At 38.8% G+C, this 144,179-nt stretch overlaps 1 pseudogene; it reads left to right on the plus strand.

The window, feature by feature from the left end:
* The first annotated feature begins 30,974 nt into the window (after nucleotides 1-30,974).
* LOC101614819 lies at nucleotides 30,975-77,875 on the plus strand (annotated as a pseudogene).
* The last annotated feature ends 66,304 nt before the right edge of the window (nucleotides 77,876-144,179 follow it).

The raw sequence follows: 144,179 nt of genomic DNA on the forward strand, positions 1-144,179 counted from the left end.
GTTTCTATTGAAGTCAGACAACTTTTATATTTCACCTGTTATATATAATCTCAGACTTCTGATCTGTCACTGTGGACAAGATATGGAATTATTAAAGAAGATGTAATATTTACAACAGAGAAATGTGTTATCAAGGTACTTTTATCACAGTTAATTACCAAAACTCAGCACTGTATTTTTCCAAAGCTTGGTTTTCATTTTTTTTTTTTTTTTTGAAATGCTCACTTCATCAATATTTCTGTGGCATACTATTTAGTCTGTTTTCCAGTGCAACCATGTTGGTTAGCAGTAACATACTTTGAAGTATCATATGATAGATTTAAGAAAAAATAAATAAAAAAGCTTAATTTGCCCTGTGATTATTGGCAACTCTTATTAAGAGTCTTGGGATTGTTTCTAGTAAGCCTGGTTCTTACACTCATGCTCCTTTTTGGAGGACACAGAAGCTCAGCACGGCACTGTGACAGAATACTTAGCATGTGTCTGAGAAAGGGTCTGAGTCACTATTCTTGTTTGTTCTGCTCTCTGTGGTGAGCTGATGAAGTCAGTGGGCTAAAAAGATGCTTAGAATGACCAAGAAGGGTTATGTAGGAGGAGATGTGGCTGCAAGGCAATGCTGAAGGGACTTTTGTGTCACACTTAGCTGATGAGGTTCTGTGCTATTCACACTGGCAGACATCCCACCCAGTCTTTATTAACAGCCTCATGCTTTACCTTCCCTATGAATGTGGCAACATGAGCATCAATTTAACTTCCTGAACATCCTAACCCTTATTTTTAAAAATGTAAAATGGGCTGCAGGGATGGCTTAGTGGCCTGCAAAGCCAAAGGATCTAGGTTCGATTCCCCAGGTCCCATGTTAGCCATATGCACAAGGAGGTAAACACGTTTGGAGTTCATTTGCAGTGGTGGGAGGCCCTGTCAACGTCCATTTTCTCTCTCTCTCTCTCACTTTCTCTGTCAGATAAATAAATAAATAAAAATAAAAATAAAAAAATGCAAAATGCATTTTTCTGAACCCTGAAGTCTATGAGATAAGAGAAATAGAGATATTTAAATTCATTTAGAAGGAAGACTAGAGAAAATGGGGCAAGCTCATTTTCTTTATACCAGATCATTATACCAAGAATTACTCCTGTTATTGCCACCCTGTTAGTGAGGTTAAGGGAATATCATTAAACCTACACTCTGTGTAAACCTTATATGTCAAATCACATTTCATTCTACCTTCAAGAACAGTGAAAATATGTGGAACTGTAAGGTGAGGAAACCAAGCCTTAGCAAAGACAAGGGGACATGTCCTAAGTCCTCCAATTTATAAAGGATATTCTGTGGCTTTGAATTCCATTGCTGGATACACTCACTGTGAGTTAGGAATTGTTCAGTTGTGTTAAGTGTGTATCTTCCCCCACTGAAAACTACAAGTTAAAGTGAAGAGGGTTTCACATTAAAAATCAGATCTGGGGCTGGAGAGATGGCTTAGTGGTTAAGCACTTGTCTGTGAAGCCTAAGGACCTTGGTTCGAGCTTGATTCCTCAGGACCCACGTTAGCCAGATGCACAAGGGGGAGCACGTGTCTGGAGTTCATTTGCAGTGGCTGGAAGCCCTGGTGTGCCCATTCTCTCTCTCTATCTGCCTCTTTCTCTCTCTGTCACTCTCAAATAAATAAATAAAAAATAAAAATATTTTAAAAAATCAGATCTGAGGGCTGGGAAGATGGTTTAATAGTTAGAACTGTTTGCGTGCAAAGCCTGCTACCTAGCCCAGGTTCAATTCCCAAGCCATCCGTGTTAGCCAGACACAAAATGTGGTGGAAGGTTCTGATGTTTGTTTGCAGTGCCAAGAGGCATTGGCATGCCCTCAAGTACATACACACATGAAAATAAACAATTAATATATGAAAATTTTCAAAAGAATCATATCTGTGCTCTAATTCCTTCTTTTTACTTTTGGGTTTTCAAGGTAGCGTCTTGCTCTAGCCAAGGCTGACCTGGAATTCACTATGTATTCTCATGGTGGCCTCAAACTCATGGCAATCTTGCTACTTCAGCCTTCCAAGTGTGAATGCTGGGATTAAAGGCATATGCCACCACACCCAGCGTCTGTGTTCTAATTCTTACACCAATATAACTGTGCCCATAAACCACCTTCAAAAAATGAAATTTACAACCTGAAGGAAGTTAAGCATTTAGGATGGAGATTATGTGTGTCTCCATGTGTAAGTTCCTTCTCTCCTCATTATGCTGGTATAAAACTTGCAATTTTTCAATAAATTAACATGAACAGATGTGCTTAAAAAGTCAACAATTCATATGAAAAGGCATGTTTTACAACAATACGGGCTAAGGTCAGCATAAAGTAATATTTAATTTTCATCAGTTGGATAGTACCAAAAATAACTAAGATTAAGAACTCATCTGGCTCTTTGAAATGAGTTCTGCGTACTGAATTTTTTATGATTATAATTATTGTTATTTTTGAGGCCTGGTGGCACTCTGTGGATCAGGCTGATCTAAAACTCATGACGTAGCACATTCTGGCTCCAAAGTGGCAGCCTCTTGCCTCCTAAGTGCTGGGATTCCAGCATGAGCTCTGACAGCTGGCTCTACATACTGGACTTAGACATACTACTGCCTGGGATACACAAGTCACTTGCAAAATTACTGCTGGAAATACATTGAGAATTTAGGGAGTGAGGCAACAGTGTTGAATGGAAAATATTATTGCAATCATGATAATAGAGACAAAAATAGGTTTTCACACTGCAATGTCATAAACCTTCAGTAGAAGTTTTGGAAAGGATACATATACTATGAGGAAGATGAGCATTGGAGCTTAGAAGAACACACAAGTCTAACACCATTTTGTAAACACTTCTTGTAGATTGTGCCCCATCATTCCTTCCCATGATTTTCCCTTGAATGTTTCTTTCTTGGTTCTCTTCAAGCTCTTACTGGTACTCTTCTCAATGTTTGGTTTCTGGACCCAAAATATATCTATATACTATCAAGGCATGACAAAAGTATAAAAAAAAAGTTAATTGAAACATCTAGACTTTTTTAAGGTTAACACTCTAAGTTTCTATCTTTGAATGTAATATAAGTTGGTCACAACCTTTGAAGGTGCTCTGTTAAGATTTCTGTAAATGACAATTGGCCATGTTGATGACCGTTGTCCATGTGGATGGATCTTGTTGGGTTGCTAATGCAAAATCATCAGCAGTGAAAAAAAAAAAAACAAGATCCAGCTTGCTTTTCTAAATTAAATTGGCATCCCCTCACTTGTCAAAAGTCAAATGCCTTCTCATGTATGGCATAATTATCAAATTACTTTCACATAAAAATTGATTGTTGTTTGTTTTCTATTATGGGTGGTTCACTTTTCTTTATGGCCAGTAATTTTTCTGTAGTGTGTGTGTGTGTGTGTGTGTGTGTGTGTGTGTGTACATGTGCCATGTGGAGGTCAGAAGACAACCTTGAGGTGCTGATCTTCTCCTCCCACATTGTTTGAGACAGGGTCCCTTGTTTGCCACTGGGAAGGTCCACTGGCTTAGAGATTCTTCTCACCCAACCTCACATTTCTGTAGGCCCACTGGGATTATAGATGTGTGGACCACTTTGCTTTCTGCTTTATGTAGGTGCTAGGGAATCTGAACTTCAGTCAGTAGGCTTGTGTAAGTAAGTACCTCTAACCTCTGAGCCTTTTCCCCGGCCATCATTTTTCAATATCTTATATGGAGTTACTAATTCAAAAAAAAATACCATGGAAAAGCTAATATGTTGACATTTTTTATTTGTCTCAAATGAAATTTTATGTTCACCACATCTGTTACAAATTGAGCATTGATAGGAACAGAGGTCTTTGTTATGTCCCTATTCCACTGATCATGTGCACTGGGTTTGGAAAAGACTTGTTATAATATATTTCATATGTTCAGTACACTCATATCACAGATCACCATCAGGAATTTCAAAATAAGCTGACTACAAGGCAATCAGTTAATATCCTTTAAACAGTGTTTACAGAATTCCCAGTAACCTGATTTATTACAGCATATGCATTACAATGGAATCTCATAGATAACTGTCAATTATGTGTTCCTTCATTTCATTAGCAAAGAGGCCAGATATTTTTTTGTACAGCTAACTGAGAATTCACGGCATAAATATACAATTATGCTGTAAATTTCTTTGTTTGAAAATGTGACTGTGTCAGAACAGGATTGGAATTTACTAGAACTATGCAGAACTCTGGGAATACTGTTGACCACTTAACCAATGCATCCACAGAAAAAGTTAAAAAACGGATCAATATTTTCTGTACAGAAAATGGTTCACTGTTTCTTGGAACCGTCTAGCTTCGTTGTGGGAGTGGGTGTCTCTGGATACAGCTGCACTACCTTAGTCTATTTTCATGACTAAGTAAAAACCATATGTGTTCATGCATTTATTCATTACACAGGCACTGTTGTTTACTGGAACAAATATGCATATTCTGTATTAGAAACATGATACCCAGTGTGGTAGCTTAAATGAAACATGTCCTCTATAGCCTCATGTGTCTGTGATTAAGTCTCATACTTAATTCTCAGCAGGTGGAACCTTTGGGATATGAATCCTGGCTGGAAGAAGTATGTCTTGGAGGTGGGCCTTAATGTTTATTAAATTCAGCCCCCTTGTGTATTCATGTCTCACTCTCCCTCTTTCTTGCTGCTGTAGAGATGTAATGTCTAGCTATCTGTTCCTGCCATGCTTTTCCTTCCATGATGAAATCCCCCTTCAAACCTGTAAGCTGGAGATAAGTCCTTTCTTTTCATAAGCTTCTTGTGGTCAGGCATTTGTTCTCAGCAAGGAGAAGGGAACTGCTATACCCAGTGTTCCAGAAACTTTTTGTTTGTTTATTAGTAAAGGTTTACTATGTGTTTGGCATGACACAAAACACATATTGCCAATTTTATCTGATGATTCCATCTGATTAAAACATTCCTCTATTTTTTAAAATAAGAATTCGCATATGTGACATGAATTTAAGTATTGTTAAAGAGAGAAGTTGCAGTTATTCTTGTACTCATGGTAACATCTGGCTGTCGCTAAATAAACTGGTAATGTTGACTGGACAATTGTTTACTGTTGTTAGTGCCTGTCAATACCATCACTTAGGGCAATATTTTCAGGTCCCCTCTGCTGTCCTGCCTATCTAAACCATCTGACTAGTGTAGTGGCTCTGGCCACAAGAATAAGAACTGATATCTACCACTTTGTGGGGAAATGGAGCCTTTACAAATCACAAAGTGATTCTGGGTCACCTCTCTTTTGGCCTTGTTCCACACCAACATCCAACCCTCTCTCCATATTCACCTTAACCATAGTGATTTTCCATGGTGATAGAACTAATTCATGTGGCCTTTAATATTATGAGAAATGAATTGGCAGGGTGGGCAAGGGAATTGGTGGTATAGCACTTGCCTATCACACACAAGGTCCTATGTTCTATCAGCACTGAACTGTGGGGAGGGGAGAGAGGAAAAGACAGTGAAGAGGAAAAGGAGGAGGAGAAGGAGGAAAAGAGGAGGAGGACTATACAAATTATTTTCAACTTTATTAATATATAATTTATGCATGATAAAATTTGCTCCATTTAAATTAAGCAATTCAATGATTTGAGTAAAGATCTGTGCAAAAATCCAGAGTCAGTTCTGGAACCTTCTCATCATCATGAAGAGAAAGGATACATATAACTCCTTGTCTCCTCTCCTCCAGGCCAACTTTACACCTTTAAACATCTTTAAACATCTATTCTATTTTTGTATATAGATTCATCTACTTTAGACATTTCACATAAATAGCATCATCACATGTGGATTTCTTCACTTAGTATGATGTTTTCATGTTTCATCTGTGAGAGAGCATGTGGAAGTAGCTTTTTTTCCTTGTACTGATGAAAACATTCCTTTGAATGGACCCACATTTATCTTTTCATTTGTTGATAGGCATCTGGGTTGAATCTTCAATACACCTTTATCTGTCATGGCCTCTTGATTCTGCAGTGTGTCAAATCATATGATTAATTTTATTTTGAATGAGATCACTTTATGCACATACCAACTATCCCAAGAGAGTGGTATCACTTAGTAAATAACGGCTGCAATGCAGATGTCACCACAGCTAAAGAAATGTAGGGCTCATCACTTTCAAAAACTACCAAATCATCATGGAGCAGACAAACCCAGAAGGGATTCCCAGTGCTGAGGATCTGGTCCTGGCTTCTTGGAATACTAGAGCCAGCTTGGCTCCTTTTGTTCTACTGATAATGAACAATGGCATGTCACTACCTATCCATCAAAGAACAAGGCAGGAGTAGATCATCAATGTCATGAAATGGATTCTTTACAACAGACTTCTTCAACTTGAGCAAACACCCCCTTAAAGAACACAGCACTATTAAATCACTGCCAAAAGCTTAGGGAGTGCAGGCTTCTTTTCTTTTTTTGTGTTGGCACAGTATATATAAACATGCAATGCCTCACTTAAATATTCATAGACTCCCAGCCTGCAGTACAGTAACTCAATAATAAAAGTGTTGAAGAGGAACTGATGCTGGGGCACTGTGATCCCGCTAATGGATGTGAAGAGGGTGCCAATGTTCTTGTGTGTATGGGAGGATTATAAAATGTAATTATGGAAAAGCAATAGTGGCAGGTTTGAGGAGGTTCTGTTGATGTGTGGGCGCTACAAAAGGCATGCTTTGTGCATGAGAAAGAAGGCTTAGATGGATATTGACTATACTAACAATCTTCTCTACCCAGAAACATGGAATGCATTATAGAAATGGCCATTTTGTGAACTCCAGAGTGAACATTAAGTAGTGTAAAATGGAGGTTGACAAGATGCCTGCAGCATTTCATTGCAGATAAGACAGTTGACTTGGGGAGCTAAGCTATCATATCAAGAGTTTCATGAAGACATAAGAAATAAAAGTGATATAACTGCTAAAGCGCAGGAAAGCCTCCTTTTACTCACAGTTCCAGCGGGGGTGGAGGAAACACAGGGTCGTCGTCAGTACCATTTCTTGGGTGCAGCTTTGACAATCTGTATAATTTGTGGACTTTGGCTGGAACAACAGGGCAGAGGCACATGACTAAAAGCTCTCATTTGGGGCTGGGAAGATGGCTAAATGGTTTAAGTTACTTTTCCTGGCTAGGCATGGTGGTGGTACCTGCCATTAATCCCAGCTTTCAAGAGGTAGTGGTTAGAAGGATCACTATCAGTTCTAGGCTACCCTGAGACTACATAGTGAATTTCAGGTCAGCCTGGGATAGAGTGAAACCCTAAGGGAAGATACTTTCTCTGTATAACTGCTGACTGGACTTTGGATCAAGGTGCCTACATAAGCCTGATGCAAAGTGGTTTATGTGTCTGTAACTTTAATGAGTCTACAGCAAAGGGAAGTAGAATCAGGAAAATCTAAAAACTTGTTGGCCAGCTAAGCTGGGGAGCCAAGTGGAAAAATAGAGAGAATTTGTCTCAAACAAGATGGAAGTAAAGCACCAACACCTAGACATTGTCCTCTGACCTCCACACTCACACTGTGGAACACATGTGCCCCCCAAAGACCACATACACACGCACATACACACGCACACACACAAACAGACACTTTTTTAAAAAAAGTTCTTATTCTGATTTTATTATTGACCTAAGGTTTGTGTACTCTTGTAGAAAGAAGAGATTATCTTAGAATAATAACCCAATATTTTCTTTTTTCTAAAGTATGGTCTTTGATATAAGAACATTGAAGAATGGGTATGGGGAGTGGGAGTAGTGGTTTGAATCAGGTGTCTCCCATAAATCCTGTGCTCTGAATGCTAGCTCCCCAGCCAGCAACTTGGGAATTGTTGGTATAGGTTTTTGGCTGGGGATGGGCTTATGGACGCTATGACCAGCTTCCATCATTGCATGTTTGGCTTACTCATCCACTAGTGTTGTTTACCTGATTTTTGTCGGGAGGTGATGGACAGCCTCTGCTCATGTCACATTTTGCCCTTACAGAGCTTCTGCCTTCTCGTTGCCTGGTTGCCCGTCCTAGTTGCTGGTGCCTTCCTGTGCATGTGCATCTATCCAGATTGACCATCCTTCATCAGCATTGAAAACAAGTTTCCTCAGCCTTCGAATGTGGACTGAAGACCAGCAGATCTCCAGGAAGCCCTCAGACTTTCAGTGCTGGATTGGGAATGCTGAGGTCTCCAGGCCTCCAGCCATGTGGACTGAGCAGCTACTGGGTTCCTAGACTCTCAAGTCTGCAGACAGCTTTTGTTGGACTTGGACTGCCATGAGTTAATCCAATAAATTACCTTTTCAATGCAATTCATTCTACCAGTTTTGTTCCTCTAGAGAAATCTAATTAATATAGAGGGAAAGTAAATATATCATATATGTATGTGCATGTGTGTGTGTGTATGTGAAAAGCCATAATACAACTTATTGTTTTGTCTAGTAATTAACTGAAAATTGAAAAGATCTATCCTAATTTACATGATTATGGTCTTAACCCATAACTACTACCCTCCTTTCCAGAGAAATTCTTATTGGTAAGCTTAAATCTCCGTGCTTTACTATGATAAGCATCAAGAGGTATATGGTGGTTTGATTCATTTGTCATCCATAACGTATGTGTTCTGAATGCTAGGTTCCAGCTGATGGAGATTTGGGAATTAACACCTCTTGGAAGCAGTGTATTATTGGGGGAAGGCTTATTGTTCCCCATTTTAAACCTTTTTCCCTTTGCCAGTGTTTGGCACACTCTCCTGTTGCTATTGTCCACCTTATGTTGGCCAGTGGGTGATGTCTGCCCTATGCTTATGCCATTGTTTCCCCCTGTCATTATGGAACTTCCCCTTGAGTCCATAAGCCAAAATAAACCTTTTTTTCCCCCACAAGCTTCTCTTGGTCAGGTGGTTTTTACCAGCAATGTGAACCTGACTACAGCAGTAAAGTTAGTATTGAGGAGTGGTGTCATTTGCTACTGGACACCTTAATGTGTGGCTTTGGCCTTTTGGAGCTGATTTTCAAGAGGAATGAGGGAGGATTTGAAACCTTGGTCTAAGAAAAGCCTTACAATGCTGTAAGTACAGCTTGATGGACTATTATAGTCAGAGTTAAAAGACCTGAATGCAGTAAGGACTAAGGACTGTGAGGTTTGGCTTATGAAGGTGAGAAAGAGCATTGCCTGGACTGGGTTGGAAGCAGTCTGTATGAGAGGCTTGCCATTATGCCCATGTCCTGAGAATTTGTGCAGGGTTGCTTTGCATAGAAATGGATTACTGAGCCATGCGTGGTGACTCACACCTTTAATCCCAGCACTCAGGAGGCAAAGGTAGAAGGATCACTGTGAGTTTGAGGCCACCCTGAGACTACATAGAGAATTCCAGGTCAGCCTGAGCTAAAGTGAGACCCTACCTCATAACCCCCCTTCCCCCGCAAAAAAAGAAAAAAGAAAAAGAAATAGAAGCAAATGTCACAGAGAAAATGAAATCCTTAAACCAAAATTTCTGCCTGTTCAGCTATAATTGTGAGAGATTACAACTGAGATTAGGCCAGCTGACCTGCATTGGGACAACAGAAATAATATAGACTCTTTGAAAGGGGTCTGAATGCTGAAGGAGTATCCTGTTCTTCAAAGTCTACCTTATTCCTTATTAACAAACTGGCAGCCCACATGGTATTATGAAGTATAAGAAACACAGGAAGGAGAGGGTCATTGAATTTGCAACATGGTCTCGTGTTTTGGAAATGGCCATGGGCAGTGTGAAGAAGGTTTTCTGGATGCCTGCATGGAGATCCAATGGAGCCATGAGGATGGACTGTGGGTTGCAGTGGAGACATGTGGAGATGCTGGGACCACAAGATAGCTGGTAAGGAGAGCTGTTGACCCAGGATGAAGTTTCCTAGGACTGTGACTAGCCTAGCTAGGGGGCAGAGTTGGAACTCCAGAGACTTGTTGCTGGTTCGAATTATCAAACTTGGAGATTTGTCACTGAAAAATCTGGAGTTGTTGGACTTGGAACTGCAGAGTGTAATGTGTTCCCTGGTTGTTTTAAAATTTGTATTGGTTGAATATTTCTTTGCTATGCCCAATGTTATCTTTATAAGTGTGAATGTTTATTCTGTGCCATTATGAGTTTGGGGGGGATTTTTTGGTATCATGACTCAGTTCAAAGATCTTGGACTGTGGGAATGTTTGAACATCATTAGGAATAATAATAATTATAGGGACATTTAAAATCAGACTGAATGCATTTCATTTCATGTCATGGCTGATTATTAGTTGATGGGGACCAGGGGAAGAATGTGGCATTTGATTCAGTTATACCTCATAAATTTAGGTGTTTTGAATGCTAGGTTCCCAGCTGATGGAGATTTGGGAATCAATGCCTCTTGGAGGCAGTGCATTACTGGGGGTGGGCTTATGGGTTTTATAGCCATTTTCTACCTTCTTAGTGTTTGCCACACTCTCCTGTTGGTATTCTATACCTTATGTTAGCCAGGGGGTGATGGCCACCTTCAGTCTATACCATCATTTCCCCCTGCCATCATGGAGCTTCCCCTTGAGTCAGTAAGGCCAAAATACACTTTTTTTTTTTTTTTTCTCATAAGCTGCTCTTGGGTCAGGTGATTTCTGCCAGCAATTAAAACCTGATTGCAATAAGGTATGTATAAGATAGCAATAAATCTTATTTTTAGAAGCATGTAACTAAACAAGTGATGCCTTTTAATGGACCTACTTGAGAGGATAAATGAGTGTTTTAATAATTTTGACATTGTTTAAAACATTTACTAAATGCTATATTTCTGTAAAGAACTTGTTATAGGAATTCTAAAAAATTCAAACACACAGAAAATATGTGCAACACCAAGTTTAAATGGTTGTCAACAATTTCCATATTTGGTCCAGCTCTTCTCTTTCTTAAATGAGATAACACTCTACTGATGTCTCCATATTCTCAACCTCATTTACTTTCTCCGTCCTTGAAACAGGGCCTTTTGTGAGAACTGTTGTGAAGTTCTTCATCCATATTGAGACTACTGATACTCATGAATGTGTGCTTTCATGCTACCTGTAATGTGATGTCAGATAATGCAGATACATGCTGTGGTAGTTGGATGTCCCCAGTATATTCAGGATTTTATTAAAGCTTGTAAGCCACCTGGCCAGTGAATCTGTTGAAAGATGGATGTTTAGATCTACCAGGTCTGCACAAAAGCTACCATGGAACAGTGTTGACTCAGGATGGAAGTTTTCTCTTGCTACATAGCTCAGCTGGAGAGGCAGAATTTGAAAATCCAGTGACTCTCAGTCACTGATTATGATATCAGACTTGAACTGCAGATGTTTGATGCTTACTGATAGTTATTAAGTTTGCATTTGTCTAGTCTCTTTATTATGCCTTGTAGAAGTTGGAAATGTTTACCCTGTGTCTTTATATGTTGAAAGTATATATCTTCTTTTGATTTTACAGGACTTATAGCTAAGAGACAATAATAAATCACATAAGAGACGTGGACTTTGGAACTATCTTAAATTGGTAAAGGCTATAGGGACCTTTGAATTTGGACTGAACATTAATATATAATGTGAGATTGCTATGAATCTATTGAGGGCCAGGGGCAGAATGTGGTGGTTTGAATGGATGCCCCTCAATAGATTCAGGAGTTTATTAAAGCTTGTAAGCCACCTAGCTGGAGGAGATATCACTGTGGCAGATTCCAGGGTCCAGCCCTCAGGTGTTACTGGGGGCAGACTGAACTCCAGCCTGAGGGATGCAGAACACTAGAGCTCTGCTAGAGTTCCTCACTGTCCTTGCTTGTGGTGCTGCCGGTGGTCCTTCTCTACGTGAACTCAGTAAGGGGGCAGCTTCTTTCCACATTATGGAACATCTGGATCTGTAAGCTTCAAAGAAATCCTGTTCCTCCCATAAGCTGTGTCTGGCTTGGAGGTTCATCCCAGCAATGTGAAGTTAACTACAAATCATGATCATTTATTGGAATTCCTATATAGTATTCCACTATATTTGCAGACCTAAGTTTTGCCCATCAATTTGGTTTCTGAATACACATAAATGTCTAATAAATTGATATTTATTAGTATTTTTAAAAATTACTTATATCTCCTATATGAATTTATGTGTGTTTTGTACATATATAAATTTGTTTGTTTGTTTATTTTCCAGGGAGGGTCTCATTCTAGCCCAGGCTGGAATGCTCTATGTAGTCCCAGGCTGGTCTTGAACCTCCTACCATCTTGAACCTCCTCCTATCCCTGTCGTCTAAGTGCTGGGATTAAAGGTGTGCACCAAAATTTCCAGTTTGTATCTTCATGCTTATGCAATGAAAGACAGAGCTCTAATTTAATCTTACTTAATTTTCATTTTATTATTATTATTATTCTTAAAAACATGGTTCACTTTGAAGCCCAAGCTAGCCTAGAATTTCTTTGTCTTCCAACTTCATTCTAATTCTTTATTTTCATTCTTTATTCTAATTTTTAGGTTATTTTGAGTTTTGAGAATTCTGTGTGTATTCTAGATATGTCTTTTTTGTCAGATATATGATTGGCAAATATTTTTAAAATATTTTTATTTATTTGCAAGGAGAGAGAGAGAGAGAGAGAGACAGAGCGAGAGGATGAGAGTGCCAGGTCCTCTTGTTACAAACTAACCCCAGACATATGTACTGCTTTGCTTTGTGTATCTGGATTTACATGGATACTAGGAAATCAAATCCAGGCTGTCAGGCTTTGCAAGCAAGTACCTTTATCCTCTGAACCATCTCTCTAGCCCAACTAGTTTTCCTTAGTTGTTAGTTTGCATTTTAATCTCCTGATCATATGTTTCACAGAGCAAAATTTTTAATTATAATAAAGTGTGGTTGGTGATGCATGCCTTGGGAGGTAGAGACAGAAAGATCACTATAAGTTCAAGGCCAGTCAGGTCTATATAGTGAGGTCACTATGTACTGAAACCCTGTTACACAAAATTTAATTATGAAAAGCTCAACTTATCTTTGTTTCTATTATACTTATAGTATTGTATCTAAGCATTCCTTATGTAAGCCAAGGTCTTACATCATATACTTAAGATTAGAATTTATTCTGACTTAATTACTGTAGGAGATATGGGGGACAAACTATTGGTCAGCTTTGTAAATTTAGATGTTATGTTATACCAGTCAAATTGGTTGAATGTCGATTCTTTCCAGTAATTGTTTATGTATTTTTTGTCAAAATTAGTTGGCCAGATGCCCATCAACTAGTGAATGTATAGTGAAGATGTTGTACATATATGCAATGGAATTCTATTCAGCCCCCATACCTCATTTTTAATTGCCCCCCCCCCTCCGCCCCAGTGTCAATTTTGTGATTTTGTTGTATATTCTAGATATTAATCCTATGATAGATGGATAACAAAGATTTTTTTTTCCATTCTGTAGGCTGCCTCTTTATTCAGTTGATCATTTTGTGTGGGTGTGTTATACAAAACCTTTTAAATTTTGTGTAGTCCCATTGACCTTATTACTTGAGTGTCTGGAATCCCATTAAAAAATCCTTAACTATGATTTTACCCCATAGTGTATTTCCTACTTTTTCTGTTGTCAGTTTCCTACCTTTGGGTCCTACATTAAGATTATTGACATATTTGGAGTTGATTTTTGTTCAGGGTGAGAGGCAGAGGTCCAGATTTATTCTTCTTCATGTGGACATCCAGTTTTCCCAGCACCATTTATTGAAAATACTCTCTTCTGTAGTGTTTACTTTTATAGACTTTTGTTAAAAACCAGCTGACTGTAGTTCTGCACACTGATGGTAGCTGAGTCCTCTATTCTACTCCTCTTGTCTGTATGCCTGCTTTTGTATCACTACCATGCTGTTTTTATTGCTATGGCTCTGTAGCGTAACTTGAAATCAGGTATTGTGATACTTCCAATAGTATTCTTTTTATTCAAGATTGATTTGACTATTTGGGCCTTTTGTATTTCCATGTGATGGTTAAGAATTTCTTTTTCTATTTCTGTTAATAATGATGCTAGAATTTTTATCGGGATTGCATTGAATTTATATGAATTTATTTTGTAAGATGGTCATTTGCACAATATTAACTCTTCTTACCAATGTATGCTAATTTTGTATCATGCCACTTTGCTAAAAGTGTTTCTCAGTTAGGAGTTTTCTGGTGTGGTCTTTAGGGTTCCTTTTCAATAGAATCTTATTACCTGTAAACATAATACTTTAACTACATCTTTGATATTTGTATAGCTTTATTTTCCCCTTCTTGTCTTATTTCTATAGCTATGACTTCAAATACTATGTTGAATATGAATGGAGAGCTTGGCCTTGTCTTGTTCCTGATCTTAATGGAAATGCTTTGAGCCTTTCTCCATGTATCATGATTTTGGCTATAGGTCTGACATATATAGCCTTTATTAAGTTGAGATATGTTTCTCCCATCCAAGCTTCTCTAGAAGTTTTATCAAGAAGGAATGTTGGGTTATGTAAAGGTCATTTCTACATAAGTTGAAATGATCATATGATTTCTGTCCTGTTCTCTATGTAACGTATTCCATTTATTGATTTGCATGTTGAACTAAACCTGCATCTAGGGAATGTAGCCCACTTGACCAAGTCATATGACTTTCTATACATGTTCTTGAATTTGGCTTGCAAGTGTTTTATTCAGATTTATTTTTTATCTATGTTCAGTAGGGAGATTGATTAAAAATTAACATTTTTGGTTGTATCTTTATATTAGTTTTGGAAGCAGGATAAAACTGGCTCCATAGACAGAGTTTGGTGGTATTCCTTCCCTTGCTATTTTATGGAACACTTGGAGAAGTATTGGTTTTAATTACTCTTTTAAGATATGACAGCATTCTACTATAAAACTATAGGGACCTGGGTTTCCTTTGGTTGGGAGACTTTTTTAAATTACTTCTTCAATCTCATTGCTTACTATATATTTGTCAAAAATACTGTTCTCATCTTGGTTTTATTTATTTTTTTTAATTTTTTTGGTTTATTTTATTTATTTATTTGAGAGTGACAGAGAGAGAAAGAGGCAGATAGAGATAGAGAGAGAATGGGCATGCCAGTGCTTCCAGCCACTGCTAATGAACTCCAGACACGTGCGCCCCCTTGTGCATCTGGCTAACGTGGGTCCTGGGGAATTGAGCCTTGAACCGGGGTCCTTAGGCTTCACAGGCAAGCACTTAACTGCTAAGCCATCTCTCCAGGCCTTGGTTTTATTTTTGTAGATCTTGTGCCTCTAGAAAGTCATCCATTGTTTTAGGTTGTCCAGTTGACGGACTATAGATTTTTTAAGGATAGTCTTATAATATTTTAAATGTTGGTATCTATTGTAGTGTTTCCCATTTTCTCTTTAATTTTACTACTTCGTTTTTTATTTTATTTTTATTTATCTGAGAGAGAAAGAGACAGACTGAGAGAGTGACAGAGAGAATGGGCATGTCAGGGCCTCCAGCTGCTGCAAACAAACTCCAGATGCATGTGCCATCTTGTGCCTCTGGCTTACGTGGGTCCTAGTGAATTAAACCTGGGTCCTGTGGCTTTGCAGGCAAGTGTCTTAACCACTAAGCCATCCATCCAGCCCTAATTTTATTACTTCAGATTTTCTTGGTTAGTTTGTCTAACAGCTTGTCATCTTGTTTATTGGTTGAGAGAATAAACTCCTCATTTCATTGATTCTTAGTGTTGTTATCATTTATGTTTCATTAACTTGTGCCCCAGTCTTAATTATATCATTTGTTTGTTCTTATTTTTCCAAAGCTGTCAGGTACATCATTAAGTTATTTATTTGAGATATTTCTAATTTTTAAAAAATAATTTTTATTTTATTTGCAAGGAGAGAGAGAGAATGGATGCACCAGAACTCCAGCAGCTGCAAACAAACTCCAGATACATGAGCCACTTTGTGTTTCTGGTACATGTATACTGGGGATAAAACCTTGGTTGTTGGGCTATATAGGCAAGCATCTTAACCACCCAGCCATGTCTCAAGTTCCATATCTTTTATTTCTTTTTAATGTAAGCACTTAGAGATACAAGTTTCCCTCTTAGGACTATCTTCATTGTATCATATCACATAGGTTTTGGTATGGTTGTTTTCATTTTCATTCCATTCTACAAAATCTTTAATTTCCTTCTTTGTTTTGTTTCAGTGATGCATTATGAAGATACTAAAAGCCTGTCCTTATGTGGTCAAGATAGAATGCTTCTCAAGAACCAAGACAGCCACTTTTCTGATCCTCCTTTGCGTTTTTTATCTTTCAGCTTTAAAGATTACCTTATAATTCCTGAAAGCTCAGCTAGGCATCCAAAAGACGTCTGCCTATGTTGCATTCACTATTTTTAGAAATCTTTAGAGGTCTGTAGTGAGAGAATCTTCACACTTACCTGACATATTGCTGGAACCAGATATACTGCAGTAATTTTTTGGAAATAGATTTCAGAACACACCTACAACCTGTAAACCAAATAATCTCATTATTAAATAAACATATATTTCATACCCCAGGTCACAGAGATTCAAATAATGGCTCAATGGCACAATGATGTTAAATTTGTTTCCACTGTAAGATTTGGAGGACGTAGTAAACAGAACATGTATGTTTTGAACGTTCACTAAACAGTGCTGCTGCAGTATACAGAAGCTGTGCAATTAATCAGACCAAACATATAAATTTGATATTTGTACATTTTCTTATGTGTTCAAGCATGCTGCTGAGTCATATGAAAAGATAACAAGCAAACAAGTTCATCACATTTGTTATCATACTTTCATCTCACCTAGGGTTTGAGGCAATCTTGTCTTCATTTTGTCTTCTTTATGAGCTAATATGATATGTGGCTGACAATGATTTAAATGAGACTTAATGTGGTCAGAAGTCAAAATATAGAAATTCATCTTTAAATCCTGTATTTGCTCTTCATGATGGTAACCCACTATTGTGAAATGAGTGGAATCTTGGGTATGCATTTAGTTGTTAGAAATTGCAAAGGAAGGGCTAGAGGGATGGCTTAGTGGTTAAAGCACTTACCTTCAAAGACAAAGAACCTAGGTTCAATTCCACAGGACCCACCTAAGCCAGATACACAAGGTGGTACATGCATGTGGAGATTGCAGTGGCTGAAGGCCCTGGTGCACCCATTCTCTATCTGCCTCTTTCTCTCTCTCTCTCTCTCAAATAAATAAAATAAAATGAATACTTAAAAATAAATTGCATGGCTGCAGAGATTACTTAGTGGTTAAGGCCTTTTCATGCAAAGCCAAAGGAACTAGGTTTGATAACCTAGGACCCACGTAAGCCAGATGGACAAGGTAACCCATGCATCTGGAATTTGTTTGCAGTGGCTGGATGCCTTGGCATGTCCATTCTCTCCCTCTTTCCCTCTCTCACTCTCTCTCTCTCTCTCTCTTCCTGCTTCTTCCCCCTCTAATAAACAAATAACAATAAAATATTAAAAAGTAAATTGCAACAGAAGTCAAAAGTTGTTCATTGTACTATGCAAAATGATCAGTGTGCTATTTACTTTTCTTGTTGCACTAAGCAAATATGTGACAGCAGCATCTCACAGTTTCAGTGAGCATCTGTCCATTATGATCTGGAAGGTATAGCATGAAAAGTGGCTCTGAATGTGGGGCAGGAATTAATGACATGGCCTTTCATACCCTGGTGGACCAGCCCACTCCTGGTAATCCTCTTCTGTAGTATAGCTGCAGTCCTCAACTCCCACACCCTCTCCACATGTGGGGACTAAGTGTGTAAACATTTAAGCCTACAGAGGGGCATTTCAGATCTCGAGATCAATCATATGATTATTTTCAAAACAGCTTTTGATATTAATTTGACAAATTATCTTTTGATGTGCCAGAAGCAATTCAATTACTAGTACATTAACTAAGAGAGTCATGTTCAGCGCAATGTGATGTTACTGACCTGTAAAGAGCATCCTCCCATGAATCTGAAGACACTCTATCTGTCTGTGAAAATACAGTCTATGGGAAGAAATGTTTCCCTGTGGCTCTTTTCCTCTAAGATGTGAAGATAAAAGGTAGACAGAAACACAAAGCCACTGATGTTAAACACGAATCAAAACCTGAAACCCTTAGCTACAAAAGTACAGAATAGATGGTTAGGTGGATAAGGTATACTAACCATGTAAGCATGAATACCTGGATTTGGATCCCCAAATCCCTCATAAAACTGACTGAGGTAGTGCAAGCATCTGTAGTCACAGCAAGCATATGGCAAGAAGGGAAGTGGAGCATAGGAATCACCTGGAAGCTCACATACCAGCCAGCCTAGCAAATGCAACAGTGAACAAGACAACCTGCTTCCAAAAAGGTGGAATGGGATTGTCTTCTGATCTCCACACCTGTACCATGGCATGCATGTGTCTGCACTGACACAAATAAGCATGTGCATGCACACACACATTTTTTTTTAGTGTTAAAACTGGATTTTGGGGGTTGGAGAGATGGCTTAGTGGTTAAGTGATTGCCTGTGAAGCATAAGGACCGAGGTGCAATTCCCCAGGACCCATGTTAGCCAGGTGTACAAGGGGCTGCACATGTCCGGAGTTCATTTGCAGTGGCTGGAGGCCCTGCTGTACTCATTCTGTGTATGCCTCTTTTTCTCTCTGTCTGTTGCTCACAAACAAATACATAAAAATTAAAATTTTTTTTAAAAAACTGGAATTGTAGAGCTTTTCATCACAATCCTTTTCTAATCAGTATATGTACTAATTTCATTTTTTTAAACTTTTTATTCTTTTAATTATTAGTTATGGAAACATGCAGTATGTAGACAGCCCACATTGGACCCATCCTTTCCTTCATCTCTGCCCCGCCTCCAAAGGGTCCCTTCTGTTGGGGATGCAAGTCATCCCCATGGGGATTGAGGGTCATGCATTATGAAGACAGTCATCAGTTATGGGGGAGAGACAATATCTCTGTGTATAATGTCCCAACTTGTGGCTGTAACAATCTGTCTACTCTTCCATGAAATTTCCTGAGCCATGTTGGGTGCATGTTAAGTCTACTTCAGTGATGGGCTTTTAGGAGCCTCTGGATCTCTGGCGTGGTAGGTGTTGAGTGTCCTCAGTGTCTATCTCCTTCACCCTTGTGCTGATATCAGGTTCACCAAGAAAGCAGCACTCTTGTTCATTTCTATAATTCCTCTATTGTTTCAGCTAGGGCCGTGGTGAAGTATGACGGGTCCTTTCTCTCCTCATGTGCCGCTTCCATCTAAAAAAGAGAAGTGGATTCTCCAATAGAGTGAAGTCATCATAGGGTAAATGGGATAACCATTATTAGTTTAGAGAGAATTTAATGGGTGTAGACCCTCTTGTAGCCCAAGATTAGTGGGAGCTTGATATTGGAAAGCAAATTCGTTATCTGGATATAATTCTGACTTGTTTCCCAGTTCCAGATATGGGTTCCTTTCATTGAACAGATCTGTTAGCCAATCAAAGAGAAATTGGTTACCCATCATGGCTGTGTGCCACTATTGCACTTGTGCTGCTCAGACAGATGTTGGCCACTTTCGCCCAGTAGTTCATGTGGCACTTTCTAGCATTAGATGGGCAAACTGTTTGGGGACTGAATCTCTTTAAGATGCCAGCCATGTCTCTCCATATTCTGTACCAATAGCATATTGTGTCTTCAGCTGTAGGGTCTTTTCTATACCAACAGCATATTGTGTCTTCAGCTGTCGGGTCTTACTTTTAACCTCTTGTGGGTAAACAAGTGCTCTGATAGACGTTTATCTTGTTCTGGGAAACCTTGCAGGTGGTATCTCTGATCAACAGCTCATTGTGATTGTTAACCACATCCTGATACTGTGAGTTACAGGCCAGTACCAAGGGAAAAGAAAGAAGAAAGAAAAAGATTTAAAAAAAAAATAAAGAAAGAGAAAAAGAAAAGAAAAAAGAAACAGGAAAAATTTAAGGTTAGGTTTCATCTCACCCTCTCCAAGGGCCTTCAATTTAGGTGCTCCCTCTAAGGCTCTGTTGAGGGTACATTCTTTTAGTCTGTCTCCCAGGAGATAGTATTCTATGGTAGAAGTTCCATTTGAGTTCCACTTTTTGTCCCCCTGCCCTTACCTGCCCCTCAAACCCTACCCTCCCTGTTGTCTGGGCCTCAAGATGACTATTAGGCATGTCAGCATGTCAGGCTAATCCAGGTTAGGAGCTGCAAATGAGTGAGACTATAGAATGATTGTGTTTCTGTGATTGTGTGAGTTCACTGATTAAATCTTTTCCAAGTGTGACCATTTTTCTACAAATTTCATTGTGTCATTTTTTTCTAACTGCTCAGTAGAATTTCATAGTGTAGATATACCACATCTTGGTTATCCATTCATCCAGTTATGGGCACCTGGGTTGATTCCAGTTCTTAGCTATTATGAATTGAGCAAATATCTCTGAACTGAGGTGTGGAGCTTTTAGGATAAATGCCCAGTAAGGGAAAACTGGGTCAATTGGTAACTCTCTAGTCACCCTTTCTAGGAGTCTCCATATGGCTTTCCATAGCGGTTGTACCAGCTTACATTCCCACCAACAGAGGATGAGGGTTCCTATTTCTCCACATCCTCACCAACATTTGTTTTCATTTAATTTTTTAATGTTAGCTATCCTTACTGGGGAAAGGTGGAAACTTATATAGTTGTTTCTATTTGCATTTCCCTGTTGTTTATGCCTGTTGAACATTTTCTTAAGTGTATAGTTGCCATTTGTTTTTCTTCCTCTGAGAATTCCCTATTCAGTTCTCTGCCCCACTTTGTGAGTGGGTTATTTGATTTTTTATTATTTAGAGTTTTGGTTTTTCAATAAATTGATGTATTGGATAAAATGATCTCAGCAATTTTGTGTTGCTTGGGGCAAATGGCTGGGCAATGTTTAAGTAACAAGCAGATAACATTGAACTAGATGTAATTTTCCCATAAAGTCCATTGCTTTCTAATGAACAAACTCCTCATCTTTGACCTCATTTTCACTGTCTCACCCATGATTGTGTATATTCATGTGAGTATGTTATATAAATGTTACAGTTCTCCATTCATCTTCCTAGTTATATACTGATCTTTTTTATGTACTATAAGCAATGATATACAAAGTCAAAATATAAGTACAATTTGACAATAAAGACAAATATTAAAAAAGAAAGTAGATGTATTAAAGTTGATATAGAGAATTTGAACAGGAATTTATGAAGATTTGTTGTAGCTGAGACTAAATGTGGCTCCATGTTTCCCAAAGGAGAATGCCCAATAGCGTCTTGGCATAAAAACAAGATAGGAAACCCAGTGGGCTAGATGGTATTTATTGAACGGTAATTAGGGAGACTACAAGTTATTTTGGAAAGACACAATTAATTCTGGAAGGAATCTATCATTTGGAACTCTGTGTAAGAGAACTGGGCAACATGATAAGCAACATGTTCAGGTATTTTCTAAAAGATACATTGTATACTTTCTATGAAAGCTAAGGTTAAAACATGGAATTGTAGCAGAGGCAAAGCATTTTTATACGATCTGCTTATGAGAGTCCAAAATGCTGTTTTTAACAACCAAACTTATTCAGAGAACATTTTCCTTATAACTTTTGTTCAACAGAGTTATAATAAATTTTGGTATGAAAGTTAATTTGTGATTATATTATGTGACTACTAATGAGTAAAGAAAGCATTTGCAGTGTTTATTGAAGTCCACATGCTTAATGCCAAATATATCAATGTGTTAGAATTTGGACATGAGTTTTTTCCTTACATGTGTGTAGGTAGCTTATGAGAATGGTTATTTTTTTTTGTTCATTTTTATTTATTTATTTAAGAGTGACAGACAGAGAGAGAAAGAGGCAGATAGACAGAGCAATAGACAGAGAAAGAGGCAGATACATAGAAAGAGAATGGTCATGCCAGGGCCTCCAGCCACTGTAAACGAACTCCAGATGCATGCGCCCCCTTGTGCATCTGGCTAACATGGGTCCTGGGGAGTTGAGCTTTGAACCAGGGCCCTTAGGCTTCACAGGCAAGTGCTTAATCACTAAGCCTTCTCTCCAGCCCAAGAGTGGTTATTTTTTAATTGTTATTTTTAAGAATTAATTATTTTCTGTGCTTGAATAAGTAATCAGAGAAACTGTTTACATTATGGACTCATTAGAAAAGAAAGTTTTTATTTGAAAAGAAAAAAATGCAAGCACTGGTGTTAGCAGTGGATCATTTAGACTATCAAGGAGTTCAAGACAGCACATGACTTCAAGGAAAACTGTCTTGAGCAGGAATTGGCTTACTAGAAATTGTTTATCCTTTAGCTTCATTGATTGTTTTGTGAGACACATATTATGCAAGTTCCAGCTCTACCACCTTCCAGATGTGGCATCTTGGGCAAGTGAATATTTTAATCCTAAATGTCCTTATTTATAGAGTAAAACCAATAGTGCTGTCTAGTTCAAGATGCTGCTGGAAGAGTGACATAGGCAAGGCACTCAGCTAAATGCCAAATATGTATCATGAGCTCAATACTGATAATATAATTATTAAGTAAAACAGTCTTCCAGATAGCTGAATAAATCAACTTAAAAAAATTACCCAATTGGAAATGTCTGTGAAATGTACCAGTTCTATTTTAACAGATGTTTCCAAACTGTTATTTCTGATAACATTTAACCAGTAGGTTGAGCTGCTTCTTAGCATCATTTTTCTCTGCTTCTCATAAACTCACTGTATTAGCATTAGAATTGATATTCTCGCTTGACTCTCAGTCAATCAATAATGCACTTTTAAATCAAGTTACCTAAAATACAAGGGAACAGGAATAAGGCTGCAGCCCTAGCTTAGGAGACTTTGGATGCTAACTGAGGTTTCAAGAGCATGGATATTGGGCAAGATGCCCTCACCGTGGGTAGGTTTTATATATGATGTATGAAGTGAAACTATAAGTTCAGGAAGTTTGCTCTTATGGCTGAATTTACTGTTTGGTTGGAGGCTATTATGTGTGTGTGTGTGTGTAAACACATGAAGGGTACAGGGAAACAGGAATTGGTTGAATTCAAACAAAATTCAGAGACTTCTTTGAAATAGTCACCATTTGAAAAGGCAGTTCTTAGGAACAAGATATTATGCCAAACCAGAACATGAGATATCTTTGGGGAAGGTGACCTTAAAAGGATGGAAAGAAGACTCCTTGCATAAATTAGCCTCCTTTCAAGGTTTTCTTGGCTTTATTCAAAGTATCACTAAAAAGGAAGCAAGAGTGTATTGTAAAGACCAAATTATAGTAGAGTAGTAAAACTGAAGCAAACAATGAAATTATAGTAAAATTTTAACTTTAAAGTATTGACCAACTAGTTTAAACCAATCAACCTCCAAACTCCAATAATGACACATAATGCCTTTATGAATATTAAACTGGTAGAACAATCTTTTAAATATTCTGCATTTTCTGAACAGCTTGTATTTACAGTCATATCTCTCTGTGGTGAATTCTATAGCTGCCAACATGCTATATATTTCATAAGCATTATTTGTGATCATCACAAACCTCAGTAGAGAACAAGAGAAACAAGTGTTAGCCTCATATTATAGATAAAACACAATGGGAAAAAGGTAGGAGAAGCAATCGAACCTATGGCCTGCCTTGTACCAGTGAGCTTGGTGATTGCCTTGCTGCCAGGGGCTTGTTTTCTTTTCATCAGCCCCCATGGAGAATGAAGGATGCAAAAGTCACCTAGTGACTTATGGATCTGTCTAATGGGAGCAGGAATTGATAAACTAGAGTTCCTGGCCCACAACTTGGCTGACTTCTGTTTCTGTGTGGCCTGTCAACCAAGAATGTTCTCACAGATTGAAAAGTTGCATAAAAGAACAGTAAGTATATTGTGTGATATGTAGCAACTGTGCAAAACTGGAATTCTAGTGTTCATGAAATTTTATCTGTGAGCAGGCTGCTCACTCATTTACATATTGCATACATATCAGAATTTAGTCTGCTCACTCATTTGCATATTATCCATGGCTGCCTTGATGCTTCCATGGAGATGGATTAGTTGCAGCAGAAGCCAGGAAGCTAAAATCTTACTATCTGGACTTTTACAGTGAAAATGTAGACAGCACAGTTACTGAGGACAGACATTAAATCCCTGGAATCTACTTTACCTACTAAGTAAACTCCAAAAAGGAAAAAAAAAATATCATGGCACCAAGTGGATAGCAAATGATATAAAAGGTCTTCAAGATGATTTTTTTTTATTGATTTCTTATGTAATTTTTTGTTGTTCTCTGAGAAGTCTCCCCAGAAGCATACTGGAGTTTGCAGTCTTTGGTTCTTGGGGTGAATGGTATATTACCTAGAGCAGGCCTGTATCTTCCCTTATACATAAATCAATCTTCCACTCTTCAATTCCTTTCCAACCATGGTCACAGCATTTCCCGTGTTTCATCTGAGGGTGCTTTGGCATGCATGTGTGTGCTGTGTGTGGTGTGGTGTATGCACATGTGTGTGCCCATGTGGAACCTGTGGGGAGAGGGCACCTGCAGTGGCTGGAGAGGAACAATGTGCTCCATCACTCTTCCATTTATTCTTACTTGAGCCAGAGTCTCTTACTGATCCCAGAACTTGTTGGTTTTTCACAAGCCTCAACAATTCTCCATCTCTGCTACCCACAGGATTGGTATTACTGATGTGCATGGCTACACTCACTGTATATGTAGGTCCTAGCATCAACCTTCAGAGATCTCTGAGGCCTCCTCAGGCCCTCATGCTTGCACAGGAAGTGCTCTTCACTGCTGATCCATCTCTTCAGTCCCTGCAGTTTTTTTTTTTTTCCCCCCACAGATGGTGGGACTATAGTGAGTTATCTTCTCAGCGATGCTGGTAGATTTTATTTATTTGTTTTTGTCTTCTTTTATAAAATAACATTAGTATGGCTCTGAGGAAGGGTGAGATAGACCAAGAGAAAGGATGTTCAAGGTTAGATCAGTCCTAAATCAAGAATTGTAGATATGCGACTTCCAGTTAAGATGGTGGCGTAGGTACCACGCCAAAGCAGCCGGGGGGGGGGGGGGAGACCAAAACACCTCAGCAAAATACACACTTTTACTAAAAAAGTGAGGTGTATAGGAAACTGAAGTGGCAGCAGAGACGTAGGAGAGATCCAGAGCATCCAGAGCCTGCACATACTTGGGGCTGTTTTTGACTGAATGGGTACAGTGTTTAGTTAACTTTTAGAATCTACCGGTATTTTATTCCACTCAGCCTACTTGAATACTGCCATAGCAGGGAAACTCAACCCCTGGGAGCACCTTTGTAGATACTCTCAGAGTATTAAGAGCCACATCTAACAACTTAAGCTCCTACCCTGAAAATATATAACATCAAATCAATTGATACAGCTAAGAATACCCAGCTAGCTAGAAAATCCAAGCATTAACTTAATCCAAGCTGCAAAAATATATACATATAACAAAAGAAACACTAAAAAGCAAGACGATATAAATCCACCTAAAAATATTAATGCATCAGAAATGACCTCCCGTGAGAACGAGTTAGAGGAAATGCCTGAAAAAGATTTCAAAAGAATGATTGTAAATATGTTCAAAGAAGTCAGAGAACAAATCAAAGGAGTCAAAGAGGAACTTAAAGGGGAAATCAAAGGAATCAAAGAAGATGCAGGACACCAATTTCATGAAATAAAGAAGGCAATACAAGACATAAATAACGAAATAGAAATAATAAAGAAAAACCAGTCAGAATTACTAGCAATGAAGAACACAGTTAAAGAAATAAAAAACTCTGTAGAAAATCTCACCAGTAGAATGGATGGAGGAGAGGACAGAATATCTAAGCTAGAAGACCAGGTGGCAGATCTAATACAGGCCAACAAAGAGAAAGACAAACTTATAGAAAAGTATGAGAGGGAATTTCAAGATATTTGGGAAACTATGAAAAGATCAAATATTAGAATTCAGGGCATAGTAGAAGGAGAAGAATTCCAATCCAAAGGCATAGTAGGTGTCTTCAACAAAATCATAGAAGAAAATTTCCCCCAAATTGGGAAAGAGGTGCCAATACAGATACAGGAAGCCTTTAGAACCCCAGCCAGACAAAACCTGGAAAGAACCTCTCCTCGCCATATTATAATCAAACTTCCAAACACACAAACCAAAGAAAAAATATTGAAAGCAGTTAGAGAGAAAAATCAAGTTACCTACAAAAGTAAGCCCATCAGGATTACAGCAGATTATTCAACACAAACTTTTAAAGCCAGAAGGGCTTGGGGTGATATATTTCAAGTTCTGAAAGATAACAGTCAACCAAGGTTACTTTATCCTGCAAAGTTATCCATTCAAATAGACGGAGAAATAAGGATATTCCATGACAAAAGCAGGTTAAATGAGTATTTGAAGACAAAACCAGCTCTACAGAAAATACTTGAAAGAATCCTCCATGCTGAAGAAAAGGAAAAGTACTCATATAAGGAACCTAGAAAAAACAAGCAATACTCAAAAACTAGTTAACAGAAGAGAGCACAGGTAGAACCAGAACCACAAAAAAAAAAAAAAAATGGCAAACATAAATACACACCTTTCAATAATATCTCTTAATATCAACGGCCTCAATGCTGCAACAAAAAGACATAGATTCACAGACTGAATTAAAAAGCAGGATCCTACAATTTGTTGTCTCCATGAAACTCACCTTTCTACAAAGGATAGACATTACCTTAGGGTGAAAGGTTGGAAGATGGTGTTTCAAGCAAATGGGCCTAGAAAACAAGCAGGGGTTGCTATCCTAACATCAGACAAGGTAGACTTTAGTCCAACATTAGTCAAGAAAGATAAGGAAGTTCACTTTATATTGATTAAGGGCACACTCCAACAGGAGGGCATTACAATCCTAAACATATATGCACCTAACATAGGGGCTCCCAAAATCGTCAAATACTATTAGAACTAAGGTCACAGATAACACCAAAATCAGTGGTGGTGGGTGACTTTAACACCCCACTCTCATCAATTGACAGGTCATCCCAGGAAAAAATAAACAGAGAGGCATCTGGACTAAATGAGGTCATAGAAGGAATGGACTTAACAGATATATACAGGACATTTCATCCAAAGGCTGCAGAATATACATTCTTTTCAGCAGCACATGGAACATTCTCTAAAATAGACCATATATTAGGACACAAAGCAAATCTTAACAAATTCAGGAAAATTGAAATAATTCCTTGCATTCTATCTTACCACAATGGAATTAAACTACAAATCAGTAGCAAGAAAGGCTATAGAGCATAAACAAAATCATGGGAACTAAACAATACACTACTAAATGATGACTGGGTCAATTAAGAAATCAAAAAGGAAATCAAAAACTTTATAGAGTCAAACGATAATGAGAACACAACATACTAAAATCTCTGGGACACAATGAAGGCAGTTCTAAGAGGTAAATTTATAGCCTTAAGTGCCTATATTAAGAAATTAGAAAGGTCGCAAGTAAACGACCTAATGCTTCGCCTTAAAGCCTTGGAAAAAGAAGAACAAGGCAAACCAAAAATCAGTAGATGGGAAGAAATAATAAAGATTAGGGCAGAAATTAATGAAATAGAAACAAAAAGACCAATCCAAAGAATTAATGAAACAAAGAGTTTGTTCTTTGAAAGGATAAACAAGATTGATAAACCCTTAGCAAATCTGACCAAAAGAAAGAGAGAAGAGACACATATTAATAAAATCAGGGATGAACAAGGTAACATCACAACAGATTCCGGAGAAATTCAAAAAATCATAGGGACATACTATAAAAGCATATACTCCACAAAGTATGAAAATCTGAAAGAAATAGATGATTTCCTTGATCTATATGACCTACCTAAATTAAATCAAAATGAAATTAATCACTTAAATAGACCTATAACAAACATGGAGATCCGAACAGTTATCAATAATCTCCCAACTAAAAAAAGCCCAGGCCCAGATGGATTCACTGCTAAATTTTACCAGACTTTTAAGGAAGAGCTAACACCATTGCTTCTTAAGCTTTTCCAGGAAATAGAAAAAGAAGGAATTCTACAAAACTCCTTCTATGAGGCCAGCATCACCCTGATACCAAAACCAGGCAACGATAGAACAAAAAAAGAAAATTACAGACCAATCTCCCTCATGAACATAGATGCAAAAATTCTCAACAAATTATTGGCAAACAGAATAAAAGAATATATCAAAAAGATCATTCACCCTGACCAAGTAGGCTTTATCCCAGAGATGCAGGGATGGTTCAACATAAGCAAATCTATAAATGTAATACATTACATAAACGGGTTGAAGGACAAAAATCACATGATCATCTCATTAGATGCAGAGAAAGCATTTGACAAAATCCAACATCCCTTCATGATAAAAGTCCTACAGAGACTGGGAATAGAAGGAACATATCTCAATATAATAAAAGCTATTTATGACAAGCCTACAGCCAACATATTAGTAAATGGGGAAAAACTGGAAGCTTTTCCACTAAAATCAGGAACAAGACAAGGGTGTCCACTGTCCCCAATTTTATTTAATATAGTTTTGGAAGTCTTAGCCATAGCAATAAGGCAAGAGACACACATAAAAGGGATACAAATTGGAAAGGAAGAGATCAAGTTATCATTATTTGCAGATGACATGATTCTATACATAAAGGACCCTAAAGACTCTACTAGCAAACTGTTAGAGCTGATCAAAACCTACAGCAATGTAGCAGGATACACAGATATCAGTAGCCATCATATATGCTAACAACAAAAACACAGAGGATGAAATCAGAGAATCACTCCCGTTCACAATTGCATCAAAAAAATAAAGTACCTTGGAATAAACCTAACCAAGAAAGTAAAGAATCTCTACAATGAGAACTTTAAAACATTCAAGCGAGAAATTGCAGAAGACACTAGAAAGTGGAGAAACATCCCTTGTTCCTGGATTGGAAGAATCAAAATTGTGAAAATGGCAATCTTACCTAAAGCAATCTACACATTTTATGCAATCCCTATCAAAATTCCAAAGGCTTTCTTCATGGAAATAGAAAAAACAATCCAAAAATTCATTTGGAATCACAAAAAAACCTCGAATATCTAAAATAATACTGAGCAACAAAAATGAGGCTGGTGATATCACCATACCTGACTTTAACCTATACTACAGAGCCATAGTAACAAAAACAGCATGGTACTGGCACAAAAACAGACATGTAGATCAGTGGAACAGAATAGAGGACCCAGATGTAAGCCCAAGTAGCTATAGCCACCTGATATTCGATAAAAATGCCAAAAATACTCAGCGGGGAAGAGACAGTCTCTTCAGCAAATGGTGTTTTGAAAACTGGATATATATCTGCAGAAGGATGAAAATAGATTCTTCTCTCTCGCAATGCACAAGAATTAAGTCCAAATGGATTAAAGACCTTAACATCAGACCTGAAACTCTGAAACTGCTAGAGGAAAAAGCAGGGGAAACCCTTCAACATATTGGTCTTGGCAAAGACTTTCTGAATACAACCCCAATTGCTCAGGCAATAAAACCACAGATTAATCACTGGGACCTCATGAAATTACAAAGATTTTGCACTGCAAAGGACACAGTGAAAAAATCAAAGAGGCAACCTACAGAATGGGAAAAAATCTTCGCCAGCTATATATCTGATAGAGGATTAATATCTAGGATATATAAAGAACTCAAAAAGTTAAATAATAAGGAATCAAACAAGCCAATCAAAAATGGGCTATGGAGCTAAATAGAGAGTTCTCAAAGGAAGAAATACGAATGGCATATAAGCATCTAAAAAAATGTTCTACATCACTAGTCATCAGGGAAATGCAGATTAAAACTACATTGAGATTCCATCTCACTCCTGTCAGATTGGCCACCATCATGAAAACAAATGATCATAAATGTTGGCGGGGATGTGGAAAAAAAAGGAACCCTTCTACACTGCTGGTGGGGATGCAATCTAGTCCAGCCATTGTGGAAAACAGTGTGGAGGTTCCTAAAACAGCTAAAGATTGATCTACTGTATGACCCAGCTATAGCACTCCTAGGCATATATCCAAAGGACTCATCTCATTTCCTTAGAAGTACATGCTCAACCATGTTTATTGCTGCTCAATTAATTAATAGCTGGGAAATGGAACCAGCCTAGATGTCCCTCAACAGAGGAGTTGATAATGAAGATGTGGCACATTTATATAATGGAGTTCTACTCAGCAGTAAAGAAAAATGAAGTTATGAAATTTGCAGAAAAATGGATGGACTTGGAAAGTATTATACTAAGTGAGGTAACCCAGGCCCAGAAAGCCAAGCGCCACATGTTCTCTCTCATATGTGGATCCTAGCTACAGATGATTGGGCTTCTGCGTGAGAATGAAAATACTTAGTAGCAGAGGCCGGTAAGGTAAAAAGGAGACATAAAGGGTAGAGAAAGGAAGGGAGGAGGATACTTAATAGGTTGATATTGTATATATGTAATTACAATGATTGTAATGGAGAGGTAATATGATGGGGAATGGAATTTCAAATGGGAAAGTGTGGGGGTGGGGAGGGAGGGAATTACCATGGGATATATTTTATAATCATGGAAAATGTTAATAAAAATTAAAAAAAAAAAACGAATTGTAGATAGACTTTTGAGTAAGGTGGTGGCATGGGAGTCATGCCAAGCTAGCCAAGGGAGGAGTTCAAACAAAACCAAAGCAAAATACACTATTCTTCTAAAAAGTAATGGTGTATAGGTTATTATCTGCCACAGTGGAGAAGTAGGAGAGACCAAAATCTACCAGGAGGAAACCTGCCAGAATCCTGCCCAGGCACTTGCGGCCCAGACCACATACCGCTGGGTCCAGCACCATATTGCAGGAGCAGAGACGAAATGAGGGGATTTTCCAGTTGCATCAGCCTCCTCACAAAATTAAGAAACCAGAAGTGGAGCCAACTAAGACCAGCTGAGGAGCTGCTGAAAGGAATACAGGCAGGGCCAGGTGAGCAATTCCAGTTTAGCTTCAGGCTTCCTGTAGTCTCCCATCCCCCAGGCTTCAGAACCATGAACCTTGGGAGAACTTGTTCAGTCCTTGACAGCAGAGCATCCAGTGCAGCTGATCAGAGCACCAGATCCAAAGCACAACACAGAGGAATTGAGGTGGGCACTCAGCATCAGTGAGATTGGAAGTCACCCCAAAAGGTAACGAGGCTGACTGACTAAAAAGCAGGTACATAGGCCTACACTGGAAGTGCTAATCTCTGTTTCCATGTCAGTGCAAGTTACAGGTTATATATTCTTGGTTGGTTTTACCATTCTCAAGTAAGCTGTATTTTGAGGATGACTATTGTTGCTGTGGATGCTTTCAGATTTACAGGGACTTTGTCTTTCTTCTGACATTGTTGCAAGCAGAGTCTGAATCAGACCCAGGCTGACCTGGACCCCATTTTAGAATAGAAATCTCAACCTCCCAGCTGACTGGATTAAGGGTGGAAAGCAACACACACCCTTAGGACTTTTGGCTTTATAAGGTTATAAGGTTATCTGTTTGTTTTAATCCCCACACTTTTATTCACTGTGTTTTTTAAAAAACATTTTATTTTAACTTTAATAGATTTATTTTTATTGACAACTTCTATACTTAACAGAAAACAAACCATGGTATTTCTCTCCCCCACTTTCCCATTTATAATTCTGCTCTCTGTCATATCTCCTCCTTCTCTTCATTAGTCTCTCTTTTAGTTTGATGTTGTCATCTTCTCCTATTATGAGGTCTTGTGTAGGTATTGCTAGGTACTGAGAGGTCTTGGCTATAGAGGCTAGTTTCTGTCTGGATGGTTGTATATAAGGAGTGGTACCCTTCCTTTGGCTCTTACATTCTTTCTGCCACCATTTCGGCAATGAACCCTGAGCTTGAAGGGTGTGAGTTGTTTGAGCACCAGACACTCCTCCATCTCTTCTTTGCAGTACTACGTTGCCTGTTGGGTCATTCCAGTGGTCATCGCCATCTGAAAAGAGAAGCTTCTCTAACCAGAAGTGAGATTAGCATTAATATATGAATAGGAACATTAAGTGTAGTGCTTTCAGGGAAATTTGGTGAGAGTAATATATGCATTTATTCAGACAAGAGCAGGTTTTATACTTCTAAGGCTCATGACCTCCCCTGACATAGGCTTTGATTAGGCTTTCAGTACCAAGTATGTTTCCCTCCCATAGAGTGGGCCTTTGGTCCAGTTAGAGAGCAGCTTGTTTTCCCCAGAGCAGACATGCCACTATTGCACCCGTTCAGTCATTTGGCCTGTCTGGCTAAACTTGAGGCTTCCAGTGTCCATTGTTTTCACCACTGATGACTTCTGTCTCCCATAAGGCTGCAGGCAGTGTAGCTTTTTTGAGCTTTCAGTTGGCTGAGATATGGGAGAAGGTTTTCTGCTTAGCACCAGCTTGATTTCTCAATGAGTTTGCCACACAGGCATGTGAAGTCTTCAGCAATAGGGTCCTACCATCTCTTCCTCACATGACCCCAAAAACATTGGCAATAGGCTATAATGTGTTGGAGGCAACAGGGACCTCCCTGGCCAACAACACACTGGAAAGTATCCCATCCCTGGCAATGAAAAATTTTTAATAACAATCTATGGCATCTGGATGTGCTATTATTTAAGAAATTAGATTTTCAGATGGCTTATTCAGAATATCTTGAATTTTGATTGACCCTACCCCACCCTTCTTTTATACAATCTCTTCCCCTGAACTTGCTTAGGCCTTTCCCCTCCCTGTAACTGTTCTAGTTAAATATATACAGCACCATCTCCTAAAATCCTTCCCTCTCCTCCTTCCCTCATAGCCCTTTTCTAGCTTATAGGCCTCTGCTACTGATTTTTTGTTCCAGCTCACATGCAAGTCTATACATTTGTAGCTAGGATCTACATATGAGAGAGAACATGTGACATTTTGCTTTCTGGGCCTGGGTTACCTCACTTAGTAAAATCCTTTCCAGATCCATCCATTTCCTTGAGAATTCCATAATTTCATTTTTCTTTATTGTTGAATAGAACTCCATTATGTAAATGTACCATATCTTTATTATCCATTCATCTGTGGATGGACATCTAGGTTGGTTCCATTTCCTAGTTATTGTGAATAAAGCAGCAATAAACATGGTTGTGCAAGTATCACTAAGTTAGTGAGAAGAGTCATTAGGGTATATGCCTAGGGGTGCTATAGCTGGATCATATGGTAAATCTATTTTTAGCTTTCTCAAGAAGATTCACACTGATTTCCACAATGGCTGTTCTAGATTACATTCCCAGCAACAGTGTAGAAGGGTTCCACTTTTACTGTATCCTTGCCAACTTTTATGGTCATTTGTTTTCTTGATGGTAGCCATTCTAACAGGAGAGAGATGGAATCTCAATGTAGTTTTTTTTTTTTTTTTTTTTTTTTTTTTTTTTTTTTTTTGAGGTAGCGTCTCACTCTAGCCCTGACATGGAATTCACTATGTAGCCTCAGGGTGGCCTTGAACTCACAGCAATCCTCCTACCTTTGCCTCCAGAGTGCTGATATTAAAGGCGTGCACCACCATGCCAGCTCAAGGTAGTTTTAATTTGCATTTCCCTAATGGCCTAGGATGTAGAACACTTTTTGGGATGTCTATATACCATCTGTATTTCTTCTGATGAGAACTCTCTATTTAATTCCATAACCATTTATTTATTTATTTATTTATTTATTTATTTATTTATTTATTTATTTATTTATTTATTTTGTTTTTCGAGGTAGGGTTGCTCTCTGGTCCAGACTGACCTGGAATTAACTATGTAGTCTCAGGGTGGCCTCAAACTCATGGAGACCTACCTACCTCTGCCTCCTGAGTGTGGGGATCAAAGGTGCCACAATGCCTGGCCCATAGCCCATAGACCATTTTTTTAATTGGATTGTTTCATTTCTTTTTTTTTCTCTGTGTTGAGTTCTTTGTATATTCTGGATTTTAATCCCCTGTCAGATGTGTGGCTGGCAAAGATTTTCTCCCATTCTATAGGTTGTCTCTTTGCTCTATTCATAGTATCCTTTGCTGTACAAAAGCTTTTTAATTTCATGAGATCCCAGTAGTGGTTTTATTTTCTGAGCAATTGGGGTTATACTCAGAAAGTCATTACCTATACCAATATGTTGAAGGGTTTCCCCTACCTTTTCCTCTAGCAATTTCAGAGTTTCAGGTCTGATATTAAGGTCACTGATTCACTTGGATTTGATTCTTGTGCATGGATAAAGACAAGGATCTATTTTCATCTTTCTACATATAGATACCCAGTTTCCCTAGCACCACTTGTTGAAGAGGCTGTCTTTTCTCCAATGGATATTCTTTGCATTTCTGTCAAAAATCAAATGGCTGTAGCTGTCTGTATTAACATTTGGGTCCTCTATTCTGTTCCATTGACCTACATGTCTATCTTTGTGCCAATACCATGCTTTTTTTGTTATTATGACTTTGTAGTATAGCTTAAAATTGGCTCAAAATTGTTTTGGGTATTTGGGGTTTTGTGTATTTCCAAATGAATTTTAAGATTTTTTTTTTCCTATTTCTGTGAAGAATGCCATTGGAATTTTAATAGGTATTCCCATAAATGTGTAGATTATTTTTGGTAAGATTGACATTTTCATAAGATTGATTCTTCCAATCCAACAGTGGGATATCTTTCTATTTCCTTGTATCTTCTGTAATTTCTCCCTTGAGTGTTTTAAAGTTCTCAATACAGAGATCCTTCACTTCTTTGGTTAAGTTTATTCCAAGGTACTTTATTTAGTTATTTATTTTGAAGCAGTTGAGAATAGGAATCATTTCCTGATATCATCCTCTGCATGCTTGTTGCTAGTATATAGGAAAGCTATTGATTTATGTGCATTTATTTTGCATCCTGCTATGTTGCTAAAAGTGTGTGTCAGTTCTAACAGTTTGATGGTAGGGTTTTTAGGGTCTTTTATGTAAACAATCATATTATCTGCAAATAGGGATAAGTTGATATCTTCCTTTCCAATTTGTATCCATTTTATGAGTGTCTCTTCCATTATTGCTATACCTAAGACATCCAGTACTATATTAAATAAAAGTTGAGACAGTGGACATCTTGTTTTGTTCCTGAATTCAGTGGAAAAGCTTCAAGATTTTCTCCACTTAGTATTTGATGGATGTAGGTTTATCGTGAATAGCTCTTTCTGCCTCTATTGAGGTGATCATGTGATTTTTGTTCTTCATATCACTTATATGGTGTATTACATTTATTGATTTGTGTATATTGAACCATCCCTGCATCCCTGGGATAAAGACAGGTTGTGGTGAATAATCTTTTTGATATATTCTTGTATTCTTTTTTCAAATATTTTGTTCAGGAATTTTGCATCTATGTTCATGAGGGAGATGGGTCTATAATATTCTTTCCTGTTCTGTCTTTGTCTGGTTTTGTTATGAGGGTGATACTGGCTTCATAGAAGAAGTTGGGTAGAATTCCTTCCTTTTCTATGTTATGGAAAATTTTGAGAAGCAGTAGTGTTAGTTCTTCCAGAAGATCTGGTAAAATTCACCAGTGAATCCATCTGGGCCTGGACTTTTTCTTGTTGGAAAACTTTTTATAACTGCTTGGATCTCTGTACTTGTTATAGGACTATTTAAATGGTTTCTCTCATCTTGACTTAGTTTTGGTAGGTCATGTGAATAAAGGAAATCATCCATTTTTTTTCAGATTTTCAAATTTAGAAGCATATGTATTCCTAAAGTATGTCTTTATAATTGTCTGATTTTTTTGGTATGTGTTCTAATGGTGTCTTTTTCATCTCTAATTTTATTGATTATTTTCTTCTTTCTTGCTTCTGGTCAAATTTGCTAAGGGATTATCAACTTTGTTTATCCTTTCAAAGAACCAACTTTTTGTTTCATTGCTTCTTTGGATTGCCTTTTGGCTTCTATTCCATTAATTTCTGCTCTGATCTTTATGATGTCTTCTCATCTACTGATTTTTGGTTTGCTTTATTCTTCTTTTTCTAAGGACTTAAAGTGAAGCATTACATTGTTTATTTGAGAAGCCTCTAGTTTCTTATTATAGGTACTTGGAGCTATAAACTTCCCTCTTACAACTGCCTTCATTGTGTTCCAAAAGTTTTAGTAGGTTGTATTATCATCATCATTTGATTCTATGAATTTATTGATTTCCTCAATGACCCATTGATAATTCAATAGTGTACTGTTTAGTCTCCATAAGTTTCTGTATGCTTTGTAACTTTTCTTGTTGCTTATTTGCAGTTTAGTCCCACTGTGGTCAGATAGGGTACAGGGGATTATTTAAATTTTCCTGTATTTGTTGAGATTTGCTTTTTGTCCTTATATATGGTCTATTTTAGAGAATGATCCATGTGCTATTGAGAAGAATGTATATTGTGCAGCATTAAAATGGGATGTTCTGTAGGTATCTGTTAGGTCCATTTGTTCCATGACATCATTTAATTCAGGTGTCTCTCTGTTTAATTTTTGCCAGGATAACCTGTCAATTGATGAGAGTGGGGTATTGAAGTCACCCACTAGATTGTGTTTGATGTTATCTGTGACCTTAAGTCTAATAATGTTTCCTGTTTTCCCTTTACTCATTTGTTTTAACTGTTATTTGAGCGTTTTTTTTCCCTACTTCTTCCTGTGTGTGTTTTGCTTTCTCTTCAGCAGTAAGAATTCCTTCAAGTGATTTTTTGTACATCTGGTTTATGTTTCATAAATTCATTTAGTTTCTTTTTGTTGTGGAATGTCCTTATTTCTCCATCAATTTGGATAGATAGCTTTGCAAGATAAAGTAATCTTGGTTGGTAGTTGTTATCTTTCAGAACTTGGAATACATCATTCCAAGTCCTTCTGGCTTTTAACATTTGCATTGAGTAATCTGCAGCTATTTTTATGGACTTGCCTTTGTAGGTGATTTGCTTTTCCTCTCTAAATGCTTTCAATATATTTTATTTGGTTTTTGTGTTTATTAGTTTAAATATAACATGGCAAGAAGAGTTTCTTTCCATATTTTCTCTGTTTGTTGTTCTAAAAGCTTCTTGTATTTGCATTGGCATTTCTTTTCCAATTTTGGGAAATTTTTCTTCTATGATTTTGTTGAAAATACCTACTAAGCCTCTGGGTTTAAATTCTTTTCCTATTATGCCCTGTCTTCTTGTGTTTGATCTTTTCATAGTGTCCTGGATATCTTGAAATACCCTTATATATCTTACTATTTACTGGCTTGTCTTTCTTTTGTTGGACTCTATTAGGTCTGCCACCTGATCTTCTAGTTTAGATATTCTGTTCTCTGCTTCATCCATTCTACTGGTAAGACCTTCCATGGAGTTTTTTTTGTTTTTTTTTTTTTATTTATTTTTTTTTTTATTTCACTGGCTGTATTCTTCAGAGCTAGAATTTCAGCCTGGTTTTTCTTCAGTATTTCTATTTCCTAACTCATGTCTTGTAATGACTTCCTAATTTCATTAAACTGGTTTCCTGTGTTCTCTTTCTAAAGTTTGTTTTCTTCTTTAATTCCTTTGTTTTCTTTTTTGATTACCTTCATATCTTCTCTAATTTCTTTGAGTATAGATACTATCATTTTCTTGAAATCTTTGTCAGGCATTTCATCTAAAACAGTCTCATTGGTGATCATTTCTGATGGATTTATAATTTTTGATGGGACTGAATTGATTTAATGCTTAAGTTTTCTATTTATCTGCAGTGTTCCCTGACATGGAAATCCACATTTATATACCCTCAGCATATGAATTCAAGCTGCCAGGTGTACTTCTTGTACCCCAATTCAGCCACAGAAGTAATCCTATATGTTGAGTTTGCTTGCTAAGCAAGTATTCTAGCAGACTGGGTAGAACAATTTACTGGCAAATTCTAAACTTCAATTGAGCAACATATACAATCAATAAAAATTAGCACAAAGTATGCAATTGTAGGGATTAAAACAAACAGATAAAGCCAAAATTCCTAAAGATGTGTGTTGTTCTACACCCTTAATCTTGTCAGCTTGGAAGTAAAGATTTCTGTTCTGAATTGGGTTCCAGGTCAACCTGGATCTACATCAGACACTGCCCCTAATGATGACAGAAACAAAACACAAAGGCCCTATAATTATGAGAACATCAAACAAAACAATATTCAACCCACAAATACAGGTTATTTGAAAATGATAAAGCCAACCAATAATATACAACCCATAACATGCCCTATCAAGGGAAGAGAGACTAGCTCTTCCAATGCATGCCTATGAACCTGCTTTTTTTTTTTTTTTTTCTTTTTTTTGTCTCTGGACCTCATTACCTTTTGGGGTGGCTTCCAATCTCACCAATGCCAAGATCCCTCTGTGTATTGGAACTGGAGCTCTAATTAGCTGTGCTGGCTGTGCTTCCACTGTGGGCTGAATGCTGGACATTCAGGGCTCTGATGGTGGGGGATGGTGGGGTTCAGACTTCTGCAGTTGCTCATGCAGTTCTACCTGTATCCTTTTCAGTAGCTCTTTGGTTGATCTCAGCTGTCTTTACTTCTGTTTTCTTAACTTTGCAAGGAGTCGATAGAATTGAAAAAGTACCTTGTTTCCTGTGCTGCTGCTGCTGCTTGGCATGCCTGATGGGGCATTGCCAGGCAGGTGCACGGATTGGGCCATTTTCTTCCTTTCTGGTGGTTCTTGGTCTCTCTGGCTTCTCTGCTGTGTGAAAAAATAATGTGTACTCCTTCACTTTTCAGAAGAAGAGTGTAGTTTGCTGGGGCTTTGCTTAAATCCTTCCCTAGGCTTGATTGGCATGGCTCCTAAGTTGCCGTCTTACCTGGAAGTCCCTCTGTGCTGGTTTTTAATGAATATGTATATTGCTCAGTTTAACTTTAGAATTTGCCAGTAAATTTTTCCAGCCAGCTCACTAGAATACTTGACTAGCAGGCAAACTCAATACTTAGGATTATTTCTGCTATTGAACTGGAGTACAAGTGCTACACTTAGAACCTTAAACTCCTAGATATATATAGTTGGATTTCCACATCTAAGAATACTGCAGATAATTAGAAAACCTAAGCATCAAATCAACTCAGGATGCAAAAATCACTACATTATCATACAAGAGACACAAAGAATAAAGATAATATAACCCCACCAAAAATTATAGATCTATCAGAAATGACCCCCAAAGGGACTGTTTTAGATGAAATGCCTGACAAAGATTTTTAAAAAATGATTTTATTTGTAATCAAAGAAATCAAAGAAGAAATAAAAGGAATCAAAGAAGAAAACAAAGGAATTAAAGAATAAACAAAGTCCTGAAGGAATTCCAAGAGAAAACAGGAAACCAGCTTAATGAAATAAAGAGGTCATTACAAGACATGAGTAATGAAATAGAAATACTGAAGAAAAGCTATGCAGAAATACTAGCCTTTAAAAACACAGTAAGTCAAATAAAATACAGTGTGGAAAGTCTCACCAATAGAATGTATGAAGAAAATAGAATATCTAAACTAGAAGGCCAGGTGGCAGATCTAATAAAGTCCAACAAAGAGAAAGACAAGCTAATAGGAAGGTATGAATGAGAATTGCAAGATATTTGGGACACTATGAAAAGATCAAACTTAAGAATTTGGGTATAGTGTAAGGAGAAAAATTTCACTTCAAAGACATAGTAGGTGTTTTCAACAAAATCATAGAAGAAAAATTTCCCCAATTGGGAAAGAAATGCAAATATAGGAAGCTTTTAGAACACCAAACAAGACAAAACCTGGAAAGAACCTCTCCTTGCCATGTTATCATTAAACTGCTAAACACACAATCCAAAGAAAATATATTGAAAGCAGTTAGAGAGAAAAAGCAAGTCACATATAAAGGCAAGCCCATCAGGATTACAAGTGGATTACTCAACACAAGCTTTAAAAGCCAGAGGGCTTGCAAGATGTATTCCAAGTTCTGAAAGATGAAAACTGTCAACCAAGATTACTTTATCCTTCAAAGCTATCTATCCAAATTGATGGAGAAATAAGGACATTCCACAACAAAAAGAGCTTAAAGAATTTATGAAAATTCAGCCATCTCTACAGAAAATAATTGAAGGAATCCTTAATGGTGAATTGAAAACAAATCACACACATGTGGAAACAGGAAAAAAATAGTTAAAAGAGTAAAGGGAAGACAGGAAGTTCTACAAAAGAAGAATAGCAAGAATAAATACATACCTGTCAAAAATGAGTCTTTTTATGTTATTTTATTTTTTTTGAGGTGGGGTCTCACTCTACCTTAGGCTGACCTGGAATTCACTATGTAATCTCAGGGTGGCCTCAAGCTCATAGTGATCCTCCTCCCTCTGCCTCCTGAGTGTTGGGATTAAAGGCATGCACCACCCTGTATGGCTGGCCAATGTAACTCTTAATGTCAGTGACCTTAATGCCACAACCAAAATGCACAAGCTTGCAGACTGGATTAAAAGGCAGGATCATGCTATTTATTGCCTCCAGACAACTCAGCTCTCAATAAAAGATAGACACTGTCAGGGTGGAGAGATGGCTTAGTGGTTATGGCCTTGTCTGTGAAGTCTAAGGATCCCGGTTCAAGGCTCGATTCCCCAGGACCCATGTTAACCAGATGCACAAAGGGGCACACATGACTGGTGTTCGTTTGCAGTGGCTGGAGGCCCAGGCATGAGCATTCTCTTTTTCTTTCTCTCTCACTCTGTCTCTACCTGCCCCTTTCTTTCTGTGTGTATCATTCTCAAATAAATAAATAAATAAAAATACAAAAAAAAAAGTTAGCTTCTTTAAAACAAAAAAAGATAGACACTGCCTTAGGGTGAATGGATGGAAAATGGCATTTCAAGCCAATGAGCCCAGGAAATAAGCAGGGGTTGCTATTCTAATATCTGACTACAGGATAGAGTTCAAACCAACATTAGTGAGGAAAGATAATGAAGGTCACTTTATACTGATTAAAAGAACAATTCAGGGCTGGAGAGATGGCGTACTGGTTAAGCGCTTGCCTGTGAAGCCTAAGGACCCTGGTTCAAGGCTCGGTTCCCCAGGTCCCACGTTAGCCAGATGCACAAGGGGGCGCACGCATCTGGAGTTTTTTTGTAGAGGCTGGAAGCCCTGGCGCGCCCATTCTCTCTCTCTCCCTCTACCTGTCTTTCTCTATGTGTCTGTCGCTCTCAAATAAATAAATAAATAAATAAAAACTAAAAAAGAGAACAATTCAACAGGAGGACATTATAATCCTAAACTTATATGTACCTATCATAGGGGCTCCCTGTTTTATCAAACAAACACTATTAGACTTAAGGTCACAGATTACACCAAGTATTATTGTAGCAGCTGAATTCATACTCCCTGTCATTAACTGGTATGTCATGTCACCCTTGGAAAAAAAAAAAGAGAGAGACATTTGGATTAAATGATATCATGGAACAAATGGACCTAACAGATAACAGATAACAGAACATTCCATCCATCCAAATGCTTTAGAATATGCATTTTGCTCAGAAGCACGTAGAACATTCCCTAAAATAGATTATATATTAGGACACAAAGCAAATCTTCACAAACACAGGAAAATTGAAATAATACCTTGTATTCTGTCTGACCACAATTGGGATTAAACAACAAATCAGCAGCAAGAAAGACTACAGAGTATGCAGAAATTCCTGGAGACTAAACAGTACACTACTGAATGATGAATTGGTCTTTAAAGACATCTGAAAGGAAATAAATAAATTAATAGAATCAAATAATGATGAGAATACAACACATCAAAACCTTTGGGGCACAATAAAAGCAGTCTAAGAGGGAAATTATAACTCTAAATGCATATATAAAGAAATTAGAGTATTTGAATATAAACTGTTTAATGCTTCACCTTAAGGCCTTGGAAAAAGAAGAACAAGGCAAACTAAAAATTAGTGGATGGGTAGAAATAATAAAAAAAAAAGTAGGGCAGAAGTTAATGAAATAGAAACAAAAATTCCAAAGAATCAATGAAATTAAGAGTTGGCTTTTTGAAAGGATAAACAATAATTGATAAACCCTTAGCAAATCTGACCAGAAGAAAGAGAAATGACACAAAAATTAATAAAATTGGAGATGAAAAAGGCACAATTACAACAGATACCAAAGAAATTCAGAAAATCATAAGAATATATTTTAAGAATATATGCACCTCTAAGTTTGAAAATCTAAAAGAAATTGATGATTTCCTTAATTTATATGACATATAAAAATTAAACCAAGATGAGATAAACCATTTAAATAGACCTATAACTAGTACAGAGATCCAACTAAAAAACATCCAGGTCCAGATGGATTCACTTTCATTGTGTCTCAAAGGTTTTGGTGTGTTGTATTCTCATCATTATTTGATTCTATTAATTTATTGATTTCCTTTTAGACATCTTTAAAGACCAATTCACCATTCAGTAGTGTACTGTTTAGTCTCCAGGAATTTCTGTATGCTCTGTAGTCTTTGAATTTTACCAGATCTTCATGGAAGTATTAATACCACTGCTTCTTAAACTTTTCCATAACATAGAAAAGGAAGGAATTTTGTTGAACTCCTTTTACAAAGCCAGAATCAAATTGATACCAAAACCAGACAATGATAGAACAAAAAAAGAAAAATATACAGACCAATTTCCCTCATGAACATAGATGCCAAAATTTTCAACAAAACATTGGCAAACAAAATACAAGAATATATCAAAAAGATCATTCATCTCAACCAAGTATGCTTCATCCCAGAGATGCTGCAATGGTTCAACATATGCAAATCGATACATGTAAAACACTACATAAATGACCTAAAGGACAAAAATCCCATGATCATCTCAACAGATGCAGCTAAGGCATTTGATAAAATCCCTTCATGGTAAAAGTCCTACAGAAACTTGGAATAGAAGGAACATATCTCAACATAATAAAGGCTATTTATGACAAACCTACAGCCAACATAATACTAAGTGGGGAAAAACTTGAAGCTTTCTAGACCTTTGGTGGGACTACAATCCGGTGAAATCACTGTGGAAATCAGTGTGGAAGTTCCTGAGATAGCTATAAATACATCTACCACATGACTCAACTATTCCACTCCTATGCATATATCCCAAGCACTCTTCTCATTAGCTTAGAGATACTTGCACAACCTTGTTTATTGCTGCTCTATTTGCAGTAGTTAGGAAATGGAACCAGCCTACATGTCCCTCAACTGATGAAGGAGTAAGGAAGATATGGTACATTTGTACAATGGAATTCTATTTAGCAGTAAAGAAAAATGAAATTATGAAACTTGCATGAAAATGGGTGGATCTGGAAAGGATTATACTACGTGATATAAATCAGGCCCAGAAAGGCAAACATCACATGTTTTCTCTCATATGTGGATCCTAGTTACAAATGTTCAGACTTGTGTGTGAGTTGTAGTAAAAATTGGTAGCAGAGGCCAGTAAGCTAGAAAAGGGCTACAGGGAAGGAAGAGAGGGATAGACTTAAGAGGATAGTACTATATATATGTCAGTAGATGGTCAAATCACTGCAGGTGGAATATCCTATGTGAGGTCAGGGGAAGAGATAGACTAAAAGGAGGGTAGAGGGAGGCTTAGTCAAAATTCAGGATATAATGAATAAGGCAAAAGATAACCTACATTTTTGGATATTGGTATACCCAGAAACCATAGACTGTTACTAGAAAAATGTCAGTGCTAGGAATGGGATACTTTCCAGTGAATTGTTGGTCAGGGAAGTCCCTGGTGCCTCCAAAGAATTAAAGGCTATTGTCAAGGCTCTTGGATCCCCACCAGGAGTATATGATAAGACCATATTGCTAAAGACTCCACATGCCTGGGCTGTATGGTCACCAGGAAATCAAAGTGGGGCTGACCTGAAAACATTCTGATAGAAAGGCTGACAGAAAGCTGGTAAAAACTGCACTGCATGCAGCCTCATAAGAGACAGAAATCATCATCAGTGAAAATAATGGACACTGCAAGCCTCAAATTTGTCCAGACAGGCCAAATGAGCCAATGGGTGCAGTAATGGCATGTATGTTATGGGGGAAACCAACTGCTCTATAATTGGACTGAAGACCTGCTCTATGGGAGGGAATACATGCCTGGTACTGAAAACCTAATCAAAAGCCTAACCATGAGCATTAGGAGTGTAATGCCTGCCCTTGTTTGGCTAAATGCATATATTATTCTCCCCAAACTGTCCTGTAAGCACTTTACCTACCTTTAATGTTCATACCTATATATTAATACTACTCTCTTTTGGTTAGAGAAACTTCTCTTTTCAGATGGTGGTGACCACTGGGATGGCCCAAAAGGTTACTATAGTGCTGAGAAGATGTGACAGAGGCGTGCTCAGCACTGAAACATCTCTATTACACCTAATATGGCTCAGGCCCATTGTGGAAGCGGTAGTGGAAAGAATGTAAGAGCCAAAGGAAGGATAAGACTGCTTATAATGCAACTGACCAGAGAGAAATTGGCCTTGACTTCACAGTGCCTAGCGCTATCTTCATAAGAACCTCATAATAGGAGGAAAAAATGATGACATTAAAATAAAAGAGAAAATAAACCAGGTGTCGTGGCACATGCCTTTAATCCCAGCACTTGGGAGGCAGAGGTAGGAGGATTGCCATGATTTTGAGGCCACCCTGAGACCCCATAGTGAATTCCAGGTCAGCCTGGGCTAGAGTGAGACCCTGCCTTGTAAAACAAAATAAATAAATAAATAAAGAGAGAGAGAATAATGGAGAGAGGGAGGTGGATATGATGGAATATGGATTTGTGAAGGGGAATGTAGGAGAGGGGAGGGAATTATCATGGCTTATTTTCTGCATGTACAGAAGCTGTCAATAAAAATGAAAAAAAACGAAAATTAAAAATGCATTAAAAAGGAATTTCAGATAGATGTTAAGAGAGGCTGGTGCTCCAATGAGGTTAATGTTGAGTGGGGCATGTAGCATAATGTGAAGGTCGTGTGTCCTTGTGTTAAAAAAAAAAAAAAAGACAGCAGACCATCAAGGGGAAGCTTTGATCTGCTAGAATTTTGCCAGGCACAGTATATCTTGTGCTCACAATGGCAAAGGAGAGCAAGAGGTGGGTTGTGGGTCTGCACTTCACAGGAGACCAAGAGTAAGATCAATTCCTTATGGGAAAATACCTCTAGAGGCACTTAGAAAATGCTCTGTGACATGCACAGAGATGTTCATGTTACTGGACCACTCTGAATCTCACAGAGGCTGCAGAGAAGCCTTGTCTGTGTCTCAGTTCTCACTCTCCTCAGTGGAGGTTTGTCTTGACTTCTATTCTAGAAGCAAGACCAACACAAGGTAGGGTGTTAAGGCCTGTGAAGGGCATGTTAGTAAGATAAGTTTATAATGTTTACCACGCTGACATTTCTACACAGGTTCCTTCTAATGACTCTTATTTTAAGCCCTCATTTGGCTGCCAGAGCTAAAGCCAGCTGTCTGTGGTGAGGTGCTCTGACACGCTATTGTACTATGCACTGGGTTGCTCATTTAATCAGCTATGGTGCTGCTCTGTACATAGAGCATGTCACATTTGACAGATTTATCACAAGACCATGGCTCCCTTTTCCCCAGCACTATGGAACATTCCCATTAGTGATAGCAGGAGTGATGTTTATTCATGAAGAGCGGCTGTTCCATTGGGCAATTGTAGCCCTCCTCTGCAGGCGTGAGCTAGCTCCCACTTATCAAGTGGGGCTAATAGGCGATATTCATATGCACAGGGAATCAATTCTTGGTACATGGACCTCTACTACAAAAATAATTGCTCCTCACTGGTGGTAAAGATCTCAGCAATGTCAGAGCTTTAATGGTGAGATTAATGCTCTACTGCTTCCGGGCAGGGCCATTTCTCTGCAAATAGGAAAAAAAAAATTCTGGCCTCAGAGCTCAGTGAGATATATTTCAGGTGAAATTCAGAGCTGTGCTGATTTTCTATGCTATTGTGTAAACCTTTTCTTCATAGGTAATTCTCTTTCTGTAGACTTTGTAGCATGGGGCCTCGTCCCAGGTCTGACATCTAAATGTACATCTTAGCTTCAGTATATTTGGTTATAAACTAGGGGTCCAGTGCTAGGTGACTTCTAAACACTCAGCTCATGTATATATACATACTTATCATGTTATATTGAAGATACAATTGCTTTTTAATGCTTTATTTTAGAGAAAGGTTTGTGTGTGTATAATCTGTGTGTGGAGGATAGAGGACAACCTTTAGTTATCGGTTCTTGCCCTCCATCTCATTTTGTGGAAGGGTCACTCATTCTTCTTGCTCACAGTTACATTCCACAGGCTACTTGTTTTGTAACCTTCAGGGAAATTCTTTCTCCCATCTTGTTATCAGAGAGTTATAGAAACCCACCATGGCTTCTGGATTTTATGTGGGTTCTCTAGAATCTGAACAAACTCAAGTTTGAGCAGCAAGCTCTTTATCCACTAAGCCAACTCACATTTGGCTTAGTCAGTCTCTGCTAGATTGTGATCATACCATTCATTTTATCTCAAGACCCTAGTCCAGTTCTTGATACATTATTACACATATTACAGACATCTCTCTATATATACTATATAAAATCATATTGATTGTGTGCATAAAATTATAGTGATATACATGAACTTTAATGAGACTCCATAAATATTTTTAATTGAAAATGAAATTTTATGATCATATAAATATAAATTATTTATATACTATTATTTATATACTCATTCAATAATCATGCAATACATTAAATGAGATGTTTATGGTTTCTCTTTATATCAGCAAAACTGTGAAGAAACTTAATGAAATTATATTTATTGCAATAGCATTATTGGCATTATGTCACATTATCCTTTGGAAAGAAATTTAATAAAGATCGCCTGAGCACTCATTATTGGTAAGAGTGGTCAATGAGAACTTCATAGATGACCTGGTTCTATGGAGGACAGATACATTTGCTGAATAGCTATAAAACAATAAAGGATGCCATTATATTTTTTAAAAAAGCTATACAGATTTAATAGTCGAGAGTACAGCTATGAAAACTGTGGGTCACCTAACTGAATGTGGTGTCATAAAAAATTTGGCCACAGTAAAATATTCCTGAACATGTAATGACCAAAAATCAATTCTGAATCCAATGTATAACAAGCCAGAGGTGTTCCTGCAGTGATCGCCCATGCTGTATGTATCCTACAGTTTCACTGCAGCCTTGGTGGACATACATGTACACTTCCTGTGTGTGCCATCATGCCATGGGGCCCCAATTAACACCGTGAGAAACAGTTTAGCTCACATTTGAAATTATTATATGGGATGAATTGCAGTGTTTTTTTCCCACTACATATCTTTATGCTTTTATTGAAACATATTGCATTAATCACAGAAAACAGACTAGATATTTTCCTACCATCATCCCTCATATGTAAGTATCAAGTCTGTATATTTTTGGATTGCACTGAGTTAGAATGTTTGATTTTTAAAGATTGTTGATTGATTTGCTGACTTGAGTTTCATTTAAAAAAATATTAAGTGACTTTTGCTTAGGAGTTTGACAGCATTTCCAAAAATTTTTCAAAAGGCCCTAGTCATTTTTCTATCATTTTGTGTATCAAGCAGTATATAAGCAGAGCCATAGCTCTATTGATAACATGGCTTACCACACATGGCTGAGTATCTGCGTCTGAACGTCAGAGCACAGGAAGCCAGATGCTACACTGCTAGCATCTGTAATCACAGAGCACCGGGGTGAAGAGAAGGCAAAGACAGGAGAGTCATCTGGCTCTTGGGTCAGATGGCATGGTGAACTCAACAGTGAACAATGCGACTCCCTGCCTCCAACCAGGGGGCAGGTGAGGACCCAAACTTGAAGTTGTCCTCTGACCTTCAGAGGTGTGCCATGGCATGTGCCTGTTCACACTCACACACATGTATCAAAGAACTCAGAAATGCTGAGAATGCCTTGTGTCCTATAGCATCAAATATTCATCCTTCATAAAAAATAAACAAGCACATCTACATTGTTAGTATGCAAATTTCCTTTGCCTATGATAAATGGTAAAGCTAGAAGAATTGTTTCAAAATAAAATAAATATATTAATTTTTAATAAATTAATTGTTAACTAAGTACAAATTGATTTCTCTATTATTGGTTATCAGCCAATTTTGATGTATACTTATTTTATATCCCTATCCACCTGGAGTCATGAAACACAAATATTTTTCAGATAAAAAGGGGTCACAAATGGAGAAAGTTTAGGAAGCCCTGGCACAGTGATCATCTGGATGAACCAAGTACCATGTTGGACATGGCAAAGCTATGGTTGAGAGTATGGAGCACACAGGAGACCCATGAAGAGGGTCTCAGCTGAACCCAAGTTAGAATTCAGATTTCCCTACAGCAACAAGATGACCATATGAATCATTAGGGATCTCTGAACAAGATGTCCTAATGAAAGCTGGATAAAAGGTGTACTTGAAAATGTTCAACAATTTCAAAGACAACACCTGACACGTTTCTTTTTAATCATAAACTTCATTATCTGAACTATTTCTCTGACTTTTGCCAGTGAGTAACATGTTTAGAAAATCCATTTAGTAAACAGAATCCAGATGCATGTGCCACTTTATACATCTGGCTTTAAATGGGTGCTTGGGAAGCAAACTCAGACCTTTGGATTTGCAAGTAGATGTCTTTAACTGCTGAGCCATCTCTTCAGCTCCATTGTTTCTCTTTTAAGTAAACTCTTGGACTCCAATATATATATATATATCTGGTTCCTAGTATGCAATAGGTTAGAAATACCACTATCAGGAAGGTGATCTCTCCCCTTCATTCTGAGATATGTTCTCATGTTGCTCAGATTACCCTTGAGGATGACCATGAACCTGATCCTCGTGACTGCTTCCCAAGGACTAGGATTACAGACATGCAATGCTACTCCTGGATTCTTTTTTCCAGTAACTTGACCTGCTCCTCCCACTCCTGTTGCCTCTACTCTCCTAATGTCCAGACCTCACCCAAGCCAGAGACAGGTTTTTTTGTTGTTCATTTTTTAAATTTATTTATTTGAGTACGACTCAGTGAGAAAGAGGCAGAAAGAGAGAGAATGGGCTCACCAGGGCCTCCAGCCACTACAAATGAACTTCAGATGCGTGTGCCCCCTTGTGCATCTGGCTAATGTGGGTCCTGGGGAATTGAACCTTGAACTGGGGTCCTTTGGCTTCACAGGCAAGCGCTTAACTGCTAAGCCATCTCAACAGCCCAATATATTTTTATTTATTGATTTGCAAGCAGAGAAAGAGAGAGAGAGAGAAGACAGACAGACAGGGAGTACAGGTGCTTCAGGGCCTCCAGCTACTGCAAATGAACTCCAGATGCATCCACCACTTTGTGCATCTGGCTTTAAGTGAGTACTAGGGAATTGAACCTGGGTCATTAGGCTTTGCAGGCAAGTACCTTATCTGCTGAGACATATCTCTAGACCCTGGATGTGAGTTTTGATCTCCAGTACCAGATAAAATGCCAGGCATGGTGTGTGAACATGTAATTCCAATAATGGGAAGGCAGAGGCAGGGGGATCCCCAGGCTCACTGGCTAGCTATTATAGCAAAATTGATAAACTCTAGGTTCAACAAGACAGCCTGTCTCAGAAAGAATACAGGGGAGAGCAACTGAAGCAGACACTTGATGTCAAACTTATGTGCATGTACATTCTCATACACTACACTATACACGGACAGAAATAAATATTTTGAAATAAAAATAACTTTTCATAAAATGTGGATACTGGGGAATCAAACTTGGGTTTTTAGACTTTGCAGACAAGTGCTTTAACCACTGAGAAATCTATCCAGTCCCCATACACTATTTGTAAACATACGTCAACTTATTCTATATAAAGAAAAAGATAATTGAGGTGATATCATAAGTACAAATTTATAGTTCTCTTTTCAAATTAACACTATGACTATTTTCTCATGAAATCTTTTTTTGTTTGTTTGTTTGTTTTCTTTCTTTGTTTTGGAGGCAAACATGGAAGCTTTCATTCGGAAAAAAAGAAAAAAAAGCATGAGCTTCCAGGACTGACTCTCAAGAGTGAAGATTTTTATTTTAACTATTTGAGAGAAAGAGGGAAAGGGGGGTGGAAGGAGGGGATGGGCACATCAGGGCCTTTAGCCACTGCAAATGAAACCCAACGCAGGTACTACCTTGTGCATCTGGCTTATATGAGTACTTGGAAATTGAACCTGGGTCCTCAGGCTTCACAAGCAAGTGTCTTAACCGCTACATCCTTTCTCTAGCCCAGAAACCTTTTTTTCTAATTTGTACTAAAAATTGGTTAAAATTAATGGGCAGATGTTCAGGGTATTAGAATCCCATGTACTGACTTGGGTTCTTGGGCTGTCTCAAATGCTTCATAAATAAATAGAATCCATCTATTCTATAGAGCATCTCAACCCTCCAGAACAATTGGGCAAAGGTGGAGTTCAGTGTTTCTAAACCCTGAAGAAGCCATTTTAGAATACTTATCTTGAACATACTGTACTCATGTCTGACTTGCCTAATTAATTCACAGACAGAGGTTGTACCAAAGTGTTCTCCATTTGTTTTCTTGTTCATTTTTCCCATTCTGTGGTGGGTTAAGGGTGACAGTCCATTTCTGATTACTACCTGTGTTAGTTACTTTACCATTACTATGAAGAGCTACCTTGCCAAAAGTAACTTAAGGAAGGAAATGGGTTCATTTGGCTAACCATTTTAAGGTGAACTTCCATGGTGGGGAAGACAGTGTCAGGGGCATGAAGCAGAGCTTGTCCTACTGCAGGCATAGTCAGGAAGTAGAACAAACAGGAAATGAGGTCAGGATATAAAACCTTGAGGCTTGCCTCCAGTGACCCTCTTCCTCTAGCAAGGTTCTGCTTCCTAAAGGCTCCCCAATCTTCCCAAACAGCACCACCAGATGTGGACCAAATGTGCAAACACATGAGCCAGCGGGGGACATTTCACATTGAGATCTCTCCACTACCCTTTGAGAGTGCACCTTGTTTCCTTTTCCGTGGTATCTCTGGACACCGTGGTGGCTTCCATAGTAGAATGCAGACTGAGGCTGTGCAGTTTTCCCCAAGCCTGACAGCTTTTATTTCATCTCTCTTAGATGCTTGCTCTGGGATCACCATCTTGGAACACAGTCTCCATTATGTGAGAGGTTCACGCATTTAAGGGAAAGACTCAATCATGTCTGCCAGTTGGCTGCCCATTTATGCTCCCAGCCAACATCTAGTATCTAGAGCCAGCCATGGGGTTTGAGACCAATTGGGCTCTCAGATGACTTTGGCCCAATCAATATGAGAACTGCTTGGCTAGTGTATAGTCTTGACTAATTTCACAGTATGTTAGTGGCAGTTACACTGGTTTGTTATGAAGCACTACAATATAACACACACACACACACACACACACACACACATACATATGTATGTGTATATATGTGTATGTGTGCTTGCATGTGTATGTACAAGTAATACATTTGTATGAGTGTGTTTGCATGCATGTGGATGCAGATGTGTATGGATGCACATGCATGTGTGTGCATGTGGGGCCAGAGGTTGACTTTAGGTCTCTTCCTTGATTGTCCTCCTTTATTTACTGAGGCAGAGTCTCTCACTAAACCTGAGGTTACCTGGTTCCACTCATCTATTCTCCTTGCCTCAAGGATCTCCTGTCTCCACCTCCTGTGCACAGGGATTGCAGGTGTGCCACCATGACCTGCCTGGCGTTTATGTGGGCTCTGGGGATCTGAACTCTGGTTGTTATGCTTTTGTAGGAAGGACTTTTTGCACTTTATCTGAGAAATATATTCTGCTTATTTCTGATTATTAGAAAATGAAGAATTATATAATTATCTCTAACTTCATACAAGGCTATTATTTGTTTCCATATACTTGGTAATCTTCTTGAAAGAGATGAGTGAAGTCAAGAAGATATATCAGGATTTGCTTTGTGGCAGCCATAGTGTAATGTTTTGGAGGAAAGACAATTTGCAAGTCAGCAAGAAACAGAGAGTTGAACAAAGAAAGATATTTACATGAGCAATTACTCCATGAAGTAAGTTCCATTTCAAAGATGACTTATTCCACAATGCATCTATTACACATCATATACCATACAAAGTACTAGGAACAAGGTAAAAGTTGATTCCTTCTTCTGAAGGAATTTGCCAACTGGTGAAGAAAACAGACTGAAAACTTATTATTTCTGCAATGATATGAGCAAAGCAAGGACTTAAGGATAAAGTTGTTGGTAACTCAGTAATATTACATGTAAACTACTTAGCATAGGGAGGCATATAAAAGATTTTAAGTGTGCCTTATATTCTGTCCTCCCTTGATGATGTAGGAAGTGATATATTCCAGTGATGGGTCTAGCAGTATCTTCCAACCCAGTGCTGTTCATCACCATAACTTTGAAACTCCATCAAGAGGAAGGATTTCATTGCACACCCTTTGAAATGACAATGGCTTTCAGGACTCAATTGTAACCAGTGGGATTTGGTGGAAATGATGCCACATGCCTTCTGGGGCTAGATCAGGAAGGGCCAAGCACTCACAGTTGCCCTGATGTTTCATGTCAAGGCCTCTTTCCTGAAGCCTGTTGCCTTGTCCTGATAAGCCCAGGGCACAGGGTGAGGCCATGCATATGCATGTGGATATTTCTGACTGGCTCAGCCTGTAAGTCCTCTTAGCTCAGGCACTGGACACCAGCATGAAGGAGTCCACAGATGATCTTAGCCCTTGTGTGGTTGGAGCCTTCCTTGCTGAGATTACAGATACCCAGAACCAGAAATACTATGTTCTCTTCAGAACTATGGTCCATAGAATCTGTGAGCACAGTAAAATGACCACTATTTGTATTAACTAACATCTCATTGTTGGGACAAAATACCTGACGAAAATCACTGTAAGGGTGGAAGGCTTATTTCAGCTGACAGTTCCAGGTTGCAGTCCATCATGGCAGGGAAGCATGGTGGCAGGAGCTGGAGGCAGCTGCTCGCATTCAGAACAGTGTGATGAGTGCTGCTGCTCAGCCAATCATCTCTCCCATACAGCCCAGGGCCCAGGCCATGGGGTGGTGCTGGCCATGGTTCAGGTGGATCTTTCCACCTTACTTAACCTAATCTACATAATCCCCCAAAGTGATTCTAAATCCTGTTAAGTGGATGATCAATACAAACCATCATACTGTTTTGGGCCACTGTTTGAAGTAGCTTGTGACAGATGGGGTTCTAAAGAAAACCACTTTCTGATAGATTACATCATTTTGGAATAGTGTCTATGCTGATTCTCCAGTATTATTGGACATGAGGTTTTTATTTAACTCATGAACTCAGAAAAAAAAAGAGCACTAATTAATTTCTAAGTTCAGTCACAGGGTTTAAACGGAGTCTAACCCTGTCTACAATATTTTTCCATCCTGTTTAAAATTGTAGGTCTACTTGTTTGAGGAGTATTTCATTTCCTCTGATAAAGGCCACTTTTCTTCATCTTCAGATTTAGTGCAAATAGAAATGCTGGAAGAGCTGATTTATTTGCTATTCATGTCATAAATCTGTGAGACACAACATCTTATAATTGATCAGTGAGAGCCAATGTGTTGGTATATTAGGAGATACTGGCTACCTCAAATATAATGTGTCACTAGTATGTTATCATTAATTGCCATTTAGAGGAAGAATTTGTTTATATGAAATGACGAGAATAAAGACATGATACTATACTGCACATTTTCTCCTATTTGAATCCTCACCATATATTTCATGTACATCTTCAAGATCAGTAACTTAAAATGTGTCTAAGGAATGTATTCATTCTAACTATGTGAGTTAAAAGAGCCATTTTTTTTTTTGCTAATTTTCTATCTTAAAGTAATTGAGAAATCATTAAAAATTAGAATACAGTTATACAGTTTCATTAATTTAGGAGGGAACAAGACTATGCTAATATCTAAAACATTTCTTTTCTTAGACTTTAGTCCTGACAGATGAGATAATTAAATCCCAGTCTCTGTAGTGGTAAAATAGGAGACTTAGAAGGAAAACAAGGAGGTGTAAGAGATAGTTAATTAATGGATGCCTATTACAGCTCACCTGGAATTAAATAAGTGTCCCAGGAAAGAGAGGAGACTTCTCAAAAGAGGTCGTCGAGGGTTGGAGCCTGAAGGATCATAACTCTATCAGCTTATGTCTGGACCTTTAAGATAGCTGGGTGCTGCTGGGCTAAGACAGACACTGCACAAATCTCACAGCTCCCTACCTTTCAAGTGCAACTTAAAATGCTGATGATAGTAGGTCATTGTCTGCTGAGAAAAGATTCTTTTCAAATGCTGATGTTACAATTCTTCACGAACTTAGTATACAAGGACTAGGTGGACAGGAAGGGGAGAGGAGCACAAGCACAAGATCTAGGAAATCACTCTGGGTCTCTGATGGGGCTTTACAACATTATCTTTATTACTCCGTGTCCCCATCCTTTGATTTCTTATTGCTTTCTTCCAGACCTACGGCTTGGCAAATGTGCATATTTGTAAGAACCTCTCCCATTTTACCTGCCCATCTAGTCACAAATTTAGGAAAAGGCCAAAATGAAAAATGAGCTTCAGAACAGCTTCCCCCACCCTTGTTCAGGTGGTTTACAGCTGTACTGTCTCAGTGCTTTCTAAGTGAAGGAATGCATTCAGCGCTTTGCCTGAGGCGAGAAAGGGTGAATGAATTTAAGATGTCGTCCATGCTGAAAGTGACTTTGAATATGTTTACACTTTCTATGCACTGTGGAGATATACATATATATATATATATATATATATATATATATATATATATATATATGTACAATGACAATTATTCTCAGATTATTTTCTAACAAATCAGAGTAGGTTTCCTTTTTCTGCTCAATATAGATTGTTTGGGAGGTGTTAGTGTGAAGAAGTGCCCATTCGCAGTATTTTTGTTCCATTCAAATCATTCTTTTTGAGCTTGCTTGTCAGTTCAGTTTCCCAGTTTCACCAAGCTTTGCTAATTTTGTGAAATTTGGAGTAGTGTTTTGCCACTTTAGAGATAATCCTTGAAAGCTTCCTTCTTGCAGATGGCAATAAATCATTCCCTCCACTAAAAGCCTCAATGTCATTTGAAATTTATTACACAGAGTGAGCAGTGGACTTAAAAGCCATTTCACGTGTCCTATTACTTCAATCATCTAATTTATGGGTTTCGGCTGCAATTGTATTTGGGAAAAGTATTGTCCTTGCTCTGATCAATATGAGTCTGGTTTTGTATTCATTCCCAGCTAACCTTCTCTGCCCAGTTTTACCTACCACCTCTCCTGGAATTCAAACTTTTCTCCAGTCACCCTTCAGTTGCCATCATTCAAGGAAATCAGGTCTGAAGGGGAGAGAAGGTGTTAACAGGCTGATGGAAGTTGACTAAGCTTAAGCAGCTCTTAGCTGAACTTGTCAAAAGATATCTTAGTTATTATTAGTTCAGCAATCTTGCCCGAGGGAAGGGAAAGCTGTCAAAAACTCCATGTTTAATATGTACATCTCTGGCTCCATGGAGCAAGTACGAAGGGAACCTATTAAATACAGATAAGTTAAGGCTGAGCAAGCCTCACTTAGTACCAAGAAGGATCAAGAACAGTCTTCCTTATTGCCATACTGAAGGCCAGAGTATTTACCTTCCACAATGAAAATTAATTCATGCTCACATACGTAAGTCATTCTTATCCTCATGATGAAAGATGGTATTAATGACTTGATAAACCATACAGGGTTGTAGGAGAGCAGCGACTGAATGACTATGTTGTCCAGGGTTGAGCTGGGCTGGTTTGACTGCCACATGGCTGGTGGGGAAGGCAGTTGTTGTATTCTTTCATTTCAGGATCACATATCAATCATATTCCTACCTTGAGATTATAAGTACATCCTGCCTTTCTTGACCTCAAGTTTTAATCCTCATGGGGAAAAGAAAAATTCATGCAAAGCCTACCATGTGCAAGGTACCAAAACACAAGTCCTTTCTAAGCTCCCTGTGACAATTCGTAGTCACAGTCATGAAAGGAACAAGCCTTGTCCTAGAAACACACAAACTTCATCTTTGCTTTATGCTTCCGAAGTGGGTTGTGCTTGGGTGGCCCTCCTTCCCCATTTTCTCTAGGATGGCTTCTTCTTGTTCTCTTGCTCCCTGGAAGACCATGGTGTTACTATAGATAGAGGGGAAACCCCTCTTCACCCACCCTGGCATCTAGCATATGGAAGTGACACCAATCCTGCTTGGTGGGACTGCAAGGGATATCTACTAAGGGATTTGGGGGAACATATTACTTTGTGAAGTGGACATATGGAAATATATAGCTCCCTTCTCTGGACAGGTTCATGTTAGCTTTCTGTATCTGAAATACCTGGAGCGCCTTGCTCATATGAGAAGTATGGCTGATGGAAGAAAGGTGGTTCTTGCATCCTGGGCAATCCACTACGTAGAACCCACTGTTCTTACAGGAAAAGGTGGGAGAAAGCAGCCTCTGTGTTGGGAACAGTCCTCTACCTAGAACCTGAGGGGCTTTTTAAAAATTCTTTTAAAATTTATTTTATTTTATTTTATTTTAAAAATTTAATTAATTAGTTTTGTATTCAACAAATACAGTCAGTTTGGTACCATTATTAGGCTCATCCATGACCTACCCCCTCCCCATTGGCCCCTCCTTGTTGAGGTATATGGGTTGTGCATTGTGGAGTTAGCCCACAGTTATTGGTAGGATAAATGTCTCTACATATCATGACCCTACATGTGGCTCTGACATTCTTTTCACCCCTCTTACACAGAATTTCCCTGAGCCATGTTGGGTTCATTTTTGGTCTGCTTCAGTGATGTGGTGTTGGGGGCCTCTGGGGCTCTGGCTCTCTGCCTTGGTAGGCATTGATTTTTCTCTGCGTTGGTCTCCTTCCCCCTTGTGCTGGTATCAGGTTCATCAGGAAAACAACACCCTTGGTTGTTTTGCCAATTTTTCTCAGTTTCAGCCAGGGCCCTTTTGAGGTATGATGGCGGGGCTCTCTCCTTAGAATCTACATCTATCTGAAAAAGAGAAGCAGATTCTCCAACAGAGAGTAAGTTAGCACCAGGACAAATGAGATAACCTTTACTTTTTTTATAGAAAGCTTAATAGGTATAGGCCCTCTTGTAGGCCCATGCTTGATGGTAACTTGATATTGGAGAGTGGGCTTATGTTTGGATATGGTTCTGACTTGTTTTCCAGTTCCAGCTATGGGTCTCCTACCACTGAGGGGATCAGTTAGCCAAATCAAGAGCAGCTGGTTTCCCACCATGGCTGTGTGCCACTTTTGCACTTGTGTGGGCATCACATCAGGTTATTTGCTGCTAAGTAGGTTAGACCATGAGTTGCTTGGACAGATATTGGTCATTTTCCCCCAGTCGCCCATGTAGCACCTTCTGGCACTAGATGCACTCACTGTCTGGGGACTGACTCTCTTCTAGCTTCCAGCCATGCCATTCTATTTTATGTGTCAACTGCATATGGTGTCTTCAGCAGTAGGATCTTACCACTAACCTTTGGTGGGTCATCAAGTACTCTGACAGAAATCTGTCTGTCTCTTAGGAAACCTTGTAGGTCTCTCTGATCAAAAGCTCATTGTGGATGGTAGCCCCATGCTGGTACTGGGAGTTACAGGTCAGTGCCCACTAAGAAAATGAGGAAAAAGATAACTAATTATACAAGAGTTAGAGAGAAGAGGGGGGGAGGGAAGGAGGGAAGATGTAGAAGATTAAGGTTAGCCTTGATCCTACCCTCTCCAGTGTCTGGTGGTTCAGATGTTCCCTGTAAGGGCCTGGTGAAGGTTCAGCCATTTGGTCTGCCTTTTAGGAAGTAGAATTTTATGGTACCATTGCCGTTTGGGTCTAGATTTGTGGTTCCCACTGGTTCGATGCCCCCCCCCTCCACTTCCATCCTAGTGTCTAGTCCACGAGATGCTTGCTGGGTATGTAAGGTATCTTGGGTAGATTCAGGTTAAGTGCTGTAGATGAGTGAGACTGACGATTTTTTTCTGTGATTGGTAAGTTCACTGAGAATTACCTGTTCCAGGTTCAACCATTTTTTCCTCAAATTTCATTGTGCAATTTTTTCTTACTGCTGTATAGAATTCCATTTTGTAGATATACCACATCTTAGCTATCTATTCTTCTAGTGATGGACATCTGGGTTGATATTTTATTTATTTATTTAAAAGAGGAGAAAGAGACAGTGAGAGGGAAAGAAAGAAGGAGTGAGATAGAGATGGAGAGAGAGAGAGAGAAGGAATTGATTCACCAGGGCCTCTAGCCACTGTAAACAGATGTCAGACACATGAGCGACCTAGTGCATCTGGATTACTTGGGTACTTGGAAATTGAACCTCGGTCCTAAAGCAAGTGCCTTAACTATTAAGCCATCTTTCCGACCTCTAGAACCCACTGTTCTGATAGAGGCAGATGCTTCATGGTACTTTTGCCAGGGAGCCTGGAATTTCTAGAAGTTTGAGATGGCTCTACCTATCCTGTAAATCTGGGAAATTCTGTTCCTTCATGAACTTTGTCCCCCATGGTTTGGTCTGCTCCTCTGTTTAGGCTGAAAGTTAAGGTGGAGATTGCTTATCCAGATGTGTTTGCAAGTCTGCTTACTGAAAGCTATGTCATAAACTTAGATAAGGTTCATACTGAATATAGGTAGGCAACTCGTAATTTTTGTTTTCTTAGGTAAATTCTATGGCAAGACTTTAGCATTAGAATTCCTCTTTGCCATATGATGGGGTTATATTTCAATAAGCCCAGCATTAACTGAAAAGCATGTCACTCCATCCTCTTCAATATCAAACATTTTTATAAAAAACAAAAAACAAAAACTAAGTGTAACGATGGCCAGGTCTGGAGAATTAATGTTAAACAAATTCCACACAAAGTATCTAATTTATACTGGATGTGGTGATTTGAATGTAAAACGTCTCTCATGGACTGATGTGTTTGTGATTAAGCATCACTTAATCCCTAGAGGGTGGATGGATCCTTTGGGAGGTATATCCAAGCTGGAAGAGATGACTCGTTCTGGGAAGAACGTGTAGTGTTCTAGCCCAGAGGGATGTGGCTGCCCCAGCATGCCATATCATGCTCATTTTCTCTACTTACTCTCTGCTGACGTGGAGATGTGACCCCTGGCTGCCTGTTTCTGGATGCTGCTTCTGCCATGAGTTCTCTTCATGACAGAAATTTCCCTTCAAAACTATAACCCAGAATTAAACCCTTTCCTTGTATAAGCAACTTTTGGTTGGGTGTTTTGTTTCAACAACGAGAAAGTAATTGTTTCATTGGACTTTGTTAAAAACTGTCATGTTGTCTTTGAGACAGGGTCTCATGATGAGTTGACCTTGAACTGATGTTCCTCTGTCTTCATTTTGAGTGCTGGTATTATAGGCATGTGCCTCAACACCAAACTGTAAGATATTATTTTAAAAAAATAGATTAAGGATTTATCCCTTCCCTACAACATGGGGGTAAAACAGAACAAAAACAGATAATAATATCTGCACATATACAAAAAAAGCATATGTAACAAAATTCAGAATTTACTCAGAATAGCTTCAAACCATGAGTACTTCCTCCAGCTGACTCTTCCACATAAGATCATGAATGATGATAGGGTAGTAGGTCCAAATCCTTCTATGATACTCTTGCTATGGTTGATCAACTCTACATGGTCAGTCATAGAGATCCAAAAGACCACTCTTCTCACAGAATGTACTCAGATTATGTGGCCCTAGATCCATGGTACTCTCTAGACATCAGGGAATCATTTGTCTTTCTGGATCTGCTCATCTGTGAAGACTGCTTTTCCATCTTTTAGTTTCCCTGCCTCCGTCTTCCCCCATGGAACACTCAGAATTTGTGGAGAAGGAATTAACTTTGTTTTACTGTATCTCTTTGGAAATTACACATTAGTTCCATGACTTAGCTCTGCAGTTTTGCTCAGTGTGTGATGCCATTTCAAGTATTGCAATAAGAAGAGGGAGGAATGTGCACCAGTTTAATCCAGGCATATACATTGAGTCTTGGCAAGTGCACATCCTCATGAAACTTAATCATTTATTTTGATAATCTGTAACAGCTTTAATTCTCCTTCCTTCCTCACTTCCTTCTTCCCTTCTCTCCTTTCTCTTCCTTCTCACATTTACTTCCCTTCCTTACTCTCCCCCTCCTTCCTTTTCCCCTTTATTTTTTTTTCTTTCTTTCATCTTATTATTTTTTTTTTATATTGTCTCACTATGTAGTTCAAATTGGCCTTAAATTCTCCCTTCTCTTGCTTCAGTCTCCCACATGTTAGGATTAGAAGCATGCACCACCACTTCCAGTAACAATTTTTATTCATCATATTCAGAAGCCCTGCAACATCAGTAAGTATAATATTTTCAACAGAAATCCAAGAAGAAGGTTTTCTTTGAACTGGAAAGTTAAAATATCTTCACCTGAGGAAGTTTGTTAATTTCTACAACATTGTCGAACTTTGTGAAAATGAGTGACCACATTTTGCTTTGTTTTTTCCTAAGTACCTCATAAATAATCATTAGATAACTTCTAGTCGTTGTCTCTTTGTTTATCATATAAGCAAGGGCTGGGTCTCAACAAGCTGACAGCCCCTTGCTCTACTGTGCACAGCAACCTTCACTGTGACCTGAACATATATTATTTCCTTTTTGTTCTAGGTACCCCATCTGGGGCATATGAATTTAGCTTTGCTATATTTAAATTAAACTTCTCGCATTTCTTGCTCATAAGCACTTGGACCACAGATGTAGGCTAAAATTATTTTAAATTATTTCTTGCTAAAAATTTCTAGCAGACCACATCCACGGGACTATTAGTAGAAACAAATTAGTGCTATCAAAATAACTGGTTTTTGATTATAAATACTTAGAAATTTTGGGAGTTCAGAAAAAATACAGAGAACAAAAATAATAATTGTTAGTAGTTCCTCTATTCAGGGAAAACTACTCTGCAGTGAGGATACTTGAGGTGTATGTGTATGTATATTTGTGCACTTATACCTGTTTATTTATTGAGACAAGAGTGTGAAGGGGCAGTCTTGGTTTTCCTCAAACAATAAATATTATATTGTTGAACTTCTTTAGTTTATAAAAATGTTATTACATACTTAATACATTTTAGTGTTTCTTGAATTATTATTTTATCTTGGCCATTTTGATGATATTTTCTTAGGGGGACCCAAAACTCACAAGAATCTGTGCCCAGTAATCTTCTGAGTCTTCTACTGTGTTAAGAACCCATTTATCCAATTCTTCTATGAATACAAGGGGTTATTTGCTTAAAATTTTATACTTCCTGCATAAAGAAATACTTGTGTGTGGGTGTGAGTGCAGTGTTTGTGTATATTGAATGCACCTGTGTGTGCAGATGCATATGCCTGTGCCCATGCATGTGGAGGGGAGAGGATAATGTGTGTGTTCTTGTCTATCATCTTGTTTCCTTGTGACAGAGTCTGAACCTGGAGCTATATTGAATGGTTTCTTGATTAATTTGGCCGTACTGGCTGTCCAGTAAGGCCCAACAAGTTTCCCTTCTCTGCCACACCCAAGACTGGGGTTATAGGCATGAGTGGTCACAACCAGATTTTACAGAGCTACTGTGGATGGAACTCAGGACCCCTGTGGCTCCCATGCTTGCATGGCAAGTGTTCTTAGTCACTGAGTCAATTCTCCAGCCCTACACTTGACATTCAGGTGTCAATAAGGTTTTATCTCATTCTTGAGCACTGTGAACTTGCATATGTAAGATCTGGTCCCTAAGTATGGTGAAGTCCAGCTCTCCTACTTCAGTGACAACACTAGTGTATGCAAAGTCAGGTTTAATGTTTAGGGATTCCCTATCAAGCTTTTCATTGAAACCCAAAACACAAATCCCCACTGAGTGGTTGTGGGAGTCTCTGTTTCATTCAATCAAAAGAAATCTAGGAAGAATTATTGATTAAAACCTTAATCTGAAGCCAGGCGTGGTGGCACACACCTTTAATCCCAGCACTCGGGAGGCAGAGGTAGGAGGATTGCCATGAGTTCGAGGCCACCCTGAAAATACAGAGTGAATACCAGGTCAGCCTGGGCTAGAGTGAGACCCTACCTTGAAAAAAAAATAGATACACAAGTCTTTTCCAGGAGCATTTAACACTTTCTTCTACCAGGATGCTCAACTCTTGTTTTGGGGGATATCAAATCAGTAGCAGAACAGATAAGGAATGCCTCAGCTGTGGTCTACCCATCAGAGAAAGGCAAACAAGGAACCACAAATTTTTATTTATTTTTTATTTTTTTAATTTATTTAATTTTGGTTTATTGAGGTAGGGTTTCACTCTAGTCCTGGCTGACCTGGAATTCACTATGTAGTCTTAGGGTGGCCTCAAACTCATGGCAATCCTCTTACCTCTGCCTCCTGAGTGCTGAGTTTAAAGGTGTGCGCCACCACACTTGGCTAGGAATCACAAATTGTGTGGTCTTTTCATCTCTTGTCAACATGGTAGTGTATATGTGTATATAATATTGCACAAATTGTTGAAAAATATTAAAATAATAATATTTGCTTAAAATAAAAAGAATTTTGAGAATTACTAGCCCTTTTTTGGAATAACAAAACAGCTCTTCATTAGCAGTAAGACATTGTCTTTAATTTTGAAAAATATAAGTATATTGCTTATGAGAAAAACTAATTATAGTTGTAGCCTTTCTGTCATTTATAAAAGGCTTGGATATGTTGTCATATATATTTAGGGACTCAATATTACTGTATTTATAATAGTTGGATGCAATTACTAAAGTTACAGAATTTACTGGAAACAAATCAGGAAGATAAAGGGTCTTCATGATGATGGTATTGATGGGTTCATATTGCACAATCTGAGAGATGTTCTTAGATGTGGAGAGGATGCCACATAAGGCCTGTAGTATAATTTTTTTCTCATTGCTGTCACCAAATACCTGGCAAAAAGCAACTTAAGGAATGAAGAAAACCTTTAGCTTATACTTTGAAGGTATGGTACTGCATGGCAGGGTAGGCATGGAGGGAGCAAGATCAGAAGATGGCTAAACATACTGCATCTGTAGTCCAGAATCAAAGAATGAACAGGAAATGGGGCTGGGCTACCAAACCTCAAAGCCTGCCCCTGCAGTGAGGCCCCACCCCCTAAAAGTTCCAGAATCGTGTTTCCTCCATTCTTCTCTACTGACCCCACTTAAACCATTCTACTGCCAGTTTTCCATCCCTCTGCTCACATATTCAGTATACCCTCTCTTATATCCTCCCTTTTCCAGTGTGATCCCTTTCTGGCTTCCTGGACTCTACTAATGACTTTACCTCAACATGCAACACTTAAATTTCTGAGTCTGGGTTACTTTAATTAGAATAATATTTTCTAGATCCATCCATTTTCCTGAAAATTTTATAGCTTCAATTTTTAGAGATGCATAAAATACTATCATGATAGAACATATATCACATCTTTTACATTAATCAGTTAATGAATATTTAGGTAATTCTGTTTTCTAGCTATTGTGAGTAAACATTGATGGGCATGTTGCTCTATAGTAAAGTGTAGAGTCTATATGCTAGGAGAGGAATAATTGGCTCATATGGTAGGTCTATGTTTACCTGTCTCAGAAAACTCCACATCAATTTTCATAATGGCTGTACAAGTTTACATTTCCACCAACATTGAAGATGAGTTCCCCATACCCTCACCAGCATTTATTGTCATTTGATTTCTTTTTGTTTGTTTGTTTATTTTTATTTATTTACTTGAGAGGGACAGACAGAGAGAGAGAGAGGGAGAGAGAGAGAGGGAGAGAGAGGGAGAGAGAGAGAGGGAGAGAGAGGGAGAGAGAGAAAGCGAGAGAAAAGTGGGCACGCCAGGGCTTCTAGCCACTGCAAATGAACTCCAGATGCATGTGCCCCCTTGTGCATCTGGCTAATGTGGGTCCTAGGGATCGAGCCTTGTACTGGGGCCCTTAGGCTTCACAGGCAAGTGCTTAACAGCTAAACCATCTCTCCAGCCCATCATTTGATTTCTTGATGACAGCCATTCTGACTGGGACGTGAAGGAATGTCAAATTAGTTTTAAGTTGCATTTCCCTGATGGCTAAGTATGTTGAACATTTAAAAATTTTAATTTTCCATTGTATTTCTTCTTTACAGAACTTTCTTTTCTAAGCTATGGCCAGTTTCTTACTGAGCTATTGAATTTGTTTAGTTTTTTTTTGAGTTCTTTTATATCTAGATATTAATCCTCTATCAGACATATAGCTGGCAAAGATTTTCTCCCACTCTATAGGCTGCTTCTTTGCTCAATTAACAGTATCTTTTGCTGTACAAAAGCTTTTTAATTTCATGGGGCCCCAATGGTTTTATTTTTTGAGCTACTGGAGTTCTAGTCAGAAAGTCCTCACCTATACCTATGTATTAAAATGTTTCCCCCACTTTTTCACTAGCAGTTTCAGAGTTTCATGTCTGCTGCTAAGGTCTTTGGTCCATTTGGAATACATCTTGTGCCTGGAAGAGATAAGGATATCGTATCATTGTTCTGTTAATAGAAAATGTTGGGCTGGAAAGATGGCTTAGCGGTTAAGTGCTTGCCTATGAAGCCTAAGGACCCTGGTTAGAGGCTCAATTCCGCAGGACCTACGTTAGCCAGATGCACAAGGGGGCGCATGCATCTGGAGTTAGTTTGCAGTGGCTGGAGGCCCTGGGGTTCCCATTCTCTCTCTCTGTCTCTCTCTCTCTCCCTCTTTCTCTGTCTGTCACTCTCAAATAAATAAAAATTTAAAAACTATTTTTTTTAAAAAAATAAAATGTTAAAGACAGATGCGGTAGTGTGTTGTAATCCAAGCACTCCCAGGACAAGATGGGAGGTAAAGACAGTAGAACAGCTGGAAGCTTGTGGGGCAGCTAGCCTGGCAGACACAGCAGTGATCAAGCAGAGACCCTGCCTCAAGCAAAATAGACAGTGAGGACCAGACTCTAAGGATATCCTCTTATCTCCACATGCATGCTATAACAGATTTGCAGCTACATTCATTCGCATGAACACACTCATCATACCCATGGGAATGCACACACGCAGACATGAGGGTGGGGGGAGACAGAGAGAGAGAGAGAGAGAGAGAGAGAGAGAGAGAGAGAGAGAGAGAGAGATTGTAAACTACATATATATTTTCAAGAATGAAGTGTGGTTTGGAGGTAGAATATATGACTAGCATATTCAAGGTCCTGTGCCCAATCCCCAGCACTGCAATGATAAATAAATAAATAAGCAAATAAATAAATATATAGATGTATTTCTAAAAATCAGAAGACATATAAAGGACTTCTTTTGGCCATATCATCCTGCAGTACTCTCTACAGGGATTAAAGAAATATGATGGCAATAGCTCATTACTTGTCTGTCCATGGCATATGTGCCTACTGTAATAACTCCCTCATTGAAAACTCTGGTTCAGTCACTGAGAAATTCCAGGATTTAGTTGAGAGCTGTCTGGAAACCTTGGCTGTTTGAATCTGGACTACACTTCTGACAAAAAAAAAAAAAAAAAAAAAAAAAAAAAAAAAAAAAAGAAAGAAAGAAAGAAAGAAAGAAAGAAAGAAAGAAAGAAAAAGAGGAATCTATCCTCTTTGTTGGTAAACAAAGATTCTTTAATAAACTGTCATTTTTCAATAGTCTGTGAAATTGTATTTTTTTTTTTATTTCTGAGGATAACCAAGAGTTTGCAATTCAAAGACAGAATCTGCTTCTAATGTAGATACTTTCAGGATGAAATTCTTATGTATGAAATGTTTCATACATAATAGAAGAATTGCTTCCTATGTATTGATCAGATAAAAGTGACTCTCAAAGATTTTGAGTAGAAAAAAATTAAAGAAAAATATTTATTTTGGCATATTCAAATGTTTACATTATTAAAGTTATTTTTACTCTGATTTGTGACTTGGCACTAGAGTTATATTGACATCATCTGGAAATCTCTTTTCAATTAATTTAATGTAATTTGCTTGCATAATGACAAGAATATGTTTGATGGCTTAAGTCAAACGGACAGGTATTTTTGTTGCTTAGAATTGATTAGTGTATCTGAGGATTTTTGTGTTTCTAAGTGAGATTTTGGATTATTTTTTTTTGATTTCAGTGACAAATGGCATTAGAATATGGAAGAGGATTGTATTAACACTATAAATTGTTTGGGTAAAATAGGCATTTTCATAGTGTTGATTCTTCTTATCCATGAATCTGGGGTATCTTTCTGTTTCCTAGTATCTTCTTCTGTTTCTCTTTTGAGTTGTTTAGCAATTTCATTTTGGTGACATTTCACTTTCTTGGCTAGGTTTATTCCTAGATATTTTATTTTATATTTTTGAACAAATTATGAGCAGAAGTGTTTCCATGATTTCATTCTCAGTACAACAGTTATTGGTATATGGGGGTGCTACTGATGTGTGGTAATTTTGTATCTGCTACTGTGCTGAAAGCTCTAACAGTTTTCTGATGTCTTTAAGATGTCATATTTAGAATCATATCATCTTCAAATAACTATAACTTCACTTCTTTTTTTTTTCCTATTTGTATCTTTTTTATTTGTGTGTCTTGTCTAATTGCTGTAACTAAGACTTGCAGTACTGTATTGAATAAGAGGAGAAATTGGATATACTTGCCTACTTCCTGACTTTAGTGGAAATGTTTTGAGATTTTTTTTCCTTGTACCATGCACTAATTCTTAATGTTATTGCAAGTAGGAGAGATTTACTTAAGTGGAAAAAGAATAATTTTTAAGGATATGGTCTCATTATTTATTTTAGTATCTGTAATGCTTTTTAATTTTTTGAGAATTTTACTGTATGAACATATTGCTTCTCGATTGTATTCCCATTAGGTTATGTCTTATATAACCTCTCTCCTACTCCCATTTCACTGAAGGCACTCCTCAATGGGGTTATCCCCATTTACAATAATTTTGGTATAGGTTTGTCCTGTATAGCCTTTATTATGTTGAGATATATGCCTCCTATTCCAAGTTTCTTCAGGACTTTTAGCAGGGATGTTGGGTTTTGTCAAATGCATTTTCTGCATTTATTGAGATGATCCTGTGATTTTTGTTCTTGAGTCCTTTAATATGGCATATTACATTTTCTGATTTCTATGTATTGAACCATCCCTGCATCTCTGGAATAAAACACACTTGGTTAGGGTGAATGAGAATTCTAATATGTTTATGTATTCTGTTTTCAAGTATTTGTTGAGAATTTTTGCATCTATGCTCACGAAGGAGATTTTTGTTGTATTTTTAAAAATTATTTATTTATTTGACAGCGACAGACAGAGATAGAGAGAGGGAGAAAGAGAGAGAATTGGCACATGCCAGAGCCTCAAGCCACTGCAAACAAACTCTAGATGCATGTGCCATCTTGTTCATCTGGCTAACATGGATCCCCTTGAACTGGGGTCCTTAGGCTTCACAGGCAAGCACTTAACTGCTAAGGCATCTCTCCAGCCCTTTTTTGTTGTATTTTTATCTGGTTTGGGTATCAGGGAAATTCTGGGTTCATGGAAATAATTTGGTAGTGTCTCTTCATTTTATATTTTATAGAACATTAGAGAAACATTTGTGTTTGCTCCCCTTTGAAAGTTTGGTAAAATTTGCACTGAATCCATCTGGGCTTAATAATTATTACTTTAGTTGGGAGACTTTCCTAATTTTTATATCATTTGTAGTTATAGACCTGTTTAAATTATTTATTTCATTTTGGTTTAATTTTGGTAAGCCATGTATATCTAGAAATTCACCAATTTCTTTTAGATTTATTTTTAATTTTGGGGGAATATATATATTTTAAGATATGCACTTATGTTTCTCTGAATTATGTTGTGTATGTTGTAATGGTACTCTTTTCATCTCTTACTTTATCAGTTTGTGCCTTCTCTTTCTTTTGGTTAGTTTTGCTAAGGGTTTATCAATATGGTTTATGTTTTCAAAAAGGAGCTTATTGTATTCATTTTTAATATGTTTTATTTATTCATTAGTTTTGTACACAGTGTTTATACAGCCATGTTGGTACCATCATTAGCCTCTTCCTTGTCTTCCCCCCTCTGAAGATCCCTCCTTGTTCGGGAATGTCTGTTGTGAATTGTGGGGTTAGCAAGCAGAGAAACAGAGATAGAGAGAAATGGAGAGAGAGTGAGTGAGAGAGAGAGAGAAAATGAGCATGACAGGAACTTTTGTCCCTGCAAACAAATTCCAGATCCATGCTCCACTTTGTGCATCTGGCTTTCTGTAGGTAATGGAGAATTGAACTGGGCTATTAGGCTTTTCAAACAAGCTCCCTTGAGCCATCTCACCAGCCCCATTGATTTTTTATATTGATCTTTTGTTTCTATCTTATTAAATTCTGCCATGTTCTTCATTATTTCTTTCCATCTGATAACTTTTGGATTGGCTTGTTCTTTCTTCCAAGGCTTTAAAGTATATAATTAACTTATTTATTCATGATATCTCTAATTTCTTAATATGGGCACTTAAAGGTATAAATTTCCCTCTTAGGACTTCCTTCATTATATCCCATAGATTGTGGTGTGTTGTGTTTTGTCATTCATTTCTAGAATTATTTTGATCTGTATTTTTATTTCTTCTTTTTTTTTAAATTATTTATTTCTTTATTTCTTTATTTATTTATTTATTTATTTGAGAGAGACAGACACAGAAAGAAAGACAGATAGAGGGAGAGAGAGAGAATGGGCACGCCAGGGCTTCCAGCCTCTGCAAACGAACTCCAGACTCCTGCGCCACCTCGTGCATCTGGCTAACATGGGACCTGGGGAACCGAGCCTTGAACCGGGGTCCTTAGGCTTCATGGGCAAGTGCTTAACTGCTAAGCCATCTCTCCAGCCCTATTTTTATTTCTTCTATTCATCTATAGTGTATTATTTAATTTCCATGAGTTTGTGTATGTTCTGTAGTCTTTCTTGCTGTTGATTAGTAGTTTTATTTTATTGTGATCAGATATAATAGAATCATTGCATTTTTTTTTTTGTATTTGTTAAGATTGGCTCTGTGCCTTAATTTTTGTTGTATTTTAGAGAAAGTTCTACATGCTCCTGAAAGAATGTGAATTCTGTAGCATTTTGGGGTGCAGTGCTCTGCAGATGTCTGACAGGTCCATTTGTTCTATGATGTTATTTATTCCAGATGCTTCTCTACTTTTTGCTAGGATGATGCGTCAATGGGTGAGAGTAGAGGGATGAAATCAGCCACTGCTATTGTTTTGGGCATAATCTGTTAGTTTATGTCTAGTATGGCTTATTTATTTACTTTGTTTTTAGAGATAGCAAGAGAGAGACACACAGAGAGAAGAAACAGAGAATTGGCATGCCAGGGTCTCAACCAGTGCAATTGCACTCCAGATGCTTTCGCCACCTAGTGGTCATGTGAAACCTTGTATTTGCCTCAACTTTGTGCATCTGGCTTATGTGGGATCTGCAGAGTGGAACATGGGTCCTTAGGCTTCACAGGCAAGCATCTTAACTGCTAAACCATCTCTCTAGACCCCATATTATTTTTTAATAAAATTGTATCTAACTGGATTTGATGCATATATATTTAGAATTTTAATATTTTCTTGTTGGATTGCTCCCTTAAATTGGTAGAAAGTTACCTTTTTAAAATGTCTTCTGATGAGCTTTTGTTTGAATTCTATTCTCTCTGATATTAGAATATTGCTACCTACTTGTGTTCTGAGCCTATTTGATTGAAATGCCATGTTCCATTGTTTCACGCTAAAGTAGCAGCTGTCTTTTACAGAGAAGTGAGTTTCTTGAAGGCACCAAATAGAAAAATACTGATTTGAATCCAGTCTGAAATAATCAGAGTTACTATTGAAAGTGTTGCACTACGTTTTGTCATTGCTGCTGGCCTTGTAGTACTTGAGGCTATCTATTTCTTTCTTGCACTACCTGTTAGTAGAGCATGGTGTGTTCTTTCCATTGGCCTCATGCTTGTGCTTTTCCTGCTCTTCTATCTAAAGTATTCCTCCAAGTATCTTCTGTAGAGCTGCTTTAGAGGTCATGTATGCCTTTAGCTTATTTGCATCATGAAAAGTTCTGCTTTCCTTTTCAATTTTCACAGGTAGCTGTTTGAGATACACTACTCTAGGTGGGCAGTTGTTTTCTTTTAGTACTTGAAATACATCATTCCAAGCTCTGCCAGCTTTTGAAATTCTGTTGAGAAATATGTTGCTATTCTGATGGCATTGCATTTGTAAGTGACTAAGTGCTTCCTTTTTACTGCTTTTAATGTATTTTCTTTGGCCTGTGTGTTTAGTAGATTAGTTATGTATATGATGAGGAGGGAATCTTTTCTGGTCTTGTTTGTTTGATGATCTAAATATCTCCCTAATTTGGAAGCATTTGCTTTTTGTAAAAAAAAAAAAATTATTACAGAGAGAGAGAAAGAAAGAGAGAGAATGGGTGCACCAGGGCTTCTAGCCACTGCAAACAAACTCCAGAAACATGTACCAAGTGCATCTGGCTTACTTGGGACTTGGACAATGGAACCTGGGTCCTTAGGCTTTGTAGGTATTCACCTTAACTGCTAAGCCATCCCTCCAACCTGGGAGCATTTGCTTTGATGGCATTGTTGAAAATACTTAGTGTGACTTTAGATTGAAATTCTTGTTCTGTGCCTAAAATTCTTAAATTTGATCTCTTCATAGTATTAGGAATGTCTTGAAATTCCTGTTCATACCTTCTTACTAATTTACTTTTTTCCTTGTTGAAATGTTGTAAATTCTCCACCTTGTCTTAAAGCTAAGATGTTTGCTCCTCTTCTTGATCCATTTTATGACTAAGCTTTCTAAAGAGTTATTTGTTTTCTTACTGTTTTTTTTTTTAATTTACAGTATTTCACGTTGGATTTTCTTCAGTATTTCTATTCTTTACTCAAATCTTGCATTGACTTCCTTATTTTGTTTTGTTGCTTTACTGTATTCTCTAGAAATTACTTTAGGAGTTTGTCTTTAGTTTCGATAAACATACTTATAATCAATCTTTGAATTCTCTGTCTGACATTTCATCTAATTCAGTCTCACTGGAGGCCATTAGTGTGGGATTCATTACTTTTAGAGGGATTATGTTGTTTTGATTTTTTTGTAATTCTTATATTATTGTATTGGAAGTTTCATATTTCTGGTTAATTCATTGCTTGGATTTTGTTTGCTTTATCAGCTGTATTCTGTGATATGTAGATCTAAATTTATATGTTCAGGGTAGAATCTCTGGGTACCACGTATGGCCTCTATATTATTGCTAAAGTAGAATACTAAGCCCTAAGCTTAAAGATACCTATTATACAAATGTCCTACTAGTGAATTAATAGCAATGTCCTTTGACTTCAATAGTTGCTGGTGGGTGAATAAAACAAGTCTTTGTGGTGAATTTCTATCTCACCATCTTGATTTGTGAAGCAGGATCCTTCTTTGTACACTATGGGATGTCTCATGGGGCAGGTTAGTCAGAGGTTTGTATCAGCTGCTCTGGATGCTGTGTGGGAGAGGGTCTCTTGGCTTTATGCAGACTGGGATGGTGTTCCCAGTGCTAATGGTTCTTTGCATATGAGGAAAGGGAATACTGCCTGAAGGTACTCTGGAGCTGCTAGACTGGTCCCTAGTGTTCTCTTTCAGATTCTTTTGATTTTGCAGAGCTGGTGTGAGGGGGGAGAATCCTATCCCAGTAGTTCCCAAAGCTCTTGCTGGCTCAGGCAAAGCAGAGCAAGGAGAAGCACTTCCTGGCTGCAGCTGACTGGAGCCTGATCCTTGTTAATTGTCAGGCGCTCCCTCCTGCTTCTTTGCAGGGGTCTTACTTTGCTTAATAAGTTCCTCAGAGATCAGTTATGCAAAGGCGAAGTTTTGGGTTGTTCTTCAAAGTTGCTCTTGGAAAGTTTTTTTATAATTCCACCCTAGACCAGTTCAAAGAGGATTTTCTTGGTCCAGACAGATAAAAGATGGTGCAAAAGGAGGCTTGTAGTTCTCAGGGCGGGAATGAGTAAGAGAATAAAGGTTTTCTTTTTTTAATTGTTTCTTAAAAATTGTTTATATTTATTTGAGAGAAACAGGCAGAGATAAGGAGGCAGATAGAGAGAAACACAGATAGAGAGGGGAGGAGAGGGAGAGAATGGGTGCACCAGGGCCTCTAGCCAAGGCAAACCAACTCCAGATGCATGCGCCACCTTGTTCTTCTGGCTTATGTAAGTCCTGGGGAATCAAGCCTTGAACTGTGGTCCTTAGGCTTCCCAGGCAAGCACTTAACCACTAAACCATCTCTCCAGCCCAAAGTTTGCTTTTTTATTATCAGGTAACTTTATCCCTGTTAGGTCAGAGCTCAAACCAAAGAACGAGTTTAAAGTAGTCCAGAGACTATGGTATATATTATCGCTGCCTCACTACTGTCTCACTTTGCTTGCTGGAACATACACCACACATTTATGGGCATGCTAATTATTTCTAGCTATATTGCTTAATGGTTCTTCTTGTGCTGATAGAAAACCCTTGGCAATACCCCATGAACTCGTGACACATCAACCCACTCCATTGCTGAAGAGCATGACCTCACAGCTGTCACACACCAAGCAGGGTGATCATAGTGGATGAGGTTGGATCATGCCAGTCACCACACAATCCAGGAAACTGAAGCAGGTAGTCATAGTGGATGAGGTTGGATCATGCCAGTCACCACTCAATCCAGGAAACTGAAGCAGGGTGATCATAGTGGATGAGGTTGGATCATGCCAGTCACCACTCAATTCAGGAAACTGAAGCAGGTGGTCATAGTGGATGAGGTTGGATCATGCCAGTCACCACACAATCCAGGAAACTGAAGCAGGTGGTCATAGTGGATGGGATCAGACTGTACTAGTCACCACCCTCGTGTCAGGAAACTGAGGCTAAATTTCAATGCAAGACGGAGTTCATAATCCAGAGAAAAATCTTAAGAATTAAGCCGGGCGTGGTGGCACACACCTTTAATCCCAGCACTCGGGAGGCAGAGGTAGGAGGATTGCCATGAGTTCGAGGCCACCCTGAGACTCCATAGTGAATTCCAGGTCAGCCTGGGCTAGAGTGAGACCCTACCTTGAAAAACCAAAAAAAAAAAAAAAAAAAAAAAAAGAATGATTTTGTGTAACTGTGAATGTTCTCTTCAGTAGTTCCCTCAGGTAACAATGTTTATTGGATCTCTATGTTCTCGTGTACTCTTTACACTCTACAATTGCACACAAAGACTCAGACTTTGGGTCAAAAGAATATCATTCTTTGTGGCTAAAGATAATGATAAATAAAATAGTGAACATGCTCTTGGACAAACTTTTCTCTGATAAGAAGTTATACTGAGTTGTCTCATATGAAAGCTGCCAGTTATTGAGCAGTTGAAAAGCAACATTACAATTGAAAATCTGAATTTTTAATTTATATCCTCAGCCTGTAAATTGTTTATAACTTTATTTAACTGTCATGAGTATAAATTGCTGTAGTATTGGATGGGGAAATTCCATAGAATGCTTCCATGGAACATATCAAAGCCATTTATGATTGAGAGTTAGTGTTTTGATGAAAGTATATCCTTCCTTCTACTTGGAAACCCACTTAAAATGTGTGTTATGGAAACTCAATGACAAAATGGAATGATAGCATGCCTTGGAGACACGTAGAAGGGATGATCATTGGTACTGCAGCTCAAATAGACTCATGTGTTTGAATACTTGGTCCCTAAATAGTGGGGCTGTTCAGACAGGTTGTGTAACCAATGGAAGGTTGAGCATTTCTTCACTGGATAAATGAATCACTGAGGGTAGGCCCTGAGTTTTGACAGTCCAGTCACTCTCCATTTCTTGTTTCCTCTCTGTTTTCAGACTGCTGTTGCATTGCAATCAGTGTTCTCATGCTGCTGCCGTTAAGCCTTCCCCACCATTATAGACTATATCCTTTATTAAACTCTATCCAGGATTTACCCTTCCTCCCTTAAGTTGCTTCTTGTCAGTTGTTTGATCATAGCAAAATCACTAATAAAGTAAAATGTAAAAACTATATAAATATAACATTTTTAACTGGTCCATAAGAAATTGCTCATATAAACTTGTTCACACTATAAAGACATGTCTTTTATAGGTATTCTAGTCTTTATATTTATATGCTGAGTCCATGAGCTGTGATATCCTGTAAACTTAAGTAGAAATGATGTCATCTATAGTTTTGATCTTACAACATCTAGCACACAGAAAATATTCAAAGTATTTTTCTTTTTTAAATGAGTAGAGTTTATGAGATTCTAGCATTTATATGAAGCACCACGCACAATCTGCTGAGAAATAATGAGAAATACCAAAGAAGAGTTCTACAAACAGCCATTGTTATTTTGTGGCAGCATTGCTCTCACCTCATCAACATACTGGAGAAACTTAGAAGTCAAAGTACAAACTTTGTCCCAACAGAATTTCTCCTCAGAAGGACAGAAAAGGGTTTACTTTCTGTGTCTAGTTTTGAGGGGCATTTTCATCACAGTGGAGAAAGCATGGCAGGAGCAGACAGCTGGCATCACACCATCATGCAGGAAGCAGCAAAAGTGAGATCGTCAAACAGGGTTGGGCTGCAATATCTCAGAGCCATCCTCACTGACAAAACTCCTGCAGCAAGGCTGTACCTACTAAAGGTTCCACTACTTTCCTGAACAGTGGTACCAGCTGGGTATTAAGTATACAAACTTTGAGGATATGAAGGGCATTTTACTTTCAAAATACCACATCTGCATGTGTTAAGTATAGGATTCCAAGTGACTCTTTTTTATTAACATGATCTAAGTATATGTCCTCCTTCACATTGGGTTCTCAATCTTCAGCAGGTGTAGCAATGGGTTAAGACCTAATGACCCTGAAACTGTCCAAGAAAATTATGTAATGTGGCCAGATACTTTAAATAACAAATGGCTGACATTCCAATATTTTAAATTGCTTTACTTGGGGCTGGAGGGATGACTCAGTGGTCAAAGGCACTTTCTTGCAAAGCCTGACAACCTGGCTTCAATTCGCCATTACCAAAGTAAAGCCAGATGCACAAAGTGGTACATGTGTCTAGAATTTATTTGCAGTGGTAAGTGGCCCTGGTATGCCAACTGTCTCTCTCTCTCTTTCTTCTCTTTCCTGTCTCTTTCTCTCCATCTATGTTTGCAAATAAATAAAATGATTAAAAATGAATTGTTTATACTGACTGATAAATGTATCACAGACAACAAAGATTTCAACACTGCTGCCATGATTTAATGAAGGGGACAGGGTCACAATGGAGAAGTCCCATAATAGGGCCAGTCATTTCAGATCTAAAATCTTATTTAATATGGTTATGGAATGTTTTATACACTGCTTCTGCAGCAAGGATTTTCTAATTTTTGTTTGTCTCTGTTCTTGATGACATTGTATGCGGCCATTATCCCAGAGCCAGCTGGCTATCATACAATAGCAAACAGACTCATTGCATATGGTCAAATGGCAGTGAAATTAAGCAGAGGTTTCATTTCTCCATAGTGTAATAACTGGTGGATGATGCAACTAGGTTCAAACTATAGAAAATGTCTTCATGTTGGTGAATTCCATATTGGGGAAGGCCCATTAACATCATGGAGATAGCCCCAAGATTTGAAGTTACTATTTTTTTTAAATATTTTAATTAATTTATTTATGAGTGTGAGAGAGAAATAAAGGGAAAAAGGCAAATAGAATGGGTGTGCCAGGGCCTACAGCCACTGCAAATGAACTCCAGACACATGTACCATTTTGTGCATCTGGCTTATGTGGGTCCTGGGCAATCAAACCTGGGTCTTTTGGCTTTACAGGCAAGCACTTTAACCACTAAGCCATGTCTCCAGCCCTGAAGTTACTACTTTTTAAAAATTATTAAGAAGAAATAGAGGGAAAGGAGACAGAGGACTAGAGGGAAGAGAGAGAGGAAGGGGGAAAGAGAGAGGCAAGGAGAAATGGGCAATCCAGGGCCTCCCCACCAGTGCAGCTTCCCTGTGCCTGCCAGCTGGGAGCAACCCCAAGCTCCAGAGAGTTTCCTGCTGTCCATGTGACATGATATACCTCAGAACTGACCAAGTGTGAGGTGTCACATCTGAACATATAGAGTCTGGCCTGTCTTTCTGCTCAACCCTCTAACTAGTTCTCTCCCTTAAAGGGACTCTAGGACCACTGAGACAACTCAGAATATCTTTTAAGATTTTCACCCTTGCTTTTCCTGTGCGAGCAGCCGCGCGAGAGGAGCGTGGCCTTCTCCTCTCCCACCATGGCTATGCTCGTCCCCTCATATCGGCGTATTCTGAGAAGGGGAGTCATCTGGCAAAAATGTCACTTTGCCAGCTGTGTTCAAAGCTCCCATTCAACCAGATATTGTGAATTTTGTCACACCAACTTGCGTAAAAACAACAGACAGCCCTATGCCGTCAGTGCATTAGCAGGTCACCAGACCAGTGCTGAGTCTTGGGGTACTGGCAGAGCTGTGGCTCGAATTCCCAGGTGCGCGGTGGTGGACCCGTCGCTCTGGCCAGGGTGCCTTTGGCAATATGTGTAGAGGAGGCCGCATGTTTGCACCAACGAAGACTTGGCGCCGGTGGCACCGCAGAGTAAACACAACCCAAAAGCGATATGCCATCTGCTCTGCCCTGGCTGCCTCGGCCCTACCAGCATTGGTCATGTCCAAAGGTCACCGTATGGAGGAAGTTCCTGAACTTCCTTTGGTGGCGGAGGATAAAGTTGAAGGCTATAAGAAGACCAAGGAGGCTGTGTTGCTACTTAAGAAACTTAAAGCCTGAAGAAGGTCTATGCCTCTCAGCGAATGAGGGCTGGCAAGGGTAAAATGAGAAACCGCAGGCGCATCCAGCGCAGGGGACCCTGCATCATCTATAATGAAGATAATGGGATCATTAAGGCCTTCAGGAACATCCCTGGAATCACTCTGCTTAATGTAAGCAAATTGAACATTTTGAAGCTTGCTCCTGGTGGGCACGTGGGGCGCTTCTGCATTTGGACTGAAGGTGCTTTCAGGAAGCTCGATGAGTTGTATGGCACTTGGCGCAAAGCTGCTTCCCTCAAGAGTGACTATAATCTGCCAGTGCACAAGATGATGAACACAGACCTTGGCAGAATCTTGAAAAGCCCAGAGATCCAAAGAGCTCTCCGAGCACCACGCAAGAAGATCCACCGCAGAGTCCTGAAGAAGAACCCTCTGAAGAACCTACGCATCATGTTGAAGCTGAACCCCTATGCCAAGACCATGCGTCGGAACACCATTCTTCGCCAGGCCAGGAACCACAAAATCCGGGTGCAGAAAGCTATGGCGGCGGCGAGCCCAAATCAGGTGAGAAGGGAGCAGCGGCCAGGACGAGTGTGGGCAAGAAGCCTGCCCAGGGGAAGAAAGGAAAGCTGCCCGCAGAGGCCAAGAAGCCGAAGAAGCCAGCTGGAAAAAAGGCTGCAGCTACCAAGGTCCCAGCAGAGAAGATAGCTGCAGAAGAGAAGCCTGCTGCATAAAGCTCTGCTCCCTAGGGTCAAATAGAGACCCATCTGAATAAAGACCTATCTTTGGATGAGGAAAAAAAAAAAAAGATTTTCAACCTTAAGGCCATCACTTAAGTCCTTTTTGCCATACAGGGTAACAGTTCACAGGTTCCAGGGATTAGGGACATGTTCAGAGAAAGTATTATTTTGCCTAGCACATATTTATTGTTAATAGTTTATCTGTAGTTTAACAAAGTTTCTCTTTCTCTCTCTGTCTTGTTTGCTGTCTCCTTAATTTTGATTCATGGAATGCTGAAACAATGGGAGAACATTTTTTGTTTCCCTCTGTAAAGTTATTCCCTTACAATTTCCAAATCAAATACACTTGGACAGGTGCCATTATATCCAGAAACTGGAGAAAAAAAAAAAAAATCTCAGAACTAGTGAGCAGTCCAAGGCAAAGGATACCGCACATTTCATGGTTTTAACTAAGAATGCCACATGATGTAAAGTTGATTCGTTTATTGAACACTTTATGGTTGTACTTCCTAGTAGAATAAAAACAGAACAAAGTTAGTAGAGAATCTTTTTTTTTTTTTTTTTTTTTGCAAGAATAGTTTGATGTTACTTACACAGAGGCCTGGAATGAAGCTACACAATTGTCTAATTTAGTTCATTTTCATGTTAACAGATTTATCTTAGGAATTACTAAGTATAGGTTAGGGGTCATAACAAAGCCATGTTAGGTACGATCCCGGGAACGGTGAGGCAGTGGGGCGCTGGTAAAAGAACATAGTACACTGACACCAGCAGAATGGAGCACTGATTTCTTTTTCTAATTTATTTTGTGCTAACCATTCTAATCTGCTTTTTATTTCATAGAAAGTCTTATTATTTTTCTATAATGTTGTCCATTTCATGTATGTCTGCAAATTTACTAGAGCCAATTCATTACAAAAATTCAAACATCTTCATGTGCATTTTATATATTTTCAACTATTTTTGTTAATTCATTTTTAAATTCAAGCATTTTATTAGTGTTCTTGATCAATTCTGATATTTTTGTATGGCTACTGTAATTTTGGAATTTTATTTTCTGTATTTGATTTATTTAGATGGTTTTGTTATCTCTTTTCTAGCATATTATTTAGTAAATTTAACTTATTTAATGACTTCTCTTCTTAATAAGTGATTTTAATTATTTTAAGACACAACTTACCATAAATATATATAGCCTAGGTTTGTGTTTGATCCCGTCTTACCTCTGATTTTGATTCTCTGTCTTTTATTAAGGTACTCACATTTATTTTGGTGACTAAGATCTGTAGGCTTATGATTAGATTTTTTTGATATGTTTTCTATCTAACTTGTTTCTTATTATTATACTTTTTCTCCTTTCTTTTGATGTTGGCAGAATTTCCTTGCTCCATCTTTTCCTCTACTGGTTTAAAAACTTCTTTCAGTGTCATTACATGGGGATATTCTGTTTATATTTTAAACACACATTATTAAACCCAGAAGTTCCTAATAAAGTTGAGTACTATGGAGTCACTTTCTTATTCCCTGGAAGAAGATAAGAATACTGAAGGTTACTAGATTCTAAGTTTGGGTACCATCTCAGTCATCTTCCATCCAAATGTAACCTATGTTAGAGTCATAATTTTAATTTCAAGTAATTTTGTAAATTTTTGTTGTCAACATTCATACAGATCTCACCAGTAGGTTTCTACTGTTTCTGTATTGCTTGTTATTAAACTCCTAAGTAAATTATTTTACTAAATAAATGCCTAACTATTCACTAGAAAGTGTCTTCCTTTTTGCTAAAATATTTCATTTAGAAATTTGCTTCTGTGGAAGTTCATGGCAAAAATCTCTGAGCACATTACTATATTAAAATTTCCTTTTCACTTTTACTCTTTAGTCATTCACTTCTACTCCTGAAGTTTTATTGTTCATTGAATTGAGGCTTAAATTATTTTCTCTCTGGCCTTTGAAACATTTTCCATTGCTTTTTTGCTCTGTGTGTTACTGAGAAGGAGCCTGAAGTTATCATGTTTTTTACTTCCGAAGTTAATCTTTCTTGTCCCTCTGGTAGATTTTATAACTTACTCTTTATCATTATATTTATGCTTATGGTATTTTGAGCCTAATTTTATATTTATTTTATTTTGTAAATTTAAAAACTCATGTTATTTTTTTCTCCCAGTTCTAGGAATTTCTTAGCCTTTATTTTTTTTCTAATGCCTCTTTTTCATTCCTTGATGATTCTCCAGTTTATTTTTGGAGGCAGGGTCTTTTACTGGAACCCAGAACTTGCCTATTCAACTCATCTACATAGCTAGATTGACCTGGGGATTCCTGTCACCTCTCTAGAGCACTGGGATTGAGACATCCCAGCTGATACTGAGTGGGTGCTGTGATGTGGCTACTGTCCTCATACTTGCATGATGGACACTTTATCCACTGAACCATCTCTCCAGTCCTGGTTTTTATCTTGAAAAAACAATGCCATATCTATTCTTTGTTTTAACCAGTTTTAGGACTGATTCATTGCTGACATAGGACTCCTGACGTCCAGTAGCAGTAGATCAACTTCTGTCAGATGAACATTTACAATAGCAATCGTTGTTTTTTTTTCAATTTGATAAAAAAAAAAAAATTCCAAAGACTCTACAACTTTTGGGGAAGCATTGGGAAAGACAGAAAACAGATAAATTATATCAGACTCAACTCTTGAAAGTAGTTAACTGCACTGTACAAGGACCATATCATGGGGTTTTCCTCCAAACGTTCATTCTCTAGCCCAGGCTGGCCCCACATCAATCTTCTTGTCCTAGCCTCCCGAGTGTTGAGACTATAGGTGTACACCATAGTGCCAGGCTTGTTTTGAGTTCTGAGTCATAGTTAGAAAGCCTTTCCACATACATTACTTAAACATGTTCATTATTCATGACAGCCAAGTCATAGAAGCAGTGTAGTAGTTGCCCATAAACATCTGCATGGCTAAATACATTTTTATTTACATACATAATGGTGTATTATTCAACCATAAAGAAGTAAATGGTTTTATTTTTAGGAACATGTGTAGAATAGGGGATCATCTTATCATACATCCATAACTAACCAGACTCAGAAAGACAAACACTATACATTTTTTTCTCATATGTGGAGTCCAGATTGAAAAATAAGGCATGTAGGAAGAAAGGAGCTTATTTGGGGAGGTGGATGAGTTTAGGGGACAAAGAGGGTGAACATGATAAAGTACAATTGTATACATGTATGAAAATGTCATGATGAAACCCATTATTTGTACAAATAATCTTTGCAAATGATTCAAAAACATTTTATAAAGGCTATTACTGTTATGATTTGTTTAATAACTTTTGTTCTGATACAATGCCTTGCTATGTAACACAGGCTCACCTAGCAAGTAGTGATAGGCTGCAGGTATGCACCAATGTGTCTGGCCTATTGCTGAATTCTTTTATAATTCAAGTTCGTTTTATCACTGAGTCTGGGTTCCTAGGTACATTATCTTGACATTTGCCAAGATAAACAACTCCACTTCTGCATCTGCTCCTCTGCCACTAGGCATTTTCTCTTTCTTCTTTGCACTTGTCAGGTCAAAAGTTGGACAACCCTCCTGTTGACCTTGTGTTTCCCCATGAAGTAAGGTTCTCATTTCAATCAATATCTACATCTATCATTAAATAGATAGGTAGATTGATAGATGATAAAATATATATTTTTTCAAGACTCAGTGTGGTGGTGCACACCTTTAATGTTTATTATTATTATCATTATTATTATTATTATCAAGATGTTTCATATGGATTCATCATGTGTTGTTACCCTATTTTCCCTCATCCCTGCCACCATTCTATTGGGGATGCTCTTCTGTAGTGTTGCAAGTATTTCCCATGGGGCTGTGGTTTATGCATTGTGGGAGCAATAGTCAATTATTGGTTTTATTTTTTTGGGGGGTGAGGGAATTCCTCTGGGCATAATGTTTCAACCTGTGGCTCTTACAATCTTTCCACCTCCTCTTCCACAAAATTCTCCTTTTGAGGGTTATATCTTTTAGGCTACCTCCAAGGATAAAGGTTTCTATGTTATCAGCTCATTTTGGGTTTAATTTTGTGTTTTCCCCTCCTCTTCTTTCCCTCCCATCGCCCCAAACCCTTCCATACCTATGTCTGGGCCTTGAGTTGCCTATCAGCTATGATAGCAACTCAAGCACATCTAGGTTAGGAACCACAGGTAAGTGACACCATGCAGCATTTGTCTTTCTGTGACTGTGTAATTTTGCTGAGTATGATCTATTTCATGTCCATCATTTTTTCTACAAATTTTACTGTGTCAGTTTTTCTAACTGCTGAGTAGAATATCATTGTGTAGATATACCACATCTTGGCTACCCATTCATCCAGTGAACATCTGGATACAATGATTTGAGCAGCAATAAACATGGTTGAGCAAATGTCTCTGCACTGATGCATGGAGCATTTAGGATAAATGACCAGTAAGGGAATAACTGGGTCTGTTGGTAGCTCTATGTTCATCCTTTCCAGGATTCTCCATGTTGATTTCCATAGTGGTTGTACAAGTTTACATTCCCACTAATAGTGGATAAGGGTTCTTCTTTCCCCAAATCCTCACCAACATTTGTCACTGTTAGATTTTTAAATGATTTCCATCCTTACTGGAGTAAGGTGGAATCTCATGGTTGTTTTAATTTTCATTTCCTTAATGGCTAAGGATGTTGAACATTTTCTTAAGTGTGCGTTAGCCATTTGTAATTCTCCCTCTGAAAATTTCTTATTCAGTTTTCTGCCCCACTTTTGGAGTGGGTAGTTTGATTTTTTTTAATGTTTAGTTTTTTGAGTTCTTTGTAGATTCTAGATATTAGGCTTCTGTCACTGGTATTGCTGGTGGAGATTTTCTCCCAGTCAGTAGGTAATCTATTGGCTCTGTTTATGGTGTGTTTGTGCAAAAGCTTTTTAGTTTCGTGAGATCCCATTGTTTGAATGATTGCTTAATTTCCAGGGTTACTGGGATATTGTTTAGGAAGTCTTTCCCCACTCCTATATCATGGAGAGCATCTCCTATTTTTTCTTCCAGTAGGAGAAGTGTTTCAGATCTATATTGGGGTTTTTAATCAATTTGGACTTGATTTTTGTGTATGGAGTGATGAGTGGGTCTAGTTTCATTTTTCTACATATAGTCATCCAATTTGTCCAATAACATTTGTTGAAGATGCTGTCTTTACCAGTCTATATAATTGGCTCCTTGATCAGAGATCAAGTAGCTATAGTTACTTGGCTTCAATTCTGTTCCATTGGTCTATGATTCTGTTCTTATGCCAGTACCATGTTGTTTTTGTTACTATAGATTTGGAATATAGCTATAGATTGGGTATGGTGATCCTCCAGTGGTTTTTTATTTGTTTCTTTGTTTGTTTTGTTTTTTGCTGAGGATATGTTTGGATATCCAAGGGCTGCTGCTATTCCATATGAGTCTTAAAATCATTTTTTTTCAACCTCTGTGATAAATGCTGCTGGTATTTTTATTAGTACTGCATTAAATGTATAAATTACTTTTGATAAAATTACCATTTACACAATACTAATGCTGCCTATCCAGGAGCATTCGAGGTCTTTCCATCTTCTCAAGTCCTCCTCAATTTCTTTTTTGAGTTTTTAAAATATTTTCATAATATAGATCTTTCACATTCTTGGTTAGTGTTATTCCAAGGTATTTATTTACTTATTTTTGTTGTTCTTGAAAATGGGACAGCCTCACTGATTTATTTCTCTGTATATTTGTCTTTTGCATATAGAAGGGCTACTGACTTTTGTGCATTGATTTTGTGTCCTGCCACTTTACTGAAGTAATTAATCCCCTTCAGAAGTTTTTAGATGGAGACTTTTGGGTCACTATGTATAGGATCAAGTCATCTGCAAATAGGGATAACTTGACTTCTTCCTTTCCAATTTGAATTCCTTTTATTTCTTTCTCCTGTTTTATTGCTTGGGCTAGGACTTCTAGTACATTGAAGAGCAGTGGTGAGAGTGGGCACCTCTGTCTTGCTTCTGATCTCAATGGGGACTCCTTGAGTCTTTCCCCACTAAATATTATTTGGTGTTTGGGTGCTTTATATATACCCTTTGTTGTGTTGAGATATAAACCCTCCATGTCTATTCTTTCCAGCACTTTGATCAAGATGTGGTGGTGTATTTTGTCAAAGGCCTTCTCTGTATCCATTGAAATGTGCATGTGGTTCTTATGGTTAAGTTTATTTATGTGGTGTATTACATTGACTAATTGCCATACATTGAACCATCCCTGGGATGAAGCTTACTTGATCAAGGTGGATACTGTTTTGTTGTGTTGTTGAATTTGGTTTGTGAAGATTTTGTTCAGGATTGTTGAATCTAAATTTATTAGGAACATAGGCTTATATTTTTCTTCCTTCCTTCCTTCCTTCCTTTCTTTTTTTTTTTGTTGCATCTATGTCAGGTTTTGGTATTAGGGTGATGCTAGCTACATAAAAGGAGTTGGGGAGTATTCCCTGTTCTTGATTATGCAAAACAACTTGAGAAAATTTGCGTTCAGTTTTTCCATTAAGGTTTGGTAGAATTTGGCTGACAAGCCATAAATCCTGGGGTTTCCTTTTTGGGGAGGTTTTTGATTACCTTTTCAATGTCCATGGATGTGATAGGTTTGTTTAGGAGATTAACCTGCTCTGAGTTTAATTTTGTTAGGTGGTATGTGTTTAGGAATCCATCCATTTCTTCCAGATTATCCAGTTTAGTGGAGTAGAGATTTTGGAAGTATACCCTAATGATTCTTCCAATTTTATTGATGTCTGTTGTGATTTCTCTTTTTTTTTTCATTCATTTCTGATTTTGTTAATTTGAGACGTTTTTAAAAAAAATTTTATTTATTTATTTGAGAGCGGCAGACACAGAGAGAAAGACAGATAGAGGGAGAGAGAGAGAATGGGCGCGCCAGGGCCTCCAGCCTCTGCAAACAAACTCCAGACACGTGCGCCCCTTGTGCATCTGGCTAACGTGGGACCTGGGGAAGCGAGCCTCGAACTGGGGTCCTTAGGCTTCACAGGCAAGCGCTTAACCAGTACGCCATCTCTCCAGCCTGAGACTTTTTTTGTTTTTGCTTGATCAAATCGGACAGGAGTTTGTCAATCTTGTTTATTTTTTCAAAGACGCAGCCCTTTGTTCCATGGATTTTTAAAATTGTTTTCTTAGTTTCCAATTCATTAACCTCTGCTCAGATCTTGATTATTTCTTTCTGTATGGAGCTGTTAGGGTTGGATTCATCTTATTTTTTCAGTGCATTTAGGTGGCTAGTTAGGTTACTAATTTGGGATCTCTCTGTCTTTGTTATGAAAGCATTTAGTGCTATAAATTTTCCCACTGGGACTGCCTTCATTGTGTCATATAAGTTTTGGTTGGCTGTATTTTCCATTCAATTCTAGGAATTTTACAATTTCTTTTTAAATTTCTTCCTTGGCCTATTCATTGTTTAGCAGTGTGTTGTTAGTCTCCAGTAGCTGGTGGAGTTCTTGATTAGTCTCTTATTGATTTCTAGCTTTAAAGCATTGTGATTTGATAAGAATCGGGTAGTTATTGTAATTTTTCTGAATTTGTGGAGGCATACTTTATGGCCTAATAGATGGTCTATTGTGCAGAAGGTTCCATGGGCTGCTGAAAAGAATATGTAGTCTGTAGATCTGGAGTGGAATGTTCTATAGATGTCTGTTAGATCTAGTTGATCTATGTTGTTGTTGAGCTCTATTATTTCCCTGTTGATTTTATGCTTGGATATCTGTCTATTGATGAAAGTGGAGTATTTAGGTCTCCAACTATGATGGTTTTGGTGTTTATTTGTGTTTTGTTGTCAAGTAGGTTTTGCTTTATAAACTGTTGTGCAACTGTGTTTGGTGCATATAGATTTATGATTGTGATAGTCTCATATTGGATCATTCCCTTGATAAGTCAGAAGTGACCTTCTTTATCCTTTTTGATTACTTTTGGTTTGAAATCTATTTTATCAGATATTAATATAGTAATACCTGGTTGTTTTTATTTTCATTTGTTTGGAATATCATTTTCCATCGTTTCACCCTGAGGAGGTAGTGAGGTGGGTTTCTTTTTTGTTTTTTTTTCCAGCTGTTGCCTTCCTGAGGCTTTGCTCTTTTTGTGTTGTTGCTTATTTTTATTTATTTATTCATTTGTGAGCGACAGACAGGGAGAGAGAGAGAGAGAATGGGAGCGCCAGGGCTTCCAGCCACTTCAAACGAACTCCAGATGCATGTGCCCCCTTATGCATCTGGCTAATGTGGGTCCTGGGGAATCCAGCCTTGAACCAGTGTCCTTAGGCTTCCCAGGCAAGCACTTAACTGCTAAGCCATCTCTCCAGCCCATGAGGTGGGTTTCTTGAAGACAGCAGATAGAAGGGTCCTTTTCTTTGTTTCTTTTTTCTTTTCTTTTCTTCTTTTTTTTTTTTTTTTTTGATCCACCCAGATAACTTGTGCCTTTTGACAGGTGAGTTAAGACCATTAATATTTAGGGTTATTATTGAGAGGTTTGAATTAATCTCCCTTGATGCTTTTAGCACTCTCTAATTTCATTGTTAAGAGTTTTAACTATGATGCACCTTGGAAAGTTCCTTCTTTGGTCTTGTTTGGTGTTCTGTGGCTTCTTATATCTGGATGGGCCTTTCTTTTGGGAGATCGGGAAAACTTTCTTCAATAAATTTACTGAATATGTTCTCTATCCCTCTGGCCTGGATTTCCTCTCTTTCTGGTATACCATGATCCAGATGTTTGGTCATTTTAGAGTATCCCACAGTTCCCTCATATTCGGTTCACTTGATTTTTTTGAACTTAGCAAAGTTTTTGGCCTCCTGATCAATTTCTTATGTCTTGTTTTCAAGGTCAGAGTGCCTGTCTTTCACATGAGTAATTCTGTTAGAGAGGGGTTCTAAAGGGGTGTTTATAAGCTCTATTTAATTTTTGTTTCTATTGTCTTAGCTTGCATCATATCCATCTCTTTTTTTAGATATTAATTCAGTTCAAGTTCTGATTTTCTTGATGCTTCCTAGAATTCATTCTTACATTTGACCAAGTCTTCATTAAACTTAATCAGTTTAGTGATTGAGATCTTCCATTTCCTGACTCACCTTCAATTCATTCATATCTATTTTGAGATTTATAACATTTCTTCAAACAATTTAAGCCTACTCTTCAAAGCTCAATGCTCTGAGACAATTCTGTTCAATTTCATTGATGTGCTTATTGGTTTTTTGATGTTTTGCTTCCATTTCAGCAATTCTTTGATCAGGGTCTCATTGGTTGTTGTGTTTTCATTTCAGGATTGAATTTCTGTTGAGTTCTCTGTGAGGAGGCTTCCACTGTGGAACTAGGCATCCCTGGTGGAGATCTCTCAGTTTTCTGACTTTCAATGGCTTTTTGGCATTGTGTTCTACTCATCTTGGTGACACACTTTATTCTATTGATGAAGAAGCAAGATTCTGTCCTTGTAGGACCTTCAGAGGGTATTCCTTTTAATTGTTTAACTGGATTGATGCATTGGTGTACGATGGGGTTATAACCACAGATATGTAGATTGTGGAGATTGCAGGTACTTCATTGGTACTTTTGGAACTGGAAGCTTAGGCCTACTCACTCCACTTGCACATACTGTTCTGCACATGTGAATCATGGTTGGGGATCCAGGCACCAGGAAGCTGGAATGCCAGAGGCAAGTGACTGCTCCTACAGTTGCCCTGTACCCTCTGACTCAGGGGAATAGGAATGTCGGTATCCAGGAGCCTATCAGGATACAGAGCAAAAGGTATATTTTCATAGCCCCCACACAGAAACCAGGGTTCCCACTATTCTGAATGCACTATTCTGGCCAGGTTTCTACTAGACATGTGACACAGGTTACAGAAAACTTATTGTAAAGCAGACAAGAACTTGGTTGAATTGTGTTCTATTGTTCTGTGGAAAGGATTCATGAGTAATAAAGTTGGAATTTAGCTGAGGAACTTTCTAGAAAAATCATAGTGTCATAGAGTGAATCTTCAATACTTAAAATGAGAAAAGAGAGAAAATATGAAAATAATCTGATGAACTTGAAAATTTGGAAAATCTCAGCTTACTCATGCTGCTAAAAATGACAAAACTTGTTCAGAAGAATAAGAAGCTGCTGAACAATCATTTAAAAACAGATGTGGGATATAAACCATGAATTTACTCAGTTACCTCAGCAGAATCCGTGGACAGAGCTGGGGTTATGCCACTACAACATTATTAACTATGACTAAATTTGGCACAGGAATGGCCAAAATGAAAGGTCACTGACCCAGAACCAGCCAAGTAATTCTGAACTCCAATGCTGAAAAGTGCAGTGTATAGGCACCCTGTTAGAGGAGGAAAGGGAAGCTTCATAGCCTGGAAGGCCTAGCAGTAGAGCTATTGGTTCAATGCTCATTTTTCAAGGAAGAGAATGGCTGCAGGGATTAAGAGACTTGTGGTGTTGTCACTCTCTATAGCTCCAGGGAGGGGAGCTGGATTCTTTTCACTTTGAAAGACTGGACTTCTGTTATTTGATGGTCAGAATGCCATGGTCAGAATGCAGAGCACAGAAGAGTTCAGCATTGCGAGGATGCCTCCACCTAGATGAGTCTGAAGGGTAGAACAATGACCTAAAAATGTGTGTGTGTGTGTGTGTGTGTGTGTGTGGTGTATGCACTTGCCAGAGGAGTATGTTGGGTGTCCTTTCATTTATTGTTTGTCTGCATATTTCCTCAAAGCAGGGTATCCCTCATCGCAGAGGTACTGTCCATGATTGAGTCCCAAAAATTCCCTGCTTTCTCCTCTCCTCCCCACATCCTGGTATTGCAGATGTACATGGTCATGCCCAGTGTTTTAGGTGGGCTCCTGGGAGTCAAAATCAGTGGCCTCCAGCCAAGAGGCACTCATGCTTGGGCAGGAATTGACCATGTAAATGTGGAGCCATAGCCCTAGCCCCCAAAAGAGTTACTCTTGAGTCCTAGCACCTGTAACACACTTACTGTGTGGAGCCCACCATCCTTCTTCTCCCTCCAATCCCTCCTTTGACAGAGAGAATATACATTCCTATGCATGTTGCAACAATCTCTCTTGCAAGCACATAATTTATCAAATCTCAGAGTGTGCTACTATGGAGGAATTGTGCCTCAAGTACCTCTCATGTGCAATTTAGATAATATTTGGATGAGACTTTGGACTGAAACTTTAGAGTAGGCACTGGAATGAGTGAAAGCATCTGAAACTGTTGGGATGGAATGAACATATTTCATATGTGAGGATGCAAATTTTATAGGATTTATCAGGAGTACAATGTTAAACACTGAACATCTCTCTCTCTCAATTCATATATAGTAGCCTCAATACTCAGCATGGTTGTACTTGGAGGAAGGTACTGATCACAATTAAGTAAGGTCATGAGTCAAGCCCTGATGTAATAGGATTGATATTGGTATAAAAGAGCTCACTGGAGAGCCCACTTCATCTCTCTATTTTTTTCTTTTCCATGTGAATCCCCCCAGCTATACTGAGAAGAAGGGTCATGTGTGCACAAAGCTGCCACCTGAAAGCCAAGAAGGTAGTTCTCATCAGTAACCATGAGACCTTGCCCTGGAACCTCCAGCAGCCAGAACTATGAGAAATTTCTGTTGCTTAAGTATCAAGCCTGAAGTATTTTGGTATGGTAGCCTGAGAAATAGCAAGGAATTTTTGTTGTAAATTTTCTATTTATGAATTTTTTATTACATTCTGGGAAAGAAATATAGGGAGATTGGAGATTGGGTACTATATAGTGGTCATTATTTTTAACTGTGAAATAACTAATGAAATTAAATGATTTTTAAAATCAGTGTGTGTGAGAGATGTGAGTGAGACTGTGCACCTGTCACAGTGTGCATGTGGAGGTCAAAGGGCACGATTGGCTGTTGATCGTCATTTTCTAACTTGCTTGAGGCAAGGCCTCATGCTGTCTGCTGCTGCATGTACTAGGCTAGGCAGTCCACGGGCTTCTGTCACTGCTTCTACATTACCTCAGAAACACTGAATTTATAGACTCCCACTACAACATCCAGGTTTGCCTGAACTATGTGGATTTAAACTCTGGTCTTCACTCTTGTGGGGTAGATGCATTTATCCATCAAGCCGTCTCCCCGGTCCCACAGTCAGCAATACTTAACAAATAAAACATTTCTGAGTCTTTTCTATTGGATTATCTTGATTCTTGATATGTTTAGACACTTCCAGTAAATTTCTAGGCATGTTCTTTTCTTTTGTTTGAATTGAATAATTCTATTATTTTTCTTACACTGGTTTATCTTATTCAAATTTATATGTTTTCCTTTTAGTCTCTATTGATTACTGTTGAAATTTCTAGCACATATTCTTTTATAACAAGGTGTGAAGTTGAACAGTAGGGTTTTTTTTTTTTTCTTTCTTCATCCAAAACAAGATATGATCTTGGTCTTTCTCTGCTGTATTGAAGACATTTTATGTGTCAGTGACTACAGCCATTACCTTCTCATTGCTGGGACAAAATGCCTGACTGGAATCTGGTCATAGAAGATAAGGGTTTATTTCTAGCTTACAGTTTTGAGGAAAAGTTTCATCAGGGAGAGGAAAGCATGGCAGGAGCAGGCAACCAGTTATCCCAGCTCCGTATACTCAGAGACAAAGTAGAGAATGTGCACTAGTTAGCACAGATGGGACTGGAAGTCCTGCCCTGTGATACATCTACTTCAGTGAGGCTCTGCCTCCCAAAGTCTTCACGAGCTGGGGCTTAAGTGTGGGGCTTAATCACAAACACATGTTGCTATGGGAGACATTTCACTTCCAAACATCAATAGGTACCATCTAATTTTACTAACATATGTATTAAGAAGTTTTGTTTTTTAACTATTGTCTTTGGGACCACTTGTGCATAGTAGATAATAAATTCTTGATTTCTTATCCTTTCTGGGATATTAAACAATGCCATTTCTTCATTCCTTTCTTCTAATTTTGCAAAGTCAAGTCTTTGTAAACTGTGGGTTATGAACACATATAGGGTATATGTAACTGAATGGGATAGCTATGAAAAAATTGGCAACAGTAAAGCTATCTGAATTACCAGTTGTAAAAATTAATCTATATTCAAACATTTTATGTGTCTGAGGCATTTCTGGCAGCACTTCTCTGTGCTGCCTTACGTGACTTGACTATAACTTTGTTTTTGAATGTAGCAAGCACGTGTAGCACTGCGCATGCGGTCACACTGCTTGACACCAGGAGATGTTGAAACAGCTCGGCTCAGATTTGAGATTATTATGTGTTGTGAATTGCAGGGATTTTTTTTCTGTGCAAGGTTTTCTGTTCTTATGAAAATACAATGAATTAATAACAGAAGACAAAGATGTTTAATATCTTCCTACCATTATTTCTCAGCTTGTAAGTATCAAACTAGTACATCTTGGGGCTGTATGTGTCAGATAAATAAGCACATTCATCTCATTAATATGAAAATTTTCTTTCATTTTAATATATGACAAACTTCAGGTGGAAACAAAAAATCATTTAAAACAAAGCTGTCCTTGGCATTGGGGCGACAGCTCAGTCAGCAAAGAATATGGCTTATAAGCATAAAAATGTAAGTTGGCGTCCCAGAACCTTCAAAAAATGCTGGGTGGCAGTGTGTGCCTGTGATCCCAGTGCCTTGGAGATGAAGAAAGGAGGCTACTTGAGGCTTCCTGGATGGCTAGTCTAGCCTAGTCAGTGAGCTCGTCTTTGAGACACTCTGTTTCTTAAAAGGTGGTCACAGAGGATGACACACAAGGTTTTCCTCTGGTTTCCACATGCATATGTCTTACCCACCCCTAGAACTTTTGATTTCCACAAGTATATTTTTATTTCTAAAAGCCCTTTGCTCTTAAAATTTTCCTTCTAGACTCAATAATTTCTTAATGAGTGCTTTGCTTTAAGTTGAATATTTTACTTTTAAAAACATTTCATAGAGCTATGACATATATCCAAGAAACTAAACATCTGCAGTTTTGTGAGTCTAAATCTGCTATTTCTTATTTATGCATACTGATGCTAATGGCAGTAATTTTGCTAATTTTGTTTGCAAGTTGATTGCTTGATCTTAATCATGGCATACCCTTCAGGACTCATGGACTTACTAATCCTGTGTGACTCTTCTTCCTCTGAGTTGTAGTCTATTTGTTTATCTTGATTATTGCTTAGTGGAGGTTTCTATAAAGTTCTATTGCCCCGTGTTTCTTTTTCTTTTCTTTTTTTGACAAATTTTTTGGATTGAATGTTTTGATTTACTTAACTTTTTCTCATACTTAAATTTATATGCTTTCTTTTTAATATTTACTGGCTTTTCCTACATTTTTTGCTATTTTAGATGCATAACAAAATAAATAATGCCTTTATCTATATTTAAAATGAACTTCAACTTTTTAACACTTAATCTGGAATTTTTTTTCCTTCAGTGTTGCTTGCAAACCATTGATTTTGACTGCATTACTTCCCTTCTGGCTCCCCAGTACTTTCTGCCTCTTTTGCTTTATCTGGGCTCCTCATCTCTGTAGTCTTGGATCATAGCCTTCCTGACATAGTTCCCTGTAATCTTTCTTCTGATTGACTCCTTACTTCTCCCCTCACAGATGTTAGTTTGAAAAACCTCAGATCCTGTAACGCAAGCAGGACTGGTATGTATTTCTCTCAGTGTATCCCTGGAGAACTTTCCCACCTGTTGTAAAAACAACCATTATCTTCAAGATTAAGTTTTCCTCCCTTTGTTTTGAAACAGTTGAGACGCCTCATAGTAGTGACCATGTATTGATAGAACTTTAAATACTTTCTAGTATTTCTTCTCATGTTTAATGTATCAATTTTTAAATAAGAGCTTATTCTTTTTTTTTTTTTTTTTTTTTTTTAAGGTAGGGTCTCACTCTGGTCCAGGCTGACCTGGGATTAACTCTGTAGTCTCAGGCAGGGTTGCCTTGAACTCATTGCGATCCTCCTACCTCTGCCTCCGAGTGCTGGGATTAAAGGTGTGCACCATCATGCCCAAGAGCTTATTCTTGTTTCATAGCTACCACTCTTTTTAAATGAGCTATTATGTTTTCATACATGCGTTTGTACAGTGTATTCTTTTAGTTAAAACTTTGTTGTTTAGTTTTTGAGTAGGAAATATAGATGATAGAGGACATAGCAGAAAATTACACAGAATTACCTGTTTTCATTTAGCCAATATTTCAATAAAGGAAAATAATGGCTAGCAATCAGACTTCTTAATTTGAATTAGACATTGCTCAAAGGCAGTATTTCTACATTCTGTTAAAAAAAAAAAAAAGCATGTATTTTCATCTTTACTTACTTCCCTGGACACTAAACTCATGTATCTAAAAATCTATGTAAATTGGTCCATTATGTCTATTTTTTTTTCAAATCTCATCCCTTTATATGTTTGATTTCCATATGTTTGATGTCTGTTAGTTTTCATTTCACTTACTAAGAAACCTCCCTTGCCCACTGTGGATCAAGATAATATCTTAAGAAATCACTCATAATTTAACTCCAAATCTTTTCAAGCTTAAATGAATCTAGTAGTGTAGACAAATGGATGTTTGATAAAATAGTTCCCTGAAAACACACACATGAAACGGCTACATTAATTAATTAATGTTTTAAAAGTATTAGCCTTTTACCAGTATATTCTCCTTCCTGTTTCCTATTTTGAAGTCTTTCCAGTTTATGAAAATACTCTTCCTTTAAAGTGTAAATGTGTATTTATTAATTTACCTTTTCTATATAATTGCTATGAGTTTGCTAAGAAAGAAAGGCATTTTATTTCATGCTGTCATTTTAAATGGATTGCCCAGTTTAGATTCCATATGTCATTTTAAAACTCCTGACATAAGGGGTAACTTTGCATTATCAGTAGTTTTCTTTCCCACAAGGTGACACTGGCTAATGTGTTACAATACTTCTTCAGGTTGCTGCAAAGTGCAGTTGAGTGAGTGAAGCTATTGAGTCTCCGTAATTAACTTCGCCTTCAAAGAGGAATTACAGCAGAGAAAATTTCAAGATTACTTTGTGATATAAACACTATTGTTCTTGCTTAGTTGTAAATTGGTATTTAAATCTTTAAACATGGATGGCGGTATTTTAGTAAAATAGATTTTTCATAATCCTGTCAATTCCTCAAATGCTCTTAGTCTTGAATGAATGAAATGAGGCAAAATATTTTATTACAGCTCACATTTGAGTGCTATTAAATGCCAGAAATATAGAGTATGCTTGCTCAATGCTGCTTACCCCAATTATTACATGACAGAATTAAATCCTCTCAAGGTGGGACTCCTCTGAAGCAGAATGAATATGATCAAATTCTTCAGTAGGTTCCTGAACACATGTTTTTATTTCTTTCACTGCGATAATGAAAAGTGTATGGAGCCCCGATGGAGCACCACTTATTATTTTTTGTTCATTCTCTACCCAAAGACACTTTCCTAAAAGTGTCCACGCTGGCTAGGAAGTGCCGGTTCTCAAGGTAGCCACCTCAGCGCTGTGCATCACTCCAACTGTGCAAGCGACAGCTGTGAGTGAGAGAAGGAACTCACGACAGAGCTTATGGAGCCCAATATGTCGCTTCTGTTTATTCAAAAGACCACCTGTGTTTCTGAGGAAATTGGAGATGTTCCAAAGGAGAATGAAGATAGCAGACAGTCATGGAAGTCTTAGAGTTGTGAGTTGCAGTACCACTGCTTTGGGCTCGCTACAGTGTGACATTCCCAGGGGAACAACTTCCAATGTCTGTAGCACAGCACTTTGGGTACAATGTTAATTAGCAAACAGATAGCCAAAACTTCCAGCTCTCCTTTCTCACATATGAAAGGATGTGACATGATGTCTGTCACTGTGAGGGGAAAATTACATTGATATGTGATTTTTACATTGGTTGAATTTATTTATTCATTTTACTAACTACACAAAATGTTGTCTCCTCCTGAGTGGATAAATGTTTTGTCTTTTTCTCAAGGTTATCAAGGGAGAAAAGTCACCTTGGAGTTCCTCACCACATCCTGCTCAGCAAGAAACCCACAGGTAGTGGTGGTCCTAGACATAAGGGGTCCCTGAGAGCAAGGGAGAGTCATAGTGAATGTAAGGCACAAGGAGATAACCAGTTGCTCTTATGTTACAGCTGCTGAAGGGAAATGGAAGGAATATAACTGGCAGACTAACTAAATGAAGTGTAACTTCAGGGTGGGAAAAATGCAAGCAGTTTCCTCCTTTTTGCTTCCTGGTTATGTCCAGAATAATAGTGAATCTGAGAACTATGTGGCCATGGGCCATAATGTCAGGTTGCAGGATTGGGGGAGGGTGGTTTATTCTTAACTCATTGTGCTCCATTTGAGGCTCTGAGGCCATATCAAACACACTCATCCTTTCAGGACTTTGGTATATCCTCTACACCAGCACTGGGGGTAACTCTCACTAAGCTGTTTGATTGCATTTTCTTTATGTACATGCGAGGGTCCTACGAGCAGCTTAAGATAACTTTACATTAGTAAAACCAGATAGTACCTTGGCAGCAGGTTGATTTGGAAGATTTTTTTTTTTTCACATTGGATTTGTTTAAGACAGGATCTCATGATCTAGCCCAACTGGCCTCAAATTTATAATCCCCTTACTAACTTCATCCCAGGAGTGCTGGGTTGTAAGCACACACCCTTACATCCTGCTAGCCAGGTACTTCTCACTGCCTACCTTTCAGCTCATACTCATTCTAGTCTCATTGCTTTGTTTTAGAAGCACAAACATTATAGGAAGTACAGTTTTCCAAATACTGTGACATTTTCTCTGAGTCTTTATTTTCTGTGTACTGTGGAGTATGCCTGTAACATTTCTAACAGAAGTCAAAGACTGTGTGAGTGTGTGTGATGTGCATGTGTGTATGTGTATGTGTGTGAATTCGAGACCTTGGGTATCAGCCATGACATCTTACCTTGTTTGAGGTAGAATTTCTTGCTCACCACTTAGGTCACCAGGCTAGCTGATCTGCCTGTTAGGCATTCTAGGGTGTGGACATTAATGCTACAGAGTCTGGATTTGCATAGGGTCTGGGGGTCTGAACTCAGGTACTCATGATGTGTAGCAAGCACTTTATCCATTGAGCCACCTTCCAGGTCCATAGGCTATTTTTATTTCTTCTTTTTTCCCTCCCTCCCTCCCCCCTTTCTTTCTCTCTCTCCCTTTCTTTCTTTCTTTCTTTCTTTCTTTCTTTCTTTCTTTCTTTCTTTCTTTCTTTCTTTCTTTCACAAATCAATTAAGTAATGACGCAGCTAGGAAACGTTAGATGTAAACATTTGTACTTAGGAGTCCAGAAACCCTTTTCAACACAAGTCAGAAAAACATGAAGAAAAATAGAATGCAGCAAACACACAAAACTAAAGTATAACATAGAAAAAAAGAAGTGTGAAGAAAGCATGGTGGCAAGAGTCTTATTTCTCAGTTTTTGAGATGAGCTGAACATATGCATGTTTTCTTGTCTCACTCTCACACCACCTGTGTTTTTAGTAAAAAGTTGTTGAGGTTACCTGCTGCACAATGCGTATTTGTGTGGATTGCATTTGGGGCCAGCACAGCTGAGTGTTCTAGTTGTGGCTAGTTAATTGGTAGTGAAAAGGAAACGCCCAGACTTGCCCAGGAGAAATTTCCCAACTGCTCCTCTCCCAGCTGATGTATCTGCAAGTTTGTTTATGAGCCAAAGTCTGCTGAGAGGAGGCCACTGTGGTTAGGAGGTCCTGCCAGGGAAACACTCTGTGCCTGTGTTTCAGGAAATAATATCCCCTTTGTTATTTTCTCCTACTATCTTTGTTACCAGTATGCAAGTTGTTGTTTTTTGGATTTTTTTTTTCTTTTACAAAAAAAAAGTGGAATTGTGTATTTTCTGTTTCCATATATTCTTTCCTAAAAGAAGAATAAAAAGGTATATTTTTCTATGCTTTAAGCCCATGTAATATAAACTGGGCTTCTCAAAGGCTGGTAGAGAAGCCAGCAGCCTCACCACCACCAAGGAACTTGTTAATCACGTCAGGTTCTTGGTTCCTAACTCATGCCCATTAAAACAGAAGCAGGAAACAGCAATCTGTATTATAATATATTCTCCAGCTTAGTTTTAGGAATACTAAGTTTGAGAAGTTCTATGTGGTGATTGGGAGCTAATCGTTGAGCTCATTCATGAGTATTTTGCTAGATGGTCTCAGAGAGAAGAGATGAGGAGACAAGCAGTGTCCAATGTAAGTAAGTTAGATTTCCCAGGACCCAAAATATGGAAGGCAATGGGCTTTGTACTTGTAAGGAGACTGTGATGATTTGAACCAGATATCCACCCATAAACTCCTCTCTGTGTTCTGAATGATTAGCCCCCAGGTGGAGCCAATTTGGGAGGTTGAGTCTTGCTGCAGAAGGTGTGCTGTTGTGGGTGTTATAACAGCCAGCTCCCCTTTGCATGTGTACAGCTCATTCTACTTGCTGTAAACCAAACTAAATCCGTCCCTCCCATCAGCAGCTTTTGGTTTGGTGTTGTGTCCCAGCAACACAATGAGCCCATTACATGTAATGCTCTTATAGACAGCAGACCACTTAGGAATGCCTATGAGGATATCTGGACATAGATCATATAAGATGTGGTCGTGAGAGCAGCCATGGAGACCTTGGTTGCTGACTTTGGCTTGGAAAATACAGATATTGTTTTTGGACCCATCCAACAAAGGAGGAAAGCCAGAAGACCTTTCCTAGAGTCCTTGGACTTCTAGAGTCCTCCCCAGTCCAGGTTTTTCAGATAATCCCAGTGAGTTGGGTCAAATTTCTGTAATATGCCTCAATTAGAATTTTCTCCCAATTCCAGCTTGTGAGAAACAAGAGTTAGTAATGATTTATAGCTGGTCATGGTAGTGCCTGCCTTTAATCCCAGCACTCAGGAGGCAGAGGTAGGAGGATCACCCAGAGTTCCAGGCCACTCTGTTACCACATAGTGAATTCCAGGTCAGCCTGGGCTAGAGTGAGACCTTACCTTGTGTGTGGGGGGAGAGGGAGGATTTAGTATGATTTCAAAAAGCAAATAAAAGGTGAATTTGAGCATATAGAAATCATTTATTGCACTTATAGGAGGAATAAATATAATTCAAGAAGAAATTCCAAGTATAAGAATGTATTTTCCCAATTTTGTCTTTGACAAAATGAAAAATTCTTACATCCAATATGCTTGAAAAAAATTTCCCTTTGAAGGTGTATAAGAAATTCATTCTGGTTATCTGGATGACATAAATAAAAGCACACATTTTCTTTGTTTACTTCTGTGTGAAAAAAAGTTAAAGCATTTTCAAAGAATAAAGTAAAAACTACGGATATGACAGATTGGTCTGGGGCTCACCCTGACACCTGTATTGCGACAGAGTCAGGACTGGAGACAGAGCTTTGACTCCCCCCACACTCCCTGCCCAGTACCCACCAGCTATGGAAGCGCAGGCAGAGTGACTTCCTTTTTCTGTGCTATGATTACACTTCTCTAAGACTTTGTATCAACACACGTTCTAATGTCTTGATTTTTCTCCTCATAGGTGCTCTGCTTAGATGATTAGATCTTATTTGGTGAGAATATGCATTCCTGATATTTTAGTCTAGAATATAACTCCAATGTATCTTAAACCCTTTAAGCTCCCTAGTTTATTTATTGACATTACTTTTTATGCTGTTGCTTATAGTCTCTTTTCTCCTTGTAGAAAATGAGGTCTTTGAGAAGATGCAATTAGTCCACCTTATGTCCCTCTGCCTACAGTGGTATTTGGCATCAAAATGAAGAGCATTACAATGAAGAGCTACCATTTTCTCCCTAAGTGAATGAAGCTTACTTTGTTTCACAAGAAAACATTTCATTAAAAGTTATGTTTACTTTTTGAAAAAATATTTATTTTTTGCATGAGTATGGTATGGCACATGTGAATGTGTCTGCATATAGGTGCAGAGGCCAGAGATTGACATCAGATATCTGCCTCAGTTTCTCTCTCCTGTATTCTTTTTGAGAAGGTTGTCTTGCTGAACCTAGAGTTTATCAATTTTGCTCTAATAGCTAGCCAGTGAGCCCAGAGATTCCCCTGCTTCTGCCTTCCCATTATTGGGATTACATGTCCACACACAATGCTTGTTGTTTTAGGTGGTAATGGGGATCAAAACTCACATCCTGGGGCCACAGAGATGCCTCAGCAGTTAAGAAACTTGCCTGCAAAGCCTAATGTCCCAGGTTCAATTCCCCAGTACTCACTTAAAACTAAGTGCACTAAATGGTGGATGCATCTTGAGTTCATTTGCAGTGGCTGGAGGCCCTGGAGCACCGGTACTCCCTGTCTGTCTGTCTTCACTCTCCCTTTCTCTGCTTGCAAATCAATAGATAAAAATACTTTAAAAAACCCTCCCGTCTTCATGCCTGAGCAGCTAGGAGTCTGTCACTGAGCCTTCTCCTCACCCCCTCACAAATTATGGCTTCAAGGAGGGTGAAAAGCAGAGTGATCGATGCTGCCCCCAAAGAAACAATACTTAAGTTTGTTTCAGTTATATCATCTATACCAACATGTGAGTTTGGACAGAACAGAAGGAGAGGATGGGAGGGACTGGGGGAGAAGCAGAGAGAAAGGGAATAAGAGCGTCAGTCAAAGGAAAGAAAGAGAAGGGAAAAGAAGGGAAAGGGGAAAAGGAAATGAAAGAAAAAACCATATGACAAGTACTGTTCCAATTCCTCTGCTTAAAGAGCTTCCTGGATCATCATCTGCTTTTCCAGCAATGGCTGGGAAATCCTACAGAAACATGTTTCACTGATGACACTGCTTGTATCTGGACTTCATAAGCCCCAAGTCTTAGCTCCCTCTATGGCACATGGCCTCTTCCAAGGGCAGACAATATGTTTTTTTTTTTTTTTAAAGTTTATTTATTTATTTGCAAGGAGAGAGAGAGAAGAGGCAGACAGAGAAAATGAGCATTCCAGGGCTCCTAGCCACTGCAAACAAACTCCAAATGCATGTTCCCCCTTGTATATCTGGCTTATATGGGTCCTGGAGAATTGAACATGGATCCTTTGTCTTTGCAGTCAAACACCTTAGCTGCTAAGCCATTTCTCCATCCCAATAATATGCTTTTGAATCCATAACTAAGTCAAGAATCTCTATTGCTCCATAGATAGAGGTGTCATGTTCCCCTGTCTACAGGTCTATGCTGATGTTCTGAACCACATAAATGGATACTGGTATCAGAATGTAATGAGACAAAGCAATGCTTGTTCCTTCTATTTTGTGTTGTCTCCCTACTCACTTACCAGTCCAGGATCTTATCATGAGAGGTTGTGGAGAGGGGACACATTCGTAAGCAGATTGATGGAGTGACTAAAACTACAAAAAAGCAACAGAATGTTCCATACCGCATGGTTACCCAACATGAATGTGTGCAGATGAGCACCAAGGTGACAGAGGTCTTTAGAAATGAGACAAGAGATTCAGCAGAGCATTTTAATGTGGCCTCCTCTCACTCATCTTCAATTATTAGGCCTATGTTCGCCACTGTTTTTAAAAGCATGAATGCAAATGGCATCATTAGTCTATAATTAGTGCTGCTTGTCCCCGGGAGCTCTGCTGTGGCCTCTGGGTGATGGAAAGGACACTGTCTGTGTTGGCTGCTCTGTGTTCCCACTTCCCTTACTTACTGCTCACAGTGAGAACGAGCATTCTCTGTACTTGTGCTCCCTCCATGCTTCAGTGGGTGTTTTCTACTGACAAGCACATATCAAGCAAAATTTAACAGAATCCTGCTCTTCCAGAAAGGTCAAAACAAGGGTTCAGAGGCCATTTAATGTATTTCTTGTGTATATCAGATGTCTTTCTAAGAACCTTCCTGTGTAGAATTGAATCAGAATTGTAGTCCATTTGGGGAGAAAAGTGTCCAACCACAAACAAAGGCTCAAAGTTGTTAGCATATGATTTTGCATATGATTTGCATGTTAATGGTCAAATGTCAAAACACATACTCATCTACCTGTCCCTGTTCCTTCCCCTCTATTGTGAAGATGGGTTGATTGGGCTTATTAAAATTAACTCTCCCGCTTCTCCCATCCTTAACACTGATAAAATGAAAAGCTGTGAACAATGACAGCAGATGTAAATTGTTCCCATTCTACTGGAACATCCCTCATGTTGAAAAGCAAAAGTGAAGAAGTCAGTTGCATGCATGAAATTGCCAGTTTGTAAGATAAAGATTGATGGTTGTCAACTTTGTTCCCCCAAGCCCAAGCAAGTATTTTTATCATCTTATTCCTGAAAAGCTCCACAAATTATTTGAATATCCTGCCAAGTATCCCTTGCACATGGATTCATTTTTAAATAAGCAAAAATGCCTATGAATATATATATATATATATGTATATATATATATATATATGTATGTATGTATGAGGGGTGCTTATGTTTCTGTACAAGTAGATATTTCAGATACTTAGGAATAAAAGAAGATAAATGAAACACATATCAAGTACAAAAGATGGCTAGAATGAAGATATTTGAAACTAATAAAGAGAAAGAAGAGATAGATGTCAAACAGACAGATGAGACTATATCTGGAAATATTCACTAATAAGGGTGTGATATTTGACTTCTGAGTCCAATTAATTTGGAAGTACTTCTAGGTCTATAGTTTAGTTAAATCTAATGCACTCACACACACATACACAATACCCTTACTTAATAATTTGAAGAACTGTATTAGGGATCACAATGTGTGTGTCATTGCCAAAACTTAATGTTCTTGCCAACATTAAGCATTTTATTTTGCAGAAAAACAAAGTGATACAACATCATCTCTGTTCTCAATTCAACTATGAACTATCTAGGAATACAAGCTACAGTCACCTAAAAGCATAGCTAAAATTTTACAACCACAAACACATGAGGGACAGAGGAAATAAGCTATGGTGTCAGAAAATGTTCTTCATGAATTCCAAGAAGAAGAAAGGCAATTATCATGTCATTCACTTAGCTAATATTTATTGGATCCAAAGCAGTAAGAGGAACACTGTTCTTGTTTCCTGTTTCAATACAAGGAAATTCTTTACCATGTATAGTACAAGAGAGCTCATAGAACACTTCTTGCATTTGCTCTTTAATTTTAGAATTGTCACAACTTGGAGGTGAAAGCATTTTTTAAACATATATTTTAGATAAAAATACTTTCACAGAGCAAAATGTACTTTCAAATTCTCACAGAACTTGGGAAGCTGAGGCTGGACCCAAACTTTAGTTTCCTCATGCCAGTTCCTGTAGTGAGCCAAGACCAACCAGAGCATGTCGGGGAGTGAAGGTTTACATTTGGAGAAGAGAAAAAGTATATAAAAATTTTGGTAAGTTAAGACTATGTCCACTTCTTTAGAATAGGCCAAAAAACTGGGGAAAGAAAACCAGTGTATATTAAATGAGGGAATCACAGTAGAGAAAATGTTACCTAATTGACGGTATCAGCATGGAATATGGTCTCTAGAAACAACAAGGCACGTTAGGAGCTTGGGAATTTTCACCTCACTTTCAACCCTGCCTGGATATAAGCAAGAGAACAAGAACTGAGCTCAATCACCAATGGCCATCCTATACACTGAAAATTCCTAGAAAACCCTTAAACAATGAAGCTGGTGGAGTTTTGAGCTCACAAACCAACTGAGATGCTAGGAAGGCATTTCTGGGGAGGTGACGCTCTGTGCCCTTCTTTCTAGTAACCTGTCCTATTCATGTTTTCTGTTTGGAAGCCCATCACTTGAATAATTTATAATGAATTATTACTCAAAAGGCAAGCAGTTTCTGAGCAGCTATAGTGACTTGTCACACTTTGGGGTACATCAAAGGAACCTCTGGATTTATAGTAAAACATGCAGAAGTGTAAGAATATTGGCCATCCCTTGGCACATGAAATGGGATAGTATTGTAAAACTGAGCACCCTGTCCTGTGGGATCAAATGAGAACTGTGGGTGTGCAAGTCAGAATTGAGGTGATGGCTGCTGGACATTCAGACTATTGGCTAATGTTGGAAAGAACATAACATATTTGATGTTAAAAAAAAAAAACTCTGGGTAAGCCTGGTGGTACTGCATTAGTGGAAAATAGTTAACAGTTCCACAGCTCAACATTCTCAGTACTGTCCTGTTCATTTCCAAAAGTAGGCTTCTCAAATATAGATCAAAATGTCACCTTTGATAACCACAGCCCAACAATATAAAATGCCACATTCTCTTTCATATGAATATACTAGATGTTAACATGTATGTATGTGCATATGTTGAGTCATGGTGCTACCATGCAGGGCAATAGTATAAATGCTCTGGGGCACCAGTGAGTGTGGCTCTTTATCCACAACACTGGCTCACCAGCCACACATGGACACTGAATGGAATGCAAGCCCTGCCCACTGGGATCTCTGAGGCAACCCCAAGGCAAACCAATGCCAACTGTATTGCACTGAGGGTAATAGTTTATCTGTTCTTTATATATGTGCTATGAGGTGTGGGTATAAGCCATATAACTAGAAAGAGGAAATAGAGATTTTAAAGAAGTGGGGATGGATAAGAAAGAAGAATAGAATATATACACCATGAAAGTAGTAAGAGAAGTTCTTAGGCAGGGTTAGGAAGGGTGCAAGCAGGGACCTAGAGGATGAGGAGAGGAATGGAGGAGGAAGACCAACAAAAATAGTGAAAGTGGGACTGGAGAGATGAATGCGCAGTTAAGGTACTTGCTTGAAAAGCCTAAGGATCCAGGCTTAATTCTCTAGGACCAACATAAGACAGACGCACATGGTGGCACATGCACCTGGATTTTGTTTTCAGTGGCTGGAGGCCCTAGCACTCTCTCCCTCTCCCTCTTCTTCTCCCTCTTCTTCTCCCTCCCTCCCTCCCTCCCTCTCTCTCTCAAATAAATAAATAAAAACAAAATATTATTTTAAAATAGTGAAACTGCCATAATGAAACTCATTATCTTCTATGATAATTAGAAAACAAGCAAATAAAAAAATACAGCTGGGCATGGTGGCACAAGCCTTTAATCCCAGCATGCAGGAGGCAGAGGTAGGAGGATCACCATGAGTTCGAGGCCACCCTGAGACTAAATAGTGAATTTCAGGTCAGACTGGGCTCCAGTGAGACCCTACCTCAAAAAACCAAATATTATATAATTCTGCAGAGAGTTCATATGCAGTAATGTCAAGTTGTCACTGATAATTTCTAGAAATTAGGTTCTGGTAAAATATGTGATGGTAGGAAACAATTCTGAGAACAAGGATGGAAACTATAGTTTGAGGAAATGGACAGCAGATGCAATGTTTTGCATGTAGCATGTACTAAAATTGCCAATGTGAGAGCAATAAAAGGTAGAGAGCTCAGAGATGAGGGCTTAGCCCACATGAGGGAAGTTACTGGCCAGATTATATACGAGCTAGCAGGAACTAACTCGGTCATTTTCCCTGCTGTTCCTTGTAAGGACTCTGTGTTCCACCTCTCAGAAGGATGCAGTACTAAGATGGCGTCTTGGAAGGAAGCACCTGGAGCTTACCAGTCTCTGAACCTGCTGGTGCCTTTGTCTTAGACTTTCTAATGTTCAGAAGTACGGAAAATAAATTTCCTTTGTGTAAAAATTACCTGTGGGGATTTTTCTATAGCTATAGCAGCATAAATGACTAAGACACTACACCTTTAGGTCACTTGCTGGAGAAGCATTGGAAGGAAAGAAAGGGCTAATCTACAGGTACTCTGATTCAGCTGACTGCTGCTCAGACACTGTCTGGAGGAAGCACTATGCTGACATCTCAAGTACATGGTCTGGAGCAGTTTTGTATATTTGACTGACACAAAAAAAGAAAAAAAAAAAACTTAGGGTTGAGGAAATAGCTCACTCAGTACAATGCTTGCCTTGAGTTCTATCCAGAACCCAAGTATCAAAGTCAAGTGTTGTGGTCCTCTTGTAATCCCATTGCCAAGAAGGCAAAGATATGTGCATCCAGGGCTCTCTGGCCAGCCAGTGTAGTTAGTTTACTTGATGAATTTAGGCCACACAAGCTTGCACACACAAAAACAAAACATGAATTAACCTGGTTAGGAAATAAATTACTATTAGAAGTAGTATTTTAGGTGAAAATTATCACTATATATCAAACATGAAAGAAATCACATGAGGGTAAAATGGCCAACTTTAATGATAACTGGAGATTTTTTTTTTTTTTTGACTTGGGAAGGACCACAGGGATCAAATTAAACCTGCTCATTTTAATATATGGAATTGCAAAGTGATTCGTCTGTGTCCAGAGACTCACTGGCAACAGGACATAGGCTTATCCCAAGGCCTCACTCCCCTCGCCCTTCCACTCTAGTGTCCTGACTTTGAATCTGGCCCCATGCTCCTGATGTCACCACCTTTCTGTCCCTGTGTTTTTGCTTAGGCTTTCCTGCATTCTATTCAGGTCTCCTCCCTTGTGTGCGCTCCTTTTCTGCCTTTGAATTTAACATGCTGTGCTCTCTGGATTGCTCTGGCAAACATATGTTAAAGAGCTCTGGCCTGTGTGATGGCTTCTTCTACTAATTCCTTCTCCTGAAAATTCCTTAAAGCACATCAATTTTTGTTTATATTATTCTTAGTAATGTATGGGCCCAAATGCCTTGCTTAATTATCACTGGCATTATACATAAATATGCCTTAAATATATTTGTTCTCCCAAGAGCATCTATTGAATCTCTCCATTAGCCCTTATTTGTAAACATTTTTCTAGGTGATAGTAAAGGGTGTTTTGGCCTAATTGAATTATTTTTGCACCAGGTGATTGGACTGGACTTTTTCTTTTCCTGAAGAGTAGAGTATAAAATACATACTGTTGTAGTTACCTTCTCATTGCTGGGACAAAGCACCTGACCAAAAGCAGCCAGTGGGAAGCATATTTTTATTTTCACTTACAGTCTTGAGGGGAATGATGGTAGAGGACAGTCTGGACATCACCTCCTGGCCAAAATCAGGTTGGAAATAGCAATAGGAGAATGAGCCAAACTCTAGCTATAACACCCTTAAGCCAGCCCCTAACAACACACCACCTCCAGCAAGGCTCTAGTTCCCAAGTTGGCATCAGTGGAGGATCAAGGATTCAGATTACATGAATTTATGGGGTCACATAATTCAAAACACCACAACTGCAGATGATATGACAGAAGCTAAAAGTAAATATAATTGCAATTCAAGTGAAATGAGGACTGAAGTCCATTTAAAGTCTGATTAGTAGGCATTTCCCTTAGACAGACACCTAAACTTAAGCACAAACATCCCAGAATGGGCATTTTGGAAGACTATGTTTTTTGAGCAGAACATTTTAAAATAATTTTTTATTATTTATTTTATTTATGAGAGAGAGAGAGAGAGAATTGGTGTGCCAGGGTCTCTATCCACTGCAATTTAACTCCAAATGCATGTGCAATCTGGTGGGCATGTGCAACTTTGTACCCAAGCATCACTTTGTATGTCTGGTTTATGTGGGTTCTGGGAAGCTGAACCTTTGTCATTAGGCTTTGCAGGCAAGCATCTTAACCACTAACCCCTCTCTCCAACCTAGGAACATTTTTATATTGACTTTCCATTAAGCTAAATAAGTATATATAATAGAAAATGGGACAAAACATGAAAAATTTCAATCTGCTTAATGCACAGGTTGTCTCAGTATAGGACATAACCACTTTCAGAAGAAAATGTTATTGTTAGATGAGGAAGTGGGTTGACTATAGATTCCTCCCCCCACCCATCTACTTTTGCTCCCCAAATATATTTTCTTAGTTGATTATTAATACTAGAGATAATGTCAATAAACCATAGTTGTTTTTTAACTATAGCTTTACATTTAAATTATAAATAAAGCTTACATTAAATGCCCTTAGGAGAAGCAATGAGTTGATGTCAATGTAAGCAATTTAAAGAGGAACTCAGGAGAAGACAGAAGTCCTGACCAGGCTCATTATACAGAAAGGACAGGATGGGAGCACCAAGGAGAATTTGTTCTTTTTATGGCACACTCCAGGCATGAGGTAATAATTTCAAGGCTCCAACTTTTGGTCCCAAGAAGTTCATTATACAAAGTAAATAAATATGACTCACATAAACAGTAAAACCTTGCCCAATTAATTTGCAACCATTGCTTCCAATACTTTCCCAGTATAAGATTGTTAAATGTAATCAGATTTCATATATGAGTGAAAACATATTTTCTTTTTTTGAATTAATTTCTGAATTTAGAAATGCTGCTAGCCAGGTGTGGTGGCTCACATCTGTCATCTCAGAACTCAAATGGTAGAGGCAGAAGAATTAGTTGAAGTCCAGCATTGCCACATATCAAGTTTAAGGTCAGCTTAGGTTATGCTAGACCCTGTCTCAAAAAATATAAAAAGAATGTGTTGCTGTGTTACACATTGCCTACCTGAGCTATCACCCTATACACTGTGAATATATAAAGTTATTATGTGTCAATAAAAATGTTCTTAGGGCTGGAGACATGACTTGGTGGTTAAGGCGCTTGCCTGCAAAGCTTAAGGAACTCATGTTCAAATCTCCAGGTCCCATGTAGCCAGATGCGGTGATGCAAGCCTGTGATGTTGCAGTGCACCACAAGGGGCGCATGTGACTGGCGTGTGTTCACAGCAGGCTGAATGTTCTGGCTTGCCCACTTCTCTCTCTCTTTTCCCTCAAAAATAATTTTAAAAATGTTCTTCTTATGGTCCTTGGCTAGGGAGATGGCTCACTGGATAAACACTCATTCCTTAAGACTGAGTACCCAAATTCAATCCCCAGATTCCATGTAAAAAGCCGGAAGCCATGACAGGCTCGGACAACCCCAGCACACTGCTGGCTAATGACCGGATGAAGTGGAGCTGAGAGGAATTTCTGGAAGCTTGGAGCAAGCTCAGCAAACAAAGAACAACAGCAGAAAGAGATCAAGAGAGAAAAACCCAATATCAGGTAGGAGGAAAGGTGAGAACAAATCTGAGGTCAGCCTCTGCCTCGTGTGTCTTTGCGCAAATATGCCTGTGCACAATCTCTCTCTCCCCACACACACGTGTGTAAACATGCACACACAAATAAAAAAGTGATCCTGTAAATTTCTAAGAAAGAAAGATTATTTTCTTTTTCCAGAGTAATAATGGGCTTAAAATGCTAATCTGAATTCACAGGTAAAGTAGATATCTTAGGAGTCTAATGGTAGGAAAGGCATTTTGGTCTCACCTCCCTTATTTCAGTGCTATGCTGTCTATTTACAGGACTTCAGTCATTGTACCGTCGCCCTTCAGTCACCTCCACACACTTTAAGGCACCTGAGCCAAACACTGTGACTCAAAGCACAAGTCTGTGTCAGAAATCCCATGACTTCAGTCATTTATGGTCACGCATTTCATGATATGGTGAATCTTCTCCACTGATGCTGCCTTAAAACATAAAAGGCCACAGGCTGGAGAGGTGGCTTAGCAGTTAAGGTGCTTGCCTATAAAGCCTGAAGACCCAGGTTCAACTCCCCAGAACCCATATAAGCGGTGGGGCATGTGTCTAGAGTTCCTTTGCAGTGGCTGGAGGCCCTGGCATGCCTATTCTCTCTCTCTCTCATAAATAAATAAATAATAATAAATATTTTTTTTTAAAGCCACACAAGTGAGACCTTTCAGACTGACAAGCTAAAATATTTTTCCAGGAAGCTCCTTATAGTAAATCCTCTAGCAACAGTTACATTAGGTGATCAAAATGGAAAAATACAAAATCAAAAAGAAAGTAAACAAATTCTAAAAGGGAATCTTTGGCAATTTGATAAAATATCTCTTCAGATTTCTGTTTCTTTAGCTTTCTTCCAGAAAGTAAGTGTGGGTACATTTTAAATTGCTATTGCTCATTAGTTAAAGGCACTTGCTTGCAAAGCCTGCTGGCCAGGGTCCAATTCCACAGAACACATATAAAGCCATATATAAAAAGTAACAACATGCATGTACATTCATTTGCAGTGTCAAGAGGCCCTGATGTGTCACTCTGTCTATGAAATAAATAAATAAATTTTAAAAATAGTTTGGAGCCTCTTATTTATGTTCCTCCCAGAGCTTTGCCTATTTTGCTTGCACCCTGTCAATGTACTGATTTGAAGAACATAGTCTATGGGCTTACTCCTCTTGCCTGCCTCCTGCTAGACACGTTTGTGGGCGCCTCATGCTTTAAACCTTCCCACCAACTGAGCAATACATGATAGGAATTTTTCCACCTCCAACTTCACATTCTTCTGCAGTGCTTGTCGGTGACTGGAAAAATCAGCGCACAAAGCATTTTGCATTCTGGATGCACCACACAGTAATTCTGCTGTCTGAAAACTCTGTAATGTCAATAATTGATGCACTTGAGAAGTGGTAATTAAATTAGTTAATTATGCTGGTAAAATTACATGCAATTATGTGACTGCAGGGTATGTTTAGTAAATTAGGCTTTCCCATACTCACTACATATTGTGGTGCCAATTTTGTTCCTTGATGATTAGGTAGCTTTTGATACTTCTTAATTGATTTAATACCTGGATCTTCATTAGCCCTTGATTGCTATGCTATGTATGTCTGACATTTTTTTTTCCTCTCCAATATTTTACTGAGATCGCACATCAGGGAAAATGCACGTACAACTCTGCGGATGATGCATAGGTATTGGGTATTGACAGGCATTTTGTGTTTCAGATATTTAGATATTGAAAGATCATTCCCTCCCACACTGCCCTCCCCCTTCTGTGAAGTTACTAATCCTAAGTGTTGACTCAAAGAGAATCCCAAGGTATAAATCTTCTTGGACACTCTAAATGGAGAAAATGTCATTTTTATCTTACTATTGAAACATCATTCAAATAGTACCAGGTAGTAACAGAAGAAAAACCTTAGGAATTATAGGAGACTTGATCATTTCAATCCTTTATATGAGGTCATCATCTTATCACTGAGGGGGTTACTAAAAGGTTATAAATAAAAGACATGGAAAAGCTTCCATTTGATCCATTAAACCCTTTCCTTGTGCATTAACTGTACACCTCCATGGGTAAGGAGATTGGTAGAAGATGGAGATTATAGACAAAATTCTTGGTTCAAGATTTTGAGCTATTGGCAACCAAAAAGAAGCCTTGGAGTTTCTCTATCTCCTCCCTTCATGTAACAGGTAAAGGGACAAAGACCCAGCAATGTCTTTTGGATGGCAAAGCTGTGGGCAGGCTGGCTACTAATTAATTTTTTAAACTATATTAACATTGTGCTTCCTCCTTTGTCCATATTCCTTCAGGTGCACACTCTAAATTTTTATGTGGCCTTTACTCATAGGCACTATCACATTTTCCAAAGAACTCCTGTTTTTAAACCACAGGCTGAGGGTCAGGAGTCAACATCAATGTGCAGAAGAATGAAATTGGATTGTGATCATTTGTAGTCAAGAGCTTAGGAACTGAGACTTCTTGAAAAATCATCTGCATTTTTTCTATGTTCAATATCTCTTCCTTAGTGTGACACACATGTATGCACAAACACACACACACACACCAAGAAAAAGAAAGAAAGAAATAAAAAAGTACCGGAGAGAGAGAGAGAGAGAGAGACAGAGAGAGAGAGACGGGGGGGGGGAGAAGCGAGGGAGGGAGAAAAAAACCACATCTGAAATGGATGCACAAGGTATTGTTCATAGCAGGTGAAACAAGTGTTATTAATTTTTTGATTGCTGAGTAGATGGAATGTCAGCCCAGAAATAGGTGGCAATCCTCCCTTCCATTTATCCAGAGCAGCATTGTGTCCTGACTTTGTCTACCACGTTGATCTTTTCTGTATCTGTCCTTAGGTGTCAAAGATGGAGAATTATCAAATAACCCCTTTGATTCTTTTCATTTCACCCAAGTGCTTCACAATATTTGAGTTGTAAAAGGCTGAGCAGCAGCATCCAGCCTAGTGAGGACTGAGGTTTCTAATTCTTTTCATGTTCTAAGAGTTCACATGTGAAGCACAGCCTGCCTTTGTGGGACCCTGGTTAGTTGGCAGTGTATTAATGAACAGTACTGGATATGGGGATCAGTTTCCTCAAAAGACTAAAAATAGGTCCAGATGTACCCCTCCTGAGCACACACCTGAAGGAATCAGTCACCACACAACAGAAATATCTGCAGCCCCATGTTTATTGTGGCACTGTTCAATAGCCAAGCCATGGAGTTAGCTATCTGCCCATCAGTAGATGAGTGGATACTGAGAAAGGTGATTTATGTTCACAATGGAGTATTTTACATCCATAAAGAACAATGAAGTCATTTCAATTGCAGGAAAATAAATGAAATTAAAGATTATCATGTTAAACAAAATCAGTGATATTCAGAAAGATAAATATCACATGCTTTCTCTCATATGTGGAATCCAGGAAAAAAAAAAGACATGAAGGTAGAAGGGTAGAAGAGGGGCTATTAGGAAAGAAGAAGGAATGAGGGAGAATTATAGTAATTTGGGGTGGGTGAAAATGATACACTAAATGTACATTAAATGTAGGTGTGAAAACATCACAGTTAAACTCATTTTATATAATTCATATACATTAATTTAAAAAAAAACAAGCAAATAAACAAAGAAAAGGACCTGAATTTGAAGTCTTCTAAGAAACATCTGCTGAATTGCCCTGCATGGGATGAAATTCTCCCCTTATTCGTGCCTATCCCAGACACTGTTTGACAATCCTGTGGTCAAATGTCCACACATGAGGAAAGAGTTAATTCTTGTTGAAAGATGCTCTGGCTGTTTTTTTTTTTTTTTTTTTTTTTTTTTTGCCAGTTACTAACCTTTAAGCCAACACCTGACATCTGGTGGGTTTCCAGCCTGTGGTTGCGGAGTGACTGTCTGAACAATGGATTGGGAAAGTGACTATCTTATCACATTCAGATACCATCTCAACTCTCACCAAGCCCAAACAGGAAGTGCATCTGTCAGCAAGGTTGTCCAATGTGTATGTGGTACTTACTACTACCATATGTTTTAGGCACTGGAATTTATACTTTAATTTTTTTTGTTTTTGTTTTTGTTTTTGTTTTTGTTTTTGTTTTTGTTTTTGTTTTTCAAGGTAGAGTCTCACTCTGGCCCAGGCTGACCTGGAATTCACTATGCAGTCTTTAGGTGGCCTCAAACTCATGGTGATCCTCCGACCTCTGCCTCCCACGTGCTGGGATTAAAGGTGTGCACCACCACTCCTGGCTTATGTTTTTAACCTAATAACAGAGTATAAACTGAAAGTGCTAGGTGAAGACTTTTATTTTAATTCAACCCAATGGTTATTATGCATCTGACTTTATGTATATGACTGTCAATGTCATCATTAAGCATATTCCAGCCTCACATCAAACACTTGTTTAAAACATTATTTTCTGTTGTACTTACCTTCATGTTGCTGGGACAAAACTCCCAGCTAAAAGCAGTTGATGGGAGAAAAGGGTTTATTTCAGATCTTAGTTTCCAGGGGGAAGCTTCATGATGTCAAGGGAAAGCTTGGCATGAGCAGAAGGGAGCCATCGCCTCTGTCTACAGTAGGTGAAAAGCAGCAGCAAGAATGAGCAGAGCTCTGGTAAAGGTGTGCTAGCTATAACACCCACAAGCCTGCACCCCGCAAGCCACCACCTTCAAATTGCCACCAGCCGTGGACCAAGTACTCAAAACACATGAGTTCATGGGGGACATCTGATTTGAAAAACATTATTTAAATGTGTTTCCTTGCATCTTATAAATAATGTGGATATGTTTAAATACTTCCCATTTTAGTTGTATAGAGAGGGCTGGAAAATATGTGAAACTAGAAGCTCTTTGCTGAATCTCACAGGTACTATAAGGACCAGGAAGGGGGAGGAGTCACACTGTGAAAAGAGGAATGCTGGGGAATTATAGGAGGCTCTAGTAGAGGCTTGATGGAAGCCCTGCTGTTTTCCCTTACCCCTGCCAAGAAGCAGCCAATAACACCACCTGTCTGTTTGGCAGCCACAGGTATCTTCTACACATGGCTCATGATGTTTTCTTTTCTTTACTTTTTTTTTTTTTTTTCATCTCCGGGCTTCAAGATTTAGATTGAAGACCCATCTAGTTAAATCAACAGGTGAAATGAAATGTCATAAGGAAAAAAAAAATATTCTCTGAGTTTCTGTTACAGAAGGAAGGCCATCCAGGGCTCTCCTCAGACATCCCTGTAAGTTTTGTGCTGGCTTCTTGTCTAAAACCTTGTCTTAGCCCCTGGGTTTCAGCAGAGCCGATGTGCTCTCGCGCAAGCTGGCACGATGCCATTGGAACAGATGGCCAGGAGCGGAGGCAGCAAGGAAAACATGGAGGAGCGTCACAAGTGAGTGCTGAGGGTGAGCACTCCAGACAGCCTGGAGTCTGTCTGTCCTTCAGTTACTGCTGCTTTCCTGACCAAGATGGGAACAGAAGAGACTTCAGATCACACCTTTTGCTACCATAACTTCAGGCAGAATGCCAACATCCACTTATTGGTGCTTCAGTATTAGCATTTTCTACTCTAACTCTGATAGGTATGAAATATTGCAAGAAGGGAGTGAGAAAAATAGAGATATTCTAAAAGAAACCATTGGTGATTCTAGCTTTCCTGATCCAGTTTACTCTGTTCACGTCAGCTAAATTCATCTCCTAAGGGACAGCTTGGATCAACACTCTCTTCCCCAGGTTGGTGGGGATAATAATGGTATTGGTGATGGGAATGATCATGGCTATCACCTGATAAGCATTAAATCTGCACATAATCTTCTTAGTTCATGAGCAAGTGGGGCTGAGGAACTAACTTCCTTTAAAAAGTAGTATAGCTAATAAACATCAGGACTGAGACTTTAACCTTTATCTGTCTTACTGTAGAAAGACACTTAACAAATATGCCCTACATTTGAAAATATAAACAAATCCATTGGTCAGAGTGTCTCTGGAAATATCTTGATTTTCAACTTAGTTAAATGATGTAGAAATTTTGGGTTAATTGAAAGTTTAACTAAATGTTTTATAGTTTTAGTTTTGAGATATTTCCTAGTTACTTAATTTTTGAAGAGAATGCTCATTATGAGAAATCAGGTTCAAGTTCATGAGTACCCAAATAAAGCAATCTTTAACAAAAGTACTGGATTGACACTTGTTAGAGTAGGTGACTATGAAGGAAACATTTCATATACACTTCAAAAAACTAATGTTTTATTTTTAAATCAAATTTTATTATGATGCTCCATGGGCTTACCTGAGATTTATTATGAAATCAGTTAAGTATGAAGAAACAAAATGTTAGAACATAGATACTGGGCCAGGCCAGAAAACAAGACCTACTCCCTGTTGCCAAGGAACACAAGGTCACATGAGTTTTGACTTTGGGTCCTACCTAGTGCTTCTGTGGTACTTAGCACATAAGCTGAGTCAAGTGGATCTGATATTTTCCTTCCCACCAAAGCTAACAAAGAGCAAGAAGTGTCTTTTGTTGTTTGGAGTTCCTGAGCTCACTTACCCCATCTCTTTCCTGGCTTCAGAACCTATCATGCTGCCTGTGGTATGATGCTATCCTCCTAGTAAAGCTTCAGTTCTAAGATTCAAAGCCTGGCTTCCACTTCCTGTCCCACCTCTGCCTCCTGATTTGCCCAGATGGGAAGCCATTCCTGCCACCATGACTTCCCTACCATGATGGAATCTGCTCTTTACAACTGAGACAGAATAAACCTTCCCCCTTTAGGTTGCTTCTTGAAAGGTATTTGGTCATAGAAATAAGAAGTATTCAATACATATGGCATTTTTCTCTTTCAGGGCCATTTGTTAAAGGAGGACATTTTTAGCACAGAAATTGTGCATTTTCTCAGTACATGACAATGTTTTCCTGCTTCAGAATTCAAGTGCTGCATATCCTGGCAGTCACTTATAAACCATGTCTTTTGGGCATGAAGTATAACTGTTGACAGGGTCTGATCAGAATTCAGTCACTCCAGACTCAAAATTCACCTAAATACAGAGAAGTGACAGTGAAATGGCCAGCAGTAAATGGAACACCCTCCAAGGCTCAGGGACCATTATAGAAGGGGTGGCCAACAGGATGTAAGAGCCAAAGGATTGCAAGGATCACTTTGGAGTGTTGTCTTATAGACACAAAGTGTTGCTGCATTCCTGACCTCACACTGGCTGCTGTTGTTACCTCCACAACTGCCTAACATTGGGCCATTGTCAGGTTGTCCTGGATGATGAAGGGGGGGGGCAAAGAAAAGCCCATACCAAAATAGAAGATAAGGTCTTGGAGCGATGGCTTGGCAGTTAAGGCACTTGTCTGTGACCCAAGTTCAATTCCTCAGTACCCACATAAGCCAGCTATACAAGGTGGCTCACTCATTTGGAGTCCATTTTCAATGGCTAGAGGCCCTGGTGCACCCATTCTCTCTACCTATCTCTATCTATCTGTCTTTTTTTCTCTCAAACAAATAAATAAATAAAATATAAAAATAGTAGAGTAAGCAGGAGTGGTGGTGCACGCCTTTAATCCCAGAACTCAGGAGGCAGAGGTAGGAGGATTGCTGTGAGTTTGAAGCCACTCTGAGAATACAGAGAGAATTCCAGGTCAGCCTGGGCTAGAGTGAGACCCTACCTCCGAAAACCAAAAAGAAAAAAAAAAAGTAGAGGTAATAGTTGGAAAGATGAGTGGTTTCAGTGGAATGGACATTGCAGGGGTGGAGGGCAAAGAAGGTAAGAGGAAGGGAATATGGAATTTTTTTTAACAAAGTGCTTAAACTGCTTGAAAAATTGACCAAGAATCTTGAATATATAGCTTTATAAAGACAGACAGTAGAATGATGGTTAAAAAGTGTTGGCCTGATGAAGATATGAAAAAATTCTGAGGGTGGTTGTGAAATATAATATAACTGCACTTCTTACTTTACACTTAAAGTAGTTAGGATGTCAAGTATAGTTAGTGCATCTTCCCACAATTTTAAAGACTTACAAAAAAGATGGGCTGGAGCGATATCTTAGCCGTTAAGCACTTGCCTGTGAAGCCTGAGGACCCCAGTTTGAGGCTCGATTCTCCAGGACCCACGTTAGCCAGGTGCACAAGGGGGCACATGTGTCTGAAGTTCGTTTGCAGTGGCTGGAGGCCCTGGCGTGCCCATTCTCTCTCTCTATCTGCCTTTCTCTCTCTCTGTGTCACTCTCAAATAAGTAAAAATAAACAAGCAAAAAAAAAAAAAATTAAAGACTTACAAAAAAGAAATTGGTGCCTCCTTTAGGCAGAAATAGGAATGACATTCTAATTCCTATATTACTTCCTGAGCTGGAGAGATTTGATATTGGCTTTACCTTTAGGCATAAACATGAGTAATGTCATAATTTCTGTGGAACAATGGCACCATCTCTAGCTACATCCTCTGAAGATTAAGCCTTCTATTCACTTTCGTATTCATTACCATTGGGTTCAAGTTCCTCTTTATTTGAAATCAGTATGGGAGGAAGGGAAAGCTGGAGGAAGGGGGAGAGGGTGGGAGAAGGAACTCCTATGTGCATTCCTGGACTTTGTGTGTGCATGCAAGAGCAAAACACACTTATTTTAGAACTAAGTCTGATCTCAATTTTTAAACAAACATTTTAAGTTCATCAAATTTCCATCAGTAAGTATAAAATATCAATTGTGTTTCCATTGTATTTGAGGGTGAATACATATTTCCCCATGACTATAACTTGTCATTTTCCCCCAGTCACCCATGTAGCACCTGCTAGCATTAGTTGCACTGACTGTCTGGGGACTGACTTTCTTCCAGCGTCCAGCCATGTCACTCCATGTTACGTGTCAACTACATATGGTGTCTTCAGCAGTAGGGCCTTACCACTAACCTTTGGTGAGTCATCAAGTACTCTGACAGGAATCTGTCATTCTGTTAGGAAACATTTTAGGTCTCTCTGATCAAAAGCTCACTGTGGATGATAGCCACCTGCTGGTACTGGGAATTATAGGTCAGTGCCCACTAAGAGAAGCAAGGAAAATATAACTAATATAAAAGAGTTAGAGAGAAGAGAGAGAGAGAGAGAGAGAGAGAGAGAGAGAGAGAGAGAGAGAGAGAGAGAGATATGAGCTGTAGAAGATTAAAGTCAGACTTCATTTTACCCTGCCCAGTGCCTTGTGACTCAGGTGTTCCCTCTAAGGGCCTGGTGAAGGTTCAACCATTTGGACTGCCTTTTAGAATGTAGAATTTTATGGTACCATTGCTGTTTGAGTCTAGATTTGTGTCTCTGACCCCTTCCTTTCCTTTCCTTTCACCTCCCTCCCCACCCACCCTATGGTCTAGTCCTGGAGATGCTTGCTGGATATGTCGGCATCTTGAATATATTCAGGTTAGGTCTCTTCTGATTATCCATTTGATTGACTATACATAGCAAACAAAATAAAGCAAAATACATAACCTCTATTATAGCTATGTTCCATTTCAACAAGCATTGCCCTGATAGGTCAATGAACACTGTTAAGAAAATGAAATGGGTGCTGGAGAGATTTTTAGTTAAGGCACTTGTTAGATGTGTTTGGGTGCATATGTCTGTTAAAACCCATTCTCTCTCTCTCTGCCTCATTCTCTGACTCTCAAGCAAATAAATAAAAATATAAAAGAAAGCTAAATTGTTGGTTGCCACCTTTTTTGGAGTTAGTAGAAGTCCATTTTGAATGGATAAACGAATATGTAGCTGCACTGCATGCACACATCCATAAGTACTTTCATATAAATGGCTGCCATAAATGCTAGGACTATTGGACAGACAATTGCACTTTGATTTCTATTTGTATTTTAAATTTCCCTTGTAGATCCTCTTCTCAAGTATTCAGACATTGTGAGAAGCATCATGCATCAGAAAGGAATAGAGATAAGGAAACTAAAATGGACAAAATCTTTCAGCCCATTAATCAAACCCATAATTTCCATTAAGGCAGGTAAGACAATGGATACTGCTGAAGGGAAAAAAGTTAGTCTATATCAAGAGCATATTTAAAATCAGCAACTGCTGTTCCAGGGCATAGCTGAGGTGCTTCTGAAAAGCAAGGAAGTTTGAAGACCCTCATTAAGAGATGTCACTTGTGTGCACAGATAAAACAGAAAAGAAAAATACATCTAAAGTTCCAACAAAATGAATCTCATATTCGTCCTCCCACTCCTTTTCTGCATAATTCTCTCTGTTGCAAATATGAGTAAAATGGAGCTTGAAATAGAAAAAAAAATGGTATGAGATGAGGATTTTTTTCCATGTAATATCTTATTGGAATTGTTACTCCCTGCCTTCTGCAAAATGATTGCTTCCTTTCCACACATTTAGAAAGGAAAATTTATAAAGTTTCTAGTAATGTACTTATTTTCAATAAATGCCACCCCTCTCTCATAGATACCCCATTCCCAGTGTATTAGGGTGTATATTTATGTGGCTGTGCCATAGCACATTAGAGTAGGGTCATTTGTTCTTGCACATTTTAATGGGAGCAGCAGCTAAACTGTGAATGAATGGCTCTTGTGTGGATAAAACTATACCCAGAAGCCAAGAGCTATAGCAGTGAAATATGTACTGATTCTCATAAAAAGAGCAGCTATAGGCAATGCAGGCTGGACAGAATGCACAAAGGCAGAGAACCCCTTCACAAACCACCTTCTCTGTGATATATGCCTGCCTGGCCCTTTGCAAACATTGCCCTACACCCCATTAACAGATGCATGCACCCACGCACATCCTACAGCCAAAATGAGAGCAGAATTTCCTTTTTCTTTCATTTGAAAAATGTTAGCTCTCTCTTCCCTCTTTCTTTAAATTACAGTTCTGAAAAATTATACATCACTATTTGGAATTCTCTAAAGCACCATATTTCAGATTTCAGAGTAGAGTGATTTTCAGAATGATTTGCACTTGAATCATGAAGGGTGGCAGCCAAATGGTTCATGTACCAGTTAGCCATGTTAACATTTCATTTTTAGAGCTCCTAAAACTGTAACTCATTCAAACCCCAAATGAAGACCAAATTAAAACAAATAAACAAGAATTAAGATTTTCCTGTAACATAATACATGAATTTAAAGCTTTCCTGAATGATCTAGACTTGACCATTGTCAAGACAGGATTATGAGGAAGGGCAAGGTCCTTGTCCTCTATGGTTTTCACCTTACGTTTTATCTCTGAGATTTGCAAAGTCACTTTCCAGCAGACTCTCCTCACCCATGTTCTTCATTGACTCAACAAACATATACCTTGTAAAGACTACACAAGAGATTAATACATTGTTCCTTCCCTCAAGGAATTCACTGTGTAGTGACAAACATATACCTTGTGTAGTAGATAGCCCCACATTGCTGAGATGAACTTCCAGGTCAAGCGCAGTTATTGAGGGGAAGGAGTTACTGAAGCAGGGGAAGTTTCATAATGGCCGAAGAAGCTGGCCAGATTTCACAGGTCCAAGCTGAATGAGAAAAGCCACCACAAAAAAACAAGCAAGCAAGCATGCTTAGGAACTCCAGGCAAAGGCTCAAACACTATGCATATCTTTAGACTGGAATTCCCCACACCTTAGAGCTAGTCATAAGGATCCACCCACAGTGACACCTCCCCCAGGCAGCTGGCTGCAGATCTAAATTACAAACTTTAATAAAATCCTGAATATATTGGGGGGTCACCCATTCAAACTACCACATCTTGTAACTTAAACTTTGTAAAGACTCCTGTCCATCATTCCTGTCCTGAAGAAGTTCGAAGTATAGTGAGAAACATATACCTTGTAAACATATACCCTGTAAAGATTACACAATGAATTAATACATCATTCCTATTCTCAATGAGTTCATGGTGTACTGAGAAAGACTAAATATATGCAATTATACAATTACATATTTGCATATATAACTAAGTCATGAAAAGACAAAGGTAGAATTCAGTAATCCAACCTGGAACCACTGCAAAGACTTCCCAGTAGAAGTAGCAGTTGGGTCCTGAAGGGCACATTATGAATTACCAACTGAAGGGGAGAGAAGCAGGAAGAGACATTGTGGCAAGAAGCTCATTATGATGGGCACATAGGCTAAAGAGACTAGTCATACCATCCAATCATGTAGCCATGTAGTTATCTGTATGCAAACACCACTTGTAGTTACCTATATGCAAGTTTCTTTAAGGAATCAATGTGGAAATTTTAATTCTTTAATACCACTAGCTATATTTCAAGTGACAATAGCTCTATATTGCTCCTGGAGAGTTGGTAAGTTGAGATACAGAATCAATATCCTGGTGAGATAGAAATTAGGCAAGACATCAGGGTTTTTGTCTTAGATTGGCCCCAGTGAACAAACAAATGTAGTGAGAAGTGCTAACAAATGGATGCCTTCACCAAAGAGAGAATTAAGAACAGGGAGAGGGCCATCTATTGTACACCACTATTTAGCACAGGTTCCTGAGAAGACAGTCCCAGCAAATAGCCTGAAAGGAATGGAAAGCTGCAACAATAGAGCCTGAGAAGGTTAGCAAGGTGGACATTTGCAGAAAGTTGCCACCATTAATGGTGGCCACTACCATAAAACCTATGGAAACTGAAAATTGATCTTCAGCCTAAAACTTAGGAGGTCGTCAATGCTATTAGTAAATGCTGTCAAAATAGAGCTCGAGCTCTCTCTCTCTCTCTCTCTCTCTCTCTCTCTCTCTGTGTGTGTGTGTTAGAATGGATGTGGGTAGAATACAGGGTGAATAGTGGCCCCCAAAGATACTCTCTTGTGAAAGCTGTAGAAAACTGTGAGATGCAAAGCAGCTATTTTCCCCTATTGCCATCAGAAGAAGCATAGATCTGTTTACAGAGCTGTGAGGGTTGGTAAGGGCCTAATACTTGAATCACTCTGTGCTTTCACATGTATCAGCATTACAGAGCAAGAAGACAAGGGCTATTCAGGAATCAACAGGGAGTATATAATAAAGACAGGGGCTGGGGAGATTGTGCCATGGTTAAAGCCCTTGCCTGCAAAGCCTGATGACCTGTGTTTGATTCACCAGTACCCACATAAAGCCAGATGCACAAAGTGGTGCATGAATCTGGAGTCCATTTACAGTGGCTAGAGGCCCTGACACACCCACTCTCTTTGTTTCTCTTCTCTCTCTCTCTGCTTGCAAATAAATATATATCTTTTTGTGTAAAAAAGAATGAGGATAGAAAGTTTGCCCATGGTTTAAAACAATCGATTGTTTTCAATTGTACGAGCAGTGAAATTAGATAGTTGGAAATAAAAGCAGGGAGGAAAACATCACCTGATCACCTGACCAGTCTACCAAGTCATTCACAGACCGCGTTTCCTTGCGCCATTCCTCCACACACCAGCTGAGGCTGCTGCCCATAAGTACTGCAGCGGTGCCCTCCTCATTTCTGTTTCCTCTTAAGTAAACATGCAGAGCTGGCTAGAACTTTGTGTATACACTTCGCAACCCCTTCATATGACGTTAAAATCTCCCTCATTCCTTTGTCCATATCACGTGTGTTTCTTGTTAGTTCCTCAACCTCATCAACTTCTACTTCTCTGCCTTTGGGAGGAATTCTAGGCATTTCACTGACTTTTGTGCTATACACTCAAGTTCTCTGACAACTTAGGTGTCCCACCATGCAGCTTCGCTGTTATTCATCTCCAGCTCCTTCTATGTTCTTTACAGTGGTTGTCTTAAGATTTTACTCATGAGAGTATAAGCCATCCTTTTTTTTTTTTTTGCATGGGTGGTGGGGGGTTCTGAGGTAGGGTCTCACTCTCTAGCCCAGGCTGACCTGGCATTCACTATGTATTCCCAGGGTGGCCTCAAACTCACAGTGATCCATGTACTTCTGCCTCATGAGTGCTGGGATTAAAGGCGTGCTCCACCACACCCAACTCAAAACCATATTTGATTATCTTTAATGAGAAGGTTGGGATTATTCAATGGAGACTTTGCCTCTTGTCCCTCCACCTCTCAATGTTACTGTCTTTACTTCAGCAGGTTGGCTTTGCTTCTTTGAGTAACAGTGACTCCTCCATGTTAAGACCAATTTTTTCCACTTTTTGAAATGAGACTGACTTTTCTCTCTTTTTGCATATATATGTATTCCTCTGGTGTAGTTACTTTCTCGTTGCTCAGTAAAGCACCCAGCCAAAAACAGCTGATAAGTGGAAACTTTTTCAGTTTTGCCTTACAGTCTTGAGGAAAAGCTGCATGATGGTAAGGGATAACATGACATGAATAGAGGCTGGACAACACCCCTGCCACAGCAGGTGGATATAGCAGCAGGAAAGAGTACAATACTAACACTGGCAAGCTAGGGGCTAATCAGCCTCAAGGTCATCCCCAGATACACACCTCTGACAGCAAGTCTCTATGTCTGAAATCCCCACCAGCTGTGAACCAAGCATTCAAAACCCTTGAGTTTACAGGTACAACTAAAACAAACCACCACATCCTCCTTCCCACTAAGCTTTCTTGATGATTTTGTTTACCTTTTACCTCCATTGGCACACGCTTCCTTGGTGGATAGCAGCTAGCTTTCTCCAACATCATTCTAATTTCCAGCCTTACTCCTGTGCCTGCTGACTACTCACTTACCACTTCCAACAAAATCACTCAGAATGTTCAGACACATACCTTAACTTTCATGTGTCATCTTTCCTTTCCAATCTGACTGCAATACCAAAATGCTCTGTCTGTTTATGAAGGGGAAATCCATACAGCTTTGAAACTAAATTACATTTTCCTTTATTATTTTTCTTGCTGTTGTTACCAAATACCCCAAAAGAAGTAACACAAGGGTGGAAGGGTTTATTGGACTCAAAGATTCATAGTGGAGAGGGTATGGCTGTGGGACCAGGTCCTGTCCCATGTAGTGGGAATATATAACATAATTTGTCCACATCATACAGGACTAGGAATCAGAGAATATGCTCAGAACTTGATCTGATAATAACCCTCTATCTTTGCTCCTATAGCCATATAACTGGCCCCTAGGCCCATGTTCAAAAGGTACCAAACCCTCCCAAAATAGTGCTACCAACTGAGAACACATGAGCCTGTGGGAATAGGCAGCTCACACTGGTTCCATAGCACCCTTTAATCCTCTTCTTTGCATGATCCATCGTCCTTCATGTCTAATTCTTAGACTGTAGTACTGTCTTTGTTTAAGTATTTAAAGAACATGCATATCTTCTCAAAAGGTAATAGAATAGATTGGGAAGACCACTAGATTTGGAAACAGAAGAGTTGAATTTGAATCCAGACTTTATTGCTTCCTGCTTTGTGTCTTCAGCTATCACTGAGCTTGTGTTGCTTTGTTTCCTGTGTAAAAAGGTAACAGCCATACTTCTCCCAAGAGATTACTGGGAAAGTTCAGAGGATAATATAAATAGAAGTTTGTTTTTAATTCTTAAGTGATATGCTTAGTTAGATACAACCTTTTGTATCACCAAAAGTTATATTCCTCTAATAGTTGTGTCAGAGAGCAAAGAATTGTAAATCAAGGGGAGAATGTTAAGAACCATTCTTTTGTAGTGAGCAAACTATTCTGTATAAGCTTGCAAACTATTGGTTGGAACACACAGGAAGTAGATCATTGTAACCATTGCTGGAAACTGCCTATAGACCTAAATGATAGTGGTAATTTCTCTCTTTCCTATTTCCTTAGGTGAGCCTAGCAATGAAAGGACATCGTACTCTAGTGATAATCACACTACAACTTCTTTTCTGATGATATTATGGTGGAGGAAAAAATTATGTCAATCTCTGTGGCTGTGTCTTCATCCCCACTATCTCTGCCCATCAGGATACCCTGATCAATGAATATGAGTGGCAAAGCACCTAGCTCATTGACTTTAGAAACTTGGCCTCACAAAAGTAAAAACATGTACCATAAACATGACTGTTAGTAATAGGCCCTTTATCAACACCGTGTTTTGGTTTTTTGAGGCAGGGTCTCACTCTAGTCTGGGCTGACCTGGAATTCACTATGTAATCTGAGGGTGGCCTTGAATTCATGGTTATCTACTTACCTCTGTCTTCCAAGTGTTGAGATTAAAGGCATGCACCACCACGCCTGGTTAACACCATAATTTCTAATGCTTCCCTGAGATTTGGAGGTCTGACTGGATAAATGAAGATGACACAATGCATAATTTGTTTAGTGTGTTCTTTAATTTGTTGATACTCAGTCCAAATGCTAAGCAACTAGTGTATAGGTCTCTCAGATTTTCCTTTAGCTGATATTATATAACTCCATCTCTATAAAAATATAACTTTCTCTTTATAGTCTTTGAAATCATATATTGCTTAGCTGAATAAAATCTGATATCAAAATTTGCCTGATAAAATTACCTATTGGAGTATGTCTATCTACCTCAGAATGCTATTTACATATATTTAAAATGAAGCTATAAAATAACATATTTTCATATTGAATATCATTATATGATATCTTTAGACATAGGACACCTTTTATTGAACAAGTAACCTTGTTGCTTTAGAGCCAGTATCCTCTTAATTCTGAACTTAGGTACAGTACATACTCCAGTTCTCATGTACTCTTTAATTGTATAAATTCTACAAAGATCACTTAGTATAAAGCAAACAAATTTCTTTTTATGGCCACTCTAAATACTTTTCCCAGCAAATGCTTTTGGGGGAGCTTTTTATTTATGTATTTTTTTTTTCACAATGCTGGAGAGCTTTTGTCTTTTTTAGTGCGTTATATTTCGAGTTGTAGGATAATCATTTTATGGTTGGTTTCACATTGAGCTGTTTTAGAACTAGTTGGAGTACTAATAGTCTTGTATGGTTTATTCTTTTTCCCCTGAGTCCTATGGTAAATCTCCTCAACTCTATCAGGAACTCTGCAGTATATTATGCTATACATTCTTAGGCTATTAACTTTGGGCATTGCTAATGATTTCTTTTATATATGCATACAGCACATAAAACATGTAAATGTTTCTTATTAAAGCAAGAAAACTCAAAATATAATTAACTCTATTAGAAAAAGAAAATAAAAGCTAAAACTTTTTTGCTCAAGTGACATTGCAAGAAGCAGGTTTATAAACTCCCATTGTAGGAGAACAAAATAAATTATATCAGACCCAAAAGGGAGTGATGTAAGTTTTTGAAAAACAGCTTGTTTGGTATTCTAGCCTTACATGTAAAATTTTAAAATAAAGGAACACATTTTTTAAAAAGTCAGCAATAGCCACACAACAGATTTCTCAACTGGAAGGCAATGTCTTCATTCAGAAGAACTGGAGGAGTCTCAGCATGTTGTCTCCTGGCTACTGTGCTCCTTCACCTGTGCAGAAGCTGTGTGAGGTGGTTCCCAGCCAGTGAAGATTTAACTCAGGTAATCACGGATTCGGTAGCTTTAAATCAAACCCTCTTGAGGGCAAAGTTTAGCAACAAAATTTAACAGTTTTAAAGTAGAGCTTGATTTTAGAATAATTATCAGAAATGGAAGTAATTAGAACAGAAGCAGCTCATACTTGCATCCTAACAATGATGGCAACAAAACCAAAGAAACCAGAAAACAGCATGGGGGATTCTGACTTACCCCTCTTCCTTCTTTTTCCTCTTGCTTTAGAGAAAGTGGGATAATTAAAAGAGAAAACCTTTCATGGAATCAAAAACACATAACATGGCCATAAATCCCTGCATAATTCTTCACAGAGATAGAAAAATTTCAAAATTCATATGTAATGGCAGCAGGCCTCAGATATAAAAAGCATGTTAAGCAAAAGAAATACCTCTGAAGACATCACCATACTTGATATAAAGCTATATTACAAAGCCATAGTGGAAACAATAGCCTGGTAATGGAATAAAAACAGAAACATAGACCAATGGAACAGAATTGAGGGTCCTGACTTTAGATCAAGTATCTATAGCTACTTGATATTTCACAAAGGCCCTAATAATGTAGACTAGAGAAATGACAGCATCTTTAACAGATGGTGCTAGACGAACTGGATAACCATATGCAGAAAAATGAAAGTAGACCCACATATCTTGCCATGAACAAAAATCAAGTACAAATGGATCAAAGACCTCAGTATAAGACCTGAAACTCTTCTAGTACCAAAAAAAAAAAAAAAAAAAAAAACCTAAGGGAAACTTTCCACAATATAGGAGTGGGAGAGACTTCCTCAATAAAGTCCCAGCAGCTCAGGAACTTAAACAATCACTCAGCCATTGGGATCTCATGAAGGTGAAAAGGTGTTTGTTTGTTTTAATTTTCAGACAAACATACCATTAGCAGAGCCAATAGATTACCCACAGAATGGGAGAAAATTTTTGCTGGCTGTACAAGTAACAGAGACCCAATTTCTGAAATCTACAAATAACTCAAAATCCTGAACAAAAAGTAATGTTAAACAACCCACTCATAAAGTTGGGCAGAGAACAGCTATGGTGGGGAAACAACAGCTCTTGAGTAGGCTAACAGGTCTGCTCAATGGAAAGGAACCTATACCTGGAACTGGGAAACAAGTCAGAATCATATCCAGATAATGATTTGCTTTCCAATATCAAGATCCCACGAATCTTGGACTACAAGAGGGTCTACACCTTTAAATTCTCCCTAAACTAATAATGGTTATCCCATTTAACCTGTGCTGATTTCACTCTTCATTGGAGAATATGATTCTCTTTCTCAGATGGGAGCTGGACCTGAGGAGATAAAGAACCAGTGTACTTCACCCCAGCCCAGGTGAAACCACAGAGGAATTGGGGAAATGAACAAGAGGGCTGCTTTCTCAGTAAATCTGACATCAGCACAAGGGTGAAGGAGATAGACACTAAAGATACTGAACACCTGCCAAAACAGAGATCCAGAGGCTCCTAAGAGCTCATCACTGAATGAAGACTTAAAACAAATCCAACATGGCTCAGGGAATTTCATGGTAGAAGGAGTAGAAAGACTGTTAGAGCCATAAGTTGGGATATTACGCACAGAGACATTGTCTCTTCTAATACTTCATGGCTGCCCCCACAATGCATGACACACAATTCCCATGGGGATGACTGGCATCCCCAATGAGGAGAGTCCTTTTGGAGAGGGGGCAAGTATGAGGGAAAGGATGATACTAACATGTGCTGTTTACATACTGAGTATGCCCATAACTAATAAAAAAAGGAAGAATAAAAATCTGTGGCTAAAGACTGAGATAAGAAGACAGGAATGGAGAGAGCAGAACAGAGGGTTGGGATAACATCAGAAGTGATGTGGAACAAATAAGAAAGAAGGGAAACAATTGGGGAAAGGAGGAGGAAAAGTGGAGACAATCAAAATTATCAAAATTGCAAGGGAAATCGGATATTTTTATTTTTTATTAGTTATATACATAGCATGTATACAGCCACATTGGTACCATCAATAGGCTTCTCCCTGTCCTCCCCCCTCCAAGGGGACCCTCCTCATTGAGGAATGTGGGTGTGCATTAGTTATGGGTAAGAGGCAATGTCTCTGTGCATAATGTCCAAACATGTGGCTCGAACAATCATTCTGTCCCCTCTTCTGCAAATTTCCCTGAACCATGTAGGGTTCGTTTTAGGTCTACTTCAGTGATGATGTCTGTGTCTCTGGATATTTTGTTTGGTAGGAGTTGATTATTCTCTGTGTCAATCTCCTTCACCCGTGTGCTGGTATCAGGTTCACCAAGAAAGCAGCACTTTCTCATTTCCCCAATTACTCTTGGTTTCAGCTGGGGCCCTGCTGAGGTGCGATGAGCTGATTCTCGCCTCAGGATCTGCATCCATCTGAAATAGAGAAGCAAATTCTCCAACAGAGAGTGAATTCAACACCAGATAAATGGGATAACCATTATTATTTTAGAGAGAATTTCATAGGTGTAGGCCCTCTTGTAGACCACAATTGGTGGGAGCTTGATAATGGAGAGCAGGCTCATTTTAAGGAAATGATTCTGATTTGTTTCTCAGCTCCAGCTTTGGGTTTTGTTCCACTGCATGGATCAGTTAGCCAAATCAAGAGTAGTTGGTTGCCCACCATGGCTGTGTGGCACTATTGTACTTATGTGAGCATCACGTCAGGTTGTTTGCTGCTGAGTAGCTTAGACCATGAGTTGCTCAAACAGATGTTGATCATTTTCTCCCAAGTCGCTCATGTAACACCTTCTGGCACTAGAGAGCTAACTGTCTGGAGACTGACTATCTTCCAGATTCCAGCCAGGTCATTCCATGTTTTGTTCCAAAAGTATATGGTATCTTTGGCACTAGGATATTACCACTAACCTTTGGTGGGTCATCAAGTACTCTGACAGAAATCTGTCTTCTTTTGGGAAAACTTGTAGGTCTCTCTGATCAACAGCTCATTATAGATGTTAACCACATGCTGGTACTGGGAGTTATAGTCCATCACCAAGGAAAGGAAGGAAGAAAAAGATAGGTAATATAAAAGATATAAAAGAGAGAGAAGTGGGGGGGGGAGACAGGAGAAGACTAGGTTAGTCTTCACCATACCCTTTCCAGGGCCCTGTGGTTCAGATGTTCTCTCTAAGGACCCAATGAAGGTTCAACCATTTATTCTGTATTTTAGGACATAGATTTTTATTTTGTTTTGTTTTTGTGATCCTCTAAACCATGCCTGGAAATACATATTAGTGATATGGTGCAAACAAAAATGAGAAGAGAAATACTTATCATAATACACTAATGTAAATTTAAGAAACATTCACACATATTTATTGGGGCTGCTCCATATGTGCACAGTTCTTATCTGCTCAGACTGCTAATTCTTGGGGCAGTTGAAAGAGGAGAAATTATAGCAGCCTTACTCTAGGTCCTTATAGATTTTATGTGCTACCACAAAATGGTGTCCAAGATCCATGACCGAAAGTGAAATCAAGGTCAGGTTTGCATGTGAGGAACAGGACCTGTCCATACATTGAGAGTCCATAGCCCACTAAACCTATTTCTGCTCATTAGAATGGTTAGAGTCCACTCCAATATATCAACTACTTTTGCATTATGGGGACAAAATACCTGACAAAACTCAGTTTAGGGGAGGAAGGATTTATTTCATCTTATATTTCCACAGTACAGCATGGTGGCAGGAGCTTGAGGCAGCTGCTCACAGTGAGCGCAGTGAGGAATCAGAGAGCTACAAATGCTGCTACTCAGCCAGCTTCAGGACTCCAGCTCATGGAATAATGCTACCTGCAATAATGCTACCTCAGTTAATCTAAGCAAGATCATCCCTCGCACGTCTGCCCAGAGGCTGGCCTAATTCATGTTATCCCTCACAGTTGATTCTAGGCCCTGCCAAGTTGATAATTCATAAAAATCATCACTCCCAGTCATCCTCTGGACTCTCCTAGGAATTTTGACACCATAAAATGGGGAGGAGCTGGGAGACCAAAAATTAAAGCAAAATAACTAAATAAATAGATAAAACAAAAATTGTGCATTTGTTGCATATACTTCCTCTATTCAGATGCATTTATTACTATTCACTATAAACTATCAAGTATTCTTTTTTATTAATTTCCTAGGTTCAGAATCTGGCTTACTGGCAGAGGTATTTTCTCAAAATATCATTGAGTACTTTAAGAGGTCCAGACAGGTGAATGCTATGGTATGTGTCTTGGCCCTTTTGGACACATAGTGGATAGTTAATCAGCAGATCTGTTGTCTCTAGGAAACAGAGAAAGAAAACAATCAGCTCTGTTCTCTCTGGGCCAGGGGGGTGAGCGGTAATGAGCAAACCTGAGAAGGCATTGGGAACCTCAAGCCCCAACTCACAGGTAGAACCACCTGGCTGACCTAACTCACAGGTGTGTGTTGCCAGGTAACACTTGGGCCTCTGGGTGCTTTTAGAAGCCCTGCAGCTGGGCTTGGAGAGGTGTGGGCATAGCCTGAGGTGATGGTGGGGCAAGAAAAAGGGAGTCACTTTCAGGGCACCTGGCAATGCAGCTGCTCATCACCCCTGTGGCAAGTGGAAACAAGCTGGGTTTGGCCTGAGCAGAGGCTTCCTCAGCTGCTTGCATTGTGAGAAGCTTCCCTGATTAGTGTTGACATTATAGATGCAGAGAGAAGAAAATGAGACATGTGCTGCATGTTACATAAAGCTCAAGTATGCATTCATGTTTATGTGTGTGTTTGTGTCCATGGTCATGTTCATATTCAAACTGATTATATGTTGACACATTTAAGTTTACTTATAATTAGATTGTGTTGGTACCCTGCTCCTTTTAAAGTTTTCAGCATGATCAAGTTTATGGAGTACAATTTCATATTTGGAAAGATGCTGTAATTCATACACACACATGTGTATGTGTATATATACATACATACATACATACGTACATACATATATGTATATATGGAAAACACCTGTATTCTAATCTCAATTTGCACATCATGTATGTTTTTATGTTTGCATGTAAGAATGTGTATGCACATGTGGTGGACATTAGATAACCTCAGGTGTTCCTGCGAGCCCTCCATCTCTTTTCACATCGTTTCTCATTGGCTTGAAACTTGTCCAAACTTACCTACTGGCTGGCCAGTGGGACCCAGGGAGTTGCCTTCCTTTTCCGCCCCAATGCCAGGGTTACAAGTACACACCATCACATCTGGCTTTCTTATGTAAATCCTGGGGATCAAATGGAAGTCTTTATATTTGCAGGCAAGCAATTAAGCAATTGAGCTGTCTTCTAGCCCATTGTCAGCTTCCTTTATCCTCAGTGTTAATCTGGGGTTATGCCATAGAAATTCATGTGGCATCTTCTCACATCTCTGTGTATTGGAAGAAATACAGCATTTCCTTCTGTTTTTCACAGATTCTGGAGAGTTTGGTTTTATTTACTCCTGGGGACTGGGCTTCTACTTAATGGATGTAATTCAGACTGAGAATCACTCATTGTCCCTTACATTGACCTTCTAGAATCTATCATCTCCTAAACCATTTATATGGCAGATGCATAAATCTAATAATGCCAGATGTGGAAAGAACTATTTTGCCTGAATCTAATGTTGATTTGTCTGTTGGGGGTTAATAATGTATGTCAGTGCATGTGGTCAAGAGAGCTGTGAAGGAATGGATGAAGACCTAACATAGTGCTGCCGTGTGCCTCAGAATAGGTTGTACACTGTGGTCCTGGACCTAAGTCACGCAGCTAGGACCAATGTTTAAGAGCCAGCATCTTTCAGAGACTATTACCAGGATAGCTGTAGAAGAGGGTGATTGTGGAGGGGCATCAGGCCTGTCCTGATCCAGGTCATTACACCATAGTCTTTCCTATGCATAATCTCCACTTTTCACGCGGGGATATCCATTTGTTTTGGAATCAGGAAATCTGAGCACCGGAGGCTGGAGCAGAGGCAGCCAGGTGGTGTTGCCTCCACCTGGAACTGTGCAGGCCTCAGTGAGAGCATGCCAGCTAGCCCTCCTAGCCCAGGGGCTATCATTCGGCTGTATGTGTTGAATCATTGTGGGAAGAGAAAGACATTTAGGCATCCTTTCAACACTTATTTAACAAGTATTTATGGAACACCCACTCTTGTCTGAGCTCTCCCATGTATTCAGAAACCAGAGATGCAAATAAGTCATCCTTCCTCACTGGTCTTGGCTGGCACTCCTTTTAGCTGCCTCTGGATCACTCCCTAAGCATCCCTCCATGTGTCATTTTGAATGTGTACATGTGTAAGGACTCGTATAGAGCTGACATTGTCAGTATTTACAAGAGTAGAGACTTGGCAGCTTCTTTTCTGTCCTTGTGTACTAACCATGGTTTAAAACAAAACACAGTGAGTTTGTTGCAGTCAGATTCACACTGCTGGTAGAAATCACCCAACCAAGAGCAGCTTGAGGAAAAGAAGTTTATTTTGGCTATTTTGGCTCATGGCTCGAGGGGAATGTCCACGATGGTGGGGGAAAACAATGGCATGAGCAGAGGACGGACATCACCCTCTGGCCAACATAAAGTAGACGGCAGCAACAGGAGAGGATGTCAAACATAGGCATGGGAAACTGGCTGTAACACCTATAAGCCTGCCCCCAACAATACACTGCCTCCAACAGTAGTTAATTACCAAATCTCCATCAGCTGTGAACCTAGCATTCAGAACAACTATGTTTATGGGGACACCTGAATCAAACCACCACATTCTATGCCTCTCCCCATAAACTGATAACCACATGTGATCTAGTCAATGACAAATCTCCAAGTCTGATAATTTTAACCAGCAACAAGTCTCTGGTATTCCAATTCCTCCCTGCCAGCTGAGCTACTTACTGTCCTAGAAAACTTCATCTGGGGCCAGCAGCTCTCCTTGGCAGCCATCTGGTGGTCCTGGCATCTCCACTGGGTCTCCACTGCAATCCACAGTTCATTCTCATGGCCTCATGGGGTCTCCATGCAGGCATCCAGCAAACCTGCTTCACACTGCCCATGGCCATTTCCAAAACACAAGACTATGTTGCAAACTCAATGACCCTCTCTTTCCTGCATTTCTTATACTCTAACACCAGGTTAGGTGCCAATTTGTTAATCCAGGGGGAAATAAAGCAGACTTTAAAGAACAGGACACTCCTTGAGCATTCAGGCTCCTTCAAAAGAGTCTACATTCTTCCTGTTGCCCCAGTGCAGGTCAGATGGCCCAATCTCAAAGGTTGTGATCTCTCAATTGAAACTGAACAGGCAGCAGTTCACTGAAAGATTTCTTTTTTTTTTTCTTTCTGTGCCATATCCCTCGGCTCACATCAGTCCATTTCAAAGCAAATCAACCTTCCAAAAATACCTAGGACACAGGCATAACAGGAAGCTCTCACACAGACAGCTTGTAGCCTAGTCCTGACAAAGATCTTTCTCACCATCATAAGCCAAATATCACAGTCCATATTTCGTACTACCTTCAGGTCTTTCAACTCTGACAAGAATAGTCCATCAAGCTGTACTTACAGCACTGCAAGCTTCTCTTAGGCCAAGGTTTCAAATCCTTCCACATTCCTCTTGAAAATCAGCTCCAAAAGACCAAAGCCACACAGTCTGGTGTCTAGCAGCAATCCCACTCTTTTGTACCTCTTTCCTATTGCAGTTAGGTTCACATTGTTAGTAGAAATCACCCAACTAAAAGCAGCTTGTGGGAAAAATAGGTTTATTTTGGCTTACTGGCTCGAGGGCAAGTTTCACGATGGCAGAGGAAAATGATCATATGAGCGAGGGTGGACCTCAGTCCCTGGGCAACATAAGATGGACAACAGGTACAGGAGAGTGTGTCAAACACTGGCAAGAGGAAACTGGCTACAATACCCATAAATCTGTCCTCAACAGTACACTGCCTCCGGCAGTCATTAATTCCCAAATCTCCATCACCTGGGAACCTAGCATTCAGAACAACTAATTTTATGGGGGACACCTGAATCAAACCAGCACAGAGTTCAAATTACAAATCTTTTTTGTGTATATGTGGAATGTGTGAATGCAGGTCTAATATATGAGTTGAGGTGCTAAGTTTATTAAGGGGTTATCCTATGTATCAAGGAAGGTAAAGATGTGGTCCTTCTTAATAGCCATCACCAGTGATGTCATATTCAAATGTGTAAATGAGGGAAATCCAAACTTTGGAACTCCTCTGGCACTCACCTCTGGTCCATTCATTGGTGAAGATGAACAGCTGGGAGGAGACCTTCTCTTTCCAAATATATCAGCTCTTTAGGAGATGGAATGGGGACACAGAGCTTCAGTGTGCTCACACACCTAAGTGGGGCCATGTTGTATTAAACTGCACACACCCCACACTAACTTCCACTACAGCTCCTGTCATTTGATTTTTTTTTTGTATAGTCTCAGTGTCTTCCTGCTGTCCCAGCACAAATATTATTAATATGTCTTAAATTTGAATAATAGAGAACATAACCATCTTGTCTTTTAAAAATGTAATTAATTCACTTAATTGTACAGTGTATATGTGGGTGTGGGAATACCAGGTTTCCTTGCCACTGCAAATAAATGCCTGTCTGGCTTTCTATGAGTGACTAGGGAATAGAACCCACATCAGAAGGCTTTGCCAGCAGCCACCTTTAATCATTGAGCCACCTCTCCATGTTCTCACCTTGTCTTTTATGTGAATTTTAATCTTCTATATTTGGAAATAATTCTGCTGTACTCACTGAGACTTTACCTGTCTAATCTGCATAATTTTGTAAGTCATTGGCTCTCTCCATGATACCTGAGTATTATGGTTGCATGGAAAAATATTACTTACTTCCCCACCAATACTAACAAATAAAGTATTAGTCACAACAATCAAAAGTTTTTGATCACCACTTTTGTTGCCTATTATTTTTTCTGTCAAAGCTAGATGGTATAGATACATACTGGAGTGTCTCTCACAACAAATAACAAGATAATCATTGTTCATGCCATGCTATGAATTTTTCACCTCATGCTAAGCAAAAGAGGAGGACGAAGTTTTTCAATAGGTGATGGATGTGACTAAATGTTTCAAAATTTTTTTCTGGTGGGCTAAGGAAATGACTCCATGGTTAAAGGCAATAGATTGCACCCTGCTTACCTAGGTTTCTTTCCTCCATACTCAACAGAAGGTGAGAACAAAGTGGCCCATGTGTCTGTAATCCCAGTGAACCTATAGCAATGGGAGGAAGAGCCAAGAGAACCCAGAAACCATCAGGCCAGTGAGACTTGACTACCTAGTGCAAAACAACACAAGAGAGCCTGTCTCAAACGGGAGAGGACTGGCATCCTGAGGCTGTCCTTTGACTTCCACATGCATGCATCTGTCCACACACACACACACACACACACACACACACACACACACACACACACACAGGCAGAGAGAAAGAGAAAAAAAATACTTAAAGCATATTGCCAATGCATGGTTATACATCTGTGATGTCAGTACTCAGGAGGATTGAGAGTTCGAGATCAGCCTAAATTATAAGACTTGCCTCAAAAAAAAGGACAGCATTTTAATAACCTCAGAGAGGAGAAATGGGAACACTAGCAGTGAACTTTGAAGCCTTATGCCTTTTTATGTCATGTGGGAAGTCTGGAAAGTAACCTCCTTTTGAACTCAAAGGAGGAAGACTGCCTATTCTGAGTGAATTTCAATTAGATTTCTAGCACCTCTGATCTAATCTGCCCAATGTAGGCCACTGGTGTAATATTTCTGTCCTTCTCATCTTTCAGTAAGGGTTGTGTGTGCTATTAGACTCCCTCAGCATCCCGGGGCAGAATGCCTCTGAGTGATGAATCAAGTGATTCCCCATGTGCTAGTGTATGAATTGTTAACTGCTTGGGGAGTCATAGGGATGAAAGATGCTTTATTTATTGTCCTTTGAGATGAAAGATGCATAATTTATAACACTAGGGTTACTATTTTATTTACTCTTCTGATGCTGAAATCACATTCTTTTCCAGTGATGGAATTGCAGAATCCCTTCTAATTTGTAGGCAAGTGGTTTATTAGAAGCTTCAGAGTTGGAGTGTCTGGCTACAGGAACATGGGTGTTGAGTGGAGGAAATAGTGTGATCCTTTTGTTGTGAACACAAAGGCTTTATTCTGGTGCTGTGAGTGCTAGTGAGATGTTAAGCATGTGTGTGAGGTAAAGATGTTGCTGTGCTGTGTGCTCAGGGAGGCTTATGCCCTGTGATGACATCATTAGGTACATTCATGGAAAGGGTTTTAAAGCATCACAATTATAACCTTAGTTAGTGTGAGCCCAGAGTCTTTGTGTGGCTGCTTTCTGTGTTCTCAGCCAGTCACATGTTTCCAGCATTAAACATGTCAACAGCCCTGTGTTTAGGAAAATACCCTTGCACATTGTTCTTTTCTAATACCGTGAAAATTTCTTGGCTGGAAATCTTCATGCAACTCTGTAAGAAAGTCTAGTTTGGTTAGTTAGTTTGTTTTATTTCTTTTAGCAGAAAAGGGGCAGCAAGGTTTGAGATGATTTCCTTATTTTCTTAATGTTTACTTATTTCATCTCTGTGTCCGATGGACTGCGTGAAGCCATGGATATGTGTCTCAATTGGGGTGTTTGTCCCACTCTGATTTGATACTCTACATTTTGTGTATCCAGTATCAACCCCTCAATTTAATGGGAATCATAGTGACAGTGGGGTGTTCTAGCCTTGCAGAGTTGGTTTTCTCTTCTATTTACTCTAGACATGCCTTTACATACATTGACAACCAAATAGCCCTGGTGGGTGAGAAAACAAAACGAAACAAAACAGGATCTAGCTATACAGAGAGGATCTCAAGGGATGTGACATGGGCAGCCATCCACCAAGAATCAACCCTGAACTCTATAGGATGCCCAGGGAAGCATTATCTATAGAAGTGGTGTTTTATTGTATTATTGTCCCTCTATAGTACACAAAATTACTTTCTTAATGAAAGTCAAGCTGAAATTTCTAAGAATGTTCTTTTGGACACTTTTTAAAGTGTTCAGAATGTTCACTGTTTATTTTTATTTATTTATTTGAAAGCAACAGATAGAAAGAGAAAGAGGCATATGTAAAGAGAGAATGGGCGTGCCAGGGCCTCTAGCCACTGCAAACGAACTCCAGCTGCGTGAGCCACCTTGTGCATCTGGCTAACATGGGTTCTGGGGAATCAAGCCTCAAACCAGGATCCTTAGACTTCACAGGCAAGCACTGAATCACTAAGCCATCTCTCCAGCCCCCCTTTTGGACATTTGAAGACATTTCTAGAAACTGTACTTCACCTGTCCTCCATCCCTTAGGTGAGGAAAGTGAGAATCACAAACCACCACAAACAACAAATCATCCAAATGACCTAATCTAAGGAGCAAGTGCTGGGCTCTGGAGATGGCTTTGCGGGTAAAGGCACCTGCTCTGCAAACCTGCCTACTGGAGCTGTGATCCCCAGCAGCACACCCATCAAATCAGACGCAGAGTGGTACAAGAATTTGTTAATCCAGGAAGCCTGTGGGGTTGGGAAGCCATCAGGAGAATCCCAAAACTAGCAAGGCCAACTCGTCTGGCTCTCACAGCAACAAAATAGATACACGAGACACTGTCTGAAAGCAAGGTGCAAGGGCAGGACCACCACCCTGTGGACACGTGAGCACTGTGCTCCCACACATAGATGGGTCATATGCACACACAACACACATGGATGATTTTTTTTAATGAAAAGCAAAGGAAGGAGAGCTAAGATATAACTACGAACTAAGATTAGATTATATAACTATAACTAAGATTAGAAAAGCCCAGCCCAAGATAGGCAGGGCTGCTGCAGTGTCTTTGCTAGTGACAGAAATGGGCTTCATTTTGAGTGACGATGAATGAGGCTGACTGTAAGGCTCAAAAAGTCTGTCTGTATGAAGCAGGGCTACCAGGTCTGTGGTTTCCACAACTCATTTCTGGACACCTGTTCCTTTCATCATCTCCCTTGTGAATATTGTTATTTCAGCAAAGGGCACTTGTGTGGAAGCACATCAAACATATGTAATGTTTGACATTCAAACATGTTCCAGACATGGAATTGATTCTGACTTTCTCTTCAGTCACTTTGCTAGTTCCAGGACAAGAACTCAGGCTTCTAAGCATGGGCACCTTGTGGCTTCTGTGTAGCACTTCTGAGGAAGCAGAAGGACTTAACAAATCTAGTGCTTCTTGTACACCTTTATAAAACTTAGAGACATATTGATTGAGTCAAAACAGAAAGTACGAGCCACTTGTGATGCATACCCTCATAATGTCAACACTTAAGCAACACAAATTCAAAGCAAGTGTGGTCTACATTATGAGTCAGTGCTATACAACAAGACTACTCTGAAAAACAAAAAAACAACTTTCATATTTCTTCACAATATGCCAGAAATATGTACATCTTTTCACCAAAGATTTTTTAAAATTTAGTCAGTATCTTGGTTTCCTCTCTCCCCCTCCCTCTCTCTCTCTCTCTCTCTCTCTCTGTGTGTGTGTGTGTGTGTGTGTGTGTATTTAAATCTGTCTATAGCACGTAAAGTAAAAGTGTTTGCTTTCTATTTTGAAACTTTACATGGTTTTTTAGAATGGCACCTTGTCATTAACAGGTCAATATAGCTGCTATAAATATAACTGTATATTGTTAAACCTATTACAAATACATTTGTATTTTCTCACTTGTTATGAGTGTTTCACTTTGGCAGATTTGATTATTCTAATCCTTGAAATAAAATGATCACCCTAGAGTCATACACTGCACCACTGCTGAAGAAGGAAGGCTAGCCCAGCTCCTAGAGCCCCAGAACGCTCAGAAATCACAGACTACGTCTTTTATTTCTTTTAGAAAAGCTCTGAAGCATATATGAAAGCAATCCCTTTTGCCCCACACTCTGATCCTCCACAAAGCATGGCTTTAGATACAACACTGGAATTAGAATTTAGCCTGACCATTTTACAAATGAGAACTCAAAGATTGAGAGAGATAGATAACATGCCTTTTCCAAAGACACAATTTAGTGGAAGAAACAAGACATAAACCCATTTGTATTCTTTTTTATTACCATATTTACTAATGTGGATTTGATTGACACAAGTTCCCTTGTAGATCAGTGTGGCCTTGAGCTCATTATGTAGCCAAGTCTAGCCTTCAACTTCTGAGCCTCGTGCTTCCAACTCCAAGTGCTGAGATTATAGGCGTGCACCACCATGTCTGTCTCTTATAGGATCTTAGTATAAACATTTTGTTGACAGTTTTTATATGTGTACATTATACATTTTGATCATAACCCTCCCATCAGGTATTTGTTTCCCATGTCCCCCATCCAGTGACCCCATTCTTCTTTCTGATTACTCTCTTCTTTTTTGATTTCTTTTTTTTCTATGCCTTCCTTTGTCACCCATGGAGAAATGATGCTGGACCCAATATTGTTCAGATCTGGTATATTTTCTCCTTTTGCTGAGTATTCCAGTGTGTAGGAAAAATATCATTTACTTGTAGATGGAAGTAAAGAAGTGACTCAGAGGTCAAGTGACTCAACAGCAAAGTCAAGAGCTGTCTGGAACGACTTGTGACAGTTTTACCTGCACAGGTGGGACACCTGCAGTGTATAGATAGGTTAGAGGTGCATCCATGCCGTTATAGGACTACCACAACTTGGGACGATCCCTGTTGCTCCTCTACCTGGTGCCAGCAGCCCCAGGGCTGTATGGCAGTGAGCTATGCACATCCTAAATGGAATTGAAATAGAACTGGGTATATATTTCTGGCCTTTATTGTCACAAGGTCTCTGAATGTCCTTATCATTGCTTACAATGTTTCTTACCCTAAAGTCTGCTGTTTGTGGCTGACTTTGTAGCATTTGCTCAGAAACTCTGATGAAATAAGAAAGATACAAAATGACAAAATCTGCTCATTGCAATAGTTGCTCTCCTGTGTTTGGTTAGCCTTGTGAGCTGTAGCAGTGACTTTCTTGTTGCTGGGACAAAGAACCTGACCAGAAATAGCCAATGAAGGAAAGGGTTTATGTCCAGTTGACAGTTTTGAGGGGAGGCTTCATTCTGGCCTGGAGAGCATGAAAGGAGCAGACAACTTGCGTCACATCCTTTTTTTATTTGAGAGAGAGAAAGAGAGAGACAATGGGAATGCCAGGGCCTTCAGCCACTGCAAACGAATTCCAGATGCTTGCACCCCTTTGTGTGCATTGCATGCCTGTCCATCTGGCTTATGTAGGACCTTATGTAAGAGATTTAAACAGGAGTTCTTAGGCTTTGCAGGCAAGCAGCTTAACCACTAACTCACCTCTCCAGCTTGTGTCACATCTTTTTACTAGAAGCAGGAAGGAAGTAGAGCGAGCTTGATAAGTGCAGCAAGTAGGGATAGGCTAATAGGCCTACTGTCAGGGACACACCTCCAGCAAGGGTCTCCCAGCTGGATTAAGTGGGAGGCTTAGTTACAAACACATGACGCTATGGGGGGGGGGGCGCGTTTTACATTCAAGCCACCATATGAACACAAGCAAGGATGCAGAAAATGGTTGCATGGAGAAAGATGCATTGTGATGCTCAGACCTAAGGACTTAAAATTGCCAGTCTTTCGTCTGACCGTGGAACTTTTCCCTGTTGTGTCTACTCTGACACTAACTCCCTCAGAATGACCTGTTTCCACTGCCGAGCCCTGCTGTATTAAGTTGGCTGTTGTGGATGCCTGTGGTATGCTCAGCGTTCAACAGCAGGAAGAAATGTATGGAGAATGTTCTATTACTGGCACATTCCTTGACTCACTCAGCTCCTAACTGTCATGGTTACCTTTGTCATCCTCACTACCAGTTAATGCATATGTGCTGATGACATAAGGCCAAAGTTAGAATGGGATACAACTGTATTGTAATTATCAATAATAAACACAAACATGCATATGTATGTAGGTATGCACACACGAGCATATGATAAATTAAAGTTCACTACTCTGGGGCCTGGGCACATAGGTCCATTAGTAAAGAGTTTGCTATGTAAGTGAGAACCTAATTTTAATTTCCAGGACTCATGTAAAATGCCAGGCATGGTGGTACATATATCTGTAATTCTAGCACTGTGGAAATGAAGACAAGAGGGTGCCTGGGTCTTAACGGCCAACCAGTGTATTCTTATAGACAAACTCTAGGGCAATGAGAGACCCTGTCTTAAAGATGGGGGTTGGCAGCCGGGTGTGGTGGCGCACACCTTTAATCCCAGCACTCGGGAGGCAGAGGTAGGAGGACTGCCATGAGTTTGAGGCCACCCTGAGACTCCATAGTGAATTCCAGGTCAGCCTGGGCTAGAGTGAGACCCTACCTCGAAAAAAAAAAACAAAAAAACAAAAAAAAAAACAAACAAAAAAAGATGGTGGTTGGCATCAGAGAACAACATTCAAGGTTGTCCTTTGGTCTGCACATACAGGCACATTCATGCACATGTGTACCTAAAGTAACATGAACTCCCACACACAAGCATGCACACACAGCTGCAAATATGTACACGCATATACATAAAATTAATTAGCTAAAAGTTCACAGCTCACACCTAAGAAGAGGACTTGGTCAAAACCCCAAGCCAGAGCGAAGTCATATATAAAATCTATCCATCCCCACTACCTTGGCTAATTATTAGTGCATATACATCTCATTTTATGTATTGGGTTTGCTTAATACATTGCAAAGTCACCTCAGGTAATTAGAGCAAGAGTCATTCTGAGGCAACATTATGAAGAAGAATGAGTTTGCCTTTGGGTGTCTGTTGCATCATCTGCACACTCATCTCCACTGTTTTCTCCTGGGGACATACTTTTCCATCCTGTGTGTCTCAGTCTCTCTGCTATTCTCACTTATCTGTCTCAGCTGGTTATTCCTTGATTACTGTTTAATGTTGGTGCAATGAATCCACAAATCTGTAAAGAATTGCCAAACTTGTTGTGCCTACAAAACTCATTCCATTCATAGCTGCCACTTAGAAGATGACATAAAATTTCTTCCATTACACCAATATTAAAATTATCTGTTGTCATGGGGTGGGGTGTGGAGTGTTTGGATAAAATGCATGAGTGCATGAGACCCAGGTTCAATCCTCAACATAAGAAGGAAAGAAGATTATCTCTTGTGATTGGGACTCTATGCGATTTATTCATGGTGCTGCACAGAACTTTATGTGTGACATTCCCTGTAGAATCCTGTATGAAAATTATTTATGCATGTAATTCTTTACAAAAACTATATATACCAACAATTGCTTTCAATTGTGATTAAAGAACAAAATAGCTAATTTGTTATCACAGATACTCTTTTTAAAAATAATTTATTTATTAGTTGAGAGAAAGAGAGAGAGTATGGATATGCCAGGGTGTCTAGCAACCGCAAACAAACTCCAGACATATGCACCACTATGTGGATATGGCTTACATGGGTACTGGGGATTCAAACCTGTGTCCTTAGGTTTTGCAGGCAAGCACCTTAAACACTAAGCCATCTCTCCAGCCCACAAATATTCTTAAGTATAGAGTTCAGTATTTAAGCAGATACTTGATCATATTTCTGTCTTTTCCACATTATGAAATTCCACAGTAAATAAAGGGTTTTATTAATATACTCTCAGTTGAGAAATTTTCCTGGAATAAAGGAATGGGCCAATGGAGATGACACATGGAGAAACACATGTTTTCTGCTGCTTTCCTTTCTTTCCTTCCACAACTCCTTAGTGGCATCTTGGTTGTTGACTGTGATGGTTAATCTTGATTGCCACATTGATGCAACTTAGATTCATGTAGCAAACACACTTCTGGGCATGTCTGTGTGTTTCCAGAGAGCCATAATAGAGAGAGAAGATCAGCATACATGTGGGTGACACCCTCTGTTGGGCTGGAACCAAGAATGGATAAAAAGGAAAAACGAGAAAGTGAGCTGAGTGGAACATTCATCTCTCTCTACTTCCGGACTGTGTATGCAATTTGACCGGCTCTCTCATATTTCCACCACTCCACCTTTCTTGCCATAGGGGACTGTACCATCAAGCCATGAGCCAAAGTAAACCCTTCCTTCAAAAGCTGCCATTGTAAGGTATTTTGTCACAATCATGAGAAAATCAACTAGTACATTGACTCTTTTCTGGGACATTTACTCTGTTTTTCTATCCCAACTTCTGAGAGTCCCTGGTTTCTTACTATATTTCCTAGAGTCTTTATTATAATTATTTTCTTTCTCCCTAGCTTTGAGTCCATTGTACACAGTGACTCTTTGGACATTCCCACTGCATTAGTGCCTACACTATTGAAGATATGTACTGCTCACCTACGTGGCCCCCTTACTCTCTCTATCTGCTCAAGCTTGAATTATCTTTGTGCTCCTTGTAGGCTCTGATCTAAAAAAGAATGGGTTTCAACCCAAACTCTGTATTCATTTAGTCTCAATTGGAAACTTGGCCTCTTTGGGCTTACTTTCCATAGCTATAAGAAAGGGAAAAAGAAATTATATCCTCCCAGAAATAGACAAGAAAGTAAGTATGGGAGAACTTTGCAAATCCACATGGCCTTGCCTCTCCCACGTCTGATGTTGGTGGGGTTGCTGTGCTTATAACAGTTGAAAGGAGATTCTTATACATAGAAAGTCCTTCTCAAGCCATAGTGAGACTCTTCTAAAACAAGAAACAAACATTAGGATTTGCAGAGCACCTTGAAATGTGCCAGTTCTGGACTAGATCATTCTTGGGGTCAGAACTCTAGTTTACTAAACTTAGGTATATGTGGTATGTAGGGCTGAATGTTCTATAAACAGATAATAATTTGATTCTATTTTTAAATCAGTTTCTTTGAATTTTCAAGCAATTCTGGAAGTTTGTGTCTCAAAGTTTATTTGATACACAAACACACCACACATAAACAGACACACAAAAGTACAAATGGAGAGCTGTGTCATTCATTATTGTTGATCTGAGATTACCATTAGAAATATAAAAAAGAGAAGAGAACTTAAGAAAAAGACACATAGTAGTACCTCTATTGTGGGGAAATAAAAGATGAAGCATTAAACTTTCAGACTGACCAGTCTAAAACCTGAGAGAATTTGGTCAATTGACACATGAAATTAAAATGTTCTACAATATTATTTAATTCATGTGAAAAATATTCTGATTATGTTTATGCTTTGTTAAATAACACATCATTGGTACTGTGTGAATAAAAATAATACTAATTTAGATAATTTTGTCTTTTTATTGCCTTCAGGGAAGATTTAAGAGTTTTTTGTCAAGGCCATTGCTAAATATCTAACAATATGAAAGTCAAGCATTATTAGATATAATTTGAGATATCAATATGATATATCATTCAGACTAAAGAAATTTTGGATATTTGCTAATTTGGCAAAGTTTCAAAGTTTATTCTGAAAGGTAAACTCCACTTAAAAGAACATTTTAAATGTTCTCTGAGTTAAAGTGGTTTTAAAATTTGAGTATTGATAACCCTTGGGTTATAATTTTCTTTTTTGATACAGATGTGACTAGCACCTTTGGCCATGTCACAATAGTGCATAAATCACAACCTTGTCTCTCAATAAGGGTGTGCTACTGCATGCTGGTATAGTAGTGGGTGAAGAAACTTGGAGAGTATGCATCATGCTTGGAGCATACCCCACCAGGGGCCTGCAGTGTCTGGAAGTGCTGTGCTTCATATAAAATGTTTAAAAGTAGTTCAGGGAATCACCAGGATGTCTGGGGTACAT

The sequence above is a fragment of the Jaculus jaculus genome, chromosome 17 (genome assembly GCF_020740685.1).
Source record: "Jaculus jaculus isolate mJacJac1 chromosome 17, mJacJac1.mat.Y.cur, whole genome shotgun sequence".
Lineage (NCBI taxonomy): Eukaryota > Metazoa > Chordata > Mammalia > Rodentia > Dipodidae > Jaculus > Jaculus jaculus.